Raw genomic sequence first — 115,045 nt, forward strand, 5'->3', positions numbered from 1 at the left:
ATGTTGTGTAACAGCCTGAATTCAAAATATATATATATTTTTAAATTCACAACCATCTGTCTACACACAATACCCCATTACAAAGTGAAAACATGTTTTTAGACATTTTTGCAAATTTATAAAAAATTAAATACAGAAATATGTCATTTACATAAACATTCACACCTGCAAGTCAATACATGTTATAATCACATTTGGCAGCGATTACAGCTGTGAGTCTTTCTGGGTAAGTCTCTAAGAGCTTTGCACATCTGGATTTTACAATATTTGCACATTCTTCTTCTTCAAACTCTGTTAAGTTGGTTGTTGATCATTGCCAGATTTCAAGTCTTGCCATACATTTTCATGCCGATTTAAGTCAAAACTGTAACTAGGCCACTCAGGAACATTCAATGTCGTCTTGGTAAGCAACTCCAGTGTAGATTTGACCTTGTGTTTTAGGTTATTGTCCTGCTGAAAGGTGAATTTGTTTCCCAGTGTATGTTGGAAAAGCAGACTGAACCAGGTTTTCCCTCTAGGATTTTGTCTGTGCTTCGCTCTATTCCATTAATTTTTTATCCTAAAAAAGCATTCCCATAACATGATGCAGCCACCACCATGCTTGAAAATATGAAGAGTGGTACTCAGTGATGTGTTGGATACGTCCCAAACATAAAAGTTTGTATTGAGGACGAAAAGTGAATTGCTTTTCCTCATTTTTTGCAGTATTACTTTAGTGCCTTGTTGCATATAGGATGCACGTTTTAGAAAAAATATTTATACCCATCTATCAATAGGTGCCCTTCTTTGCCAGGAATTGGAAAACCTCCCTGGTCTTTGTGGTTGAATCTGTGTTTCACATTCACTGCTCGACTGAGGGACCTTACAGATAATTGTATGTGTGGGGTACGGAGATGAGGTAGTCATTCAACAATCATGTTTAACACTATTATTGTACACAGAGTGAGTCCATGGAACTTATGATGTGACTTGTTAAGCACATTTTTACTCCTGAACTTATTTAGGCTTGCCATAACAAAGACTATGAATATTTATCGACTCAAAACATTTGAGCTTTTCATTTAGAATTTAAAAAAATCTAAAAACATAATTCCACTTTGACATTAGGGGGTATTTTGTGTATAGACCAGTGATACAAAATCTCAATTGAATCCATTTTAAATTCAGACTGTAACACAACAAAATGTGGAACATTTTGTGAATACATTCTGAAGGCGCTGTATCAGTCCTTTTCGTCCCGTCGACTCCAGACGACCAAATGATGATGAGTATGGTGCTGATGAAAGTCACCTCTCCCCCTCCATCCACCTCCACCCTCCCCTTCTCCACTCTCCACAGGGTCCCGAGTTCCGCGACTTCCTGCTGACAAAGCTGATCAATGCAGAGAACGCCTGCTACAAGTCTGACAAGTTTGCCAAGCTAGAGGTGAGAGGGGCAGATGACTCAAGACACCCTGGATGTGTTGTTCAATCTCTTTCATCTATCTCAGTCACCTCTACCAACCCTGCTTCTTAAATGATACGTGGTGGTGTTGTTTCGTGTGTGTGTTTGCTTGCATCTGTGCGTCTGTGTGTGTCTGTGTGTCTCTATGCATATGTGTGCATATGTGTCTGTGGGTGTGTGTGTGTGTGTTCCAGGGGCGGACGCGAGCTGCCTTGCTGGATAACCTTCACGATGAGCTCCACAGACAGACCCAGGCTACTCTGGGGCTCGGCCACGCTGGGGAGGAGGACAAGCTGGAGAACGGGGGCCATGGGGGACTGCTGGAGTCCTTCAAGGTGACTCTTTAACACAGTTCTTTACCTCGTCATCTGACTCCATGTCTGAACCTGTGTGAACCTGTCTGAACCTGTCCCGTACCCTCTCTTTCACCTATCTAGTTGTCTACTGATGTTGTCTCTCTCGCCCTCTCTTTCTCTTTCTCGCTCTCTCTCTGTCTACCTCTCTCTCTCTCTCTCTCTCTCCCTTTCTCTCTGTCATGCGCTCTCTCTCTCGCTGTCTCTCTCTCCCTTTCTCTCTGTCAAGCGCTCTCTCTCTCCTCTGTCTTTCTCTCTCTCTCACTCACACGCAGACACACAGACCCTCTCATATTCTCTCCCTCTCTCTCTCTCTGTCTCTCTCTCCCTTTCTCTCTGTCTAGCGCTCTCTCTCTGTCTCTCTCTCACTCACACGCAGACACACAGACCCCCTCTCTATTTCTCTCCCTCTCTCTCTCTCTCTCTCTGTCTCCCTTTCTCTCTGTCTAGCGCTCTCTCTCTGTCTCTCTCTCTCTCTCACTCACACGCAGACACACAGACCCTCTCTATTTCTCTCCCTCTCTCTCTCTCTCTCTCTCTCTCTGTCTCCCGCCACGCTGCTGTTGGTTGAGATTACGGGATGTTAATCATCGTACCACCTTACCCGTCTCTCTCCCTTCCTCCCTCCCCCATCCCCCCTGTCTGACCATATGGTGTCTCGCTGTGTTCACAGGCAGTGTGGAGGTGTGTGTTGCATGCCACTCATTCAACCACTGGGGATGCTGTGCTCATCTCTACAACAGCAGTCATTGTCTATTACCTGTCATCGCAGATACTGTATCATACTGATTGAGAATCAGAACAAAGCATACCACGTCTTGAAATCATCTCCAAACATTGAAACACTCAATAAAGACTGTTCCGGTGTTTTTGTTTGTTGTGTTTTATGCCCTGGCGACTAACATTGAAACCCAGCGCCCCCTATTTCCCTCAGTCTGACCTCCTAGTGATGACACGTTATAATGAGGCTTGTGATGATTTCCTTCACGATTTCAGTGACCTCAGATAGTAGCCTAGTACACAGGACATCATTATCAGTCATATTCAGTGTTAGGGAAGCTACTTTGAAAATATTGTTTACGGAGCTACCAATTACTTCACACTGGAAGAGGTTAAGGGACACTAAAGCTACCTTTAAGACCAATATAGTTTGCTTAACGAAAGCTACTTTGAAAAAGTAGTTCACTGCATTATCATAGCTAAATCTGAAATGTCGTAGACTACAAATTGCAACCCCCCAAAAAACGGATCATTCTGGAGTCAGATGCTAACACAATGTGTAATTTAGCCTGTTGAACACGTTTCACGTGAGAATTAGGCAGGTATGATGCCAAAAAAGAAAGGAAATTCTTGTTTATCCATATTTTATGTTATTTTAGATTTTAAAAAGTAGTGCATAGTTCCACTAGTAAAACACTACTGAAACACTACCTAGATTATAATTTCATTCAACTACCATCAAGCTGCTGCTAAATGTAGTTAAATTACTAGTTGAATTACATGTAGTTCGCTACTCCCCAGCACTGTTAACATTACAGTCATATCTCTCACTGTCCATGCATTGCATTGCTCTCCTTATTCCTCTGTGTAGGAGAAGTGCACTCTCTGCTGACAGTACACTGTAATAGCAGGTTCGACCTTTCCCATGAACATAAATCTGATTTGATCAATATCAGATACATTCATTTTACCCAACCACATTATCAATAGAATACATAAAGAATATTCTATAATACTCACCTAATCTTGCGTAATTTGGCCATATGCTCGATGTTTACGAAGTCTGTCCATGAGAGTTTAATACACACCACAGTCAAAGAGCTTTGGAAATTGACGAGTACACAGGTTGGGTTTAGTTGCAGGATGCAGTAGGTAGTTGGACCAGTTCGAATCCCGGGCCAGGCGCTGGGAAAAAAATGGGGTGAATTGATCTGGAAACTGGAGGGCTGCTGGGTTTACATCCTAAAGATGTTCCCCCTTGGGTTGGGCCCTTAAGCAAGGCTCCTTTACCTCAGAACATGTTCTCTATCCAGGGGTACTGCGCTTGTCTCAACTGTGTGCTGAGATAATGACTGTATTCATTTCCCTTCTCTTCCTCTGTCCTCTTTACTCTCTCACTCCGTCTCCGCTCCCTCCTCTGTCCCCGTCTCTGTCCCCGTCTCTGTCCCCTCCTCTGTCCCCTCCTCTGTCCTGGTCTCTGTCCCTTCCTCTGTCCCCGTCTCTGTTCCCGTCTCTGTCCCCTCCTCTGTCCCCGTCTCTGTCCCCTCCTCTGTCCCCTCCTCTGTCTCTGTCCCTGTCTCTGTCCCCGTCTCTGTCCCCATCTCTGTCCCCATCTCTGTCCTCTCCTCTGTCCCTGTCTCTGTCCCCGTCTCTGTCCCCGTCTCTGTCCCCTCCTCTGTCCCCGTCTCTGTCCCCATCTCTGTCCCTGTCCCCTAGCGTGCCATGCGCGTCCGGAGTCACTCCATGGAGACCATGGTGGGGTCCCACCGTCACCGGAGTCCAGGGGTGGGAGGGGGGGTCCCGGCCAGCTTGAGTGGAGGGGGGCTGCCGCAGAGCACCGAGTGCACAAAGAGTACCTTCTCGGTGAGCAGGGGGGAGAGGGTGGAGGGGGAGGAGTGCTTGAGGTCATAAAGTCATATTTACACACAAATTAAACTGGACATACACATAATCGTGGTAAATTGCACGTTTTGCAAACATTTGCTCCAATTAGTCTTATGATATCAACATGTACTTTTGCAAACAGTCCCACCCATGTAACATAATCATATAATCGGTGTGCTGGTGTAGTTTCAACTGTTTTGTATGTGAAGGGTAGTGGTCCATCACAATGTAGCCCAAATCTGCCTTAATTGAGCTCTATCAGCCTCTTAAAGCTGTATATTGCCTGCTTGTTAATGCTGTTTCTCTCTCTCTTTAGCCACCAATGCTGTCAGCCAAGTCTCCCCTGAAGAGTCCAGTGAAGCGTCGTTCAGGCCTCTTCCCCCGTCTCCACTCCAGCACAGAGAGCCCCTCGGACAGACACGCACGCAGGTCAGCAGGCTTTCCATAGCCTGGTCCCAGATCTGTTTGGGCTGTTTTGTTAATGACCACAGGAGCTGGCAAGACATCACAAACAGATCTGGGACCAGGCTTTGCATTCAGGTGAACTTTTGGTTTGTGTATTTATCATCACTAATACTGAGGCTTTTGTCATGTCATTGTGTACTTGTTCTATCTGCTAACTTGGTCTGTATGTTGTTGCAGTGACCAAAAGACCCCAGACATCTGCCCCCTCGGACAGGAAGGGAGATCAGAGACGTCGTCCAACCCCAGCTCGCCAGAGATCTGCCCCAATAAGGAGAGGTGAGATGAACCACAAACAAAACACTGAACATGAACACACAAGGTGTGCACATGCTTTGTAACCCTCTCCTCTACTCCCATCCCTTCTCCTCCCCTCTCTTTTCCTCTCGTCTCCTCTCCTTCCATCCCCTCTCCTCCCCTCTCCTACATTTTTTTTCCATCCCCTCTCCTCTCCTCCCCTCTCCTATCTTTTCATCTCACCTCCTCTCCTTCCATCTCCTATCCTCTCCTCCCCTCTCCATCTTTTCCTCTTGTCTCGTCTCCTCTCCTCCCATCCCCTCTCCTCTCCTCCCCTCTCCTATCTTTTCCTCTTGTCTCCTCTCCTTCCATCCCCTCTCCTATCTTTTCCTCTCGCCTCCTCTCCTTCCATCCCATCCCCTCTCCTCCCCTCCCTTTTCCTCTTGTCTCCTCTCCTCCCCTCTCCTATCTTTTCCTCTCCTCTCCTTCAATCCCCTCTCCTCTCCTCCCCTCTCCTATCTTTTCCTCTCATCTCATCTCCTCTCTTTCCATCCCCTCTCCTCTCCTCCCCTCTCCTATATTTTCCTCTCATCTCATCTCCTCTCCTTCCATCCCCTCTCCTCTCCTCCCCTCTCCCATCTTTTCCTCTCGTCTAGTCTCCTCTCCTTCCATCTCCTCTCCTTCCATCTCCTCTCCTCCCCTCTCCTATCTTTTCCTCTCGTCTCCTCTCCTTCCATCTCCTCTCCTCTCCTCTCCTCTCCTCCCCTCTCCTATCTTTTCCTCTCATCTCATCTCCTCTCCTTCCATCCCCTCTCCTCTCCTCCCCTCTCCTATATTTTCCTCTCATCTCATCTCCTCTCCTTCCATCCCCTCTCCTCTCCTCCCCTCTCCCATCTTTTCCTCTCGTCTAGTCTCCTCTCCTTTCATCTCCTCTCCTCCCCTCTCCTATCTTTTCCTCTCGTCTCCTCTCCTTCCATCTCCTCTCCTCTCCTCTCCTCTCCTCTCCTCTCCTCCCCTCTCCTATCTTTTCCTCTCGTCTCGTCTCCTCTCCTTCCATCCCCTCTCCTCTCCTCCCCTCTCCTATCTTTTCCTCTCGTCTCCTCTCCTTCCATCCCTTCTTCTCTCTTCCCTTCTCCTATCTTTTCATCTCGTCTCCTCTCCTTCCATCCCCTCTCCTCTCCCATCTTTTCCTCTCGTCTCCTCTCCTTCCATCCCTTCTCCTCTCCTCCCCTCTCCTATCTTTTCCTCTCGTCTCCTCTCCTTCCATCCCCTCTCCTCTCCTCCCCTCTCCTATCTTTTCCTCTCGTCTCCTCCCATCCCTTCTCCTCTCCTCCCCTCTCCTACCTTTTCCTCTCGTCTCCTCTCCTTCCATCCCTTCTCCTCTCCTCTCCTATCTTTTCCTCTAGTCTCGTCTCCTCTCCTACCATCCCTTCTCCTCTCCTCTCCTATCTTTTCATCTCGTCTCCTCTCCTTCCATCCCCTCTCCTCTCCCATCTTTTCCTCTCGTCTCCTCTCCTTCCATCCCTTCTCCTCTCCTCCCCTCTCCTATCTTTTCCTCTCGTCTCCTCTCCTTCCATCCCCTCTCCTCTCCTCCCCTCTCCTATCTTTTCCTCTCGTCTCCTCCCATCCCTTCTCCTCTCCTCCCCTCTCCTACCTTTTCCTCTCGTCTCCTCTCCTTCCATCCCCTCTCCTCTCCTCTCCTATATTTTCCTCTCGTCTCCTCTCCTACCATCCCTTCTCCTCTCCTCTCCTATCTTTTCCTCTCGTCTCCTCTCCTTCCATTCCTTCTCCTCTCCTATCTTTTCCTCTCGTCTCGTCTCCTCTCCTACCATCCCTTCTCCTCTCCTCTCCTATATTTTCCTCTCGTCTCCTCTCCTACCATCCCTTCTCCTCTCCTCTCCTATCTTTTCCTCTCGTCTCCTCTCCTTCCATTCCTTCTCCTCTCCTATCTTTTCCTCTCGTCTCGTCTCCTCTCCTACCATCCCTTCTCCTCTCCTCTCCTATCTTTTCCTCTCGTCTCCTCTCCTACCATCCCTTCTCCTCTCCTCTCCTATCTTTTCCTCTCGTCTCCTCTCCTTCCATCCCTTCTCCTCTCCTCTCCTATCTTTTCCTCTCATCTCGTCTCCTCTCCTACCATCCCTTCTCCTCTCCTCTCCTATCTTTTCCTCTCGTCTCCTCTCTTACCATCCCTTCTCCTCTCCTCTCCTATCTTTTCCTCTCGTCTCCTCTCCTACCATCCCTTCTCCTCTCCTCTCCTATCTTTTCCTCTCGTCTCCTCTCCTACCATCCCTTCTCCTCTCCTCTCCTATCTTTTCCTCTCGTCTCCTCTCCTTCCATCCCCTCTTCTCTCCTTTCCTATATTTTCCTCTCGTCTCCTCTCCTTCCATCCCCTCTTCTCTCCTCTCCTATCTTTTCCTCTTGTCTCCTCTCCTTCCATCCCCTCTTCTCTCCTTTCCTATATTTTCCTCTCGTCTCCTCTCCTTCCATCCCCTCTTCTCTCCTCTCCTATCTTTTCCTCTTGTCTCCTCTCCTTCCATCCCCTCTTCTCTTCTCTCCTCTCCTATCTTTTCCTCTCGTCTCCTCTCCTTCCATCCCCTCTTCTCTCCTCTCCTATCTTTTCCTCTCGTCTCGTCTCCTCTCCTTCCATCCCCTCTCCTCTCCTATCTTTTCCTCTCGTCTCATCTCCTCTCCTTCCATCCCCTCTCCTCTCCTATCTTTTCCTCTCGTCTCGTCTCCTCTCCTTCCATCCCCTCTTCTCTCCCCTCCTCTAATGCTGTTCCTCTACCTCCTGTCACCAGGCCGTTCCTCAAGCTGAAGGACTGCAGCAGCAGCAGACCCAACATCTCTCGCTCCTCCTCCAGCACCAGCAGCTTCAGCAGCACCACCGGAGAGGGAGAGGCCCTGGAGGAGCTTGACACTGTGAGGGCCCGCGGCCAAGCCACTGGAGAGGCTGGGGAGGGGGAGGCCCTTGAGGCATTGTGCTGGGGGGCGTATGGAGGATGGACAGAGGGTTGGGGGATAGGGAGTAGGGAGGCAGGGGGACAATGAGGCGGTGGGCTGGGAGACAGGGCGACAGGTGGCTGTAGAGCAGAGGGGTAGGGGAGTGGGGTGTGTTGAGATGGGCTTGGGTGAGCCATAGCATTTGGATCAGGACCGGCATGGTGCTTCTGGCACAAAATTGGGCAGGTCATAGGCCTGTGGTGCTCAGAAGTGGTGGGATCCAAAATGATGTATTGTATAAGGACCATGTTTGTTTTATCATTAACTGCATGCAGGCATCAACAAATTGCACAGTTGGAATGATGTGAGAGGATCTGGCAGCACTGAGAGAAGAAATAGAGGGGATGCAACCTCATGACAGCTGGTGATTAAGTCAATTATGGTTCCTGTCACTCTCTCTGGATCATATTGTGTTGGATGTCAATCACGCACGCTTGGCAAAGGATGACAATGTCATATCATTGTTGTATCACCCACACATTACACAAACAGATCCGTGTTTACACACACAGAACTGCTGTTCCAGAGTTTACAGCTCAGTTTACAGTCTTGCTGTTGAACAGAACTCTGTTAATATCCTACGGCTGGAATTTGTGTGTCCCTCCGGAGCAGTTTTGGAGAGCACAGCGGCAGCACAGTGCTGAAAACCGACCATGTGTAGTAATTCCAGCTAAAGTCTGTCTGCCTTGAATTAGTAGCCCTAGTCTGTAGTCTGTAGTGTGTAGTGTGTAGTCTGTAGTGTGTAGTCTATAGTCTGTAGTGTGTAGTCTGTAGTCTGTAGTGTGTAGTCTGTAGTGTGTAGTCTATAGTCTGTAGTGTGTAGTCTGTAGTCTGTAGTGTGTAGTCTGTAGTGTGTAGTCTGTAGTGTGTAGTCTGTAGTCTGTAGTGTGTGTGACAGTGGAAGCATACAAATGGATGAATACCCTCACCCTGACAGCTCATCCTCATCTTCCTCTTCTCCTTCCTCTTCTTCCTCCTCTTCTCCCTCCTCGTCGTCCGTTCCTCTTCCTCTTTTTCCTCATCGTCATCCTCCTCCTCCTCTCCCAGGGAACCCACCCGTCCATAGCCTCGTCATCCGTGTTCAGCCCCTTCCCTTCCCTCAGCGTGGAGAGCCAAGGCTCGGCCACCCCCCTCATCATGTGTCGCAGTCCCACAGGTAACACTGATACACTACACAACACCTAGGTGTGACTGACCGGGATCCAAATCTGGGTCTCCTGCGCAACACAAGACCGTGTTAGCCCTCTGGGCTAAAGTCTAGGCATTCTGCAAGTCATCAGGCTTGCTCAACACATGAGTATGGTTTTCAACCACCTCTGTTATATACTGTAGGTCTCTATGCCCTCTGTGTCCATATGTTACATTCTAGAGTACAGTCGTGGGTTTGTTTACGTTCTTTACTATCAGGAAGCTCACGTTACTTACGTGATTGTTTGCGAGTATGTTTCCTCATCCTCAATGTGTGATTGACACTTAATAATATACTATGTGTTCGTCTGTTAACGGAGGCGTTATCTTATTCTCCCTCCAGATGTGAAGAGTAAGATGTCTCCCAGGTCAAACTTGAAGTTCCGCTTTGACAAGATGAGCCACTCCACAACAGTAAGTGGTGTCTCACTGTAATATACTATACTGTACTGTACTCTACTGTAATATACTACACTGTACTGTATTATACTATACTGCACTGTACCATACTTAAGCAATAAGGCACAGGGGGTGTGGTATATGGTCAATATACCACGGCTAACGGGCGTTCTTATGCGCAACGCAATGCTGAGTGACTGGATACAGCCCTTAGCCGTGGTATATATACCACCAACCCCCGAGGTGCCTTATTGCTTTTAGAAACTGTTTACCAACGTAATCAGAGCACTATAAATAAATGTCTTGTCATATCTGTGGTATACAGTCTGATATACGACGGCTGTCAGCCAATCAGCATTCAGGGCTCCAACCACCCAGTTTAAAATATACTATATACTTTACTATATATACACTGTACTGTACTGTACTCTACTCTACTCTACCGTGCCGTATGTGTGACAAACACACTGCTCAGTTAATGGAGCCTTGTCCTCCAGAGTCATTAGGGTATGATCAGGAACAGTAGCAAAACTGTATAGCTAGGTTCTGTATCACAGTCCCTTCACTACACTGTCTGTTCTGAGCTAGGTTCTGTATCACAGTCCCTTCACTACACTGTCTGCTCTGAGCTAGGTTCTGTATCACAGCCCCTTCACTACACTGTCTGCTCTGAGCTAGGTTCTGTATCACAGTCCCTTCACTACACTGTCTGCTCTGAGCTAGGTTCTGTATCACAGTCCCTTCACTACACTGTCTGCTCTGAGCTAGGTTCTGTATCACAGCCCCTTCACTACACTGTCTGCTCTGAGCTAGGTTCTGTATCAGAGCCCCTTCACTACACCTCATCTCTTATCTTCAGTACACTATCTAGCTAGAGATCCTGCATTAACCTGTCAGCTTGATCTCTCATTCGAATAGTGATGATGATGATGATGATGATGTTGTTGTAATGGGACATTTCTGTTATTTTCTATTGCAGTCCGAGTAGAAATCTGGATATTCCAAAAAAGGGACAACACTGGCTGTTGGAGCAAAAAACAGCCACAACATCACCCACGCATCACAATGGAATCCCAAAATGTACTTAACTTCATGACTTAAGGGAATTAAGTGGACTAGCTAGTGCGTAAGAGCACACACTCACGCAGACAGATACTGAGCTGGAAAGGAGGAAGAATCCTGTGAGTCTGAACTAAGAAGTGGTGAAAGAAAGGTTCCTCTCAGTATCTCTCTCTCGACATGTCTGGTACAGAAATAGCTCACAGTGAGAGGTGCCCACGTGTCGCTGACATCACACCACATGTTTATTGGCCTCTGGTCTGATTAACATACTCATCTTCAACATTAACCTGATACAACTAGACAAGGCAAGGTTTAAAGGTCCAATGCAGGCATGTTTATCTCAATATCCATTCATTTCTGGGTAACAACTAAGTACCTTACTGTGATTGTTTTCAATTCAAATTGTCAAAAAGAAACAGAAATAGCTTCTTAGCAAAGGGCAATTTCTCAAGCAAGAATCTTGCTAGGCCTGTGGGGAGGGAAAACTGAAAATGAGCTGTTATTGGCAGAGAGGTTTGGAACTCTCTTTCTTATTGGTCTATTAACCAATTTACCGCATGGTGATGTCACCGTGGAAGGCCAAACCTCTATCCCAGCAGAACAGGCTGAAATTTCAAGAGCTCTTTTCAAACAGCTCCTACACTAAAAGGGCATTATCATCATCATATTTCACAGTATTATTCCAACCTCATAGTGTGGAAATATATATAAAACACAGGACAATCTCGTTTTTGACTGCACTGGGCCTTTAACCTCACAACATTCGTCGTCATTGATTTATGACACTGTGGTGATAGGTCACTTTTCCGCTGCACTCATCTCTCATATTACAGTGATTGTTTATTGTTGTCCTCTTCTGTTATGATCTCCATATCTGGGTCCAGGTTGGTGTAAGTTGTTGTACTATCCTTCAGAAAGGGATGTTGTTGTTAACCTGGGGGACTGTCTCTCTTGCCTTTGCCCCAGTATGTCTGTTTGGGGACAGTTCCTCTATTGCCTAACAAGGAGTTCCTGCTGCAGTAGTTTAGCTGCTTTTTAAGTCACCTGTTGTAATGCCAGTCGTCTAAACCCCTTGGCCTCACATACAGTATGCATCTGCTGCACAGTCAACGCAGGTCAATAGAATGGATCAATCCACAATAGAGATAGATGCAGTATTTATGTACTGTATATATACTTGGGTTGCTAGGGTTGGGGTCATTTCCGTTCCTTTTTTTTATCTCATAGGAATATATTGAGGACAATTGGAATTTAACTTTACTTCCTGAATTGACATGGAATTGATAGATACAGTGTTTTATCTCTATGGCTCAATCCTCATCAAACAGTTTTGAAGTATTCAAGTTTGTCTTAGGCTGCAGAAGGAAGGGACTTTACCCTCATAAACCAAGTGCTCTATTAGTGGAGATTTGCTCACATGAAAAGAAAAATGCCATTGCGCTCTGTCACAAGCTTAATATAGCCAAAGTCGCGCCTTACAATCTATCTGAAACCCTTACACCTTCCGGGTGCTTCTCACTGTGTGAGAGGTTGAGCAGAGAGTTTGGATAAGGTTTATTTGGTTTACGTTTAGCTGTGGGTGTCTGGTGAATCCAAAACCTGCGTTCAAATACTATTTGAAATCTTTCAAATACTTTGAGTGTGCGCTCCAGCCTGCCTTGGTTTGCAGTTTTGGGACAGGCAAGTTAATCAAGCACAGATCCTGGATTTGAAATGGTTTAATATAGTATTTGAGCCCAGGTCTGCTTTTCACGTGCCCTTATACAAACATCCAGTTGTATTTCACCCAGTTCATCGATGTTCGTTGAAAACATGGCTGCTTATGAAGGAGGCATAGCTGAGAAACACACAGACTGCTCCATGGAAATCATGTTTAGCCGTTCAAGTCATTTCACAATGTTTTTTTTTTCTCTCACTAACATTTCTCCAAAAATAAATAATTGTCCAGAGAATATTTTAAAGGGATCTTACGTATTTTGGAAGTGTGATTGAACGCTTTGTGATTTTGATGGTTCATTTTTCAGTCTTAAGTGAAAGCAAACAGAAAAAAAAAACATTTGATGTAAAAAAAAACACAAAAAAACTATGTTAGAGCATTGTAGTTCCAAAAGATATTATAATGCAACTTTACCTTGTTGTAAGCTATATGATTATAAACTAATCATGTGTGAATGTCTTCACCCAGGAACGCATCGAAATGGCAAGGTCTCCATTGATGTGACCAGCTATATTTGAGTTTGGGAGAATATCCATGCACTATAGAGGTTCATTCTTATCGCTGGAGTATTTGTGACTGGAGTTCTGTTATGTGGTACACAAAAACTCAGAAAGTTAAGCAGGGCAGAGAGTTAAATAGGAACTAGTCTTTTAGTTCGTAGAGGGCATCCACAAGTGCCCCTCAGCCTACTCTCTATTAATAAGGCCATAATTTATTGATTTTATCTTTTGCTATTGATGTTATGTAAAAATGTAATTGCAGATTAAATTAATGAAATAGGTCAAAAAGAAAAATTTAAAATAAATTTTAATTTAAAAAGCCTACAAATGCATATGTATATTTCGTTATGTAATGTGGCATTAAGAATTTATTATGAAATAAAATGTTGTATTTTGTGTCAATTTGTGTTGTGTTGCTTAATCCAGTGACCTCACAGGAAGGAACAGAGGCATATCTGAATGTTTTTGTCTGTTAATTATAAAAGGGACATAGCATGCTTTAGACCTGCGTTCAAATACTACTTGAAATCATCTTAAATAATGTATATATTTGCCTGATTGAGCTTGCCTGGCTTAGTGGATCAATGGAATAGTCCAAAAAACTGCAAACCTCACCCCTCTGCTCCTCCAGGCAGGCTAGAGCAAACACTCAAAGTATTTGAAATATGTCTAATAGTATCTGAACCCAGGTCTGCTTTACATGGAACATTGTTTGGAGGGGGAAACATTTAATACAAGTCGCTCTACTTTGCTTAGCAGTGACAATATTTTGGTATGGAACATCAGTTCTAGTTTGTTTATTAAAACACACGGCAGAGAAAGTAGTTTCCACCAATTACATAATAACTACAGCGTTAACAAATAAAAGACTGTTGCACACATCATTATTTAGAACATTGAACATAGATTATATTCTCAGATGATTTGCACATGGCATCACATCATCTAGCTGAGTGCGTGGATAGCAGTCACTGCATGACACATACAAAATACCGAACGCATCTGAAATCATTCAATCCAGAGCTCTGAAATGTGACCACTTGGTCAAAACAGTCTGTTACATGCGGAGGTGAATATTGTAGTGAATTCAGGGGACAGCCTTGGTCAGGATTCGAACCCGGGTCCAGCGACTGTCAAGCCAACGCCTAAGCCTTTACGCCAAGAGATCCAACCATTTGACGAGGTCACTACCTACTGGCCACAGACGTCAATTCAACGTCTATTCTGATTCAGAGGGATTGGGTTAAAAACGGAAGACGCATTTCAGTTGAACGCATTCAGTTGTACAACTGACTAGGTATCCCCCTTTCCCTTTCACTTATTCCACGTTGGTTCCACGTACTTTCATTGAAATTACGTGGAAACAACGTTGATTCAACCAGTGTGTGCTCAGTGAGTAGGAGATGGGTTAAGGTCTCTACAATATAAAAGTCTGACTGAGTCAGGGGAAGCGGAGAGAGGAGTAGACTGTGGGCTGTGCAGCTTCTCGTTGAGGATTAGGATTCGGCTGTTCAAGGCAGCCCTTTGAAAGAGCTGCATAGACCAACTGCAAGAAAACAGACACTCAAGTTAGCCCGAGGAAGCATTCTAGAAAAAGGTTAAGGATAAGGGCATTCAGAAGCCATTATTCAAAGAACACGCACCTCTATCTTTGGTTTAGGCTTGGGTGTGGCTGCAAAGAAAAGATACGAGTCAAAAGCAGAATTAATGCACACCTAATTGGGCACTTCACAAATTAGCATTAGACTTGGCCTTTAAATAAGCAGTAGACACGTTCAACTGTACAATTGGATACCAAGTTCATGTACAGTGCTGTGGTAGAAATGTGCATGTCAACACACTGCAGCAAGAAGTTATGAAATTGTATCGATAAAGAAAGAGATGTCTTACGGGGCTTGTCCTTGCGTGCGCTTCGGGAGCGTGGCGGGGGGTTCGGCGGTGGTATTGGTGGGGGCTGAGACGGGACCTTTGACCTTCTATGGCAAGCCAGACCCAGAACCAAAACCAGGGTGATTACCAAACAGGTACTTACATACACCACCACCCTGGAATAGACCTTCCACACGGATGTGGGTGGTGTGGCTACAGAGAAAGGGTACAGCAAAATCAATGATGTCAGAGCACATACCAGTCTACTTGTCATCTCGGAATGTGGAGTGGTCATTTTCTGTGATTGTTTCTTATTTTGGGGATTAAAAAAAAATACACACTGTACATTACTTGCATGAAATGTATTTACAATAGAAGGACCATATGTACCTGCAGTAATGTTCACATGTGTCATATGTCCAACACTGGTGTATCCCTCAACCCAGGTGATCTGGCATTGGTACATTCCATAATCTGATTGGTTGACGTTGAGGATGTCCATGAGCAGACGGGTTCTATTGGTTGTCAACGTGACGTTGGAGAGATGATGCCTTGGAGTGGGACTAAATAGAAGGAACTGTCCCTCTGTTGACAGACCCCATCCTCCTGTCCAGCCATCATCTCCACAATGCTGAACAACACAGGATAGGGAAAGAGTGCCCCCTTTTGGTACGTTAACAGAACCTCTCTTTGCCAAGATAGAAGTCACACACTCCTCTGCATCATGACCTGAGGGAACAAAAGTTGAAAAAAAGTGAACACATAAATATGATATAAACAATTCACTAGACAACAGAGGAGCAGCATCTACAGCAATGAATATCCAAACAGCAATCTACATGTATAGTAATGAGAGAGAACTAATTGAGAGTAGTTATTCCCCATGAAACCTATCTTGTAGGAAAGCAGATGGTACATCAATTTAGATTAGATTGTTTGATTGATTATTTGTCCTTTCTTTTCTTGAGTGACATCATAGATAGCTGTTTCAGGTGCTTGTTGGTCATCCTACTTCTGGTTTTAAAACCAAGGTTATATCCACAACTGTCAGGAATCCTAAACATAAGTAGTTGGACTTACCCGGGAGAATGCATAGACAGGTCAATGAGAGAAACAGACAGTTGTACATGTCTTTCTTTCCCTTAGAATAGTATGTTTTTCTTCAGCGTTCCCCTTCCAGTTACTTTCCCCTGTATGAGCTCATGCCGGGTTCCATAGAGCAGCCCCAAGACATGTCCTGGTGCCTCAGGAAGCTGGACCGAACATTATCAGCGCAATAACTACTGTGTTTTTACCAGGCGTATACAAATTGTTCTTCGTTTTTCAATTGTTCTTTCACTTTCTCATTACATTTTTCCCCCTCATTGGGAGTGTACTCTCCGCAATTGCGAAATGGTTTCCACCAGCTGCCTCAGTCGAGTTGGAAGTAAGGAAGGAAGTTCACACACACACACACACACACACACACACACACACACACACACACACACACACACACACACACACACACACACACACACACACACACACACACACTCTCACTCTCTCTCTTCAACTCCAAAAGACAAATCACATCCTTCCTCAGGCTGAACCCTGAAATCTGTGGGCTGGGCACAATTATTAACTCCTTACATAGAAAATACATTCAGTATTACATTTACTGAAGAATACATTTCCATGGAAACCAAGAAGAGAGTGTGTTGAATGTGTATGTTTTTGAATGTGTCTGTACATCGAATAGATTTTTTTCTATTTCAAAGGAAGATTGTGTAATGGCATGGACCATGTTGTAAAGTAAATCTCCTTGTTGCTTCTATCCACCCTAGGCTATATTTCGCTCCAATTCAGGCCAACCGCAAGGTAGTTCAAACTGTAAAATGAGAGCAACAAAATGAGTTATTACGGAATAATAAGAACGGTATACATACATTCCACAATGATTGTCACATTTCAGCTGAATAACTTGGTATAGAGCTTCAACTATACTGACTCTGATGATCCTCTAATATGAGGTCCCATGTCCTCACCAGTCTCGGGCATACTTTTTTTTAGGGGCATGTTTTTTATTTATTTTTGTATTTCACCTTTATTTAACCAGGTGGGCGAGTTGAGATCAAGTTCTCATTTACAACTGCGAGCTGGCCAAGACAAAGTGAAGCAGTATGACAAAACAACAACACAGAGTTACACATAAACAAACGCACAGTCAATAACACAATAGACAAATCTATGTACAGTGTGTGCAAATGTAGAAGAGTAGGGAAGTAAAGGCAATAAATAGGCCATGGAGGCGAAATAATTACAATTTAGCATTAACACTGGAGTGATAGATGTGCAGATGATGATGTGAGATACTGGGGTGCAAAAGAGCAAGAGGATAAGTAACAATATGGGGATGAGGTAGTTGGGTGTGCTATTTACAGATTGGCTGTGTACAGGTACAGTGATCGGTAAGCTGTTGAAACTGTTATGCCAAGGGTGTTTATTTCTATTTTAGAGGAACTATTAGTGACAAAACTAATCAGTCCATTCAATTGCCATAGTCTTTTAATATTAATCAAATCCTAAACAGTTTTGACTGAAACTCAATTTAATTTCATTTAATGAATAACTCCTTTAAAATCAGGATTATAAACCTATCAAAATAATACATTCAATTGGTATATGATGTAACTCCACAGCTAGGACAGACACTGGTGGGACTTGGGGTTACATTGTAACAATTATGTTTCCTGTTTCCGGTCGGAACTCTGATCGGACTGACTGTCGGCGAATGAGATAAACAAAGAGCCGGTGACTTTTAAAGACATTTAGAAACACTTCCTAACCCTCTTCGTAAACATGGAGACTGGTATGTAATGTGTTACTTTCTCTTATTTCATTCATTGTCACTTGTATAGCCAGCATGTGAGGTTAATTTGCGTTCCCGGCTAGTGTCTAGCAAGCTAGCTAACGTTAGCCGACTAGCTAGCTAGCTTTATATCACTTTTCAGATAGACCATTAGCTAGCCAGTTAGCTAAGTTAGGTAACATAGCTTAGCTAACCAGCCAGTTGCTTATGTGTATTTTCACTTTGCTAATGACATGACAGATATTGTTAGCTAGCTTGCTAACGTTAGCCGACCAACATCAGCACAGCCACCCAACGTCTTCCCAGCTATCAATGCCAGAAAAGTTTATGGTTACTAGTAACTAGTTAGCTAGCTAACGTTCGCTAACTATGTAACGTTAGCCAACTATCGGCTTGGCAGCTAACTGTGTTAGCTAGCCCGTCAGTCAGTTAACATAGCAAGCAAGTTGAGCTGCCTTCTTTCTAACCAACATTTTAGGAGAGCATTATCCAGTGCTAGTCAATAAAGGAAAACCGATAGGGGATTTAACCCAAACCCTCTGAATCAGAGAGGTGCGGGGAGCTGACTTAATCGACGTCCACGTCATCGGCGCCTGGGGACCAGTTGTTGCTGGGGCTTAACTGCCTTGCTCAATGACATAATGGAAGCTTTTCCACCTTACCGCCTCGGGATTTGAACCAGCGACCTTAAACTCTTAATGGCTAGCCTTCCTGCCTTCCCTTTAATAAAGTGGGAAGCAGTGTTTGTCAACAAGCAGGCAGTGTACGACCAACCCAATACTTTGATTTGTGCAAAGCTGATGCCCTCCCTGGCACCGTTAAACATTAGGCTACCAGATTGGGAAGGATGTTTGACACTATATGACAATGGGTTTATAGCGATAGACTTTGATCTTGTGATTTGGTACCTTGTTGATCTCTGAAAGACTTGCACCCAAAGACTAGAAAGGATGCTAAGTCAGTCATAAAAGCTATATAACAACTCCTATGTAAAGTTGCAAGTCACGCTAGACACCAGTGTGGCACCTTTCCATACAAAACTAAAGTGACACTGACAGTCATTCCCATTCAAGCTTTTCCATTATGTGGAGGCTGCGTTGGAATGGGCTATCAGCCTATCCCTGCGTTTGTATGGCGACACACCCCTCTTGGTTATGTACACTGATTCAATCAGTGTCTTCATAATAGGGTCTCTATTATCCATTTACTGTAGCAAGCTGACAGCAGGAAATTAGGTATGACTTCTCCAACTTGAGTGGTAAAGTTGGAATATTGAGGCATGTGAGTTTGTCAATCCCTGTAGGAAACAGGGAGGGATCTACCTCAATTTGTCAAAAATAATAACACATTTTTGTTTTAAAATATTTTCTGTTGCACAATGTTTGCTATTCTTTACTACGGTGTGGACTAGTGAATACACCCCAGGAATGGCCAGTATATTTAAACTTTTCTGTCATGGAAAATAGCCTAAAGGACCAGAAGCAATAGGGCTTGAGTCATGCAGTATGCATGATTAAGCAATGGTCTTCTCCGTTTTTAATTGCTGTTCAGTATTTGATGGAATGACACACCAGTATTATTTTGTCAGTGTACCACTACTACAGAGTTCTAGTTTCACATATATAGTACAGTGCCTTCAAAAAGTATTCACACCCCTTGACCTTTTCCACATTTTGTTGTTAGTCTGAATTTAAAGTGGGTTAAATAGATTATTATTTTGTCACTAGCCTACACCGATGTTCCCTACATTTTTAGGCACTGAGCAAATTTCAGGCCTGCTGAGTGCAAACTTGAACATTGTGAAAATCTGGTGCAACTTCCTGCACGTGTTTACTGTGAACACTGAGGCTGTACCTGCTTGTACCAGTTTTAACCGGGGCCAAGTAGGCTACTGTGGCTATTTGATCATAATGTAGATCTACCAGAGTGGCCTACCATCAAAAACAAAGGAGAAAATGCATCCCTAACATTTTATCATGGAAATATAGCAGAGCTATTATTCAGTCTACAGTTGCAGCCAATGTGTGGTGTTCAATGTAGGCCTACATTCCATGAGGCTTTTGAAAAAAAAACATACAGGGCTTGACATTAACGTGTTTATTCAGTTGTCCTTCAGACAAGTAGGTGTTTGATGCAAGAAACTACTTTACAAAAATAAATGTAGCATTATTCCCATACCATTATTACAGAGAATCAGGCAAATTATGCTACCTATTGGCTCCTTAGCCTATTCAAGCATATCTCAAAATACAACACTGCCCCTTTTAAGACAAAAAAAGCTCTTGACTCACTTTTCAAAGGTGGTAAGAATTGCACGTGTTTTGTGCTCTTGTAGGAGGCAATCACTTCCCCATTGCTGACTAAAAATTATCGATACCTGGGCTAATAACTCACAAACTAGCAAAGGATATGAACAAATGTGCACACGTGGCTACATTTATCTTTCACTTTGATCTCAACAAGCACATCTTCTCATGACAGCTCATGCTGTAAACACAGTCCAGTTCAAAGTGAATGGCACATATCCATATATGGCAATGGTCGATTTCCATATAGTCCTACTGCAGCTCTGATTGGTTATGGCGCACCGGTCTGTGTAGAGAGCGGGCCTGAGTCGTACCTGTCAATACAATACTGAGATGTGTTCTGCCTACAACAAAATCTCTTGCATAGTTCATTTTGTTTCTGTATGTTGTATTGAAAGTGGCTAATATTGCATTGATTCAGTAAAGGGAAATGTAAAGGGAAATGTTCATAATGTTAACTGACAGGGAAAACTCTAGAAAGTTGAGAAGTCCAATCTCGTGCTTCTCTGCGCAGGCTGATATTTATTTTGCGATATTTATTTGTTATGGCAAGCCTAAATAAGTTCAGGAGTAAAAAAGTTGCATAATAAGGTGCATGCGCTCTGCAATATTTGTGTTAGATTTTTTTTCATGACTACCTCATCTCTGTACCACACACATACAATTAACTATAACTATAAGGTCCCTCAGCCGATCAACGAATTTCAAACAGATTCAACCACAAAGACCAGTGAGGTTTTCCAATGCCTTACAAAGAAGGGAACCTATTGATAGATGGGTAAAAAACAACAACATTGAATATCCCTTTTGAGTATGGTGAAGTTATTAATTACACTCAATACACCCAGTCAATCCAAAGATACAGGTGTCCTTCCCAATTCAGTTGCCGGAGAGGAAGGAAACCATTCAGGGATTTCACCATGGGGCCAATGGTGACTTTAAAAGAGTTACAGAGTTTTTCATTTTTTAAGCTTTTTTTAACCTTTTATTTAACTAGGCAAGACAGTTAAGAACAAATTCTTATTTTCAACGACAGCCTAGGAACAGTGGGTTAATTGAGGCAGAACGTCAGAATGATAGCACTGCTATGTCAGCTCGGGGATTTGAACTTGCAACCTTTTGGTTACTAGTCCAACGCTCTAACTACTAGACTACCCTGCCGCCCCATTTTAATGGCTGTGATAGGAGAAAACTGAGGATGGATTAACAACATTGTAGTTACTCCACAATACTAACCTAATTGAGTGAAAAGAAGGAAGCCTGCATAGAATAAAAATATTCCAGGACATGCATCCTGTTTGTAACAAGGCACTAAAGTAATACTTCGAAAAATGTGACAAAGCGATTAACTTTTTTTCCTGACTACGGAATGTTATGTTTGGGGTAAATCCAATACAATATATTACTGAGTACCACTCTCCATATTTTCAGGCATGGTAGTGGCTGTAACATGTTATCTGTATGCTTGTAATTGTTAAGGAGTGGGGAGATTTTCAGGATAAAAAATAAATGGAATAGACCTAAGCACAGGCAAAATCCTAGAGGAAAACCAGGTTCAGTCTGCTTTTTTGACAATAACCTAAAACATATGGCCAAATCTACACTGGAGTTGCTTACCAAGAACATAGTAGGGCTTGGTCGACCAAGAGTCGTCTGTTCTTTCAACCAATCATTTGGTCGAAATTTTAACACGTGTATTTTTCCATATACTTTATTTATGGATGATTTATTAAGCCAGACACATTTAATAGTTAGGCTGTTGATTATAGACAATTCAGTTTGGGTTTCTCTCTTCACTTTTCTTAGACAGTTAAGGCAAGGGCTGTTTTCTCGCCTCCTGACTCCGCTGTTGCCTTTGCCGTATTGTTATGCACATGGCAACATGGTCTAGGAAAAGGAGCCGATTCAACAGCTCACTGATGGTTCAGGACCGAGGACAGCGGCCGCTATCCATCGCGGGAGAAAGCGCATTTTGTTATTAACTAACTATACTTTATTATTAGTGTTCCCACACTTGTTCTTACGTAATATTACCATGTACAATTTCAGTAGCACATGTCTTAGAGTGATGGATTTTGTCATCCCCACGGCCTCCACAATGTTTCAGTCCACTCAGACAGGTGCGAATCAGACAGGTACACTATGATTTTGTTTTTGCTACTGCTCGACTAAAGAAGTCTCGAGCGACTAACGGCTTATCGGCCGAAGAATTGATCAGTTGACTAAATGGGGTCAGCCCAAACACATTGAATGTTCCCGAGTGGCCGAGTTACAGTTTGACATCTACTTGAAAATCTAAGACAATCATCTTCAGATCTTGTCAAGCAATGATCAACAACCAATTTGGAAGAAGTTTGAAAACGATTCTGGGCAAATGTTGTACAATCCACGTCTGGAAAGCTCTTAGAGACTTCCCAGAAAGACACTAAACTGTAATTGCTGCCTAAGGTGCTTCTACTAAGTATTGACTCAGGGGTGGGAGTACTTATTTCATTTTCAATACGTATGCAAACATTTCTAAAAACATGTTTTTACTTTGTCATCATGATGTATTGTGTGTAGATGTGTGAGGGAAAAACATTTATCTAATCCATTTTGAAATCAGACCGTAACACAACAAAATGTGGAATAAGTCAAGGGGTATGAATACTTTCTGAAGGCACTGTATATGGATAATTCCTGTGAACATAGGATGAGAACAGTTTTGTGAGCTCGGGCATACCGAACTTTGATACCGAACTGTTTTGTACCACCTTGTCTGGTGTGGAGTGGACGAGGGCGGGGCAAGGCATTATTTGAAAGATCCTTTTGCCACTTTGTTGACAATTCAATACAGTACAACTTTATTAGTCCTTTCCCGCTACATTTAGGAACCCATTGTCTTTTTGCCTGGTCAAACACAAATAACACCCTCCCTATATTACAGCTCTTTACCACTTTGTTTCATCCAGACTGTTTCCATTCCTAATAAACCCTGTCCTAGCCTGGTCCCAGATCTGTTTCTGCTCTGTTGCCAACTCCTTGTCACGCCAAACAATGTCTGGCATGATAATTCCATGCTGAAGTTGGCAAGAGAGCATAAGCCGACCGGTAACCAGGCTAACCCTGTCTCCTTAAGAATTACGACCTCTCGCTTGTCCTCCTCAGGTCTGAGTCAGGAGAAGATTGCCTCCTTTGTAAAGCGTTTGCGGGCGGAGCCCAGGTACCTGCTGGCCCAGAATGTGTCCACGTGCATCGACCCGCTGGAGGTGTGTCTGCACAGGCAGACGGTCCAGGACACCGTGCACATATTCCAGCACTCCATCCCCACAGAGGGCAAGCCTATCACCAATCAGAAAAACTCAGGTACACTTACAGATATGGTCAAATATATTTTACAATGGAACAGAATGTTCTGTTTTTTCTTTTCAAACTGGTTGACTGGCTTTTTTTTTTTTTTTACCCTGTAGCCACCTAAATTACAGATTATTTAGTCCAGGCCATTTTTGAGAGAATACATATATTTTTTGAAAGTCCTTTGCAGCTGTAAATCAAACAAATACACGCATAAACACAATTTCCACATTGTTTTGGTTGAAGAAATTGAAATAAAGGGTGCCAATATATTTGACACCCAGCATCTGCATCTACTACTACTTCAGAGGCCTGGCCATGTACAAAGACTGCACAGTAGTGTTAGATGCTTCTTCCAAACTAAAATGAACTGAATAGGCCTCGGCACCTGAGCAGACATGTGGCAGTCTATTTCCTACATGGTGCACTACATTAGCCTGACGCCACTATATAGGCTAGTGCACCGTATAAGGAATAAGGTACCATTTGGGACTCAACTGTGGAGTGGGGAGACGGGAGGTCGGCGAAGCATTGTTCTTCCTTTTTTTTGAATGGTTGAAGATGGATACATTGTCTCAGAAGTTGATTAGCCTACCTCCCCAACTTTTCTGACTGACAACCTGGCCGTCCCCAAACACACTGGTCTCATTGCTGCGTTTTTTGTTGTTGATGCATCATTTTATATGGTTTTCTGTAATGACAAAACCACAGAGAGGCCTAACTACGTGTCTATGTATAAGGGATAGGGAGCCATCTGGCAAGCAACCATTGAAGCACACGTATGTCTTAACAGTTGCTCCCATATACACGGTTCCATAGTCATCTGTGCTGATTTGTGTGTTTCAGGGAGATGCTGGATCTTCTCGTGCCTCAACGTCATGCGCCTTCCCTTCATGAAAAAGTTCAACATCGAAGAGTTTGAGTTCAGTCAGTCCTACCTCTTCTTCTGGGACAAGGTAAGACCACATTTGTTCGTCTTATTCAAATCACATGTATTAATTTGGGCGACTTTTAGCAACAGTCGCTGGAATATACAGTGTTTGTTTACATTTCAGCGGTAGGGTGTAAACGGTGTTGGTGTGTTTGTCGGTGTGTATTTCTAGTACTATTAGACTCATTGTCTGACTTAAACCCCCTTTGTGTGTGGCGCTCTGTACACTGGACAATATTGTACTGATTGGACGTCACCATGACCCCCCCCCCATCATTTCCCTTTTCTCCCCTCCCTTCAGGTGGAGCGGTGCTACTACTTCCTGCAGGCCTGTGTGGAGACAGCCCAGAGGAAGGAGCCTGTGGATGGCAGACTGGTCCAGTTCCTGCTCTCCAATCCCACCAACGACGGCGGCCAGTGGGATATGCTGGTCAACCTCATTGGTCAGTTCACACCTGTTGTTTTCCGATCGGGGGAGTGTTGCTGCAACACTTGCATTATGCTATGTCATTATGACAGTTCCAGTATAAATGTTGCTTATTTTCTGCAGTAAAACAGCCACCGCCGAGTAGTTACAGTCTAGTTATACTGTGAGTCCTGAATGGCACCTTATTCCCTATATCAGGTACTACGTCTGACCAGGGGTCATACATAGGGAATAGGGTGCCATTTAGGACTCACAGTATAACTAGACTGTAACTTTTATAATTTATACTGGAACTGTCTAGATTCTGTTTCAAGTGAATTACTAATGTTGTAGTTGCTGTGTAGTTCTTTGTAAATAGACATTCTATGTAACTGTGTAATTCTCTGTAATTAGACATTCTATGTAACTGTGTAATTCTCTGTAATTAGACATTCTATGTAATTGCATGCTATATGTGCCACTTTATGTAATGTGCTTGCTCTTCCCCTTCCACTGTTTTAATGAGTCAGGTTTGTGGTTCAGATCAAGTCTGCGTCCCAACTAGCATCATCTTCCCTATATAGTGCATTACTTTTGACCAGAGCCAATGGGCAAAGCTTTAACGTTGTGGTCCTCTGTGGCTCAGTTGGTAGAGCATGGCGCTTGGAACTCCAGGGTCGTGGGTGCGATTCCCGCTGGGGCCTCCCATATGTAAAATGTATATACGCATGACTGTAAGTCGCTTTTTGGATAAAAACATCCGCTAAATGGTGTGTGTGTGTATATATATTTATCTATTACCTTTCCCTGATCATCAGAAAAGTACGGAGTTATCCCAAAGAAATGCTTCCCAGAGTCTCACAGCTCCGAGGCCTCGCGGAGAATGAATGACATCCTCAATCACAAGGTAGGTTTACTCACATTTTTACAACATTCTGATTCATAAAGATGTCTTGTGTGGTAATACAACACCGAAACCAAGTCCTCCTGTTTCATACCAAGACAGTGCGAGCATATACACTCTACTGAAACACCACGGAAAGAGCGCGGAATCCACCTTTTATTTAGGTGTCGTCTGTTTTCTTATAGAAGCCCCAGATAACTAACCCTAACCCGACATGCGCCGCAATGTCACGAGGTAATGAAGTTCGCTGTGCAGTATGTCATGCCAATGTTCCCTGGCTTTCAGCTGAGAGAGTACTGTCTAAGACTGCGGAACATGGTGGCCAGTGATTCCACTAAAGCCGAGCTGTCTGACGCCATGGACACCATGATTGAGGAGGTAAGCGCATGTTAGGGAAAGAGACACACACTGTTTTCCTCAGTACTTCAATAATGTTGTAGGACTGCATAATTTTCTCCAGGGGGGGCTGTGTAACAGCACATAGATCTGTGCTCCATCCAGGGAGGAAATAGGTCACATGCTGTAACACGCCTGTATGTATTTAACACGGCAGGTACTGGGTAGGCAAGGACAATAACCATTACAGCTCCAGTTATTATTAGGCAATATTTGTTTTCAGATTAGATTTTGGCCATTCAATTCAAATCTTGGCCATTCAAGTCTATCTGTCGCCTGTTGTAGCAGCACACCGAGGGCTACAGGTTGATTCAAAAGGTGTGTGTGTGTGTGTGTGTGTGTGTGTGTGTGTGTGTGTGTGTGTGTGTGTGTGTGTAAATAGTACACTACCCAATCTAATACCGTTGACTTGATATTGTATTGACTTTCAGCACACCACTGATTCCTCGATCAAGTCTAAAGGGGGACTGTCAGACAGTTGGGTCGACCCTCCTCTGTTCAGATTGATATCTAAGCCTGATAGTTACATACCACCGCTGTTGGAATTGGTTGTAGCTATATTTCCCCTAATTAGTTTTCTACCTCCAATCAGGATGACATAAGTAGGCTTAGAAATGGAACTGCTATAAATGTCCAAATAGCGATGACTGTTTCTTTTGTTAAACTGCTTTATCGGTAGTAATGAATTAGGACTATAATCACAAGCCCCTCCCAGCGCTGGATAACATTGCGTAACCCAACTCTTACACATTTAGCAACAATGGCTGTAGTGATAGTGTCTGTACTGTTTATAATCCACTGGTGACGGCTTGTGATTCTATATTTCTGGCAGCAAAGAGAGAGTGTGTGTGTGTGTGTGTGTGTCCACGTGCGTGTGTGTCCACGTGCACTCACACACGCCTCACGGACCTGGTGGCAGAATGTTCCGTAAACAAGATCTTTATCACAACGCTCCTGACATTAAATGGCGTAAGGCAATTTCACTGTGAGAGAAAGTCATGTCTCAACATTCCCAGCACCACTTAAGACAGAGGAGCGTGTGTGTGAGCGTGTGTGTGTGTGAGCGTGTGTGTGTGTGAGCGTGTGTGTGTGAGCGTGTGTGTGCGAGCGTGCGTGTGCGTGCGAGCGTGTGTGTGTGTGCTAACGTGTGTGTGCGAGCGTGTGTGTGCGAGCGTGTGTGTGTGCGAGCGTGTGGCCAGTCAGTCAATATCACACAGCCAAAGAGAGAACATTACATAAAGGATGTAGCTTTTGTGTGGAGTGGTTTTGTTTGCATGCCCCTGACTGCTTGTTTAAATAGATTCTGTGTCTACCTCCCTTACCGCTCTGGATGCCCTACGCTAGCTACAGTCCGCTAGCTACAGTCCGCTAGCTACAGTACGCAGGCTACAGTCCGCTAGCTACAGTCCGTTCTGATTGTGCAACACTTCCAGCTCTCCATCGTTGCAGTTCTTCTATGACCAAGATGTGTTGTTTTTTTTGTTAAAGTGTTTGTCCACCTGGTAGTAGTTTGTTTAGTGTAACGCAGCTCTGACAGCCAGGGGGGGTGTGAAGACAGAGAGAAAGGGGGGATGTTGACCCGGGAGGGTGAGGGGTAACCAGTGCCTCGTCCCGTGGGCGTCCGTACAGAGGAGGGCGCGTTGACTGCGCTTCCGGGCATCTATTTATGCTTGGCATCTTTTGCGACAAGTGAAACATCACTGTTGTGCCGTGATTTAGATTAGCTACTAGCTAGCGAGCCAACAAATTAGCCATCATTAATTAGGCTGGAATACACTCTGTCGGCTGTGATCAGTTCTTTTTCATTAATTAACGTCTCTGTGTGCTCGTCACTCAGCATGTTGTGTTGACACAGTAGGCTTGCGTCCCAAATAGCTCCCTATTCCCTTCATAGTGCACTATTTAGGGAAGAGGGTGACATTTGAGACGCAGCCCGGGTCATTTAAAACATGTCATGTTCAATTACAGAGTATTGCAGTCCTTTTCGGAGTGTTGCATGTGCCTTCTATGGAACTGTCACACATTGCAGTGTTCTGTGTTCATACGACTGCACACACAAACCATGTAAACACCAAGTATGAGAGGTTGTGGGTTTTTGTGTGTTGGTGTGTACTTGCACATGTGTGTTTCTATGTATGCTTAGAAGTGGTGCGTGTGTATATTCAGAAGTGTTGTGTGTCTGTGGTTACATTTAAGGTTAGTGTGTGTGTGTGTGTGTGTGTGTGTGTGTGAGCTGATCAAAGCCCCCAGACCCGGCCCTCATTAAGCCAGGGGATGTCAGGCCTACTTTAGGTGGGGAGGGTCTGAGATTGTACACGCACCCTGGGCTGGAGACCATCACTCTCGCCCGTCCAGGCTCCACATGACAGGCCTGAGAACCAGAGAGGCAAGGCTGCACCAACATGCTACACGCCAGCTTCAAAGACCCGTGGCCTCCCTTTTAATGTCCTGTTCTCTGCAGAAGCACAGGCATATGTACACTTGTCACAGGCGTGCAGGAGAGCACAACACAGGGAGACGGTTACAAGTTCACACACACGTACACATGTAAACCACCTCCGACTGCTAGAACACGACCACACGTACTTTGTTACACACACACACACACACGTTCCTCACGTCCTCTGCTCATTCGGTCCAGTACATGTGGCACTGCGTCATGCAGACGGAATCGTAAACAGTCCTATGCTGCTTCTACTGTATAGAACGTGGCTATCTGGGCGTCGGACATTCTGAATAGAAATTCTCCTTCAGGCACATGTGACTGTGTTCAATATGAGTGCTGTGTTTGTAGATTGTAAGGAGTAATTGATTGGACAGTGAGTTGAGTGACATGATACATTTTAGAGTGGCTACGTACGTCCCAAATGGGAACCTATTCCCTATGTAGTCCACTACTGTTGACCAGGACAGAGGGCTCTGGTCAGAAGTAGTGCACTATAAAGGGAATAGGTTCCCATTTGGGACGTAGCCAAGTGTGTTGGCTCAGCGTTGGCTGAAGCAGCAGGTCGCTGTGGGTGGGTTTGTTATTGTGTGGGCTCGTTTGCCAGCGCTGAAAAGCTGCCTGCCACACTTCATAAACTCATATTTCTTAATTTAACAACATTGTTACAATCTGTAATGACCCCATGTGTTTTCTGTTTACAAGGCCAGAAAGTCTCAATCAACCCCAGTCTGATTCTTCTACCCCAGCTGCTCTCTCGAACGGGTCACTTGCATTACAGTTTCATCTAGGCTCTGTGTCCCAGGGCTTTGACTCGAAAGCAGCCGGCCCGTAGTCACAAAGCGTGCGTGAGTTGGAGAGCTGATCCAGGATCAGGTCCATCCTTTTTATTCATTGTGATTCGGAGAAAAAAAAACTGATCTTAGATCAGCACTCCTGCTCTGAGACGCTTTGTGTGAGTACTGGCCTTGGCAGGTTCCGCCCTTCACAGTTACCAGCACAAGGTGTTTTAGTGTGGCGTGCTGTTGTTTTGTTTGTTTATTTCTCTCCTAACGAGCTGATTTCCCTCTGTTTGGGCAACGGGAGGTAAATCAACAAGCAAACAGGCATGCGTGAGCCGAGGAGGAAAGGATGGAGCGAGTGTGTTGCTTTAGCATTGATGCTAACTGGCTGTCGTGCTGCAGGTGCTCCAGTGTTTACTACCAAGCATGCAAACACATGCTACATAGGTACGCTCAAAGGCTAGCATGATCCGATGAGACACGCAGCCTCGCCGGATGCCTCGCCGGCCATTTACAGGCCTTATTACCGACACCTGGGCTTCATCCATGTCACATGACACAAGAATATGATCTGCGTTGTCCCACAGACTGCTGGGGGGGTTGTGGATCTAGAAGATCTTCCAAAATCTATTAATTGCTGAGAATGTTCAAATTAAATGGGTTTGCAGGGCTTTTCTGTAGATTATAAGTACAGGGTCTTGTTCATTAGGCACCAAACGGATAAAAACGGGCAGGAAGTGGAATATCTTCTACCTTAAACTTGTCTAATAAGAAACGAGCCAGGTCTTAGACTACTGTTAATCAGTCCCGTGGATACTGTCTGGTTTGGCCTTTACGAAGACGGACACTTTCTTATTACAAAGTGTGTTTTAATGTTTATCCCAGGTTATTAATGTCCTCTGGTGCAGGCGGTGCAATTTCCCGCTACAAACACGGGTCACTCCGGTTTCCTGTCAATAACAGGGGATCCCAGCCGCCATCTCATCTAATGCCCTAATTCAACCCTGGCCGAGCAGAAAATCAGAAGACGGGTGGCCTTGAAGACGCCCGTCTGCGCTCAGAAACCAAACGGCTTACAAACCCGCAGCAACCAGTCCCCGACAGGCTGCAGGCGTGGGATTCTTTCTGTTGTGTTTTGCGTTCATTCACCAGCTCCGCCCACCCACTGAAGCAGTGTTTTGGAGTGGGAGGGAGAGGAGCTACGTAGTGTACGTCAGAAGATATACAGACAGTGACACAGACATTAAAAAGAAGGCAAGCAGTCTCTGAAGAATCTGGTCTAACATGGTCCAGCAGTCGTAAATCGCCCCTCTCCCCCTTCCATCCTAAACGCAGTGTGTCTGTTCTCAGTGGAAGGGCCAGGGTAGGGTGGCAGGAAGGGAGGGTGGGCTGTCTGCTCCCCACACATGGCCCTATCGGCCTCTGCTTGTCCATGCTGATGGATGGCTCTCTGTGTCCTGAGAGGGAGAGAGTCAACAGGATTGGTTGGATATCTGTAAGAGATTCGGTAGCCTAGTAGTGAGGAGGACTGTACTAGTGCTGAGAAATGAACCGTGGGTGAACACCGTGAAGGAATACAATGGAAAAAGTCCAATCATAATCAACATTTTAGCGGGTACAGGATAGAAGAGACAGTACCCAGAGTCTTAGCGGTAGTGCTATATACATGATTCTAATGGAGACGTGCCCAGCCCACCCAGTGTCTCGTGCTCATCTTCGTCTGTCTGTTTTGGAGGCAGGTGATTCAATATTGACTCACTGAGGGCTGTGCTGCTGCAGCCTGCTGACGTAAGTGGGGCTCTGGCTCATTGTTTTGTGAAGAGCCTCGTTTCACCGGGTCTACATGGGTGCTCTGTTGTGTTTGGACGGGCAGGGGCGTTTATTTAACCTGCCGAGGAGGAGACGGGGATGTGAGGTGGGACAGGGGCCGAGGGCACGGGGGTGAAGGGGCCTGTTTGCGTGTTCGGGGCATCTGGGGCCCGTGCCGGTTAAATTCAGGGCAGGGATGGGCACCGCTAGCATTTAGTCTGCGCCGTGGGGCAGCGGGACAGTGAAAACAAACCTGGAGTCTTCAAGGCGCTGTCTTGTCTGTGTGTTGGGAAAGGTGAGGGTCTGGGAATGTGACCTGGTGTGCTGTCTTGTTGAAAATATTATTATTTATTTAACCTTTATTTAACCAGTTGAGTCAGTCAAATATCACATTCTTAATTTACAACAAGGGCCTGTGTGGGAATAGTTGACTACGATCACCCTGAACACAGGAATGCTATTAGTAGTTAATGTAGTTGACACAGTGGAAAAGTGCAGCAGCAACGGCCCCTGAGTGTCTCTGCTTTGGTGAAGAGCTCCGGGGCCAAAAATAATTCCCCAGCTCTATTTTCAACCCTATGAGGAGTTTAATTTGTCTGGACTTTTTTTGTTGCTGAAAATAAATGAAAATAGTAGGAGTCAAATGGGAAGTCCTTGTAAATATGTAGAAGTGCGTGTCTGTGTGTATTGTGTATGTGTGCTCGTATACTAGCGGTCGGACTTCCTACGTGCCAGTTTGGGAGTTAGCGTGCTATTTTTAAGCCTGTTTGTGATCGGCAGCCTGCCGCAGCATTATCAAAGACAGAAAATGCAGGGGGTTCTCAGACCACCAGAACACCCGGTTAGATAATAGACATAGGATGGAAAGTCCTCCTTAGAGGGACATTCCTGAGATTTGCTGTATCAGTTTAAGGAAGGCTTATTCTGAGAACCCTGTCAAAACAGACTGATGGAGGCCAGAGGTACACCAGGGGAACACAGTCAGAAGCCACAACGACAGGAAGAACGAGCCCTATAGCCAGGCAGAGTAAGAGGGAATGGGCTTTGGCAGGGCGGATATCCTCCTCACACTACTGTTAAGCTCTTTTTGGTCCCCGAGTTCGAGTTTTACAATGGTGCTTTTCGAGACTATGTGAGGGATATCAATGTGCTGTCTGTGTCTTATAGTGGTAATGCGTGACTAACCTAAGTATTTAAAAAAAAAACGGGTCTGTTTTTCAGTTTTTTTTCCCGTGTGTGTGCTGCGTACAGGTCTTCCGGGTGGCGAGTGTGTGTCTGGGCAGCCCTCCTGACTCCGTTTGTTGGGAGTACAGAGACAAGGACAAGAACTTCCACCGCATGGGCCCCCTGTCCCCTCAGCAGTTCTACAAGGAGCTGGTCAAGCCCCTCTACAACATCCAGGACAAGGTCAACTTTATTGATTGATTTGAATCAAATATCAATATAGGCTTTGTGTCATGCAGACCGGAGTTGATCATAATTCATTATTCCGAGACCTATTCCGACTCAGGAAAAACACGGCGCCCAGTTTGTCTCTATTAGACCAGGAACAGCAACCTCTCTATGATCATACCCTCTCTCCCTGTGGTACTTGATGAGCTGAGTCTGACCCCTGGTCTCGCTCCCCCGCCACCACAGGTCTGTCTGGTGAATGACCCGCGGCCTCAGAACCCCTATGAGAAGCTGTATAGCGTTGAGTTCCTGGGCAACATGGTGGGAGGACGAAACACTCTGTACAACAACCAGCCCATCCAGCTACTCAAAAAGGCCGCCGCGGACTCCATCAAAGAGGGAGAGGTACTGTGTGGGGTGTGTGTGTGTGTGTGTGTGAACGTGTCTGGGAAGTTAGACGAAGGCTGTGTTTGAGAACTGAGTGAGTATGCAGGGAGACTGCCTGTAACGTCTGTTTCTCTCTCTCGTAGGCTGTGTGGTTTGGTTGTGACGTGGGCAAGCATTTCCATGGCAAACTGGGCATCAATGACATGAATGTGTAAGTATTATGAGAGAGAAGCATACTGCCCTACCAAGCAAAAAAGGCAGTAGCTGCTCATTTGTCATTTTTGCTACGGTAAATACATGCCTAATTATGTGGACAAATCCTGCCTCGTATTGTTTTTGAGAAAATGGGAGTCATATTAGCAGTAACTGCACTAGGTTACTATGAAACCAAGATAAATAGCAGTTACTGCCTTTTTGCTTGGTAGGGCAGTATAATTGCAGCAACATCATATGTATAAGTCACTATCAATCAGATGTGTGTGTGATCTCATCCTGTCTCTCCCCGTGTTCCCCGTCTCTCAGGTTCAACCATGAGTTGGTGTTCGGGGTGTCCGTAAAGAACCTGTCCAAGGCAGAGAGGCTGATCTTCGGAGACTCCCTCATGACACACGCCATGATCCTCACCGCTGTCACCGACAAGGTAGCACGCACACACACTACACATGCACCGCATTTGAGTGTTTCCCAGTGACTCTGCACCAAAGGCATCCAGTCTGTGTTTACAGTCGTATGAATCGGTTGCAGGATTTAAAATGGCTGTAAATCCCCCCCCCCCCCCGTAAGTGACCCCAGCTGTCTCCTCCTTCCCCTCAGAACAGCTGGACAGTATTTGGGCCCTAGGCTACACAGCATAGGAGTTACCAGTCCTGCCCTGCACCCCACTGGGGATCCTGCACTCTTCTCTTAGTGATGAACATATTGTATAATCTTCTGTATATATCATGATGTACCATGTACTCCATGAATGACAGGCGTAAAGCAGAAAACAGACTTTTGGACTTGTTCTCCATTTGTTTGGTGCATCCCGCCCCCTTATCGGGTAGTACAAAATTGTACACCTTTTGATTTCTCTCTTCTGTCTCTCTTCCTCTCTCTCTCTCTTCATCCCTCTCTCTAGCAGGAGGAAAAGGATGGAGGTTATGAGAAGTGGAGGGTGGAGAACTCCTGGGGGGACGACCGTGGGAATAAAGGTGAGAGCGCTGAGTCGGCCAGAGGTCAGAGGAGGAGAGGGCCCGTTCTCACGCAGCCTTGTGACGCCTCTCGCAACACGAGAGCCCCTCTAGGTCCGCCTGAGCCGAGCTATGTGAAAGCCCAGACCCCTCGTCTCTCTTCCCTCTCTCACACCACAGGGCTTAGTGCACAATCACAGGGACAGTTGAATTTCCTGTCAGGTCGATTGAATTTGAAGTAGGATTAGGGAAAAAATGCTCCCTCCCCACCCGCCTGGCGTTGTTATGAATTTATAATTGACTTCTGGTGTGCAGGGCTGGTTTTGGTTTGGGGTTAGTTTTGCGGCATCCTCTCATGTCTGGCCCCCTACCGTAGCTTTGTCTCTTAAGGCTATGAACCCAGGAGGGAGAGAAAGCACATCAACGGGGCTGTTTCCCCTACTCAGACAACGGCCCTTTGTCCCTCTCACAACACAGCAGTGCGCCATTTTGTTTCAACCTTCAGACTTCCTCTGTGTGGAAGACTCTGACACTGTCAAACCACAGGCCTGGGTTCAAATAGTATTTTTCTTCCATCAAGCGCCGCTAAAACATTTGAAAGGAAACAAATACTGAACCCACCTTACGTTGGGACTGCATGGCTTTTTAATCAAAATATGTAATTATCCCCCCTCCCCCGTCTCTCTCTCCCTCCTCCCCACTCTCTCTTCTCTGTCTCCATCCCTCTACATTCCAGTGCAGATTATTCGGGTTTCTGTTATGTAGTAACAACATTCGGGTCAACGACTTCATGTCATCTGCATATTGAGACTATAAAAAAGTCCTACCACCAAAGCCTCTTCAAATCAACTGTATTTCACGCATATCCCATTCCATAAACATCCACGCAGATGGGAGAAAGCCTTCATATCCGCTCTCGTTTCCCTCGGATGTATTAATAAAGTTATTGAAAACAAACGATATGGAGGGTGGCGGTGGAGAGAGCTGTTTGTTTGACAGCTGGGGGGGGGGGGGGGGAATGTGTGTTTGTAAGGTTTCGAGGGTTAACATCCCTCCATTTGCCTGTAATATTTTGTTTCCCTCAAGAGGATCCTGCCTAATTAGGTTAACACCGTGGTGCCTGGTACAAACTGCCCAACCCCTTCAAACACCAAGGCTTTTCTCAAGATAGGTTATGATGGCCTTCGAGTGCACTATTTGTATTTTTACATGGTATTATACAAATATGGGAAATGTGGGCCAATCGGACTTGATATTCCCTTGTGACAGATTGTTTATAGGCTAGAGGATGCCCTCTTCAACGCACCTCTGGGATTCTGCACCACTCCTTTTACAACTACTTTGGTATAGTGAGAAACAACATTTGTCCTGGCTATTGCGATCCCCTTGTTAACATACTCTTTCTATCTGCTATTACAATCTGCTATTACATGTGGGATGGTGATGTCATCGCAGATAGGTTTTGGAAAATAATTGTCTCATTCTCGCGAACTAAGGAGACGATGGAAACGGCCTGTGTTGTTGACGACATTTCAGCTGTACTGTTCTATCTTCGGCAGGACAGCTCATCTGAATTAAACTCCATCCACAGCTCTCCCTGTAAGACGGCGTAGGACACATCTGCAGTCCCCAGTAAGACAAATAATGACGCTATACGAAACCACCACCCGACACACATACACACACACACACACACACACGTCTTTCCTGGAAAGGAAGAATACGCAGATTGAACACACACAGAATCAGGGGTGTTGTTTTGAGCTCAGGCACGTTTTTACGTGGCCCTTGTGATGTCATCGACAACTCAACTTTTCAGCGAGAGAGTGATGCGCTCTGAATACTCTGCCTGGGTCCAGAGATGAAAGTCAAACAACAGTCACAACCTGGTCTAGTGCCCAGCTCTGACCGTTACACAGTCCTGCATGACCACAGGACCATTAGGCACCAAACGGAAGGAAACCGTCTGAAACAGGGAGGTACTGCCTGGACTTGTCCAATAAGAAAAGTTTGTAAAAAAACATAAAATAAAAATGTTTTCTGTTGCGTGCCAAAATGAACCCGCCCGTGCCTGCTCAAATCCCAAGTCTCCTCCTCTCACCATGTGGACAGATTTGATCTGTTCCTGTCTGTCTGTACTCTGGGTTGTTAGTTTGTTCAGACAGGCCAATTGCCCTTGTAGATAAATTAGAACAATGTATGAGGAATGCCTTTTGTCATTAAAAATCCTGCTCTCACTGGTCTAATCTCTTCATATCAAGTGTTTTATATGCTGTTCTTTATGATTTGATGTACTCTCTGTCACCCTTTCTGTGCGAGAGAGGCCGTGGCCTGTGTGTGTACGTGTTCTCAGGGCCAAGGTCTGTGATTAGGATCATGTATACTGAAGGTTGTGTTTCTGGGCTTGTTATGAAAATGTATTAGAGCAGGAGGAAGTGGCATTCGAGACATTCTTTAGATACAGTGGCCTAATGCTGTGTTAATTAATAAAAGGATGTGTGTGGGACAGTCCCTCCCTTGCAATCCGGAGATTTATCGGGCTGGGGTGTGCGAGTTGACAACTGAAGTGTGGGACAGACTTGGGTTCAAATACTATTTGACATAATTTCAAATACTTTTAGCTTGGCTTACCTGGTGCAATGGAACCAATATAAATGTCCAAAAATGTAAACCCAGCCCACCTAGCACTCCATGCAGGCTAAAGCAAACCAGTCCTAGCCATGCATTTGAAAGATTTCAAATCATATTTGAACCCAGGTGTTGTGTGGAACAGACAGACAGGGTGGGGTGGTCCAGGGTGGGGGTCCATCCTTCCCCCCTCCTCTCCCTGTGGAACAATAGGCCAGAGTTCAGGGATGCTGATGGACGCCCCTCTTATCAGAACTCACACTTCAGAACACTCGCACTCATTGCTTTCAGTGTCGGGCAGTCCACTGAAGTACAGAGTGAGTCACTGGTGTTAGCTGTTAGCTAATGGATTTCAGACTGCCTGGTCTTAGATACGGGTGTTAATCAAGACTAAGGATTTTTAAAAATAAACTCCAGCAGCTCATAGGTGATCTTGACGCTCCACTGATTGAATGGATCTTATCCCAACATTATCAATACACCTTCATCAGGTCTTTAACTTTATACTTTAACCCAATGTATCTGTGTGTGCAGGTTACCTAATCATGACCGACGAGTGGTTCTCTGAATACGTGTACGAAGTGGTCGTGGACAAGAAGTACCTGGCCCCCGAGGTGCTGGAAGTAATGCAGAAGGAGCCCATCGTCCTTCCTGCCTGGGACCCAATGGGAGCCTTGGCCTTGTAACTATGGAAACAGAGGGTGCCACCCCATCTCACCCGCCTGGTCTTAACCCTGGTCTGTTTGACTCCGCCCCATCTCTCTGGTTTTACTCCTCCATTGACTTCCACCCACCACAGCCTGTTCTCTAGACAAATAATAAAAGTTTGTTTTTTTTACTGGAAAAACACGTCTTCTTTCGGCCATTTTGTTTCGTCAATGTGCTCTTGTACTTCTCTCCGCCACCAGGCACCAGTGGAGTTTATTGCAATTCAGTTGTTTTTTTTGTCCCCTCTGGCTTCTTAAATGTTCTGTGGGATGTAGAAAGCTCTGGGGTTGTTTAAAGGTTAAAAGGTCTGTATGTACCATCTCTTTGTTAGGGCTGGTTGAGCGTCACATCCTACGTAAGTAGGCCATCCCAGTCTTTCACCGGGAGACAGACACACACATCCACACCATCAGTCCTAGCTGTATGATTGAGGCCCAGCGTAATGCCGTCCCTTCCTCTCTGCTAGCTTCCCTAGGTCAGAGGTCAACCTAGAGCGGCCAGGCTAGAGTGAAGCGTGTGAGTTAGGCAGGGGTGTCAGGAAGAAGCGTACCAGTCACCAATCCGGAGAGTTATCGTTCACTGACAGCCCCTCTCTGAGAAAGGGACGTGCCGGTTCAGCACATCAGCGTCCAGGGCAGCATAATAGCACATCTATGACAGGTTCAGTCAGAGTTTAGTGGTGGTGATCAGACTAGTATGTTTTGGTGAATAAGCAGTAGGGGAATCTCAACTCACACACACTCAACTCACACACACTGGATAGAGACATTGGTGATTACGCACAAGCTCCCCCTATGAACTCGCAGTCTACCCTGCTTTACTGTGAGCTCTGCCTGGAATGAGGGATGACAGACGGGCGGGCTGGAGCTCGAAGGTAAGGTGTCTGGAAGGGTCAGCTCAGTCCCCTGGAACCCAGGCCGTGTGAAGCCTAGCACAGCCCTCCACTCCGACCCCACTATTAAATCATTACAAGTTCCAGAGATCTCCTGAAACGACATGCGGGAACGGCCTGTAATTGAGTTTCCAAGAACCCCGACCCCTGAATTCTAACCCCCCTGAAGTCTCACTTTTCACCAGGTCTCCTTTGTTGGCACATAAGACTTGTTATATATAATCCCCTTTGGACGACTCATTTTCTATACTTTGTTAGTTTGGCCCGCTGTTATCTGCGGCATCCATCTGGATGCTTTGTCATAGCTATGAATGTTCCAGTGCAGGTTTCTCCTGTCTGCAGGGAGCACTGCATACGTGGACCACATGGAGGCGAGAACCATACAGGTCTATATTGACAGCCCTCTCACCTTAGGATCATGTCGATGGATCGTCTCAGAGGAGGAGTGCTGATCTCAGATCAGTTTTGCCTTTCAGATCATAGCGACTGGGGACCTGATCCTAGATCAGCACTCCTATTCTGAGACACTTTGTGAGTACTGACCCAGGGCCTGTATTCATGAAGCCTCTCAGAGGAGGAGTGCTGGCAAGAAAAAGTATGTGAACCCTTTGGAATTACCTGGATTTGTGCATAAATTGGTCCTCAAATTTGATCTGATCTTCATCTAAGTCACAACAATAGACAAACAAACACAGTCTGCTTAAACTAATAACACACAAATGAATGTATTTTTCTTGTCTATATTGAATACACAATTGTACCATTAACAGTGTAGGTTGGGAAAAGAACCCCAAGACTAATGACTTATCCGAAAGCTAATTGGAGTCAGGAGTCAGCTAACCTGGAGTCCAATCAATGAGACAAGATAGGGCAAGGCAGCTCTAACCAACATAACCTATGTAAAACACTCACATTCTGAGTTTTCTATTCACAAGAAGCATTGCCTGATTACTCGAATAAAAGAGATCTCAGAAGACCTAAGATTAAGAATTGTTGGCATAAAGCTGGAAAGGGTTACCAAGTATCTCTAAAAGCCTTGATGTTCATCAGTCCACGGTAAGACAAATTGTATTTAAATGGAGAAAGTTCAGCACTGTTGCTACTCTCCCTAGGAGTGGCCGTCCTGCAAAGCTGACTGCAAGAGCACAGCGCAGAATGCTCAATGAGGTTAAGAAGAATCCTAAAGCGTCAGCTAAGGCTTACAGAAATCTCTGGAACATGCTAACATCTCTGTTGACGAATCTACAATACGTAAAACACTAAACAAGAAGGGTGCTGCTGTCCATAAGAAACATTGCCGCACGTCTGAAGTTTGCAAAAGTGCATCTGGATGTTCCACGGCGCTACTGGCAAAATATTCTGTGGACAGATGAAACTACAGTTGAGATGCTTGGAAGGAACACACAACACTATGTGTGGAGGAAAAAAAGGCACAGCACACCAACATCAAAACCTCATCCAAACTGTAAAGTATGATGGAGGGAGCATCAATGTTTGGGGCTGCTTTGCTGCCTCAGGGCCTGGACAGCTTGCTATCATCAACGGAAATATTAATTCCCAAGTTTATCAAGACATTTTGCTGGAGAATGTAAGGCTGTCAGCCAGCCAATTGTCCTGTTGGGTGATGCAACAGGACAACAACCCAAAACACAGAAGTAAATCAACAACAGAATGGCTTCAGCAGAACAAAAAACGCCTTGTGGAGTGGCCCAGTCAGAGTCCTGACCTCAACCCGATTGAAATGCTGTAGCATGACCTCAAGAGAGCGGTTCACACCAGACTTCCCAAGAATATTGCTGAACTGAAACAGTTTTGTAAAGTGGAATGGTCCAAAGTTCCTCCTGACCATTGTGCAGGTCTGATCCACAACTACAGAAAACGTTTGGTTCAAATCAAAATCAAATGTATTTATATAGCCCTTCGTACATCAGCTGATATCTCAAAGTGCTGTACAGAAACCCAGCCTAAAACACCAAACAGCAAGCAATGCAGGTGTAGAAGCACATTGGTTAGGAACAACTCCCTAGAAAGGCCAAAACCTAGGAAGAAACCTAGAGAGGAACCAGGCTATGAGGGGTGGCCAGTCCTCTTCTGGCTGTGCCGGGTGGAGATTATAACAGAACATGGCCAAGGTGTTCAAATGTTCATAAATGACCAGCATGGTCAAATAATAGGTCTGGGACAGGTAGCACGTCCGGTGAACAGGTCAGGATTCCATAGCCGCAGGCAGAACAGTTCAAACTGGAGCAGCAGCACGGCTGGTTGAGGTTATTGCTGCGAAAGGAGGGTCAACCAGTTATTAAATCCAAGGTTTCACATACTTTTCCCACCCTGCACCGTGAATGTTTACATGGTGTGTTCAATAAAGACATGAAAACGTATAATTGTTTGTGTTATTAGTTTAAGCAGACTGTGTTTGTCTATTGTTGTGACCTAGATGAAAATCAGATCAAATTTGATGACCAATTTATGCAGAAATCCAGATATTTCCAAAGGGTTCACATACTTTTTCTTGCCACTGTATACAGTAGACGGGGGACCTGATCCTAGATCAGCCCACCTACTCCGATGCTTGAATGACTTAACACAATAGAGGAGCATCACAGTAAAGCTGTCAGATCTTGTTCCATTATTCCTCGGGGAGGTTGACGTTCATCTCTCCGCTGAGTTTGTTTGGTATGTTTAGCGCCGTTGAGTTTGGAGGTGATGGAATGTTTTTTTTTACATAGGGCGCTAGAACCCGTGGCTTTAAGAGTTGAGCGTTACACACACACACACGCGCGGTCATGGACACACACACAGGCAGAGTTAGTTTCCATGTGAGAGGCTTTGGGGCCAGCTGGGCCCAGGATTGGGATGTAATAGAGAGGCTGTTAAGGGTTTTTTAGGTGCTGTACCTTGTCCTTGGCAGCACTGAGCAGCAAATGTAGTTTAGCCCCTCTACGTTCCCAGAGAGCGATTCCAAGAAATTCCACTTCATTTTTTTTTTCAGGGCTTTGTCGATGACTGACCTGATCGTGATGGGAGTCTGGATGGTGAATCTCATTCAACACTTAAATACGTAGCCTTCTTATTCAAGACGAATACTATAATACCATATATTATAATACAATACCCTTCAGTTCTGCTACTTTCCCTGCCTCTTATGGACTGATAGCTGTCCTGACGTCACCACTACCAGGACTTTACGTCACTACCAAGGATTTATCTGGGTTCAAAGTCCTAATGCCTTTGTTTTACAGCAACTTAAAAACCCTTTGTAGAGGACGGATTGCTCCCCTTGATTTATTTCTCAGCCTCTTCTCGTGTGTGTGAGAGACGGGGATTAACCTACTGCAGCTTGGGAAATAGATTGGAGTGACTCGCAGCAGCAGCACTACCACCACCACACTGGTGTTGTGTTCTGTGTCTGACTCTCTCTCTCTCTCTGTGGTCCTCTAGTGACTGGACTTGAAGTCTCTAACCTGGAGACTTCACCCTGACACAGGGGGCTTCATTGCACAGACACACAGTGTGTATGACACAGTCTTATGCAGGTGGTTGTAAGAGGAGTCAGGGATAGCTCCACTGCCACTCTTTCCCCCTTCAGAAATATGCGTCTTGGATTTAGGAGCAAGAGATCCCTGCGCTGGCAAAAGCTGTGTGTGTGTGTGTGTGTGTGTCTAATCAAGGCAAAGTAGAATGTGGCCTTGGGTAAACCCAGCTCTGTCCAGTGTGTATCTGTGCCCTGCCTCTCCAGGATGCTGAGTCGGGACTGGGAGTGAGCTGGACGCCTATGGACAGCAGAGCTGGTCGCTGGTCCCAGCAGCATCCCACTTCACCCCAGGTAAGACACATCTCTCTTTCTCCCTCTCACCCACCACTCTAAGCTATCCTCACCTTGGAACTGACCTATTGTAGGATTGCTTTTTCTCCAATTTCACAGACTTTCAGCAGTCTTAAGATGAACACACATTCATATGGGTTTGTGTACAAGGAATAGAATGAAACTCTGAGTGAAAATTTTAACTAGGATGTAATAAACTCAACAAAAAAAGAAACGGCCATTTATTTTCAGAGATAATTCGTAAAATTCAAATAACTTCACAGATCTTCATTGAAAAGGGTTTAAACACTGTTTCCCATGCTTGTTCAATGAACCATAAACAATTAATGAACATGCACCTGTGGAACGGTTGTTAAGACACTAACAGCTTACATTCGGTAGACAATTAAGGTCACAGTTATGAAAACTTAGGACACTAAAGAGGCCTTTCTACTGACTCTGAAAAATACCAAAAGAAAGATACTCAGGGTCCCTGCTTGAATGTGCCTTTTGCATGCGGCAAGGAGGCATGAGGACTGCAGATATGGCCAGGGCAATAAATTGCAATGTCCATACTGTGAGACGCCTAAGACAGCGCTACAGGGAGACAGGACAGGCAGCTGATGGTCCTCACAGTGGCAGACCACGTGTAACAACACATACACAGGATCGGTACATCTGAACATCACACCTGTGGGACAGGTACAGGAAGGCAACAACAACTGCCCGAGTTACACCAGGAACACACAGTCCCTCCATCAGTGCTCAGACTGTCCGCAATAGGCTGAGAAAGGCTGGACTGAGGGCTTGTAGGCCTGTTGTAAGGCAGGTTCTCACCAGACATCACCGGCAACAAAGTTGCCTATGGGCACAAACCCACCGCCACTGGACCAGACTGGACTGGCAAAAAGTGCTCTACTGACAAGTCGCGGTTTTGTCTCACCAGGGTGATGGTCGGATTCGCGTTTATCGTTGAAGGAATGAGCGTTACACCGAGGCCTGTACTCTGGAGCGGGATCGATTTGGAGGTGGAGGGTCCGTCATGGTCTGGGGCGGTGTGTCACAGCATTATCGGACTGAGCTTGTTGTCATTGCAGGCAATCTCAACGCTGTGTGTTACAGGGAAGACATCCTCCTCCCTCATGTGGTACCCTTCCTGCAGGCTCATCCTGACATGACCCTCCAGCATGACAATGCCACCAGCCATACTGCTCGTTCTGTGCATGATTTCCTGCAAGACAGGAATGTAAGTGTTCTGCCATGGCCAGCAAAGAGCCCGGATCTCAATCCCATTGAGCATGTCTGGGACCTGTTGGATCGGAGGGTGAGGGCTAGGTCCATTCCCCCCAGAAATGTCCGGGAACTTGCAGGTGCCTTGGTGCAAGAGTGGGGTAACATCTCACTGCAAGAACTGGCAAATCTGGTGCAGTCCATGGGGAGAAGATGCACTGCAGTACTTAATGCAGCTGGTGGCCACACCAGATACTGACTGTTACTTTTGACCCTCCCCCCTTTGTTCAGGGACACATTATTCAATTTCTGTTAGTCACATGTCTGTGAAACTGGTTCAGTTTATGTCTCAGTTGTTGAATCTTGTTATGTTCTGACAAATATTTGTACATGTTAAGTTTACATACTGTATGAATACACAACAACATATGTTTTTCCCAGGCTCTCATACAGCCATAAACTAATGGTTCCATGTCTGTGAATCATCGGTTCTCAAACTTGGATGGTCTTGCTGTTTAGTGTTAGGAAACTCACCAGGGAGAATCAATGGAGATTACTGTAGGCCTGTTTGATAGGGTCCAAGTAGTGCTTGTTTGAGCCCTTCACACCTGCTGGGGATTATTGCTGTTAGTTATTCTATTATTCATCCTCTTGCGAATCATATACCATTGTGGTGTATGACTTGCTATAATGACCGCAATACGTTCTATATGAACAGAACCCTTAATCCCAGCCCTGTTGTTGTTGTCATGGTGAGACTGAGTGAGTGCAGTTCCTCTGAGCTGTACCAGAGGGAGCTCTTCTCTCCCTGAGCCGGCGTCAGCCGGGACAATCCCAGTCTGTTGTGTCGATGAGAAGTGCCCTGTCTAGACAGACTGAGGGCCTAGAGGGAGAGGAGAGACTGGTAGGGCTGATTGTGGCGCTGAGAAGAGGAGGGTGAGAGAGAAGTGGTAGAGGGTGGAGAGAGCGATTGTGGCGAGGGAGAGTGTCTCAGGGGGTTGGGTTGGGTTGTAAGCAAAAATACACATTTCCGTTCTCTGGGGAGGGCAGTGACAGGGAGAGAAACGAAATGTGGTCGCTTCAACCTAGCTTTGTTGAATACACTGACTAAGTCATTCTGGATAAGAACTTCTGCTAAATGTAAATGGGGAGGGCAGGGAGAGAGTGAGAGGGGGAGGAGGGCAGGGAGAGAGTGAGATGAAGGGGAGATTAGGATCCTAACTTGCTGATAGAGGGGAGCTGCCAGTGATTGTAATTGAAGAGATGAAATGATCCCATGGCTCCCTCCTTGCCTACAGTATCCACTGCCCTGGTCCTCTTGTGTTTTCTGGCTAATCTTACTCTCTCCATCCATCTCCCTCTCTCTGTCTGTCTCCACCGCCCTCCCTACCTTCCTCTCTCTCTCTACCTCTGTCTCGCTTTTCTTCTTTCTCTCGGTCTGCCTTTCTATTTACCCCTTGATCGCAACACATTTTCCACGCGGCACACACACGTCAGACAGTTCAGGTGTTAATGAGAGTGCTGACTTGCCCCATGCTGTTAGGAGTCCTAGCCTCCCAGCGTAAATCCTTGTTTTTCTTTCCTACTCTACGATGGAGATGTGTAGAGCTTTTATATATATATATATATATATATATTTTTTTTTTTACAGCTATTACTGTGTCGCTAAGCTACACTGATTTGTATGTGGGAACCACATTTAGTCAGAGGAAACTGCCACACACACTTGAATAGTTCAAAGGTTAAGATGCGCATCCTCAAGTCAACAGGAGGTCAAGAGGCCCCAGTAACCATAATGGAATTTATCCATTATGATTCCATTCATTTAAGTAGACTTTTTAGACATGAAATGATATGTAGCAATGCTATCTCCTAGCCAGTAGGGCGAGGTTCGGTATCTGATCTGCCGAGTTCAGACCGGGAGATGGTGGGGAGCATCTCCAACAAAGAGGCAGGGAGAGGGAGTTGACCCTGCTTGTCATGACACACTTGACATTTTCCAAACATTTCTTCATCTGGATGTATCCCACCTTACCAAGGAAGTGGGAAACATGCCTATTACTCTGAGGGTTGGGGAGTGGAGACGTGTCAGTTGATTGTGTTTCAGACCGATGCAGCAGAGGCCTTTCAGACTGCTGCTACCTAATGGCTCCCTAAAGGTCTGGCTTTTAGAGTGATCTTGGTTTGCGTTGGTCGGGAAGGGCACGAGGTGGGCACTGGTAAATCATGTGGCCAACAGCACCGTGGCCGAAGTAGTTCTTCATGTGCTTCCTGTGAGTGCATGTTTAAATTGTCGTGGGTGTGTTGGGTGTTGTTGATTTTCCCAGGGGATCAGCACACTATCCTTCCATCTATAGTTCAGTGTATGGGTTCCTGTTGCGGACTACTTCCTACCGCTTGGTGATTGGCTTGTTATTTTTAGTCCGGAGAGCTGAGTGAGATTGAAGATGCATTTGGCCTGCTTATCTGTTGCTCTTCTGCGTTGCTGTGTAACGTGCAACACTGCTCATCCAGCACTTCTAACTAACTCTCCCCATTACATCATGACATCATTCACTTATTGTTTGCAATATTTTGTTATTTTGAGAGGAAATGCGGAGCCTACAACTCAACTCCTCTTTTTGGCCTGGAGATGTTTGCGAAACCATGTTTGCAATTTTCTCAGGTGGGGTGAGACAACCATCGCAAATGGGGGAGAAGAGGGGGCCAACAGGTCAATGGTGAAGGAGAATACGGTCCGGTTGAGAGTGACAGCTCCTTCAAAGAAACCCTTCACCACTGCCAAATACATCTTGATAAGCTTTTCAGCCGCAAACCACTCATAATGTCACTCTTAGATGTCTTCCTATGTTGTCTTGAAAACCAATTCTCTGGTCAAGCCAACACATACTGCAGTTCTGGGTCAGTCTTAGTTTTGTCAACATGCACTCTCAGGATGTTTTATCCCCTAGCAGCACAGTCTGGCTTTCTGTTTCTCGTTTCTGGACTCTACCTTTTAATGTTTAGGGTCAACCATTACAACGATTCAGTTGACGAGAACAGCCAAATGATTACCGTTGAACATTTCAGTCTGTAGACTCTGTGGAGCTGCTAGAGCTTTTTCGTCAGGCTGTCTGTGAATGATGTCTGTCTGTGAATGATGTCTGTCTGTGAATGATGTCTGTCTGTGAATGATATCTATCTGTGAATGATGTCTGTCTGTGAATGATGTCTGTCTGTGAATGATGTCTGTCTGTGAATGATATCTGTCTGTGAATGATGTCTGTCTGTGAATGATATCTGTCTGTGAATGATGTCTGTCTGTGAATGATGTCTGTCTGTGAATGATGTCTGTCTGTGAATGATGTCTGTCTGTGAATGATGTCTGTCTGTGAATGATATCTGTCTGTGAATGATGTCTGTCTGTGAATGATGTCTGTCTGTGAATGATGTCTGTCTGTGAATGATGTCTGTCTGCGAATGTGTCTGACGAGGGGATGCTTTGATTGATTCATTGTCTTCAATATTCCACAGCTGATTAGGAGCGTAGATTGCAGTCCGGCGATGATAGGCAGCTAACAGATGTCTGGAACTTTATCTAGGCTTTCATAAAAAAATATATATAAAATAATTCCCACATAGATGTCAAATGGAAGTAAGCAGTAAGTAAATATGATTGTGTATAGGAAAGAGAGAGAAGGAGAAAGAGGGAGACAGAGCGAGAGAGTGGAGAGAGAGGGACACAGACAGAGAGTGGAGGAAGAGGGACACAGAGAGAGAGAGAGAGAGAGTGGAGGGAGACAGAGCGAGAGAAAGAGTCGAGGAAGAGGGAGAGAGAGAGTGGAGGAAGAGGGACATAGAGAGAGAGAGTGGAGGAAGACGGACACAGAGAGAGAGAGAGAGTGGAGGAAGAGGGACACAAAGAGAGAGAGAGAGAGAGAGGAGGAAGAGGGACACAGAGAGAGAGAGAGAGTGGAGAAAGAGGGAAACAGAGCGAGAGAGTGGAGAATGCGGGACACAGAGAGAGAGAGAGTGGAGAAAGAGGGAGACAGAGAGTGGAGGAAGAGGGAGACAGAGAGAGAGAGTTGAGAAAGAGGGACACAGAGAGAGAGAGTGGAGGAAGAGGGACACCAAGAGAGGGAGAGAGAGAGTGGAGGAAGAGGGACACGGAGAGAGAGATAGAGATTGGAGGAAGAGGGAGAGAGAGAGTGGAGGAAGAGGGACATAGAGAGAGTGGAGGAAGAGCGACACAGAGAGAGTAGAGGAAGAGGGAGACAGAGAGAGAGAGAGAGAGAGTGGATAAAGAGGGAGACAGAGAGAGAGAGTGGAGGAAGAGGGACACAGAGAGAGTAGAGGAAGAGGGACACAGAGAGAGTAGAGGAAGAGGGACACAGAGAGAGTAGAGGAAGAGGGACACAGAGAGAGTAGAGGAAGAGGGACACAGAGAGAGTAGAGGAAGAGGGTGTAAGAAACTCCAGCGGGGTGTAGGGGGAGTGTCTGTACGTGTTCTTCAGAGGGACGGTGGTGAGTACCACCCTGACACAGACCCCCACATAACTACGGAACCACTGCACGGTAGGGCTGCATTCTGGACATTGTGTGTGTGTGTGTGTGTGTGTGTGTGTTTGTGTGTGTGTGTGCGTGTGCGTGTGCGTGTGCTTCTCAATGGTTCTATGCATATATGTGTTTGTGCCAGACCAAACTTCAACGTGTGTATAGTGTGAGGTTTGAGTGCTCTACTGGGCAAACAGTCTGTCTTGATGTGTTTACGCACGCTTACCATAGCACGTTTACGCAACGATAGAGCATCATGTAAGTTGTAGATGGAAAAAGTTCCATTGGGTTTTTACCTCGTGTGTTACACTCTTTCTACCTCATCATATTTGCTAGTGTGTTCTGTTTACATCCTGTATTTTACATTTATTTTTACATTAACACTCCTAGAAGAGTGCAAGTTGAAGCAATTCTCACTAGTAATGTGGACTTGCAGTTGAATTATCTGATTTGAAGTAATGTCGACCAAAGAGCATGCACCATAGACACTAGATACGGTGGTGATAGGGATGGAGATCATGTGTTATGTGTTCTGGTTCCTCGTTGTCTTACACGAAAACAAGAACCTCCCCTCAAGAAACCCCCAATTGTGATTTATTTTGTATTTTTCCCAGAGACGGCTTGCGTTGATTCCTTGACCGCTACCCATTATTTCTGCTAAACATCATTTGTTTGTCTCTGTAACAGAACAATAATGCTCAGAGTTGGCTGAATTGTTTAATCTTTGTTAATGTAATGTAAAGTGGTCAGTGGCGGACATTGGAAGCCCCCCCCCCCATATTAAAGTGTTTTAATTTCATGTTTTTAATGTCAAGCTTGCAAGCTTACGCTATGATAACCTTGACAAAAGTGCATTTTCTTCATAGCTCCAAATTTCTCCTATTTTCCGAACTTGTCGGATTCTTGTGGGATCTGATCGCAATGATATTTCAGATATGTTGCTCAATGATTTCATCCTCAGCTGGACTTTCTTTGATGATGAAGCGGTTGTTTGACGTGACTCAGTGACGAGCTAATGTAAGTGCTATACGGCAACCCAGAGAGTAAAAGATACAGTACTTTAGAGCAAGTTTCATTTCCCTGATGAGTGTGAACTAATTGTTATTCCCAATATTTCTGCTGCACTTTACCAGGAAGTACCTATTTGGGGTGTCACACTTTGCACTCTGTCTTCCAGCTGTTCTTTTCTCATCTTCATTTCTGACTGCTTCCACGGTCCTGGATGTCAGTCCAGGTGCCCTATGCGGCTTGGATAGAAGCATTCTGCGTGACTGATAGGGGTATGGACTGGAATTCCATGGAGAATTTGCTGGACAATTACTTTTAATCGGGATAAGGGCATTCCATTTGAATTAACTCTCCCTTTCCCATTAAATTCCAATTGAAGCAAACGAGTATAAAACGAGGCGATTTGCGCCAAAAAAACGTTTTTTCCTCCTTCCTTTTTTCAGTTGAACTAATTTCTTACTCAAATCCTGGGACTTCTTAAGCGGGGTATGTGGTCAACGTTTGTCAAAAAAAACAAATGGCCAAATGAAAAATGTGAGTCAATGTATCGTAGTGCATATTTAATACATGTTCTTTTTAGATTGATGTTCATGGTCGCTGTCAAAGGTGATCCGTCTGCAATTTTTACCACGCACAATGTTTTTTTTCTCCTTTTCTTTCAGTGTGAAATTCAAACATTAGACAACGCGGTAGGATTTAGAGCCGCTCAGGAGAGATGTAGAAAATAGCTCCCTAATAATGTGAATAAATACATTGTAGGAAGAGGAAGGCTCGTAAATAAAAGGATAGCATGTGGTTTCAGCGACCGTTTTAACCATCAGACACGGAGCTCTCCTAATGTTCCATTATAGAAGTACACGACTTTATTCAATGACTTTACTGTGAGTCTGCACATTACAGCACTATTATTGGACACTAGTACACTACGTTTTCAGTCTACTGCTAGACTTATAGTCTGTCTAACATCTATGTGTATATGGATTAAATGAAAGGTAAATGATAATGACTCATGAAGGGTAGTTACAGTGAAAATACATGTATTTAAACAAACAGGCTGGAGAAATTCTCCCATTGGGTACTTTTGCATATAACTGTGGTAAATACCTACTGTGACCACGCTGAAAAGTAGTTCAACATACAAATTAAAAAGGGGTTAAAAATTCTAAGTAGTTAGATATTTTATTTTCTGTAAAAAAAAAAATGTTTTTTTAAGTATTTCTTAATTTGATTTAACCAGTCATGAAGTTCGTAAATCATGATATCTTGATTATACTCATACTGTCAAAAGGAAAACGAGGACAAAGTACTGTACAAGAAGAATATGTGGAACGTACATGTTTTCTGGTAGAAAATATGTGTTATCAGGGTATCAAGTAACAATTTTCATTATCACAATCAGAGGAAGTCGTTTGGTTTCTGGATGCATTTCCCCCTATCCCCTCGTTCCACCCTGCCTTTACACACCGACTGCACGTTGACTTGATCTATCAAACTATATACTTCTTCTAACTCTGTTTCTCTTCCTTTCAAATCTTGTTGCTGCCTGTATATCCCCCCCCCCCCCCCCCCCCCCCTTTTCGTCTAATGTATGTGGTGAGGTTCAACTTTCGTATTTTATCTCCAAATGTATAGAGACCCAAGAAATCAGATGTGATTGTAGCTTCGGGCAGTTACAACAATGTCAAGAAAGAAAATAAACCAACGTGTTCTAGCAGAATCCCCTCAGGCCTTATTTGGCAGGGACTTTCAGATTTCACATTTCCCCCAGTGTTTCACACTTTTAACCCCATAGTGACGTATTACCAGTCAGTCTCAGTGACTTCTCCCATTTGTCTCCGTCTTTCCCTGTGCGAACTAACCACTCAGGATATTCCAGAGAAGCCCAAAGCAAAAAGACCACACGAAAAAATACACAGGTAATTCACAATGGTAAATAACACCAGTGATGTTGTGTTTGTGTTGCAGTCTGGTACCGGTTGTGTCCCCGCTGGCGTTTGTCATAAAAGGTGGTGGTGCCAGGCAAAGAGTCCCACCTGGCCCAGTCACACCTGCTCTCTCTCTCTCTCGCTCTCTCTCTCTCTCTCTATGCTACCCCTCATCCCCTGATGGGCACCTCATCACACCGTGCCAAAAGTCCACCGTCTCTGCTAACAACCACACCACGCCCCTAACCACCGGCCATCGCCATGGAGATGACGCAGTCAGTGGTGATGGACAGAGAGAACGAAGGCGGAGAGAAAGAGAAAGGGGAGGAGTCATCGCAAGAGAACGGCAGACTCATGCTGGCTGACGGAGGGGTGGCCGAGAAGGGGGACCCCAAAGTGAACTCTGGTGGGGGGTCAGGAGGGGTGTCCAACGGGTACCCCACGTCCACAGCGCAGAGCCCAAAGGAGGGAGCGGGAGGTGTACCCACAGGGGCCCCCAGGACTCTAGTGGTCCAGCAGACCAGTCTGGACCGGCCCCGGGAGACCTGGAGCAAGAAGATGGACTTTCTGTTGTCTGTGATTGGCTACGCCGTGGACCTGGGAAATGTGTGGCGCTTCCCCTACATCTGCTATCAAAATGGCGGAGGTGAGACCTGTTCATTTGAGCACGCAGTTGCAAAAAGCTAAAATAAGCATTTCTTATTGGACAATTCTAGGTACTCCCTCCTTCTTTCAGGCTGTTTTCTTTCATTTGGTGCCTAATGAACACGACCCAGGTTGAGGGAAAATGTAACACTGGAAAGGAAAGAATCTGTAGCTGGGGAAAGAGAAAGGGAGGTTGAGGAAATGGACAGATACAACTAAACCATCTACAGTATACTGGTGACAATAAACATTAATGAAGATTGAAAATAGCTTTCCACACTTAATCATATAGCTAGATAAAGAACCATAAAACAGGGATAAATCGGACAGAGCGTCTGGAAAATACAGGCCATTCAAACCAACCAAAACGTGGATCAAAGTAACGTTTACACCTGGGAAAGAAATAGCACTGGGTAAATATATGCACGTTAAACCTTATGTCTTCTGTAATGACGACAACCATAAATAAATGTTCCTCTAATGTCCCCAGATGTTTACAAGGGAACTCTGTTGTCCTCCCTGCTTTTCTACAACTCTCCCCCTCACATCAAATACAGGCCTCCGATTCCATTTTATTGAATTTGCAATAACAAAATCTTTGCAATATCCTGTTTCTCTGTTACGAGGGAAAGAGAGAGAGAGAGAGAGAGATGGGAGACAGGGGGACACTTGATAGAAGCAACACTATTAATTGTTTTTCTTTGTATTTATCTCTTTCTCTCTCTCTCTCTCTCTCTCTCTCTCTCTCTCTCTCTCTCTCTCCCTCTCTCTCTCTGGCTCTCTCTGACTCTCTCTCTGGCTCTCTCTCTCTGACTCTCTCTCTTTCTCTCTCTCTCTCTCTCTCTCTTTCTCTCTCTCTCTCTCTCTCTCTCTCTGACTCTCTCTCTGGCTCTCTCTCTGACTCCCTCTCTGGCTCTCTCTCGGACTCTCTCTCTTTTTCTCCCTCTCTATCTCTCTCTCCCTCTCGCTCTCTCTGACTATCTCTCTCTTTCATTGCTTAATAACCTGTCTCTTAGCCCCAGCTACTCAATCAACAGTTATCTTTGCTTTCATGTCAACCACACAGATATACATTCCTAATCAAATAGAGAAAGAGACAGGGCTTGTCTGGACTGAAGCCTATCTCCCTGGTAGTCTCCAGGGTTCTGCATGTCTTTTTTCTCTCTCTCTGACATGTCCAATTCCTCCCCTCACTCCCCTTGGCCTTTAGGGTCAGGTACAGGTCAGTGTTGAATGTTCCAGATGTTGTTGTCAGTTGTTGTTAGATGAGGTGTGTAGACATCCGACAAAGAGTGCAGCTATGAAACATGTGGAGTTTATATTTTTGACTCATGAATGAGTCTCTCTGTCTTTTACCTGTTGTCCCAGGTGCCTTCCTGCTGCCCTACATGTTGATGGCGGTATTCGGCGGCGTGCCTCTGTTCTACATGGAGCTGGCACTGGGGCAGTTCCACCGCAGCGGCTGCATCTCCATCTGGAAACACATCTGCCCCATCTTCAAGGGTAAGAAGAGAGGAGGGGAGGAGAGGAGTGGAGGGGGTGGATTTGACACATTTTGTTAACATAAGTGTTATGGAGAAGAGATGAGTCAGGGGAGAAGAGGAGTCGAGGGAGAAGAGATGAGTCAGGGGAGAAGAGATGAGTCAGGGGAGAAGAGATGAGTCAGGGGAGAAGAGATGAGTCAGGGGAGAAGAGATGAGCCGGGGGAGGAGAGATGAGTCAGGGGAGAAGAGATGAGCCGGGGGAGGAGAGATGAGTCGGGGGAGAAGAAATGAGTCGGGGGAGAAGATGAGCCGGGGGAGGAGATGTGCCGGGGGAGGAGAGGAGTCGGGGGAGTTGAGGAGTCTGGGAAGAAGAGGAGTCGGGAGGGGGGAGGGGAGAGGAGAGGAGTGGGGAGGGGAGAGGAGTCGGGAGAGGGTAGGAGTCAGGAGAGGAGGGGAGTCGGGGGAGAAGAGGAGTGTAGTCGGGGGAGAAGAGGAGTGAAGTTGGGGGAGGAGAGGAGTGGAGTCGGGGGAGGAGAGGAGTGGAGTCGGGGGAGGAGAGGAGTGGAGTCGGGGGAGGAGAGGAGTGGAGTCGGGGGAGGAGAGGAGTGGAGTCGGGGGAGGAGAGGCGTCGGGAGGGGAGTGGAGAGGAGTCAGGAGGGGAGAGGAGTCAGGAGGCGAGAGGAGAGGAGTCAGGAGGGGAGAGGAGTCGAGAGGGGAGGAGTCAGGAGTGGAGTCAGGAGAGGAGTCGGGGGAGGAGAGGAGTGGAGTAAGGGGAGGAGTGGAGTCGGGGGAGGAGTGGAGTCAGGGGGAGGAGACGAGTGGAGTCGGGGGAGGAGAGGAGTCTGGGAGGAGAGGCGTCGGGAGGGGGGAGGGGAGTGGAGAGGAGTCAGGAGTCAGGAGGGGAGAGGAGAGGAGTCAGGAGGGGAGAGGAGTCGAGAGGGGAGGAGTCAGGAGTGGAGTCAGGAGAGGAGAGGAGTCGGGGGAGGAGAGGAGTGGAGTCAGGGGAGGAGTGGAGTAAGGGGAGGAGTGGAGTCGGGGGAGGAGTGGAGTCGGGGAGGAGACGAGTGCAGTCGGGGGAGGAGAGGAGTCTGGGGAGGAGAGGCGTCGGGAGGGGGGAGGGGAATGGAGAGGAGTCAGGAGGGGAGAGGAGTCGAGAGGGGAGGAGTCAGGAGAGGAGAGGAGTCGGGGGAGGAGAGTAGTGGAGTCGGGGAGGAGTGGAGTCAGGGGGAGGAGTGGAGTCGGGGGAGGAGAGGAATGGAGTAGGGGGAGGAGAGGAGTGGAGTCGGGGAGGAGTGGAGTCGGGGGAGGAGTGGAGTCGGGGGAGGAGACAAGTGGAGTCGGGGGAGGAGAGGAGTCTGGGGAGGAGAGGCGTCGGGAGGGGGGAGGGGAGTGGAGAGGAGTCAGGAGGGGAGAGGAGTCAGGAGGGGAGAGGAGAGGAGTCAGGAGGGGAGAGGAGTCAAGAGGGGAGCAGTCAGGAGTGGAGTCAGGAGAGGAGAGGAGAGGAGTGGAGTCAAGGGAGGAGACGAGTGGAGTCGGGGGAGGAGAGGAGTCTGGGGAGGAGAGGCGTCGGGAGGGGGGAGGGGAGTGGAGAGGAGTCAGGAGGGGAGAGGAGTCAAGAGGGGAGGAGTCAGGAGAGGAAAGGAGTCGGGGGAGGAGAGGAGTGGAGTCAGGGGAGGAGACGAGTGGAGTCGTGGGAGGAGAGGAGTCTGATGAGGAGAGGCGTCGGGAGGGGGGAGGGGAGTGGAGAGGAGTAAAGAGAGAAGTTGGGGGAGGAGAGGAGTCGGGGGAGGAGAGGAGTGGAGTTGGGGGAGGAGAGGAGTGGAGTCGGGGGAGGAGAGGAGTGTAGTCGGGTCGGGGAGAAGAGGAGTGGAGTCAGGGGAGGAGTGGAGTCAGGGGAGGAGTGGAGTTTGGGGAGGAGTGGAGTCGGGGGAGGAGAGGAGTGGAGTCGGGGGAGGAGAGGAGTGGAGTCGGGGAAGGAGAGGAGTGGAGTCGTGGGAGGAGAGGAGTGGAGTCGGGTCGGGGAGAAGAGGAGTGGAGTCAGGGGAGGAGTGGAGTCAGGGTAGGAGTGGAGTTTGGGGAGGAGTCGGGGGAGGAGAGGAGTGGAGTCGGGGGAGGAGAGGAGTGGAGTCGGGGGAGGAGAGGAGTGGAGTCGGGGGAGGAGTGGAGTAGAGTCGGGGGAGGAGTGGAGTGGAGTCGGGGGAGGAGTGGAGTCGGGGGAGGAGAGGAGTCGGGGGGGAGGGGAGAGGAGTCAGGAGGGGAGAGGAGTCAGGATTGGAGAGGAGAGGAGTCAGGAGGGGAGAGGAGTCGAGAGGGGAGGAGTCAGGAGTGGAGTCAGGAGAGGAGTGGAGTCGGGGGAGGAGAGGAGTGGAGTCGGGGAGGAGAGGAGTGTAGTCGGGTCGGGGAGAAGAGGAGTGGAGTCAGGGGAGGAGTGGAGTCAGGGGAGGAGTGGAGTTTGGGGAGGAGTGGAGTCGGGGGAGGAGTGGAGTCGGGGGAGGAGAGGAGTGGAGTCGGGGGAGGAGAGGAGTGGAGTCGGGGGAGGAGAGGAGTGGAGTCGGGTCGGGGAGAAGAGGAGTGGAGTCAGGGGAGGAGTGGAGTCAGGGGAGGAGTGGAGTCAGGGGAGGAGTGGAGTTTGGGGAGGAGTCGGGGGAGGAGAGGAGTGGAGTCGGGGGAGGAGTGGAGTGGTGTCGGGGGAGGAGTGGAGTGGAGTCGGGGGAGGAGTGGAGTCGGGGAGGAGAGGAGTCGGGGGGGAGGGGAGAGGAGTCATTAGGGGAGAGGAGTCAGGATTGGAGAGGAGAGGAGTCGAGAGGGGAGGAGTCAGGAGTGGAGTCAGGAGAGGAGTGGAGTCGGGGGAGGAGAGGAGTGGAGTCGGGGATGAATAGACTCAGGGAGGAGTGGAGTCGGGGAGGAGAGGAGTCGGGGAGGAGAGGAGTAAAGAGAGAAGTTGGGGGAGGAGAGGAGTCGGGGGAGGAGAGGAGTCTGGGGAGGAGAGGCGTCGGGAGGGGGGAGGGGAGTGGAGAGGAGTCAGGAGGGGAGAGGAGTCAGGAGGGGAGAGGAGAGGAGTCAGGAGGGGAGAGGAGTCAAGAGGGGAGCAGTCAGGAGTGGAGTCAGGAGAGGAGAGGAGTCGGGGGAGGAGAGGAGTGGAGTCAGGGGAGGAGACGAGTGGAGTCGGGGGAGGAGAGGAGTCTGGGGAGGAGAGGCGTCGGGAGGGGGGAGGGGAGTGGAGAGGAGTCAGGAGGGGAGAGGAGTCAAGAGGGGAGGAGTCAGGAGAGGAGAGGAGTCGGGGGAGGATAGGAGTGGATAGGAGTGGAGTCAGGGGAGGAGACGAGTGGAGTCGTGGGAGGAGAGGAGTCTGATGAGGAGAGGCGTCGGGAGGGGGGAGGGGAGTGGAGAGGAGTCAGGAGGGGAGAGGAGTTAGGAGGGGAGAGAAGAGGAGTCAGGAGGGGAGAGGAGTCGAGAGGGGAGGAGTCAGGAGTGGAGTCAGGAGAGGAGTGGAGTCGGGGGAGGAGACGAGTGGAGTCGGGGAAGGAGAGGAGTCTGGGGAGGAGAGGCGGGGGGAGGGGAGTGGAGAGGAGTCAGGAGGGGAGAGGAGTCAGGAGGGGAGAGGAGAGGAGTCAGGAGGGGAGAAGAGTTGAGAGGGGAGGAGTCAGGAGAGGAGTCAGGAGAGGAGAGGAGTCGGGGGAGGAGAGGAGAGGATAGGATTCGGGGGAGGAGTGGAGTCGGGGGAGGAGAGGAGTGGAGTCGGGGGAGGAGAGGAGTGGAGTCGGGGAAGGAGAGGAGTGGAGTCGGGGGAGGAGAGGAGTGGAGTCGGGGGAGGAGACGAGTGGAGTCGGGGGAGGAGAGGCGTCGAGAGGGGGGAGGGGAAAGGAGAGGAGTCAGGAGGGGAGTCAGGAGGGGAGAGGAGAGGGGTCAGGAGGAGAGAGGAGTCGAGAGGGGAGGAGTCAGGAGTGGAGTCAGGAGAGGAGAGGAGTCGGGGGAGGAGTGGAGTCGGGGGAGGTGTGTAGTCGGGGGAGGAGAGGAGTGGAGTCGGGAGAGGAGTGGAGTCGGGGGAGGAGAGGAGTGGAGTCCGGAGAGGAGTGGAGTCGGGGGTGGAGAGGAGTGGACTCGGGGAGGAGTGTAGTCAGGGAGGAGTGGAGTCGGGGAGTAGAGGAGTCGGGGAGGAGAGGAGTAAAGAGAGAAGTTGGGGGAGGAGAGGAGTCGGGGGAGGAGAGGAGTGGAGTTGGGGGAGGAGAGGAGTGTAGTCGGGTCGGGGAGAAGAGGAGTGGAGTCAGGGGAGGAGTGGAGTCAGGGGAGGAGTGGAGTTTGGGGAGGAGTGGAGTCGGGGGAGGAGAGGAGTGGAGTCGGGGGAGGAGAGGAGTGGAGTCGGGGAAGGAGAGGAGTGGAGTCGTGGGAGGAGAGGAGTGGAGTCGGGTCGGGGAGAAGAGGAGTGGAGTCAGGGGAGGAGTGGAGTCAGGGTAGGAGTGGAGTTTGGGGAGGAGTCGGGGGAGGAGAGGAGTGGAGTCGGGGGAGGAGAGGAGTGGAGTCGGGGGAGGAGAGGAGTGGAGTCGGGGGAGGAGTGGAGTGGAGTCGGGGGAGGAGTGGAGTGGAGTCGGGGGAGGAGTGGAGTCGGGGGAGGAGAGGAGTCGGGGGGGAGGGGAGAGGAGTCAGGAGGGGAGGGGAGAGGAGTCAGGATTGGAGAGGAGAGGAGTCAGGAGGGGAGAGGAGTCGAGAGGGGAGGAGTCAGGAGTGGAGTCAGGAGAGGAGTGGAGTCGGGGGAGGAGAGGAGTGGAGTCGGGGAGGAGAGGAGTGTAGTCGGGTCGGGGAGAAGAGGAGTGGAGTCAGGGGAGGAGTGGAGTCAGGGGAGGAGTGGAGTTTGGGGAGGAGTGGAGTCGGGGGAGGAGTGGAGTCGGGGGAGGAGAGGAGTGGAGTCGGGGAAGGAGAGGAGTGGAGTCGGGGGAGGAGAGGAGTGGAGTCGGGTCGGGGAGAAGAGGAGTGGAGTCAGGGGAGGAGTGGAGTCAGGGGAGGAGTGGAGTCAGGGGAGGAGTGGAGTTTGGGGAGGAGTCGGGGGAGGAGAGGAGTGGAGTCGGGGGAGGAGTGGAGTGGTGTCGGGGGAGGAGTGGAGTGGAGTCGGGGGAGGAGTGGAGTCGGGGAGGAGAGGAGTCGGGGGGGAGGGGAGAGGAGTCAGGAGGGGAGAGGAGTCAGGATTGGAGAGGAGAGGAGTCAGGAGGGGAGAGGAGTCGAGAGGGGAGGAGTCAGGAGTGGAGTCAGGAGAGGAGTGGAGTCGGGGGAGGAGAGGAGTGGAGTCGGGGAGGAGTGTAGTCAGGGAGGAGTGGAGTCGGGGAGGAGAGGAGTCGGGGAGGAGAGGAGTAAAGAGAGAAGTTGGGGGAGGAGAGGAGTCGGGGGAGGAGAGGAGTCGGGGGAGGAGAGGAGTGGAGTCGGGGGAGGAGAGGAGTGGAGTCGGGTTGGGGAGAAGAGGAGTGAAGTCAGGGGAGGAGTGGAGTCAGGGGAGGAGTGGAGTCAGGGGAGGAGTTGAGTTTGGGGAGGAGTGGAGTCGGGGGAGGAGTCTGGGGAGGAGAGGAGTGGAGTCGGGGGAGGAGAGGAGTGGAGTCGGGGGAGGAGAGGAGTGGAGTCGGGGAAGGAGAGGAGTGGAGTCGGGGGAGGAGAGGAGTGGAGTCGGGGGAGGAGACGAGTGGAGTCGGGGGAGGAGAGGCGTCGAGAGGGGGGAGGGGAAAGGAGAGGAGTCAGGAGGGGAGTCAGGAGGGGAGAGGAGAGGGGTCAGGAGGAGAGAGGAGTCGAGAGGGGAGGAGTCAGGAGTGGAGTCAGGAGAGGAGAGGAGTCGGGGGAGGAGTGGAGTCGGGGGAGGTGTGTAGTCGGGGGAGGAGAGGAGTGGAGTCGGGAGAGGAGTGGAGTCGGGGGAGGAGAGGAGTGGAGTCCGGAGAGGAGTGGAGTCGGGGGTGGAGAGGAGTGGACTCGGGGAGGAGTGTAGTCAGGGAGGAGTGGAGTCGGGGAGTAGAGGAGTCGGGGAGGAGAGGAGTAAAGAGAGAAGTTGGGGGAGGAGAGGAGTCGGGGGAGGAGAGGAGTGGAGTTGGGGGAGGAGAGGAGTGGAGTCGGGGGAGGAGAGGAGTGTAGTCGGGTCGGGGAGAAGAGGAGTGGAGTCAGGGGAGGAGTGGAGTCAGGGGAGGAGTGGAGTTTGGGGAGGAGTGGAGTCGGGGGAGGAGAGGAGTGGAGTCGGGGGAGGAGAGGAGTGGAGTCGGGGAAGGAGAGGAGTGGAGTCGTGGGAGGAGAGGAGTGGAGTCGGGTCGGGGAGAAGAGGAGTGGAGTCAGGGGAGGAGTGGAGTCAGGGTAGGAGTGGAGTTTGGGGAGGAGTCGGGGGAGGAGAGGAGTGGAGTCGGGGGAGGAGAGGAGTGGAGTCGGGGGAGGAGAGGAGTGGAGTCGGGGGAGGAGTGGAGTGGAGTCGGGGGAGGAGTGGAGTGGAGTCGGGGGAGGAGTGGAGTCGGGGGAGGAGAGGAGTCGGGGGGGAGGGGAGAGGAGTCAGGAGGGGAGAGGAGTCAGGATTGGAGAGGAGAGGAGTCAGGAGTCGAGAGGGGAGGAGTCAGGAGTGGAGTCAGGAGAGGAGTGGAGTCGGGGGAGGAGAGGAGTGGAGTCGGGGAGGAGTGTAGTCAGGGAGGAGTGGAGTCGGGGAGGAGAGGAGTCGGGGAGGAGAGGAGTAAAGAGAGAAGTTGGGGGAGGAGAGGAGTCGGGGGAGGAGAGGAGTCTGGGGAGGAGAGGCGTCGGGAGGGGGGAGGGGAGGGGAGTGGAGAGGAGTCAGGAGGGGAGGGAGAGGAGTCAGGAGGGGAGAGGAGAGGAGTCAGGAGGGGAGAGGAGTCAAGAGGGGAGCAGTCAGGAGTGGAGTCAGGAGAGGAGAGGAGTCGGGGGAGGAGAGGAGTGGAGTCAGGGGAGGAGACGAGTGGAGTCGGGGGAGGAGAGGAGTCTGGGGAGGAGAGGCGTCGGGAGGGGGGAGGGGAGTGGAGAGGAGTCAGGAGGGGAGAGGAGTCAAGAGGGGAGGAGTCAGGAGAGGAGAGGAGTCGGGGGAGGATAGGAGTGGATAGGAGTGGAGTCAGGGGAGGAGACGAGTGGAGTCGTGGGAGGAGAGGAGTCTGATGAGGAGAGGCGTCGGGAGGGGGGAGGGGAGTGGAGAGGAGTCAGGAGGGGAGAGGAGTTAGGAGGGGAGAGAAGAGGAGTCAGGAGGGGAGAGGAGTCGAGAGGGGAGGAGTCAGGAGTGGAGTCAGGAGAGGAGTGGAGTCGGGGGAGGAGACGAGTGGAGTCGGGGAAGGAGAGGAGTCTGGGGAGGAGAGGCGGGGGGAGGGGAGTGGAGAGGAGTCAGGAGGGGAGAGGAGTCAGGAGGGGAGAGGAGAGGAGTCAGGAGGGGAGAAGAGTTGAGAGGGGAGGAGTCAGGAGAGGAGTCAGGAGAGGAGAGGAGTCGGGGGAGGAGAGGAGAGGATAGGATTCGGGGGAGGAGTGGAGTCGGGGGAGGAGAGGAGTGGAGTCGGGGGAGGAGAGGAGTGGAGTCGGGGAAGGAGAGGAGTGGAGTCGGGGGAGGAGAGGAGTGGAGTCGGGGGAGGAGACGAGTGGAGTCGGGGGAGGAGAGGCGTCGAGAGGGGGGAGGGGAAAGGAGAGGAGTCAGGAGGGGAGTCAGGAGGGGAGAGGAGAGGGGTCAGGAGGAGAGAGGAGTCGAGAGGGGAGGAGTCAGGAGTGGAGTCAGGAGAGGAGAGGAGTCGGGGGAGGAGTGGAGTCGGGGGAGGTGTAGTCGGGGGAGGAGAGGAGTGGAGTCGGGAGAGGAGTGGAGTCGGGGGAGGAGAGGAGTGGAGTCCGGAGAGGAGTGGAGTCGGGGGTGGAGAGGAGTGGACTCGGGGAGGAGTGTAGTCAGGGAGGAGTGGAGTCGGGGAGTAGAGGAGTCGGGGAGGAGAGGAGTAAAGAGAGAAGTTGGGGGAGGAGAGGAGTCGGGGGAGGAGAGGAGTGGAGTTGGGGGAGGAGAGGAGTGGAGTCGGGGGAGGAGAGGAGTGTAGTCGGGTCGGGGAGAAGAGGAGTGGAGTCAGGGGAGGAGTGGAGTCAGGGGAGGAGTGGAGTTTGGGGAGGAGTGGAGTCGGGGGAGGAGAGGAGTGGAGTCGGGGGAGGAGAGGAGTGGAGTCGGGGAAGGAGAGGAGTGGAGTCGTGGGAGGAGAGGAGTGGAGTCGGGTCGGGGAGAAGAGGAGTGGAGTCAGGGGAGGAGTGGAGTCAGGGTAGGAGTGGAGTTTGGAGTCGGGGGAGGGGAGGAGTGGAGTCGGGGGAGGAGAGGAGTGGAGTCGGGGGAGGAGAGGAGTGGAGTCGGGGGAGGAGGAGTGGAGTGGAGTCGGAGGGAGGAGGGAGTGGAGTCGGGGGAGGAGTGGAGGAGTCGGGGGAGGAGTCAGGAGGGGAGGGGAGAGGAGTCAGGATTGGAGAGGAGAGGAGTCAGAGAGGAGAGGGGAGAGGAGTCGAGAGGGGAGGAGTCAGGAGTGGAGTCAGGAGAGGAGTGGAGTCGGGGGAGGAGAGGAGTGGAGTCGGGGAGGAGAGGAGTGTAGTCGGGTCGGGGAGAAGAGGAGTGGAGTCAGGGGAGGAGTGGAGTCAGGGGAGTGGAGTCAGGGGAGGAGGAGTTTGGGGAGGAGTGGAGTCGGGGGAGGAGTCTGGGGGGGAGGAGTGGAGTCGGGGGAGGAGAGGAGTGGAGTCGGGGGAGGAGAGGAGTGGAGTCGGGGGAGGAGAGGGGGGAGGAGAGGAGTAGTCGGGGAAGGAGAGGAGTGGAGTCGGGGGAGGAGAGGAGATGGAGTCGGGTCGGGGAGAAGAGGAGTGGAGTCAGGGGAGGAGTGGAGTTTGGGGAGGAGAGGAGTGGAGTCAGGGGAGGAGAGGAGTGGAGTCGGGGGAGGAGAGGAGTGGAGTCGGGGGAGGAGTGGAGTGGAGTCGGGGGAGGAGTGGAGTGGAGTCGGGGGAGGAGTGGAGTCGGGGGAGGAGAGGAGTCGGGGGGGAGGGGAGAGGAGTCAGGAGGGGAGAGGAGTCAGGATTGGAGAGGAGAGGAGTCAGGAGGGGAGAGGAGTCGAGAGGGGAGGAGTCAGGAGTGGAGTCAGGAGAGGAGTGGAGTCGGGGGAGGAGAGGAGTGGAGTCGGGGAGGAGAGGAGTGTAGTCGGGTCGGGGAGAAGAGGAGTGGAGTCAGGGGAGGAGTGGAGTCAGGGGAGGAGTGGAGTTTGGGGAGGAGTGGAGTCGGGGGAGGAGTGGAGTCGGGGGAGGAGGAGAGGAGTGGAGTCGGGGGAGGAGAGGAGTGGAGTCGGGGGAGGAGAGGAGTGGAGTCGGGTCGGGGAGAGGAGTGGAGTCAGGGGAGGAGTGGAGTCAGGGGAGGAGTGGAGTCAGGGGAGGAGTGGAGTTTGGGGAGGAGTCGGGGGAGGAGAGGAGTGGAGGCGGGGGAGGCGTGGCGTGGTGTGGGGGGCGGAGTGGAGTGGAGTCGCGGGAGGAGTGGAGTCGGGGAGGAGAGGAGTCGGGGGAGGGAGGGGAGAGGAGTCAGGAGGGGGGAGAGGAGTCAGGAGGGGAGTTGGAGAGGAGAGGAGTCAGGAGGGGAGAGGAGTCGAGAGGGGAGGAGTCAGGAGTGGAGTCAGGAGAGGAGTGGAGTCGGGGGAGGGAGGAGTGGAGTCGGGGAGGAGTGTAGTCAGGGAGGAGTGGAGTCGGGGAGGAGAGGAGTCGGGGAGGAGAGGAGTGGAGTCCGGAGAGGAGAGAAGTTGGGGGAGGAGAGGAGTCGGGGGAGGAGAGGAGTCGGGGGAGGGAGGAGTGGAGTCGGGGGAGGAGAGGAGAGGAGTAAAGAGGGGAGGAGTGGGGGAGGAGTGGAGTCAGGAGAGGAGTGGAGTCGGGGGAGGAGAGGAGTGGAGTCGGGGAGGAGAGGAGTGTAGTCGGGTCGGGGAGAAGAGGAGTGGAGTCAGGGGAGGAGTGGAGTCAGGGGAGGAGTGGAGTTTGGGGAGGAGTGGAGTCGGGGGAGGAGTGGAGTCGGGGGAGGAGAGGAGGAGTGGAGTCGGGGAAGGAGAGGAGTGGAGTCGTGGGAGGAGAGGAGTGGAGTCGGGTCGGGGAGAAGAGGAGTGGAGTCATGGGGAGGAGTGGAGTCGGGGGGAGGAGTGGAGTCGGGGGAGGAGTGGAGTTTGGGGAGGAGTCGGGGGAGGAGAGGAGTGGAGTCGGGGGAGGAGTGGAGTGGTGGAGTCGGGGGAGGAGTGGAGTCAGGAGGGGAGAGGAGTCGGGGGAGGAGAGGAGTCGAGGAGGGGAGGAGTCAGGGGAGTGGAGTGGAGTCAGGAGAGGAGTGGAGTCGGGGGAGGAGAGGAGTGGAGTCGGGGAGGAGAGGAGTGTAGTCGGGTCGGGGAGAAGAGGAGTGGAGTCAGGGGAGGAGTGGAGTCAGGGGAGGAGTGGAGTTTGGGGAGGAGTGGAGTCGGGGGAGGAGTGGAGTCGGGGGAGGAGAGGAGTGGAGTCGGGGAAGGAGAGGAGTGGAGTCGGGGGAGGAGAGGAGTGGAGTCGGGTCGGGGAGAAGAGGAGTGGAGTCAGGGGAGGAGTGGAGTCAGGGGAGGAGTGGAGTCAGGGGAGGAGTGGAGTTTGGGGAGGAGTCGGGGGAGGAGAGGAGTGGAGTCGGGGGAGGAGTGGAGTGGTGTCGGGGGAGGAGTGGAGTGGAGTCGGGGGAGGAGTGGAGTCGGGGAGGAGAGGAGTCGGGGGGGAGGGGAGAGGAGTCAGGAGGGGAGAGGAGTCAGGATTGGAGAGGAGAGGAGTCAGGAGGGGAGAGGAGTCGAGAGGGGAGGAGTCAGGAGTGGAGTCAGGAGAGGAGTGGAGTCGGGGGAGGAGAGGAGTGGAGTCGGGGAGGAGTGTAGTCAGGGAGGAGTGGAGTCGGGGAGGAGAGGAGTCGGGGAGGAGAGGAGTAAAGAGAGAAGTTGGGGGAGGAGAGGAGTCGGGGGAGGAGAGGAGTCGGGGGAGGAGAGGAGTGGAGTCGGGGGAGGAGAGGAGTGGAGTCGGGTTGGGGAGAAGAGGAGTGAAGTCAGGGGAGGAGTGGAGTCAGGGGAGGAGTGGAGTCAGGGGAGGAGTTGAGTTTGGGGAGGAGTGGAGTCGGGGGAGGAGTCTGGGGAGGAGAGGAGTGGAGTCGGGGGAGGAGAGGAGTGGAGTCGGGGGAGGAGAGGAGTGGAGTCGGGGGAGGAGAGGAGTGGAGTCGGGGAAGGAGAGGAGTGGAGTCGGGGAAGGAGAGGAGTGGAGTCAGGGGAGGAGAGGAGATGAGTCGGGTCGGGGAGAAGAGGAGTGGAGTCAGGGGAGGAGTGGAGTTTGGGGAGGAGAGGAGTGGAGTCAGGGGAGGAGTGGGGTCAGGGGAGGAGTGGAGTCGGGGGAGGAGAGGAGTGGAGTCGGGGAGGAGAGGAGTCAAGAGAGAAGTTGGGGGAGGAGAGGAGTGGAGTCGGGGGAGGAGAGGAGTGGAGTCGGGGAGGAGTGGAGTCAAGAGAGAAGTTAGGGGAGGAGAGGAGTTGGGGAGGAGTCGGGTGAGGAGAGGAGTGGAGTCAGGGGAGGAGTGGAGTCAGGGGAGGAGTGGAGTCGGGGGAGGAGAGGAGTGGAGTCGGGGAGGAGTGGAGTCGGGGAGGAGAGGAGTCGTGGAAGAGTGGAGTCAAGAGAGAAGTTGGGGGAGGAGAGGAGTGGAGTCGTGGGAGGAGAGGCGTGGAGTCGGGGAGGAGTGGAGTCAAGAGAGAAGTTGGGGGAGGAGAGGAGTTGGGGAGGAGAGGAGTCGGGGGAGGAGAGGAGTCAAGAGAGAAGTTGGGGGAGGAGTGGAGTCGGGGAAGGAGATTAGTGTAGTCGGGGAAGGAGAGGAGTCGGGGGAGGAGTCGGGGGAGGAGAGGAGTGGAGGAGAGGAGTGGAGTCGGGGGAGGAGAGGAGTGGAGTCAAGAGTGGAGTCGGGGGAGGAGAGGAGTCGGGGGAGGAGTCGGGTGAGGAGAGGAGTGGAGTCAGTGGAGGAGTGGAGTCAGGAGAGGAGTGGAGTCGGGGGAGGAGAGGAGTGGAGTCGGGGGAGGAGTGGAGTGGAGTCGGGGAGGAGTGGAGTCGGGGAGGAGAGGAGTCGGGGAGGAGAGGAGTCAAGAGAGAAGTTGGGGGAGGAGTGGAGTCGGGGGAGGAGAGGAGAGGAGTTGGGGAGGAGAGGAGTCGGGGGAGGAGAGGAGTCAAGAGAGAAGTTGGGGGAGGAGTGGAGTCGGGGAAGGAGAGGAGTGGAGTCGGGGGAGGAGTGGAGTCGGGGAGGAGAGGAGTCGTGGAAGAGTGGAGTCAAGAGAGAAGTTGGGGGAGGAGAGGAGTGGAGTCGTGGGAGGAGAGGCGTGGAGTCGGGGAGGAGTGGAGTCAAGAGAGAAGTTGGGGGAGGAGAGTAGTTGGGGAGGAGAGGAGTCGGGGGAGGAGAGGAGTCAAGAGAGAAGTTGGGGGAGGAGTGGAGTCGGGGAAGGAGATTAGTGTAGTCGTGGAAGGAGAGGAGTCGGGGGAGGAGTCGGGGGAGGAGAGGAGTGGAGTCGGGGGAGGAGAGGAGTGGAGTCAAGAGTGGAGTCGGGGGAGGAGAGGAGTCGGGGGAGAAGTCGGGTGAGGAGAGGAGTGGAGTCAGGGGAGGAGTGGAGTCAGGAGAGGAGTGGAGTCGGGGGAGGAGAGGAGTGGAGTCGGGGGAGGAGAGGAGTGGAGTCGGGGGAGGAGAGGAGTGGAGTCGGGGGAGGAGAGGAGTGGAGTCAAGAGTGGAGTCGGGGGGGGAGAGGAGTCGGGGGAGAAGTCGGGTGAGGAGAGGAGTGGAGTCAGGGGAGGAGTGGAGTCAGGAGAGGAGTGGAGTCGGGGGAGGAGAGGAGTGGAGTCGGGGGAGGAGAGGAGTGGAGTCGGGGAGGAGTGGAGTCGGGGAGGAGAGGAGTCCGGGAGGAGAGGAGTCAAGAGAGAAGTTGGGGGAGGAGTGGAGTCGGGGGAGGAGAGGAGAGGAGTTGGGGAGGAGAGGAGTCGGGGGAGGAGAGGAGTCAAGAGAGAAGTTGGGGGAGGAGTGTAGTCGTGGAAGGAGAGGAGTGGAGTCGGGGGAGGAGTGGAGTCGGGGGAGGAGTCGGGGGAGGAGAGGAGTCGGGTGAGGAGAGGAGTCGGGTGAGGAGAGGAGTGGAGTCAGGGGAGGAGTGGAGTCAGGGAGGAGTGGAGTCGGGGGAGGAGAGGATTGGAGTCGGGGAGGAGAGGAGTGTAGTCGGGGAGGAGTGGAGTCGGGGAGGAGAGGAGTCGGGGAAGAGTGGAGTCAAGAGAGAAGTTGGGGGAGGAGAGGAGTGGAGTCGTGGGAGGAGAGGAGTGGAGTCGGGGAGGAGTGGAGTCAAGAGAGAAGTTGGGGGAGGAGAGGAGTTGGGTAGGAGAGGAGTCGGGGGAGGAGAGGAGTCAAGAGAGAAGTTGGGGGAGGAGTGGAGTCGGGGAAGGAGATTAGTGGAGTCGGGGAAGGAGAGGAGTCGGGGGAGGAGTCGGGGGAGGAGTCGGGGGAGGAGAGGAGTGGAGTCGGGGGAGGAGAGGAGTGGAGTCAAGAGTGGAGTCGGGGGAGGAGAGGAGTCGGGGGAGGAGTCGGGGGAGGAGAGGAGTGGAGTCAGGGGAGGAGTGGAGTCAGGAGAGGAGTGGAGTCGGGGGAGGAGAGGAGTGGAGACGGTGGAGGAGAGGAGTGGAGTCGGGGAGGAGAGGAGTCGGGGAGGAGAGCAGTCAAGAGAGAAATTGGGGGAGGAGTGGAGTCGGGGGAGGAGAGGAGAGGAGTTTGGGAGGAGAGGAGTCGGGGGAGGAGAGGAGTCAAGAGAGAAGTTGGGGGAGGAGTGGAGTCGTGGAAGGAGAGGAGTGGAGTCGGGGGAGGAGTGTAGTCGGGGGAGGCGAGGAGTCGGGGGAGGAGTCGGGGGAGGAGAGGAGTGGAGTCAGGGGAGGAGTGGAGTCGGGGAGGAGAGGAGTCGGGGAGGAGAGGAGTCAAGAGAGAAGTTGGGGGAGGAGTGGAGTCGGGGGAGGAGAGGAGTGGAGTCATGGAGGAGTGGAGTCAAGAGAGAAGTTGGGGGAGGAGAGGAGTTGGGGAGGAGAGGAGTCGGGTGAGGAGAGGAGTGGAGTCAGGGGAGGAGTGGAGTCGGGGGAGGAGAGGAGTAGAGTCGGGGGAGGAGAGGAGTGGAGTCGGGGAGGAGAGGAGTCGGGGAGGAGAGGAGTCAAGAGAGAAGTTGGGGGAGGAGAGGAGTGGAGTCGTGGGAGGAGAGGAGTGGAGTCGGGGAGGAGTGGAGTCAAGAGAGAAGTTGGGGGAGGAGAGGAGTTGGGGAGGAGAGGAGTCGGGGGAGGAGAGGAGTCAAGAGAGAAGTTGGGGGAGGAGTGGAGTCGGGGAAGGAGAGGAGTGGAGTCGGGGAAGGAGAGGAGTCGGGGGAGGAGTCGGGGGAGGAGAGGAGTGGAGTCGGGGAGGAGTGGAGTCGGGGGAGGAGAGGAGTCGGGGGAGGAGTGGAGTCAGGGGAGGAGTGGAGTCGGGGGAGGAGAGGAGTGGAGTCGTGGGAGGAGAGGAGTTGAGTCGGGGAGGAGTGGAGTCGGGTAGGAGAGGAGTCGGGGAGGAGAGGAGTCAAGAGAGAAGTTGGGGGAGGAGTGGAGTCGGGGGAAGAGAGGAGAGGAGTTGGGGAGGAGAGGAGTCGGGGGAGGAGAGGAGTCAAGAGAGAAGTTGGGGGAGGAGTGGAGTCGGGGAAGGAGAGGAGTGGAGTCGGGGGAAGAGTGGAGTCGGGGGAGGCGAGGAGTCGGGGGAGGAGTCGGGGGAGGAGAGGAGTGGAGTCGGGGGAGGAGAGGAGTGGAGTTGGGGAGGAGTGGAGTCGGGGAGGAGAGGAGTCGGGGAGGAGAGGAGTCAAGAGAGAAGTTGGGGGAGGAGTGGAGTCGGGGGAGGAGAGGAGTGGAGTTGGGGAGGAGTGGAGTCAAGAGAGAAGTTGGGGGAGGAGAGGAGTTGGGGAGGAGTCGGGGGAGGAGAGGAGTCAAGAGAGAAGTTGTGGGAGGAGTGGAGTTGGGGAGGAGTCGGGGGAGGAGAGGAGTCAAGAGAGAAGTTGTGGGAGGAGTGGAGTCGGGGAAGGAGAGGAGTTGAGTCGGGGGAGGAGAGGAGTGGAGTCGGGGGAGGAGAGGAGTGGAGTCAGGAGAGGAGTGGAGTCGGGGAAGGAGAGGAGTGGAGTCGGGGGAGGAGAGGAGTGGAGTCGGGTCGTGGAGAAGAGGAGTGGAGTCAGGGGAGGAGTGGAGTCAGGGGAGGAGTGGAGTTTGGGGAGGAGTGGAGTCGGGGGAGGAGTCGGGGGAGGAGAGGAGTGGAGTCGGGGGAGGTATAGGAGTGGAGTCGGGGGAGGAGAAGAGTCGGGGGAGGAGATGAGTCGGGGGAGGAGAGCAGTCGAGTCGGAAGAGGAGAGGAGTGGAGTCAGGGGAGGAGAGGAGTGGAGTCGGGGGAGTAGAGGAGTGGAGTCGGGGGAGGAGTGGAGTCGGGGGAGGAGAGGAGTCGTGGGAGGAGTCGGGGGAGGAGATGAGTGGAGTCGGGGGAGGAGATGAGTGGAGTCGGGGGAGGAGAGGAGTGGAGTCGGGGGAGGAGAGGAGTGGAGTCGGGGAGGAGTGGAATCGGGGAGGAGAGGAGTCAAGAGAGAAGTTGGGGGAGGAGAGGAGTCGGGGGAGGAGAGGAGTCAGGAGAGAAGTCGGGGAGGAGAGGAGTCAGGAGAGAAGTTGGGGGAGGAGAGGAGTCAAGAGAGAAGTTTGGGGAGGAGAGGAGTCCGGGAGGAGAGAAGTCAAGAGAGAAGTCGGGGGAGGAGAGGAGAGGAGTCAGGAGAGAAGTCGGGGGAGGAGAGGAGTCGGGGAGGAGAGAAGTCAAGAGAGAAGTCGGGGGAGGAGAGGAGTCAGGAGAGAAGTCGGGGAGGAGAGGAGTCAGGAGAGAAGTCGGGGGAGGAGAGGAGTCAAGAGAGAAGTTGGGGGAGGAGAGGAGTCGGGGAGGAGAGAAGTCAAGAGAGAAGTTGGGGGAGGAGAGGAGTCAGGAGTCGGGGAGGAGAGAAGTCAAGAGAGAAGTCGGGGGAGGAGAGGAGAGGAGTCGGGGAGGAGAGGAGTCGGGGGAGGAGAGAAGTCAAGAGAGATGTCGGGGGAGGAGAGGAGTCGGGGAGGAGAGAAGTCAAGAGAGAAGTCGGGGGAGGAGAGGAGTCAGGAGAGAAGTCGGGGGAGGAGAGGAGTCAGGAGAGGAATGGAGTGACACATCCGGAGAGACAGATAATATGAACTCTCCGACCCCTTCATCACGTTCCTCATGAAAGTCTCTGCATCCCCTTGTTGTGATGATGTCCAGCTCTCTGTTATGGAAATTGTCACATTTCCCACAGAAATGCCAGCATGCTTAGAAACGTGATGTTATGTAAATCTCCGTTGTTTCCAAATGTCATCTCCGACTTGAGTTGAACTTGAGTTAGCTTGAAAATAGACAGAGCAAGTGAGCACCGACCAGCGCCACAACACAGAACACACCTTCATCTCAATCTTTCTTCTCATCTGGTCGGAGTCTGGTCATAGTGGTAGTGTAATCAGTCCAATGCCGGGGTCCACCACTTGCCTCGTCGCTCTCTCTACCCTACTCTCTGCCTCCTCTCTTATTCATACCTGTGTTAATCCTAACGTAAAAACAAACTCTCTCCTCTCCGTCACACACTCTCTCCTCTCTCCGTCACAAACTCTCTCCTCTCCATCACAAACTCTCTCCTCTCTCCGTCACAAACTCTCTCCTCTGTCCGTCACAAACTCTCTCCTCACTCCGTCACAAACTCTCTCCTCTCTCCGTCACAAACTCTCTCCTCTCCATCACAAACTCTCTCCTCTCCGTCACAAACTCTCTCCTCTCCATCACAAACTTTCTCCTCTCCATCACAAACTCTCCCCTCTCCATCACAAACTTTCTCCTCTCCATCACAAACTCTCCCCTCTCCATCACAAACTCTCCCCTCTCCATCACAAACTCTCTCCTCTCCATCACAAACTCTCTCCTCTCCATCACAAACTCTCTCCTCTCCATCACAAGCTCTCTCCTCTCCATCACAAACTCTCTCCTCTCCATCACAAGCTCTCTCCTCTCCATCACAAACTCTCTTCTCTCTCGTTCCACCAGTTATTATCTTCACCATCTAGATGGTGATTATAGGACATTATAAATGGGCTGTACAGGTTCATGACAAGTCTGACAATGCATTGTAATAACTGCATTGTAATGCATTATACCTGTACAGTCGTTATCTCTCTCTCTCTCTCTCTCTCTCTCTCTCCCTCTAGGTGTGGGCTTCGCCATCTGCATCATAGCGCTGTACATTGCGTTCTACTACAACACCATCATGGCGTGGGCCCTGTACTACCTGCTGGCGTCGTTCCGGCCCACCCTGCCCTGGACCACGTGCTCCAACCCCTGGAACACGGTCAACTGTCTCCGCTACCTGTCCACCGACAGCAACATCACCTGGACCAACACGTCCACCTCGCCCGCCGAGGAGTTCTATACGTAAGTCAAGACCATGTACAGTGCCTTGCGAAAGTATTCGGCCCCCTTGAACTTTGCGACCTTTTGCCACATTTCAGGCTTCAAACATAAAGATATAAAACTGTATTTTTTTGTGAAGAATCAACAACAAGTGGGACACAATCATGAAGTGGAACGACATTTATTGGATATTTCAAACTTTTTTAACAAATCAAAAACTGAAAAATTGGGCGTGCAAAATTATTCAGCCCCCTTAAGATAATACTTTGTAGCGCCACCTTTTGCTGCGATTACAGCTGTAAGTCGCTTGGGGTATGTCTCTATCAGTTTTGCACATCGAGAGACTGACATTATTTTTGAACCATTCCATTGTAGATTTTGCTTTATGTTTTGGATCATTGTCTTGTTGGAAGACAAATCTCCGTCCCAGTCTCAGGTCTTTTGCAGACTCCATCAGGTTTTCTTCCAGAATGGTCCTGTATTTGGCTCCATCCACCTTCCCATCAATTTTAACCATCTTCCCTGTCCCTGCTGAAGAAAAGCAGGCCCAAACAATGATGCTGCCACCACCATGTTTGACAGTGGGGATGGTGTGTTCAGCTGTGTTGCTTTTACGCCAAACATAACGTTTTGCATTGTTGCCAAAAAGTTCAATTTTGGTTTCATCTGACCAGAGCACCTTCTTCCACATGTTTGGCGTGTCTCCCAGGTGGCTTGTGGCAAACTTTAAACAACACTTTTTATGGATATCTTTAAGAAATGACTTTCTTCTTGCGACTCTTCCATAAAAACCAGATTTGTGCAATATACGACTGATTGTTGTCCTATGGACAGAGTCTCCCACCTCAGCTGTAGATCTCTGCAGTTCATCCAGAGTGATCATGGGCCTCCTGGCTGCATCTCTGATCAGTCTTCTCCTTGTATGAGCTGAAAGTTTAGAGGGACGGCCAGGTCTTGGTAGATTTGCAGTGGTCTGATACTCCTTCCATTTCAATATTATCACTTGCACAGTGCTCCTTGGGATGTTTAAAGCTTAGGAAATCTTTTTGTATCCAATTCCGGCTTTAAACTTCTTCACAACAGTATCTCGGACCTGCCTGGTGTGTTCCTTGTTCTTCATGATGCTCTCTGCGCTTTTAACGGACCTCTGAGACTATCACAGTGCAGGTGCATTTATACGGAGACTTGATTACACACAGGTGGATTGTATTTATCATTTAGGTCAACATTGGATCATTCAGAGATCCTCACTGAACTTCTGGAGAGAGTTTGCTGCACTGAAAGTAAAGGGGCTGAATAATTTTGCACGCCCAATTTTTCAGTTTTTGATTTGTTAAAAAAGTTTGAAATATCCAATAAATGTCGTTCCACTTCATGATTGTGTCCCACTTGTTGTTGATTCTTCACAAAAAAATACAGTTTTATATCTTTATGTTTGAAGCCTGAAATGTGGCAAAAGGTCGCAAAGTTCAAGGGGGCCGAATACTTTCGCAAGGCACTGTAAGTGCAAAAGGCAGGGCGGAGGGACGAGCACAGAGATGCCAGCGACAGCGGAGGAGAGAGGGATAGACAGCATGATGGGCTCGATAGAGAAGAGGGAGTCGAGACGGGGAAGAGTGACTGGATGGGTGGATGAAAGGCAGGTAGGGAAGATGAGAACGTGGCGGATTGACGGGAGGTGAAAAGAGAGGGATTGATGGAGGAGGCAGTGAGTGAAACATTGAGAAAGGATGTTTCCTATAGGGTATGCAGACGGTAGACAGGCTACACTTTCAAACAATTCTAGTTGTTTAAACTAATTAGTATTAACGGGTTCCACCTCTTGTAAGTTAAAGTGTTACCTGAACTTGAAAGGTTAAGTCGACCCAAACGTAGCTCCAACTTGAGAAAACTTAGGCAAAAAGTCGGTCAACATAAAATGATGACCCGCCAAAAACCGCGCTTCTTAACACTCGCCCGCTTAACCCGGAAGCCAGCTGCACCAGTGTGTCGGAGGAAACACCGTTCAAGTGACGACTGAGGTCAGCCTGCAGGCACCAGGCCCGCCACAAGGAGTCGCTAGAGCGCGATGAGCGCTAACCCGGACGCCGCTGGGCCAATTCTGCGCCGCCCTATGGGACTCCCGACTTAATCACTACTTTTAACAGAGCTGATACAGCACAGTTGAAATCAGTCATTGACAGAGACATGGTGGCCTAGCAGGAAGAATGGAGGCTGGTGGGAGGAGCTATAGGAGGACGGGCTCAGTGGAATGGAACAGAGTCAAATGTGGTTTCCATATGTTTAATGTGTTTGATACCGTTCCATTCCAGCCACTACAGTGAGCCCCTCCTCCTATAGCTCCTGTCCAACATGTAAGTTGAAAGAATTGTATGTCAAAACACCTCTGTGTGTGTGGGTGTATGTGTGTGTGTGTGTGTGTGTGTTCCACAGCCTTTTTTTGAGAGACCGAGAGTTCTTTTAGCCAAGTTAACTTATATCCTTCTTCAGTTGTTTTATTTTGTTAATTTAACCTTTATTTAAACGAGGCACGTCAGTTGGATCAGCATCACGCATCTACAATATGTTTGTTCAGTTTGTAGCCTTGTCGTTTTCATTTGATCCATCTCTTGCCTACTCCATCTCTTGCCTACTCCATCTCTTGCCTACTCCATCTCTTGCCTACTCCATCTCTTGCCTACTCCATCTCTTGACTACTCCATCTCTTGCCTACTCCATCTCTTGCCTACTCCATCTCTTGACTACTCCATCTCTTGACTACTCCATCTCTTGCCTACTCCATCTCTTGCCTACTCCATCTCTTGCCTACTCCCTTCACGCCCTTCCTTTATGACCCTGGAAATCAAATAAAAACTTGCACAGTGTGTTTATTTAGCGTACCGAAGCTAAATACGCTTTCAGAATACCATCAAATGATGCTCATACTGTACGTACCTGCTACGAGCAGCCTGCCAACCTCAGATGTACGAGTGCTTTTCCTTTTCTCTCTTGATCATTTCAATGTAAATGGCTCCTTTCTCTGTTATTCTGTCTCATCCCCCTCTTCTCAACCTTCTTTCCCCCATCTCCCCATCTCTCCATCCCCTCTTCTTAACCTTCTTTCCCCCATCTATCCATCTCCCCATCTCCCCCATCTCCCCCATCTCCCCCCTCTCCCCATCTCCCCCTCCCCCCTCTCCCCATCTCTCCATCTCCCCATCTCTCCATCCCCTTTTCTTAACCTTCTTTCCCCCATCTCCCCCATCTCCCCATCTCTCCATCTCCCCATCTCCCCAATCTCCCCATCTCCCCCATCTCCCCATCTCTCCCTCTCCCCATCTCTCCATCTCCCCCATCTCCCCCATCTCCCCCATCTCCCCATCTCTCCATCTCCCCATCTCCCCAATCTCCCCATCTCCCCCATCTCCCCATCTCTCCCTCTCCCCATCTCCCCATCTCTCCATCTCCCCCATCTCCCCCATCTCCCCATCTCCCCCATCTCCCCCATCTCCCCCATCTCCCCATCTCCCCATCTCTCCCTCTCCCCATCTCTCCATCTCCCCATCTCTCCACCCCCTCTTCTTAATCTTCTTTCCCCCATCTCCCCCATCTCCCCATCTCTCTATCTCCCCATCTCCCCCATCTCCCCATCTCCCCCATCTCCCCCATCTCCCCATCTCCCCCATCTCCCCATCTCCCCCATCTCCCCCATCTCTCCATCTCCCCATCTCCCCCATCTCCCCCATCTCCCCATCTCCCCCATCTCCCCCTCCCCCCTCTCCCCATCTCTCCATCCCCTCTTCTTAACCTTCTTTCCCCCATCTCTCCATCTCCCCCATCTCCCCCATCTCCCCCTCTCCCCATCTCCCCCATCTCCCCATCTCCCCAATCTCCCCCTCTCTCCATCTCCCCCATCTCCCCATCTCCCCATCTCTCCATCTCCCCCATCTCCCCCATCTCTCCATCTCCCCCATCTCCCCATCTCCCCCTCTCCCCATCTCTCCATCTCCCCATCTCTCCATCCCCTCTTCTTAACCTTCTTTCACCCATCTCCCCCATCTCCCCCATCTCTCCATCTCCCCCATCTCTCCATCTCCCCCATCTCTTCATCTCCCCATCTCTCCATCCCCTCTTCTTAACCTTATTTCCCCCCATCTCCCCATCTCTCCATCCCCTCTTCTTAACCTTCTTTCCCCATCTCTCCATCTCCCCCATCTCCCCCATCTCCCCATCTCTCCATCTCCCCATCTCTCCATCTCCCCATCTCTCCATCTCCCGCATCTCCCCCATCTCTCCCTCTCCCCATCTCTCCATCTCCCCATCTCTCCATCTCCCCATCTCTCCATCCCCTCTTCTTAACCTCTTTCCCCCATCTCCCCCATCTCCCCATCTCCCCCATCTCCCCATCTCCCCATCTCCCCCTCTCCCCATCTCTCCATCCCCTCTTCTTAACCTTCTTTCCCCCATCTCCCCATCTCTCCATCCCCTCTTCTTAACCTTCTTTCCCCCATCTCCCCATCTCCCCCATCTCCCCATCTCTCCCTCTCCCCATCTCACCATCTCCCCATCTCCCCCATCTCCCCCATCTCCCCATCTCTCCATCTCCCCATCTCTCCATCTCCCCATCTCTCCATCCCCTCTTCTTAACCTTCTTTCCCCCATCTCCCCCATCTCCCAATCTCCCCCATCTCCCCCATCTCCCCCATCTCTCCATCTCCCCATCTCCCCCATCTCCCCATCTCCCCCATCTCCCCCTCCCCCCTCTCCCCATCTCTCCATCTCCCCATCTCTCCATCCCCTCTTCTTAACCTTCTTTCCCCCATCTCCCCCATCTCCCCATCTCTCCATCTCCCCCATCTCCCCCATCTCCCCCATCTCCCCATCTCCCCCATCTCCCCCTCTCCCTCTCCCCATCTCCCCCATCTCCCCCATCTCCCCATCTCCCCAATCTCCCCCTCTCTCCATCTCCCCCATCTCCCCATCTCCCAATCTCTCCATCTCCCCCATCTCCCCCATCTCTCCATCTCCCCCATCTCCCCATCTCTCCATCTCCCCATCTCTCCATCTCCCCATCTCTCCATCCCCTCTTCTTAACCTTCTTTCCCCCATCTCCCCCATCTCCCCATCTCCCCAATCTCCCCATCTCTCCCTCTCCCCATCTCTCCCTCTCCCCATCTCCCCATCTCTCCATCTCCCCCATATCTCCATCTCCCCCATCTCCCCATCTCTCCCTCTCCCCATCTCTCCATCTCCCCATCTCCCCATCTCTCCATCCCCTCTTCTTAACCTTCTTTCCCCCATCTCCCCCATCTCTCCATCTCCCCCATCTCCCCATCTCCCCAATCTCCCCATCTCTCCCTCTCCCCATCTCTCCCTCTCCCCATCTCTCCATCTCCCCCATCTCCCCATCTCCCCATCTCTCCCTCTCCCCATCTCTCCATCTCCCCATCTCTCCATCTCCCCATCTCTCCATCCCCTCTTCTTAACCTTCTTTCCCCCATCTCCCCCATCTCCCCATCTCTCCATCTCCCCCATCTCCCCCATCTCCCCATCTCCCCCATCCCTCCATCTCCCCCATCTCCCCCTCTCCCCATCTCTCCATCTCCCCATCTCTACATCCCCTCTTCTTAACCTTCTTTCCCCCATCTCCCCCATCTCTCCATCTCCCCCACCCCCCCATCTCTCCATCTCCCCCATCTCCCCATCTCCCCATTTCCCCATCTCCCCCTCTCCCCCCTCTCCCCATCTCTTCATCTCCCCATCTCTCCATACCCTCTTCTTAACCTTCTTTCCCCCATCTCCCCCATCTCCCCATCTCCCCAATCTCCCCATCTCCCCATCTCTCCCTCTCCCCATCTCTCCCTCTCCCCATCTCTCCCTCTCCCCATCTCTCCATCTCCCCCATCTCTCCATCTCCCCCATCTCCCCATCTCCCCATCTCTCCCTCTCCCCATCTCTCCATCTCCCCATCTCTCCATCTCCCCATCTCTCCATCTCCCCATCTCTCCATCCCCTCTTCTTAACCTTCTTTCCCCCATCTCCCCCATCTCCCCATCTCTCCATCTCCCCCATCTCCCCCTCTCCCCATCTCTCCATCTCCCCATCTCTCCATCCCCTCTTCTTAACCTTCTTTCCCCCATCTCCCCCATCTCTCCATCTCCCCCATCCCCCCCATCTCTCCATCTCCCCCATCTCCCCATCTCCCCATTTCCCCATCTCCCCCATCTCCCCATCTCCCCCATCTCCCCCCTCTCCCCATCTCTTCATCTCCCCATCTCTCCATCCCCTCTTCTTAACCTTCTTTCCCCCATCTCCCCCATCTCCCCCTCTCCCCCCTCTCCCCATCTCCCCCTCTCCCCAATCTCCCCATCTCCCCCTCTCCCCCTCCCCCCTCTCCCCATCTCCCCCTCTCCCCATCTCCCCCTCTCCCCATCTCTCCATCCCCTCTTCTTAACCTTCTTTCCCCCATCTCCCCATCTCTCCATCCCCTCTTCTTAACCTTCTTTCCCCCATCTCCCCCATCTCCCCATCTCCCCCCTCTCCCCATCTCCCCCCTCTCCCCATCTCTCCATCCCCTCTTCTCAACCTTCTTTCCCCGCGCATCTTTCTCTTCTCGCTGATTTCTCTCTTCCTGACAATCCCTCTCCTCTCCCTGATTGGACCCCCCCTCTCCCCATCCCTCTCTCTCACCCCTCCCTCTCCTCATCCCTCTCCCCTGATCCCTCTTTAACCTCTCATCCCTCTCCTCGCCTCATCCCCCTCTCTCTATACCCTCCTCTCCTCATCCATTTTGCTCATCCCTCTCTGTTCCGTATAGGCGTCAGGTACTGCAGGTACACCTGTCTCCAGGTCTACACCAGCTAGGCAGTGTGAGTTGGCAGCTGGCTCTCTGCCTCCTGTTCATCTTCACCATCGTCTACTTCAGCATCTGGAAGGGAGTCAAGACCTCTGGCAAGGTGAGCAGAGGGATGGACAAACAGTAGATGATAGTCGATAAATACTGTGAAATCTGTTTCTCACTGATGTCTTTTATTCATACGTGCCCAACTCTCTTTCCCTCTCTTTCTCTCTCCCCCATCCATCTCTCTCTCTCTCTCTCTCTCTCTCTCTCTCTCTCTCTCTCTCTCTCTCTCTCTCGCCCCCCCCTCTCTCTCTCTCTCTCTCTCTCTCTCTCTCTCTCTCTCTCCCTCTCTCCCCCCTCTCTCTCCCCCACCCCCCCTCTCTCGCTCCCTCCCTCCCCCTCTCTCTCTCCCCCACCCTCTCTCTCTCTCTCTCTCTCTCTCTCTCTCTCTCCCTCCCCCACCCCTCTCTCTCTCTCCCCCTCTCTCTCTCTCTCCCTCCCCCACCCTCTCTCTCTCTCTCCCCCACCCTCTCTCTCTCTCTCTCTCTCTCTCTCTCACTCTCCCTCCCCCACCCTTCTCTCTCTCTCGCTCCCCCCCCCTCTCTCTCCCCCACCCTTCTCTCTCAGGTGGTGTGGGTGACAGCCACCTTCCCCTACCTTGTCTTGCTGGTGCTGCTCGTTCGTGGGGCCACTCTGCCCGGGGCCTGGAGGGGCGTGGTCTTCTACCTCAAACCTGATTGGGGGAAACTACTCAGCACCACAGTGAGTTAGCCAACTATTGGTGTAGGTTTCCAGACAATCTTGTGTCATCATAAAACATGCTGACTCCGAATCTTTCTGCCTGATGTCTTCCTAATCTCCAGTTTGTCTCTCACACTCTCCCTCTCCCCCTCTCTCTCCCTCCCCCCCCCTCTCTCTCTCTCTCTCTCTCTCACTCTCCCCTCTCTCTCTCTCTCTCCCTCTCCCCCTTTCTCTCTCCCCCCTCTCTCTCCCCCTTTCTCTCTCCCCCTCTCCCTTTTCTTTCTCACACTCTCTCCCCCCTGTCTCGCCCTATCTCTTCCTCTCACTCCCCTCCTCTCTCCCTCCCTCTCTCCCCCTCTCTCTCTCCCCATCTCCCTCTCTCTCTCTCCCCTCTCCCTTTTCTCTCTCTCTTCCTCTCACTCCCCTCCTCTCTCCCTCCCTCTCTCCCCCCTCTCTCTCCCCATCTCCCTCTCTCTATCCCCCTCTCCCCGTCTCCCTCTCGCTCCCCTCCTCTCTCCATCTCCCCCCTCTCTCCCTCTCCCCCTCTCCCCCTCTCTCTTTCTCTCTCCTTCTCTCTCCCCCGCACTCTCTCCCCCTCGTTTTAACTGTCCCTCTCTCTCCCCCTCTCAATTCCCTCTCTCTCTCTCTCTCTCCCCGTCTCCCTTTTCTCTCGCCCCCCATCTTGCCCTCTCTCTCTCCCTCCCCATCTCCTTCTTGCCCTCTCTCTCTCCCCCCGCTCTCTCTCTCCTTCTCCCCTCTTCCCCCTCTCTCACTCCCTCTCTCCCCTCTCTCTCTCTCCATCTCACTCCCTCTCTCTCTCCTCTCTCTCTCCATCTCTCTCTCTCGCTCTCTCCCACTCCCATTCTCTCTCCCCCTCCCATTCTCTCTCCCCCTCCCTTTCTCTCTCCCTCTCCCTCTCCCTCCCTCTCTCCTCTCTCTCTCCCCCTCTCTCTCTCCTCCCTCTCTCTCTCCTCTCCCTCCCTCTCTCCCCCTCTCTCTCTCCCCATCTCCCTCTCTCGCTCTCCCCTCTCCCTTTTCTCTCTCTCTTCCTCTCACTCCCCTCCTCTCTCCCTCCCTCTCTCCCCCCTCTCTCTCCCCATCTCCCCTCTCTATCCCCCCTCTCCCCGTCTCCCTCTCGCTCCCCTCCTCTCTCCCTCTCCCCCCTCTCTCCCTCTCCCCCTCTCCCCCTCTCTCTTTCTCTCTCCTTCTCTCTCCCCCGCACTCTCTCCCCCTCGCTTTAACTGTCCCTCTCTCTCCCCCTCTCCCTTCCCTCTCTCTCTCTCTCCCCGTCTCCCTTTTCTCTCGCCCCCCATCTTGCCCTCTCTCTCTCCCTCCCCATCTCCTTCTCGCCCTCTCTCTCTCCCCCCGCTCTCTCTCTCCTTCTCCCCTCTTCCCCCTCTCTCACTCCCTCTCTCCCCTCTCTCTCTCTCCATCTCACTCCCTCTCTCTCTCCTCTCTCTCTCCATCTCTCTCCCTCGCTCTCTCCCCCTCCCATTCTCTCTCCCCCTCCCTTTCTCTCTCCCTCTCCCTCCCTCTCTCCTCTCTCTCTCCCCCTCTCTCTCTCCTCCCTCTCTCTCTCCTCTCCCTCCCTCTCTCCTCTCTCTCTCCCCCTCTCTCTCTCCTCTCTCTCTCCCCATCTCTCTCCTCCCTCTCTCTCTCCCCCTCTCTCTCACAGGTATGGATTGATGCTGCAGCTCAGATCTTCTTCTCTCTGGGACCAGGTTTTGGGGTGCTCCTGGCCTTTGCCAGCTACAACCCCTTTCACAACAACTGCTACAAGTCAGACTCCATTTCTCTTGATACAGTACAATCTGTTTATGAACCTGCCATGTGAAATGTATTTCTGTTGCCTGTGACTTGTTGTTAATCCTCTCTCTTCTCCTATCACCCTCTTTCTGTATCTATCTTTCTCCCTCTCTCTCTACCTCCCTCCTTTTCTCTTCCCCTCTCACCATCCCTTTATCCCCCTCTCTCAGGGATGCGTTGGTGACCAGCTCGGTGAACTGCCTGACCAGTTTCCTCTCTGGGTTTGTCATCTTTACTGTGCTCGGCTACATGGCTGAGATGCGCAAAATAGGCGTGGAGACAGTAGCCAAGGATGCTGGTAAATCAATCAAATCCCAAATTGAAAATCGACTTTTCATATGTAGCAGTTGTTGTACGATTGATTTACTTTACATCAGGGCCCATATTCATAAGAGTCTCAGAGTAGGAGTGCTGATCTAGGATCAGGTGTCCTCTCCCTTCGCTTGTAATCTTATTCAATATGATCTTAAAGGCCCAGTGCAGTCAAAAACATGATTTTCCTGTGTTTTATATATATTTCCACACTATGAGGTTGGTATAATACTGTGAAATAGTGAAAAAGATGATAATGCCCTTTTAGTGTAGGAGCTGTTTGAAAAAAACTCCTGAAATTTCTGCCTCTTCTGCTGGGATAGAGGTTTGGCCTTCCATGGTGACATCACCAATAAGAAAGAGCGCCAAACCTCTACCAATAACAGCTAGTTTTCAGTTTTCCCCTCCCCACTCAGACCACTCCCAGACAGGCCTTGCTAAATTCTTGCTTGAGAAATTGCTCTTTGCTAAAAAGTAGGAGTGGGTGACCAGATCCTAGATCCAACACTCCTACTCTGAGACGCTTTGGGAACACAGGCCCAGATAGTTCAGAGGTTATCTGAGGTCAGACATCTGGCAAGTGAGTACAGACCAGACCGTGGAGAGTCCTAAGGTAAGAAAGAGAGTTCAAAGAGAGGACATAACAAATTCTCTGCTACGGTTCTAGTTACTCTCGCCTCCATCAAGACTAAGTGCTCACTATTCCTTTTTGATCAAGGCCCAACACCATATATAACATCCTCAGGGACCCATATGGAAATAATTACGATGCCTTAAGTGGTTTCAAACATGAAAGAGGACAGTTAAGATGCCACATTTTGACCGTGTGTGTGTGTGTGTGTGTGTGTTCCCTTTCCTAACGTGTTGACTGTCTGTCTTCTGCCAGGTCCCAGTCTGCTGTTCATCATCTATGCTGAAGCCATCGCCAACATGCCCGCTGCCACCTTCTTCGCCATCATCTTCTTCCTCATGATCATCATGCTGGGGCTGGACAGCACGGTCAGTGGCACACACACACACACACACACACACTATGCACACAGTATGCACACATAATTATTAGACTGGTTTTCAAATTGATTAATGTCTGTTTTTGATCAGTTCTATTATGTTTACTAGTTTATTGAGTGTGTTGAGTGTATATTCAGCCAGGCTCTGAGTGTGGGTGGGGAGGGGGGGGGGGTGTACTGTCAACAGAACTTATTGTTATGCATAAGGGACAGTTTGTGTCTTTCTGTCTGGGTTTGCCTGTTTATAGAGATTTTCTATAGCTGCGCTATGATTTTTTTCTCTCTCTCTCACTCATCACTCTCATCTGTCTCTCCTTTTCTCTCTCTCTCTCTCTCTCTCTCTCTCTCTCTCTCTCTCTCTCTCTCTCTCTCTCTCTCTCTCTCCTCTACTGGCTCCTACTCCTTCTCTCTCCCTCTCAATTAAATTTCAATTTAATGTCTCTCCCATCTTGTCTCCCTGTGTAGTTTGCCGGTCTGGAGGGGGTGATCACAGCCATGCTGGATGAGTTCCCCCAATTGTTGTCTAGGAGGAGGGAGTTGTTTGTCCTGGGTCTGGTGTGTGTCTGCTACCTGGGAGCGCTCTCCACCCTCACCTACGTGAGTCTCCACTCTACCTAGCCTCGGTCCCACTCCCACGCAGCCTCGGTCCCTCTCCCACTCAGCCTCGGTCCCTCTCCCACTCAGCCTCGGTCCTTCTCCCACTCAACCTCGGTCCCTTTCACACTCAGCCTCGGTCCCACTACCACGCAGCCTCGGTCCCACTCCCACGCAGCCTCGGTCCCGCTCCCAACCGGCCTCGGTCCCTCTCCCACTCAACCTCGGTCCCTTTCCCACTCAGCCTCGGTCCCACTACCACGCAGCCTCGGTCCCACTCCCACGCAGCCTCGGTCCCGCTCCCAACCGGGTCTCGGTTCCTCTCCCACTCAACCTCGGTCCCTTTCCCACTCAGCCTTGGTCCCACCCCAACCTGGCCTCGGACCCACTCCGACTCGGCCTCGGTCCCACTCTCACGCTCTCTCGGTCCCACTCTCACGCTCTCTCGGTCCCACTCCCACGCGGCCTCGGTCCCACTCCCACGCGGCATCGGTCCCACTCCCACGCGGCCTCGGTCCCATTCCCACGCGGCCTCGGTCCCATTCCCACGCGGCATCGGTCCCACTCCCACGCGGCCTCGGCCCCACTCCCACGTGGCCTCGGCCCCACTCCCATGTGGCCTCGGTCCCACTCCCACTCGGCCTCGGTCCCACTCCCACTCGGCCTCGGTCCCTTTCCCACTCGGCCTCGGTCCCTCTCCCACTCGGCCTCGGTCCCTCTCCCACTCGGCCTCGGTCCATCTCCCACCCAGCCTCGGTCCAACTCCCACCCAGCCTCGGTCCCACTCCCACCCAGCCTTGGTCCCACTCCCACGCAGCATCTGTCCCTCTCCCAATCATCTCTGTCCCACTCCACCCAGTCTTGGTTCCACTCCACGCAGCCTCGGTCCCACTCCACTCCACTCCACGCAGCCTCAGTCCCTCTCCTACTCAGCCTCGCTCCCACTCCCACCCAGTCTCGGTCCGACTCCACCCGCATCAGTCCCTCTCCCACCCAGCCTCGCTCCCACTCCCACCCAGTCTCGGTCCGACTCCACCCGCATCAGTCCCACTCCCACCCAGCCTCGGTCCCACTCCCACGCAGCCTCAGTCCCACTCCCATGGAGCCTCAAGCCCACTCCCACTCAGCCTCGGTCCCACTCCCACTCGGCCTCGGTCCCACTCCCACTCGGCCTCGGTCCCACTCCCACGCAGCCTCGGTCCTACTCCCACCTGGCCTCGAACCCACTCCCACTCGGCCTCGGTCCCACTTCCACTTGGCCTTGGTCCCACTCCCACGCAGTCTCTGTCGCACTTGGTTTCTGTCCCACTCGGCCTCTGTCCCACTCCACGTGGCCTCGGTCCTACTCCCACTCAGCCTCGGTCCCACTCGGCCTCGGTCCCACTCCCACTCTGCCTCTGTCCCACTCCCACGCATCCTCTGTCCCACTCCCACACAGGCTCGGTCCCACTCCCACCCAGTCTCGGTCCCACTCCCACCCAGCCTCGGTCCCACTCAAACACAGCCTCGGTCCCACTCAGCCTCGGTCCCACTCCTACTCAGCCTCGGTCTCACTCCACCCACCTCGGTCCCACTCCCACTCAGCCTCTGTCCCACTCCCACGCAGCCTTTGTCCCACTCCCACGCAGCCTCGTCCCACTCCCACGCAGCCCCACTCAACCTCAATACCACTCCCACCCAGCCTCGGTCCCACTCCATCCAGCCTCGGTCCCACTCCACCCGCCTTGGTCCCACTCCCACTCGGCCTCTGTCCCACTCCCACTCCCACTCGGTCCCACTCCCACTCGGCCTCGGTCCCACTCCCACTCGGCCTCGGGTCCACTCCCACGCAGCCTCGGTCCCACTACCACCTGGCCTCGGTCCCACTCCCACTCGGCTTTGGTCCCACTGCCACGCGACCTCTGTCCCACTCGGCCTCTGTCCCACTCTGCCTCTGTCCCACTCCCACGTGGACTCGGTCCTACCTCCCTTCAGCCTCGGTCCCACTCAGCCTCGGTCCCACTCCCACCCAGTCTCGGTCCCACTCCCACCCAGTCTCGGTCCCACTCCCACCCAGCCTCGGTCCCGGTCCCGCTCCCCCTCCCACCCAGCCTCGGTCCCACTTCCACCCAGTCTCGGTCCCACTTGAACACAGCCTCGTACCCAATCAGCCTCGGTCCCACTCCTACTCAGCCTCGGTCCCACTCCTACTCAGCCTCGGTCCCACTCCCACCCACCTTGGTCCCACTCCCACACAGCCTCTGTCCCACTCCCACGCAGCCTCTGTCCCACTCCCACGCAGGCTCGGTCCCACTCCCACGCAGTCTCGGTCCCACTCCCACCCAGCCTCGGTACCGGTCCCGCTCCCACTCCCACGCAGGCTCGGTCCCACTCCCACGCAGTCTCGGTCCCACTCCCACCCAGCCTCGGTACCGGTCCCGCTCCCACTCCCACCCAGCCTCGGTCCCACTCCCACCCAGTCTCAGTCCCACTCCCACCCAGCCTCGGTCCCACTCCCACGCAGTCTCGGTCCCACTCCCACCCAGCCTCGGTACCGGTCCCGCTCCCACTCCCACCCAGCCTCGGTCCCACTCCCACCCAGTCTCAGTCCCACTCCCACCCAGCCTCGGTCCCACTCCCACCCAGTCTCGGTCCCACTCCTACTCGGCCTCGGTCCCACTCCCACCCAGCCTCGGTCCCACTCCCACCCAGTCTCGGTCCCACTCCCACCCAGCCTCGGTCCCACTCCTACTCAGCCTTGGTCCCACTCCCACCCACCTCGGTCCCACTCCCACTTAGCCTCTGTCCCACTCCCACTTAGCCTCTGTCCCATTCCCACCCAGCCTCAGTCCCACTCCGACCCAGCTTCGGTCCCGCTCCCACTCCCACCCAGCCTCAGTCCCACTCCCACCCAGCCTCAGTCCCATTCCCAACCAGCCTCAGTCCCATTCCCACCCAGCCTCAGTCCCACTCCCACCCAGCCTCAGTCCCACTCCCACCCAGCCTCGGTCCCACTCCCACCCAGGCTTGTTCCCACTCCCAAGCAGCCTCGGTCCCACTCCCACGCAGCCTCGGTCCCACTCCCACCCAGCCTTGTTCCCACTCCCAACCAGCCACGGTCCCACTCCCAAGCAGCCTCGGTCCCACGCAGCCTCGGTCCCACTCCCACGCAGGCTCGGTCCCACTCCCACGCAGCCTCACTCCCACTCGGGAAACAAGTCGAAAATAAGCTCCGGTGGAACATCAGCAGTATATACTGTATAAATGTCTCTATAGCTTTTGTCTCTTTTGTCTTTGTGGCTTGTTTCCCAACACCCATGCGTTTCTCTGGAAATCTGTTTTTAGGGAGGTGCGTTTGTGGTGAAACTGTTTGAGGAGTACGCCACAGGACCTGCTGTCATCACTGTGGTCTTCCTAGAAGTCATCGCTGTTTCCTGGTTCTACGGTAAATGGCTGACAATGATATTGTTGACAAGGCTCACATAGTCTGACATTCTTTGGATTCAGCTTTTTTTGTTTGTTGTTGATTTAAGGGATGTGTGTTTGTGATTGGTTTGTAGCCTGTCTGCCCTAGACTGTCTGCACTAGACATTTCTAATTTGGGACAATGAAGTCACTGGATGCATTGATTGATTGATTTCTATTCCATATTGAGACTAAAGTGTGTGTGAGTGCATGTGTTTCATTGTGTGTCTGTGTCCATTTTCAGGCACCAGTCGTTTCTGCGCTGATGTCAATATGATGCTGGGCTTCTCCCCTGGACTATTCTGGAGGGTGTGCTGGGTAGCCATCTGCCCCATCTTCCTACTGGTGAGGCCCCCCCCCCCCTCACACACAGACACACAAACACCGGCACTATATTCCTATTCGAAACACAACCACATCTATGTCTCATCTCTCCTCAGTTCATCATTGTCAGTTTCCTGGCGTTCCCCCCGGAGGTCAAGTTGTTTGACTACATCTACCCACCCTGGACCACAGTTCTGGGCTACTGCATCGGAGTGTCCTCCTTCATCTGTGTACCAGCCTACATGGTGTACCACCTGCTCACTGCCAAAGGGACCTTTAAACAGGTAAGAGCCTCCAGAGGGCTTCCAGTCCCCCTCCAGTCCCCCTTCCGTCCTACTAACAGAGAACACAATCAAAGGGAGAGATGCAGAGAGTAGGAATACAAGCCACCATGGCTTCCAGACCTTATGGTTCAGACACTCGCGCGTGCAAGCACAAAACACACACAAACACAAAACACACACACGCTAACATAGACAAGCAACAGACACCGCGGCACCTGCACACTGTCACGTTGCCAAGCCAGAAAACAGCTCCTTGTTTGAGAAGACAGACCAACATCAAACAGCCTTGTACACACAGCGCCTCCCTCCCTCCTCTCCCTGCCTTTGATGAACCTGTCATCCAATAAGCCCAGTGTTTGCCCCAGTGCCTCACCACACAATGGGACTGAAAGACAGTGTCAGCAGGGGGGTGTGTGTGTTACGTGTGTGTTCTGGTCGTACATCTGTGTTAGTGTGTGTGTGTGTGTTACGTGTGTGAGCGTTGTATGCCCAACCTGCCGCTGCGGCCAGTGAGTGTAGACAGACGGATCAGAGCGAGGTCAGGATGACATAGTCTGTGTGACAGCGCACAATAACAACGATCTGTTGGGTTCCGCCACAGTTTTACCAGGCACCACTTCTTGCGCTCAGACTACCAGAAATCTGTCACTTTCAATGGAAGCAGACACGGGAAAGTCCTTATGAGTGGAGCGACTGTGCAATAACCAATCCGAGGAAAGGAGGGTCTCGCTCGATAGCTTTGACACTGTGCTGGATAGGCTAACAGCCAACGTGCCAATTTGCATGTTGTTTGGAAGATTCAACACGAAAACTTCTAGTGTTACAAGGTGAACCCAACCCTCAATGACAGTGGCTTGGATGAAATAACTCTGGTGTCCCCTCCTACCCCTCTCTTGTCTGTCCCGCCCTTCCTCCCTTCCTTATCCCTCAGCGTCTCCTGAATGGCATCACCCCTGTACCCAGTGGGCCTCACAGTGACATTATCATCACCCACGCCGTCTGACCCAGTGGTCTGACCAGGCCGGGTGGACTACACCACCCTCTGCTGGACATAGAGCACAACTGCAGGACGGGGACGGTTCACCCCCCCCCATCCCACTTCTCCTCCAGAACCCCCACAGCAGACTACCGAAGCACAGAGGCACCCTGTTTATCCCACTTACCCCAGGGCTGAGGTGGGGGCGCTGGGCCATCCCACACCCCTCCTCCGTCGTCTCCCTCCTGGCTCATTCTGTTAGCGGCTAATGTCGTCACTGGTTTCATACTGGGCCACGCTGGTCAGAGCATTTCAACCACCAGACAGAGGGTTTTTAGATGCCACAGCACAATGGCATGTGTACTGTTATTGAAGCGTAATGTTGCCTTTCAAGTCTATACCTGTCCATTACAATTGGAATCCATCCGCACAGTATGAGGCATAAACATACACGCTTCCTTGTCTCTGCTCTGTCAGGTCCACGAAACAATGTTTATATCACGAGCAAACATCTCATCTCACGGCTTCGTTCGAGGTTATATCCTTGTTTCATGAGTTCTGCGTTCAGATATTTAGCTGGGCATTGATTGCAAAATGCAGGTATCTTTTTTAAGTTTCTCTATGAAACCAAATATTCCATGGATATTTCTACAGGTATTTCCAGATGTGAGCTGTTGTCCTGCTTTAGGAGGACTTGGTGGGAGCTAGTCAGTGTTTCTGAACGGGATGGCTGAACCTATGAAGGGCCTTGATGATGAGTGTCAGAGCGTCTCCACACGGTGAAGCGCTGTATGTTGGTGTTGTATGACGCACTGCAGTACTGATTATGCTCTGTAAGCATATCCAAGTTGTTGGGGGACATAGAGACCAGTTCAGAAGAGAAAACGGGGCTTTGTCCAGTTATGTGGGGGGATTCTTTAGCTGCAGTATGGAAGGCTCTGGTGCGCGTGTACGCAGGCCCTGTGCAGATCAGAAGGAGTTGGTTATATTATCCCAATGTAAGATGTATATTTATTTGAAATAATTATTATTGCTCTCAAATCTATACGTTCATGTGTTTGTCTAACTCATTTACTATAAACGGACATGCTGATTTTAGTTTGATTTAGCGTCTTAATATGTATAACACCATTTCCACGCTAACTGCCTACATCGGGAACCCAGTATTGAACACAACTATGTTCATCTCCTTCATCTCTGTCTCTCAGTCTTCAAGGATGTGTCTAAAAACAGGTATCGGTCTTTACTTTCGACCAAATAGTCTGTTGTGTGTTGGAATGGGAGTCGTAGTATGACGTGTGTATTAAGTGAGTCTTGGTGTCGGTGTGTCTCTCTTTGTTCTGTGAATACTTGTCTACTCTCTTGAATGGATTATGTTTGTGTGTGCATCAGACCAGGGTGCAAATACTATAGGGAATCTTTCAAGTACTTTGTGTTTTCTTTGGCCTGCCTAGTGCCAGATGGGCGGGGTATGTTTTAGCCTGCCTCGTGCCAGATGGGCGGGGTTTGTTTTAGCCTGCCTCGTGCCAGATGGGCGGGGTTTGTTTTAGCCTGCCTCGTGCCAGAGGGGCGGGGTTTGCAGGATTGCGACTGTTCTATTGGTTCCGTTGAACCAGGCAAGCTCAATCAAATCTGAAGTATTTGAAACGATTTCAAATAGTATTTTACCTGGGGATTGGTGTATGTGTGTCTAAGCGTGCATACCTTGCGAGCGTGCATACATGAGTGTGCGTGTATACACGTGTGTGTGTGTGTCAGCGTGCATACATGAGTGTGCGTGTATACACGTGTGTGTGTGTGTCAGCGGGCATGTGTGTGTACATTATGAACTGAAGTAGCAGTGTCAGACTCTGTCAACTTTGTCAGTGTGTGTAACCTGTGTGTGTGTAACCTATGTGTGCATGCCAGTGTGTGTAACCTGTGTGTGCATGCCAGTGTGTTCATGCCAGTGTGTGTAACCTGTGCTTCAGCTTGCGTCTGTGATGTGACCTTGTCTTGTTCCTCTCCAAAATATCCAATGAAGATGATAAAACCACTCCCTTGTACCTCTCGAGCCTATATAATGTATGACCTATGTATGTCTGTTAAAGATTGTATTGAGAAATAAACCTGTATAGAAGAAAGATATACATATTATATGAATGAATAAATAAATAAAGTTAAGATGTAAATGAGTAGCTATGCCTCTTGCATTTCCCCCCCCCCCCACAATGCTTTTGTAATACTGTTTTGTAACATTGTAACACTTGAATTGGGTTCATTTCTGAGATTATTTAAGGAATGAGGTGGTTTAATGCCGAGGGCACAGTTAGACAGTCCATTTTCTGCTATACATATTCCACCACTAAGGGCAGCAGCTAGGGCCAGGTGCTTGAAGCACCAGAAAGGCTTGATAAGTGATTGCTCAAAGGTGTGGGTGATTGGCGGGTAATTCGTTATTGGGAGATGGGTCAAAGATGTTTGATTGTATTGACAAGATAGACAGCAACACAATTAGACCCAACCAAATCATGAGAAAACAAACAGATAATCACTTGACACATTGGAAGGAATTAACAAGAAAACTGCGCAAACTAGAATGCTATTTGGCCCTAAACAGAGAGTACACAGCAACAGAATACCTGACCACTGTGACTAACCCAAACTTAAGGAAAGCTTTGACTATGTACAGACTCAGTGAGCGTAGCCTTGCTGTTGAGAAAGGGCAGACCTGGTTCTCAAGAGAAGACAGGCTATGTGCACACTGCCCACAAAATGAGGTGGAAACTGAGCTGCACTTCCTAACCTCATGCCCAATGTATGACCATATTAGAGACACATGTTTCCCTCAGATTACACAGATCCACAAAGAATTCAAAGACAAACCCGATTTTGATAAACTCCCATATCTACTGGGTGAAATACCACAGTGTGCCATCACAGCAGCAAGATTTGTGACCTGTTGCTACAAGAAAATGGCAACCAATGACCAAACACCATTGTAAATACAACCCATATTTATGTTTATTTATTTTCCCTTTCGTACTTTAACAATTTGCACATTGTTACAACACTGTATATATACATAATATTACATTTATAATGTCTTTATTCTTTTGGAACTTCTGTATGTGTAATATTTACTGTTCATTTTTATTGTTTATTTCACTTTTGTATATTATCTACTTCACTTGCTTTGGCAATGTTAACATATGTTTCCCATGCCAATAAAGCCCCTTGAATTGAATTGAATAGTCGAGGGACTGCTCTAACAATGGAAATACATGTCCTCAAAGATGGAAGATAGGCGGGAGGAGGCGGGATCAGGTGCGACAATTCTAGCCAATGAGAGGGCACATAAGCGTGTGAACAACAGGCACAACTCTGATAAAGGCAGCGGTCCAAACACTTAAAAGACACACCCTCGTCCACTTACCCTTGCCTTATGCCCTTGGGGTAATCCCCGTCGCCATCTTGGAGGGAGGTCCAAATAATTAGCCAAGCAAGGGGAGTTTGCAACGTAAGCCCCTCAGCCCTCGTTTTTAGTCGGCTTTGTGAGTGTACAATTATGTTCACTACGGGGCCTGAAACTCCCCATAATTCAATTCGTGACGATTGTACATCCGCTAAGAAAACTCTGCGAAAACGTAAAAACAACATCAATGGAGAAGTCAACATACAAGTATAAGTAAAAACTAATGCAAATAAGTCAAAAAAAATGTTGCTACTACGTAAAAAATGTTATACTTTTTTGTTTGGTTATCTTTTGGAAATTGTATAAATAAGGCATTTCCCTTCTTCAGAAGTTCCAGCAAGGCAGGGTAACGTTAGTTAGCTAATTCATTTGCTAGCTATCATACAGTAGGCGTATGTTAATAATTAGATATTTAATGTAAGTAGACATGCCACCATAATTGACAATAGCACAGACAAAGGTTACCCCACGTCCACTTAGTTCAGTGCATTCCTTACAACCTAACCATCACAAAACGTCTATTTGATCAAACAAGCTTCACGTAGCAAATGAGCAATACCATTTTTTGTTGACCAAATTGATTGGCTAATGGCCAACAAGCATAAAAGTATTAGTTAGTCCAAATAGTTGCAAACGGTTGCATTTTGCAAAGGAAAGAAGAGTTTCTATTGGACAAATTCAGGTAGGCCCCTCCTTGTTTCGTTCGCTTTCGTTTTGCAACAAATCGGCTTAACGACTATGCCCCCAGCTATCATGTGTGTAGACAAATAAATTATCGAAGTCATTTCCTTAGAAGGTGTGACATCAGAGGTCAGCATGTGGGAGAAGTCGGAGCTCAGGGCTGATAGTTTCCCACTAGTAATTACCAGTTGAAGCGAAGCCCAAGTGGATTTCCCCCAGTCGTATGTGGTAACTACCACATACCCACTAATGAACGATGCTGTACATATCTCCCCAAGAACAGATTAAGCATCTGAAGCAATTACGCAAGATTTTAGTCCTGGCTTTCTGAGATGAATTCTCAAGTAAAAACAGCGGTCCTGTTGGTCACCCCTTCCCAAAGTCGGTCCCTCTCCTTGTTTCGGGCAGTGTTCAGCGGTCGACATCACCGGTTTTCTCACCGCCACCGATCCACTTTTCATTTTCTATTTGTTTTGTCTTCATTGTACACACCTGGTTTCCATTCCCATAATTATATGTTCCTTATTTAACCCTCTGGTTCCCCCATGGTTTTGTGCGTGTTTCTTCGTTGTAAGTTGGTCTGTATTGGTGAGCGTGATTATTTTCCTTCTTGGAATATTTGTTTGTCTTGAGTAATGTTAGGTGAATTACTCATCTCTGTGCCCTGCGCCTGACTCCGCCTGACTCCGTCTGACCTGCTACACCTAGACACCTTACACCTTAGTCCTTAGGCTACAAAAAAAGTGGTAGAGATGACTTTTATTCAATTGTCTCCCCTCTATTCCAAGGCTCACACTACATGATTATGAGGTTTGTTTGTATATGACCGAGTGTTTGTATATGCGGCTTTGTCTTTTGAAGATAATGCTTGATTATTCTCACCCTCTGTACTGTTGTCCTGAATGGGACCAGCTCAACACCACAGTGTAGAGAACAAGAGAAAAGCTACAGAATACAATTTAAAGGTGCAATCTGCAATACTTGCTGCCTATTCAACAAACTCACCTTAATCAGCCTGACTAACCGGTGTCTGTATGTAGCCTCTCTACTGTATATAGCCTGTCTTTTTACTGTTGTTTTATTTCTTTACCTACCTATTGTTCACCTAATACCTTTTTTGCACTATTGGTTAGAGCCTGTAAGTAAGCATTTCACCTGTTGTATTGGGCGCACGTGACAAATAAACTTTGATTTGAATTGAAATGATATATCCATTGACTGATGAAGAATAATGACGAATCAAGGATTGTGGCTTTACGCGGCATCGGCAGCGAAGTTCAATCATCTATTGTTGTGTACAGGCCATACAACATATTCAACGGCATGTCTGTCCGTCACAAAGTTCAAAGAGGAACCATTGCGGTAACATCATCTAATTGTGGAGCCACCTGACCAGGTGTGATGGCTGCAGGTGGCCAGGTGTGATGGCTGCAGCCTGCAGGCCCGGGCGGGGTCTCTGTCATCAAGGCTTAATCCTGCAGCCGTTAGCTTCAGCAAACGCTCCGTGATGTTCACACACTTAGTCAACAACACACTGATACACACAGTGTTGAGTTTCAAGCTGCATGAGCACCTACTTAGTGAGCAAGCATATGATCTGAGGTGCAGGTTTCTTATTAGTCAGGGCACACTGTAGCAAAACACTTTGCAATGGAACACTTAAACAAGGGTTTCTTATTGGACAAGTTCAGGTAGTCCCTTCCTGTTTCGATAGGTTTTGGATAATTGGGGTGCCTAATGAATATGACCCGGATTGTTAGTTTGGCTTAAGTTCACAATTGTGTCTCCTGATCCCTGTACCACAGAGGTACAGTACATGTACTCTTAAGGAAACTCACAGTCATGTCCTGTCTACACCCCATTGCTATTCATTTCAGTTGAAACAGACCAACCTATTTGCAAAATGAGATGAAGGACAGGACACAGTAGCGTGTGCAAACACGCACACGCACGCACACACACACACACACACACACACACACACACACACACGCACAGAGAGAAAGAGAAACTCTTAGTCTCCTCTCTGTGTATTTTATTGAGGCAATTTCCTCTGGGCTCCAATCCCCTGAGTGATGGAAACTTCCTGTTTCTATGTCTGGCGTTATCAAACTGGATCTATATTAAACACCATACCACCCCCTACCAGTCTACCTACCTGCCGTCTCTGCATCTGTCCCTCTATCTATATCCTCCTCTCATATTCTCCTTTTCCTGCATCTGTCCCTCTTTCTATATCCTCCTCTCATATTCTCCTTTTCCTGCATCTGTCCCTCTTTCTATATCCTCCTCTCATATTCTCCTTTTCTACATCTGTCCCTCTTTCTATATCCTCCTCTCATATTCTCCTTTTCTACATCTGTCCCTCTTTCTATATCCTCCTCTCATATTCTCCTGTTCTGCATCTGTCCCTCTTTCTATATCCTCCTCTCATATTCTCCTGTTCTGCATCTGTCCCTCTTTCTATATCCTCCTCTCATATTCTCCTTTTCCTGCATCTGTCCCTCTTTCTATATCTTCCTCTCATATTCTCCTTTTCTGCGTCTGTCCCTCTTTCTATATCCTCCTCTCATATTCTCCTGTTCTGCATCTGTCCCTCTTTCTATATCCTCCTCTCATATTCTCCTGTTCTGCATCTGTCCCTCTTTCTATATCCTCCTCTCATATTCTCATTTTCTACATCTGTCCCTCTTTCTATATCCTCCTCTCATATTCTCCTGTTCTGCATCTGTCCCTCTTTCTATATCCTCCTCTCATATTCTCCTTTTTTACATCTGTCCCTCGTTCTATATCCTCCTCTCATATTCTCCTGTTCTGCATTTGGACCTGTTCAATGTGATGTTTTCTCCATCGTATTCTTTTAAAACCTCTCACCTTGGATTGTGAACAAGGCTGCCAGAGACTCTCCTGCGGCTTTTACATACGTTCATTTGACAGCCCTCTCCTGGCAGTACTTGACACGGCAGCCCTCGTTCTCACTAAAAGACTAGAATGATAGGCTTGTTTGACACGAGTTCTCCTCACTCCCTTTCCGATGAGTTATCTTTTTTTCATTTTGTTTCTATTTGATTGCTTTGTGAATCTTGGTATCTTTCTCTCTCTCTAGTTCTCTCTCTCTCTGTCTTCCTGTGTTTTTCCTCTCTCCGTCCCTCTCTCTTCTGGCTCCTGGTTCCTCTCCTCTGGTGATGCTATACCCGGCCCTGGCTCCTCTAGATCCTCCCTGATATGTCGGAGCTGTGAAGGCAGGATATTAAACCTTTTTCCCCTCACCGCCGTTCCCTTTATCAGGCCACGGCTTGGTTCTCAGACCCACCGCTTACCTAATGAACTCATTTTAGCACACTGAGAATGCCATCTTATCTCCACACGCGTCCCCCTCTCCTCTCCTCTTCTGCTGCTGCCTCCTCAATCCTCCATCCACAGGTCAAATTATTGTTTCCAGAATGCCAAGAACTTCCCCCTATCTGCTTTTTCATTAAAGGCGTGAGGGAGAGGGAGGGAGAGCGAGAGAGAGAGAGATATGGGGAGGGAGGGAGGGAGATAGGAGGATACAGAGAGGGAGGGAGGGAGATAGGAGGATACAGAGAGAGTGCAGGAGTGAGAGGAGCCGTACATGGCATTGGGCTTTATGACTTGAGGCAGTCTTTGGCTCTAAAACAGTAGCTTGATTAAAGCCAATCATTTCTCATTACTTGGGAGAGATTTGCATTTATATCTGCAATTAACTACTTTGTCGTTTGTTAATTATAGCCGGACCTGTTACCAGGTTATTACTCCTACACATATAACCTGGGGGTTGTAAGCACATCAATTAAATGATAACAGAAAAGCAAACAGAACGCCTCATGATCAAAATGTTCAGTTCCAAAATATTCTGAAAGTGTAATGCCAAATCATACATTCTTACAGTACGTGTATTTTTGTTATTGTAAGCTTCATGTAACATTGGCAATCTGCAATAAACTCTGATCAAAACTCTTTCTTTTGATTGGGAGGACATCACAAGGGAGCTTGTTCAAATACTGGCACTGTGGTAAAGTCACTGTTTCTGCCAATACAGTGCTGCTCATTTGCCAGAGGTCTCAGCTCTGTAGTTTCTCAAGAAAAGAAAGGAAGAGGGAGAGAGAGAGAGTGTAAGTTGATAATCTACATGTACAATATCTGTCGAGAATGCTTTAGGCTATTTTACCTTTACTGACATGGTCACTCTCTTTAGTACCCACAAGGACAGCCGTGAAGAAGGCACGGCCACGCCTCTTCTCCCTCAGGAGGCTGAAACGATTTGGCATGGGCCCCTCAGATCCTCAGGAACTTCGGCAGCTGCTCCATTGAGAGCATCCTGACTGGTTGTATCAATGGAAGGCCCTACAGAGGGTGGTGGGGATGGCCCAGTGCATCACTGGGGGCCAGCTCCTAACAAGGGACTGAGAAAGGCCACCTGTGACATGGACCGTTCTCCATGCTCCCGCCTGGTAGGCGGTACCGGTGCATCAAGGCTCAGACCAACAGACTCTTAAGCAGCTTCTATCCCCTGGCCACATGACTGTTAAATGGATAACAACTGCTCTCCCTCTCCCACAGACTATCCACACTGACTCTATGCCCATCCACAGGTCTCTGCCCACTCAGACACAACCTACGTTGCTGCTAAAACTATAATTGATCAGATGTATTAATCCATTTAACTGCTACCCATTGAGTACATTTTTGTCATTTACCAGACACTCTTATCCAGAGCGACTAGGGTTAAGTGCCTTGCTCAAGGGCACATGAACAGATTTTATACCTAGTCGGCTCAGGGATTCGAGCCAGCAACCTTTCAATACTGGCCTAATGCACTTAACCACTAAGCTACCTGCTGCTAGGCTACCTGCTGCTAGGCTACTTGCTGCTGGACTGCCTGCTGCTAGGCTACCTGCTGCTAGGCTACCTGCTGCTAGGCTACCTGCTGATTATTTATTGCCATTAGTATTTACAGTGCCTTCAGAAAGTATTCATACTCCTTGACTTATTCCACATTGTGTTATGTTATAGCCTGAATTAAAAACTATAATTTTTTTTTATTCTTGAAGCTCTGTCAAATTTGTTGTTGATCATTGCTAGACAGCAATTATCAAGTCTTGCCATAGATTTTTAAGTAGCTTTAAGTCAAAAATGTAACTCAGCCAGTCAGGAACATTCCCTGTCTTTTTGTTAAGCAACTCCAGTGTAGATTTGGCCTTGAATTTGAGGTTATTGTCCTGCTGAAAGGGGAATTCATATCACAGTGTCTGTTGGAAAGCAGACTGAACCACAATTTCCTCTAGGAATTTGCCTGTGCTTACTGTAGCTCCATTCCGTTTATTTTTTATCCTGAAAAACTCCCCAGTCCTTAACGATTACAAGCATACCCATAACATTATGCAGCCACCACTACGCTTGAAAATATGGAGAGTGGTACTCAGTGATGTGCAGGGTTGGATAGGTTACTTTCTAAATATAATCCGTTACAGTTACCAGTTACTTGTCCAAAATTGTAATTAGTAACATAACTTTTAGATTACCCAAACTCAGTAATGTAGATTACATTCAGTTCCTTTTAGATTACTTTCAATTTAAGAGGCACTAGAAGAAGACAAAAATGTATGTTACCAATTGAATGACATCTTTTGCAGGATAAATCAGTGTTAAAGTTTTCATAGCTGATCATATATGGGATGTTAAATTTTACTTTATGGGTTGGTTATGTAGGCTTCTTCTAACCCATCACTTTCTACTACATATAATAATAATACGATTAAATTGTATCTTTACATTAAAAACCAAAGTCTATCAGTATTACAGTCATTCCAATAAATGTTATACCCCTTGATCTTCAAGAATAGGACTTGGAAATATGGAAGTATAAATTAGCCAAATTGTTTTACCTTAACATGACCCCAAAACTAAGGACTTATTAGCCAGCCCTACTCTGTTGTTTAGGATTTTGTTGTCATGGAGGACTGATTGGGCTCATTGATCCCAGTTGAAAAATAAATGCTGCGCTCATAGAATGGCATGCTTTGAGCACTACTGAAAAGTGCTACCGTATTTACATGTGGAAAAGGTGTGTCATATGCTGCATTTGCTATAGGCCTATTGTTTACCTTTTTGTCGGTGACATTTTGATATCTTGATAAAATGCAGCTAAATGCAGAGATTCTTCAAAGTAGCCACCCTTTGCCACAATGACAACTTTGCACACTCTTGCCATTCTCTCAACCAGCTTCAACTGGAATGCTTTTCCAATAGTCTTGAAGGAGTTCCCACATATGTTGAGCACTTGTTGGCTGCTTTTCCTTCACTCTGCGGTCCAACTCATCCCAAACCATCTCAATTGGGTTGAGGTCTGGTGATTGTGGAGGCCAGGTCATCTGATGCAGCACTCAAATCAAATCAAAGTTTATTTGTCACGTGCGCCGAATACATCAGGTGTAGACCTTACAGTGAAATGCTTACTTACGGGCTCTAACCAATAGTGCAAAAAAGGTATTACGTGAACAATAGGTAAGTAAAGAAATAAAAACAACAGTAAAATGACAGTGAATAACAGTAGCGAGGCTATAAAAGTAGCGAGGCTACATACAGACACCGGTTAGTCAGGCTGATTGAGGTAGTATGTACATGTAGAAATGGTTAAAGTGACTATGCATATATGATGAACAGAGAGTAGCAGTAGCGTAAAGAGGAGTTGGCGGGTGGCGGGACACAATGCATCACTTTCCTTCTTGGTCAAATAGCCCTTACACAGCCTGGAGGTGTGTTGGGTCATTGTCCTGTTGAAAAACAAATGATAGTCCTACTAAGCATATCGCTGCAAAATGCTGTGTTAGCCATTCTAGTTAAGTGTGCCTTGAATTCTAAATAAATGATGACAGTGTCACCAGCAAAGCACCCCCACACCATCACCTCCTCCTCCATGCTTCACAATGGGAACCACACATGCGGAGATCATCCGTTCACCTACTCTGCGTCTCACAAAGACACGGCGATTGGAACCAAAAATCTAAAATTTGGACTCATCAGACCAAAGCACAGATTTCCACCGGTCTAATGTCAATTGCTTGTGTTTCTTGGCCCAAGCAAGTGTCTTCTTATAGGTTCAGAGATGTTGTGAAATAGCACAGTTACAAATAGAGATCAAACTGGATGGACATCAGAAATAGAGGAAGGACTAAAAACAAACAAAATATAATTATTGTAAAATAGATTGTGTCTGTAAAATGTGTATAAGATGTATAAACTGAAGGTAGAAGCTTAAGTGTTTCTTAGTTTACTCCAATTGGGGGAAGGGTGGTAGGGTTTGCAGGGAATAATAAAGATATATTCTTAAAAAGTATGTATATCTATATAGGTATGTGTGTGTATATGTATGCATACGTGTATGTATATGGATATATATACTTACCAAAAAAAGATATGGGGAATTGGAAATGATGCAATTACATTGATGGAAGCAACATTCTTTCCGCAATGTTAAGCTGATCCACCCCTTAAAAATAAAAAAGTGTATTTTTATTGGTGTCCTTTAGAAGTGGTTTCTTTGCAGCAATTCGACCATGAAGGCCTGATTCACGTAGTCTCCTCTGAACAGTTGATGTTGAGATTTGTATGTTACTTGAACTCTGTGAAGCATTTATTAGTTGGGCTGCAATTTCTAAGGCTGGTAACTCTAATGAACTTATCCTCCTCAGCAGAGGTAACTCTGGGTCTTCCATTCCTGTGGCGGTCCTCGTGAGAGCAAGTTTAATCATAGCGCTTGATGGTTTTTGCGACTGCACTTAAAGAAACTTTAAAAGTTCTTGACATTTTGCAAATTGACTGACTTTCATGTCTTAAAGTAAAGATGGACCTATCTCTTTGCTTATTTGATCTGTTCTTGCCATAATATGGACTTGGTTTTTTACCAAATAGGGTCATCTTCTGTATACCACCCCTGCCTTGTCACAACACAAGTGATTGGCTCAAACGCATTAAGAAGGAAAGAAATTCCACAAATGAATTTTTAAGAAGGCACAGCTGTTAATTTAAATGCATTCCAGGTGACTACCTCACGAAGCTGGTTGAGAGAATGCCGAGAGTGTGCAAAGCTGTCATCAAGGCAAAGGGTGGCTACTTTGAAGAATCTCAAGTATATATTATATGTTGATTTGTTTAACGCTTTTTTGGTTACTACATGATTCCATATGTGTTATTTTAATAGTTTTTATGTATTAACTATTATTCTACAATGTAGAAAACAGTAAAAATAAAGAAAAACCCTGGAATGAGTATGTGTGTCCAAACCTTTGGCCGGTACTGTATATATATCATTTATAAGTCCAAAAATGGATGGAGCAACTACAGATTGCCCCTTTAAGTCTATCAAAAGTGTATGAGTTTGAGTATGTCTCCATTAGGCCTATGTTTTTTTATCAGCATGAACTAGATTGAGCAATAAAAGTTCCACTTTTATTCCATAGGCTGGGATCCGCACTATATAACTGATGCAAGAGCAAATTTTTCACTGGCTGTCCAACGGTTTAAAAAAGAATGATTGATGGGTATCTTAAACTTCTTGAATTCAACCCTTATTGGGTTCAAATACACATTTAGATTTGGGGAACAGCCATCCACAACAACCACAATCCGTAAATAGATAAATGAGAGCGAGCAGATGTAGATATCAATAATAAGTGATACCCGTAACGGATTACAGTTACCGTTTTTTGCCCCGAACACTGCTGTCATCCTTACGTCCAAGTGTTTATTCAAGTTGGAAAATCTTTGGATGCCGACAACAGTTGTACCACTGGAAGACGTAGCTTGGACTGTAGCCTACAAAAGCCAATTCCTGCTCTTTTCCTACAATCCATAAATCACATCTGGTGTGTCATCACAGTGGTCTCTGACTTGGGGTCAGACTCACTCAGGTGGAACACACTTAAACTTGCGCCTTTGTTCAATGCTGATTTGAATGTAATTGAGAAAACAGAGAAGTGTCAAAGATTTTTTTTTGCAAACATCCTTTCTGAATTTAAAAGTAATCCTCTAAGTAATCATCTAGTTTTTCAAAAGTATCTGTAATCTGATTACAATATTTTTGCCTGAATATAATGGATTACAGTTACTGTTTTTTGTAATCCCTTACATGTAACGGTTGACATGTAATCCGTTACTCCCCAACACTGCAATGTGTTGTATTGGATTTGCCCCAAACATAACACTTTGTATTCAGGCCAAAAATGTAATTGCTTTGCCACATTTTTTGCAGTATTACTTTAGTGCCTTGTTGCAAACAGGATGCATGTTTTGTAATATTTTTATTCTGTACAGGGTTCATTCTTTTCACTCTGTCAATTAGGTTAATATTGTTGAGTAACTACAATGTTGTTGATCCATCCTCAGTTTTCTCCTATCGCAGCCATTAAACTGTAACTGTACACCCATTCACACCATTCGTCTCATTGGGAAATCACTGAGCGGTTTCCTTCCTCTCCGGCAACTGAGTTAAGAAGGACGCCTGTATCGTTATAGTGACTGGGTATATTGATACACCATCCAAAGTGTAATTAATAACTTCACCATGCTCAAAGGGATATTCATTGTCTGCTTCTTCTTTTTTTACCCATCTACCAATAGGTTCCCTTCTTTGAAACGTATTGGAAAACCTCTCTCGTCTTTATGGTTGAATCTGTGTTTGAAAGTAACTGCTTGACTGAGGGACCTTACATATAATTGAATATGTGGAGTACCGAGATAAGGTAGTCATTAAAAAAGCATGTTAAAAACTATTATTCCACACAGTGAGTCCTTGCAACATATTATATGACTTGTTAAGCACATTTTTACTCCTGAACTTATTTAGGCTTGCCATAATAATGGAGCTGAATACTTATTGACTCAAGACATTAATTCCAGCATTTCATTTTTTATTAATTTGTAAACATTTTGACTTTGACATTATGCGTCTATACATGTAGACATTATGGGTTATTGTGTTTAGGCCAGTGACATAAAATCTCAATTGAATCCATTTTGATTTTTCAATTTTAACATAACAAAATGTGGAAAAGGTCAAGGGGTGTGAATACTTTCTGGAAGTTCTGTATCTATTTATCCTGCTACTGGTCACAATTACTTCTGTTTACATGTATATATTCCCATTAGTGTATTACCATAAGTATTTATATATTCCTGCTTCCAGTCACTTTTCAGCACTGTTTACGTGTACAGTTGAAGTCGGAAGTTTACATACACTTAGGTTGGAGTCATTAAAACTCGTTTTTAAACCACTCCACAAATGTCTTGTTAACAAACTATAGTTTTGCCAAGTCGGTTAGGACATCTACTTTGTGCATGACACAAGTAATTTTTCCAACAATTGTTTACAATCAGATTATTTCACTTATAATTCACAGTATCACAATTCCAGTGGGTCAGAAGTTTACATACACTAACTTGACTGTGTCTTTAAACAGCTTGGAAAATTCCAGAAAATGATAACATAACTTTAGAAGCTTCTGGTAGGCTAATTGACATCATTTGAATCAATTGGAGGTGTACCTATGGATGTATTTCAAGGCCTACCTTCAAACTCAGTGCCTCTTTGCTTGACATCATGGGAAAATCAAAAGAAATCAGCTAAGACTTCAGAAAAAGAATTGCAGACCTCCACAAGTTTGGTTCATCCCTGGGAGCAATATCCAAATGCCTGAAGGTGCAATTTCCAAATGCCTGAAGATACCACGTTCATCTGTACAAACAATAGTATGCAAGTGTAAACACCATGGGACCACGCAGCCGTCATACCGCTCAGGAAGGAGACGCATACTGTCTCCTAGAGATGAACGTACTTTGGTGCAAAAAGTGCAAATCAATCCCAGAACAACAGCAAAGGACCTTGTGAAGAGGCTGGAGGAAATGGATACACATGTATCTATATCCACAGTAAAACAAGTCCTATATCGACATAACCTGAAAGGCCGCTCAGCAAGGAAAAGGACACTGCTCAAAAACCGCCATAAAAAAGCCAGACTACGGTTTGCAACTGCACATGGGGACAAAGATCGTAGTTTTTGGAGAAATGTCCTCTGGTCTGATGAAACAAAAATATAATTGTTTGGCCATAATGACCATCCTTATATTTGGAGGAAAAAGGGGGAGGCTTGCAAGCCGAAGAACACCAGCCCAAACGTGAAGCACGGGGGTGGCAGCATCATGTTGTGGGGGGTGCTTTGCTGCAGGAGAGACTGGTGCACTTCACAAAATAGATGGCATCATGAGGGAGGAAAATTATGTGGATATATTGAAGCAACATCTCAAGACATCAGTCAGGAAGATAAAGCTTGGTTGCAAATGGGTCTTCCAAATGGACAATGACCCCAAGCATACTTCCAAAGTTGTGGCAAAATGGTTTAAGGACAACAAAGTCAAGGTATTGGAGTGGCCGTCACAAAGCCCTGACCTCAAAGCGAAACGTTTGACCCAAGTTAAACAATTTAAAGGCAATGCTACCAAATAGTAATTGAGTGTATGTAAACTCCTGACCCACTGGGAATGTGATGAAATAAATAAAAGCTGAAATAAATCATTCTCTCTACTATTATTCTGACATTTCACATTCTTATTCTTATTATTTCACATTCTTATTCTTATTAAAGTGGTGATCCTAACTGACCTAAGACAGGGAATTTTTACTAGGATTCAATGTCAGGAATTGTGTAAAAACTGAGTTGAAATGTAATTGGCTAAGGTGTATGTAAACCTCCGACTTCAACTGTATATCGGAGGCTTCAACTGTATATCCTACAACCTGTCACCTTTTATGTAGAAACCCACCTCAACCACTCCAGTACCCCTGCAAATCCAATAAGGTACCAGCACTGACATGTATACACTTGCATTCTCATGTTTAACTCACATCACTGTTCTCGTGCAGGTTTTTAATTAAACATTGTTTTTTATGTTCTGTTATCTATATCATCTCTGCATTGTTGGGAAAGACCTCAAGGAAAGAATTTCACTGTTCTGTTTTATACCTGTTGTATCCTGTGTACGTGGTGAATAAACTTTCAAACTTGAATCTAGTAGGAACAGATAGACAAACAGATGGATATCCAGTCATACAGGTCCTCCAGTGGTAATGATCCATGTTGCCCCAACTCCCTCCTTTCAACTCCTGAAACCGAAGAAGAACCAGCTTTAAATATCACTTAAAAGCCCCCCACTTTGTGGATACAATGCATGGTTTGGATACAACACAGACACATTCCCCTTTGATTTTATTTCAGCTTTATTTAACCAGGTAGGCTAGTTGAGAACAAGTTCTCATTTGCAACTGCGACCTGGCCAAGATAAAGCATAGCAAGTCGACATACAACACAGAGTTACACATGGAATAAACAAAACATACAGTCAATAATACAGTAGAACAAAAGAAAACAAAAAGTCTATATTCAGTGAGTGCAAATGATAAATCTGAATGAATTTGCAAAACAATACTGAACGCTTAGCTTATTCATCATCAAATCTGAAGCTGTTTGTCACGATCGTCGTCAGGGTGGAAATGACCGGACCAAGATGCAGCATGGTGAGCGTACATTTCTTTTTATTTATGTAAATGTCGCCAACAAAACAAAGAATAAGGAAACAACCGTGAAGCTTATTACGGCTATACAGGCCACTAACAAAGACACCTACCCACAACTAAGGTGGCAAAACAGGCAGCCTAAGTATGATTCCCAATCAGAGACAACGATAGACAGCTGTCCCTGATTGAGAACCATACCCGGCCAAAACATAGAAACAGAAAACATAGAAATAAAGAAACTAGAATGCCCACCCTAGTCATACCCTAGCCTAACCAAAATAGAGAATAAAAGCCTTTCTATGGCCTGGGCGTGACAGTTAACCAACCAACCAACCAACCCCTAACCCCCCCCCCCCCCCCCCCCCCCCCCCCCCGGACGGTCGCTGGAGGCTCCGGACTGGGGGACCGTCGCTGGAGGCTCCGGACTGGGGGACCGTCGCTGGAGGCTCCGGACTGGGGGACCGTCGCTGGAGGCTCCGGACTGGGGGACCGTCGCTGGAGGCTCCGGACTGGGGGACCGTCGCTGGAGGCTCCGGACTGGGGGACCGTCGCTGGAGGCTCCGGACTGGGGCACCGTCGCTGGAGGCTCCGGACTGGGGCACCGTCGCTGGAGGCTCCGGACTGGGGCACCGTCGCTGGAGGCTCCGGACTGGGGCACCGTCGCTGGAGGCTCCGGACTGGGGGACCGTCGCTGGAGGCTCCGGACTGGGGCACCGTCGCTGGAGGCTCCGGACTGGGGCACCGTCGCTGGAGGCTCCGGACTGGGGCACCGTCGCTGGAGGCTCCGGACTGGGGCACCGTCGCTGGAGGCTCCGGACTGGGGGACCGCCGCTGGAGGCTCCGGACTGGGGGACCGTCGCTGGAGGCTCCGGACTGGGGGACCGTCGCTGGAGGCTCCGGACTGGTGGACCGTCGCTGGAGGCTCCGGACTGGTGGACCGTCGCTGGAGGCTCCGGACTGGGGGACCGTCGCTGGAGGCTTCGGACTGGAGACCGTCGCTGCAGGCTCCGGACCGCGGATCGATACCGGAGGCTTCATGCCATGGATCCTCACCGCAGGCTCCGGGGCATGGATCATCACCGGAGGCTTCGTGCCATGGATCATCACCGGAGGCTTCGTGCCATGGATCATCACCGGAGGCTTCGTGCCATGGATCATCACTGGAGGCTTCGTGCCATGGATCATCCCTGGAGGCTTCGTGCCATGGATCATCCCTGGAGGCTTCGTGCCATGGATCATCACTGGAGGCTTCGTGCCATGGATCATCACTGGAGAGAGGAGACGTATAGGCAGCCTGGTGCGTGGAGTTACCACTCGTGCTCCGCTGTGCCAACTCCTCGTACTGTCGCCGCTCTGCTTTCGCCGCCTCTATCTCCTCCCTTGGACCGTGATACTCTCCAGCCTTTGCCCAGGGTCCCTTGCCTTCCATGATCTCCTCCCATGTCCATTTCTCCAGAAAACGCTGCTCCTCCCGGCCACGGCGCTTGGTCCGTTTGTGGTGGGTAGGTCTGTCACGGCTGTCGTCAGGGTGGAAATGACCGGTGAGCGTACATTTCTTTTTATTTACAAATGTCACCAACAAAACAAAGAATAAGGAAACCGACCGTGAAGCTTACTTCAGCTATACAGGCCACTAACAAAGACACCTACCCACAACTAACGTGGCAAAACAGGCAGCCTAAGTATGATTCCCAATCAGAGACAACGATAGACAACTGTCCCTGATTGAGAACCATACCCGGCCAAAACATAGAAACAGAAAACATAGAAATAAAGAAACTAGAATGCCCACCCTAGTCACACCCTGGCCTAATCAAAATAGAGAATAAAAGCATCTTTATGGCCAGGGCATGACACTGGTTTTGTTTATGTTACAGGTCTTTCAGGTGTCAACCTGGACTCAGGGGTAGACATAACATGTTAAATGAAAATCCGGGACACTCAAATTATTATGATATGTTGCGTTTGGTATGGTATGTATTCATTTGGAGATGTCCGTCATCCATTTTGTATGATATGTTACGAATTACAATTCATATGATATGTTCCTTATTACAATTCGTATGATATGTTACGTATTATAATTCGTATGATATGTTACGTATTACAATTCGTATGATATGTTACGAATTGCAATTATTGTGGCTAACGTTAGCTAGGTGGCTAATGCTAACCTTAGCTAGGCTTGGGGTTAGGGGTTAACGTTAGGGTTAGGAGTCAGGTTAGGGTTAAGGGTAGGCGTTAGGGGAAGGGTTGGCTAACATGCTAAGTAGATGCAAAGTAGTTAAAAAGTAGTGAGTATTTGCAACGTTGCTAATTAGCTAAAATGCTAAAGTTGTCAGTGATGAGATGTGAACAAGCAACCCTGACCGATCACCCTCTTATATAACCATACCAAAAGTAACATATCAAACTAATTTGAGTGTCCTGGATTTTCATTTACTATGTTATGTTTGGTCTATGAGACGAGGCTGCAGGTGTAGGGTGAACCGGTGAAGTTGCCTCTAGATGCTGATCTGGGGTCCGTTTTGAATTTCCCCCAGTGATGGTTAACGCTAGTATCAGGGTAGGGGAAGCTGATCCTAGATTTGTATCTATGGGAAACTTCACCCCGGAGTGTGTCTGTCAGAGGTGGATTCATTTCCATAGGCATACCTGCTATGCAGCTGTGGACCAGCTCCCTGTCCACTGTCACTGCCCTGGCTAAGGGTTCAAACCTGGCCAGCCTGTAGCCCAGGTCAGTGCTCAGCATCTGATGTGAAAGGTCAAAGGTAATTGGAAGTCAAAAGAGATACATATCCTCATGATGTATCAAGTAGGCCTACTAAAAACACACTGGTCATGTTTGAGATCAATTACATTGCAGTCGGCTACTGCAAACTGACTGATCTCCAAATCCCCTTTCATGATAAATAACTACTCATTATTATTTTTAGATCAGTCAGTCTGCTCCGCTGGTGATCTGCGATTAAGCAAAATGAATGCTCTCGGAATAGGACCATTGTCTTCCATTATGCAAATAGAGACAAGCTTGCATTCAAACCTAGTGAAATTCTCACCATCTTCATTTGGTCCCAATTGTCTGTATGGACAGAACCCTCCCTCTCAGGGTACAGCAGTAGAAGCACCGCCTTCACGACTTGACTGACATGGAAGTGGTGAGATGCATCCTGGGAGCTCTGGAGCGCCGCTACAATTGATTGGTCCAATCCGGACACACAGCGAACGCGCAGGTGCTCCAGCATGAAACATAGGAACAAGATGGACGCCCGCCGCTCCCCTCCCAGGCCCTTCGCCTCTGTAGAAGAGAAATATTGTCTTAGATTAGCACGGACTTAATAGGCCAATTTCTTGGCATGTCTTGGTCATTTAACTTTTGTGGATTTTGCGGATGGCAATTGGTTACATGAAAAACTGCAGGACCGTATGTAATATGCACTGTATGTATGACTTAGAACCAATAATAATCAGTATGGTCCTATTATACTCTGGTTTGGCCTCTTAGCTTTCCCCGTTCCCTAACACCATGCCTCTCACCCAGCAGTGTGTGTTGCCTGCTCGGCCCAGTGCTTTCTCTGTGCAGCTGAACGCAGGCAGCCTGCAGTGCCTTCCCTGCAGACGACAGGTCCCGGCGCTCGTGGGGCTGCAGCCCCCTCTGGTGGCCCGATGAGAGGGTTTCTAACTCCATGTCCACCACCCCCAGGGCCCACCCAGCTGAGTCCCTCACAGGGAGCACCAGTCTGTACGCCCCAAACACGACATAGTGCCCAGCCTGGGAGGTGTCACAGCACTGGAACAGGTAGTCTCTGGAACAGAGGGTGGATCTACATTAGCCTGGTCCCAGATCTGTTTGGGCTGTCTTGCCAACTCCTATGGTCATTGTCTTGTTTGGTATACGCAGCAGAAACAGATCTAGTATCAGGCTAGAACCTCATGTGGACTCTGGAGGATAAATAGCACAGCAGTTCCATAGACTGTCATAGGCTGGTAGATCAATGTGTCATTAGAGTAGGTTGGACTGCGCGTTGCAGTACTAGCAAAGCCATACATTGCAGACTAAAACAGGTCCAATGATTTACCTGCAGAAGTGATCTGAGCGCCGTAAGGAAGGAGGAGGGGAGAGCCAATGGGAGCGACGAGAACCTCCCTCCATCACCATCATCTTCCTCAGAGAGCAGTCACTGCCCTGCAAATGGTGCTCATTAGCCGACTTAAAGTTGGTTTGATATCTTGTTCGGAAACCTGTGTGTACCTGAATGTGAATGGTTAGTGCGCGTGGCTAAGCTAATGCTGCGTTGAGATTTCTGTTTAAATGGTTTATTTGGTGTATGAGTGCTGTGTACAGAACGTAGCCTACAGTGGATTGATGTCACCGCCTTCTCTTCAGTTACCTGTCCGTCTGAAGGCTCCATCAGATAGGTGGTGATACTGTGAACGGCAGAGACTCTGCTGTGTAGCCAGAGTGAGGCGCTCTCCACAATGTGCAGTATGCTGCAGCGAGTCACCACATGCTGGAGAGCTCTGCTGAATTCACTGCTCACGCCCTGGGCAAAAATAGGATATTATTACTGAGTCAAAGCTAATGACTGGTGTTTTTAGGATACTTACTTTTTTTGTATACTCCTTGAGCGTTATAGAAGTATTGCCCTGGGTTTTACACTGCACAATACAGCCATTCTAGCCAGGTCCCAGATCTGTTTGGGCTATCTTGCTAACTCCTATGGTCATTGTCAGCCAAATGTTGGTAAGTTGGTAAGACAGCACAAACAGATCTGGGAGCAGCCATTCCTCTCACCTGGTAGAAGTCTATCTCATGGCGTGAGAACAGGTGTGTGTCGTTTGAATCTCGGAGTGTGTCGAGACCCAGCACCCCAATAGCTCGTCCCTGCTCTCGGGGGTCCAATATGGGAATGGCGATAAACGAGCCATAACACTGTGAAGAGGCTCGAGACTCGTCGAAAAGGTAGACCCCTCCGTGAGCGGCCACTCTGGGCACGTGCACTGGACTACAGCTCTCTATGGCTGAGAAACTACAGCAGGGAGCAACAGTAAAAGAGACAGTCAGAGATCCTATAATGGGAGAGAGAGAAGATAGCTACAATAATGGGCAACAAGGCTCTGAAAGAATTTCCTGTGCTCCCAAATACCATAAGAAACTGTAGCACTTCAGATCCGCCTATAGTTGAAACTGAAATGGTGTTAGTGAGGGAGGGAGGGAGGGAGGGAGGGAGGGAGTGAGTGAGTGAGTGAGTGAGTGAGTGAGTGAGTGAGTGAGTGAGTGAGTGAGTGAGTGAGTGAGTGAGTGAGTGAGTGAGGGAGGGAGGGAGTGAGTGAGTGAGTGAGAGCATAGAGGGAGGGACAACAGGGTTAGAGGGGATGGTTTCAAGGCCAAAACGACTAGTCCAACAAATAACATAGACGCGAGCTGCCGCTGACATGTTGCTATGGGTAAGACGGTTACACTAAAGGCTAAATTGATCGACTGATTGTGTGATTGATTGGTTGATTGATTGACGTGTCGCTAACAAGGGCAGAGCTATCTCCTGACACTGACCTGACAGGGGCCTGGTGTGGCTGGAGCACCTTGTTGAGGACCAGACGGGCATCCTCAGTAGTACAGGCCACGTAACGCAGCCTAGAGCCCCCTTCCTCCAGCAGGGCTACAGAGACACTCAACAGCTTCCCCTCCGCATTCACCTCTGCATCCTGCCACACACAGACAAGCGTGGCTTCAAATCACATTGATTTCATAAAGCCTATTTTTAGGTCAGCAGTTGCCACAAAATGCTTTACAGTAACAAAGTGCTATACTGTGATCAGCTGGACAAACTACACAAACTGTCTTCGAACAAATCCACATTCACCATAAGAGTCTAAGAAGAAATGAAGCAATATAGAACCAAAAAGGGTTCAACGGCACGCTTATGACCAAAAGGATAAAAAGATGATCTCTATAGAACCGCAAATCACCGAAGCAACTTATTTTAAGCGGTATACATATTATACAATAATTATTCAATAGTACCTATTTCCGACTGTTGACTATTGTTTTATGCTTCTGTATGCTACTGACTAGCCATTTGGTTAAAGTGAAACTACAGTAATGTTGTCATGTCTGAAACGTAAGGTGTTGTTCCAGTATTCTACACGTGTCAGACTCACTCTGAGCACGGCGCTAAACACAGACCCATAAACAGGCTCCATCTGGGCTGCACCTCTTTGGGCTGCTCTCCCAATCTCCTGCAGCCAGGCCTGCCTGGTAGCCCCTCTACCCCTGTCCTTGCCCCCTCGCAGGGCTGCCCGCTCCTGCAGGTAGACCAGGAGCTCCTGGAAGGCCCAGACCCCTGAGCCCTCCTCTGGAGGCAACTCCACCAGGAAAGCCCTCAGTAAGGCCTGGAATTGTCCCAGAGAGAGGACAGAGCAGCTGGAGAGAGGTGGCTCACCATGCTGCCAGGCTTGAACAGGGCGGGGGGGGGGGGGGGCATAAGAGAGATTATGTGGTTAAGGTTGTACGAAATGGACAGATAACGTCTTCACAGCACACACAGGTGGTGGACTTAATCATCACCCATAGCACAGCAGCTACTTTAAGAGAGACTAGCTGTGGGGAAAGCAGATTAACATTACAACCAGATTAGCGGTAGTTCTCATTGTAATGTGGTTTTAATGACGTCATTTCAGACGGTTTTGCTTGCGGGTGGGTCTACTATGTTGGTTAGCCCCCACAGCCAAGTCCCTGTGACCTCTGACCTCTCTGTAAGGCCCCTTCCTCTGCTCCATCCTTGTACAGACTTAGCTCTCGCTCCACCTCCTCTCTGTCCACAGCTCCTCTGCCCTCGCTGTCCCAGGACAGGAAAAGTGACGACACCTCCTTTGACCTCCTGTCTTCTTCTTTCTGCTGGTTACACTAAAGACAACATAGTAGCCTTCGTTATTTTAATTCGACACAGCCCATAAGGCTAAGCACACAGTTGGGCACAGTTTACAGGATAGAAATAGAAAACCGGGGAAAGACTTTCAGACCACGGCTTTTGCACAGCACAGTACCGCACACTAGTCATTCCATTTCTACGGGCCACAGACAGCTCCTTCACCGTCTCCTCTCGTCTCTCTTAAATCTCTTATCACCTGCTGCAGCCGGCGCAGTCTCTCGCTCTCTTTCTCTCTGTAGCCAGCTTTGATGTGTTCAGCCAGGCTGTCCACCATAGCGCCACTGGATGCTCTGCCCAGGAAGCTGAGCACAAGCTGCAGGAACTGCCCTCGGCTCACCGTCTGACTGTCATAGGCACACATGGTCCAGCGTGACCCAGGATCCTCTGCTTCTGTTAGGACATTATTTCAGAGCTTTTTGTTTTTCTCGAACTGTATCTAAAGTCTCCGTTGTAGTCTTATGCTCTGTGTCTTGTCAAATGTACACCTCAAACAAAAGAGAAGCCCGAACACTGCTCTTGCTCGTATCACATTATTTATTCAAGCTTACAGGTAAGCCTCTTGCTCTGACTAAAGTGATACGAGCAAGAGCAATGTGCAGGTTTCTCTTTCCTCTAAGTTATCACATTATGTGTTAGTTCCTTTTAAAATGCAAATGTAAACAACCAAGGAATTCAACACACTCGCCTTCAGGTAGGGGACCAGACTCCATGACAACACATAGCTCTTCTATGTCCAGCGCTGGGGTGTCTGACCCTGTCCCCTTCATGACCTCTTCTATGTTCCCCCGGTCCTCTGGAGGTTCTGGGCTGTTTATGGCAGTTTGGTGCCCCAGCTCCAGGCTCTCCGTGGGGGTAACCCTGTTCCCCTCTCCCTTCCTCTCTTCTCCCACCTTTATCTCATGGCATGAATGTGGCATGTCCCCCTGTCCAGCATCACATGGCATACAGGTCTTCTCTGTGTCCATGGCTGCAGGGCTTCCAAGGAGACCACAAGTCATGTGGTTGTGTCCCTGTAATGGCCCTGTAGAGCAATTATGGTTGTTGCTGTTATTGTTGTTGTTGTTGTTGACTACTGATTCTCCAATGAGTATTGTTTTCTTAGCTTAGATTTGAACATTCAAGCTGAAGTACAGTAACAATGACATGTCTATGTCCTCTCTGTCAGTAAGCATACGCCTTTCAACGTGAAGGCAGTACATCAGTAATAGCACAACTTGTCCACTAGATGGACTAGAGCTACACGGACATATTGGGACAACGTCATTACATTGAAGTATATCAGGTGAGTTTGGTAGATATTCAGAACCATTAACTCGTGATTGTTACTCTGCAGGCCTTATGTGACCATCACTGTGTGTGTGTGTGTGTGTGTGTGTGTGTGTGTGTGTGTGTGTGTGTGTGTGTGTGTGTGTGTGTGTGTGTGTGTGTGTGTGTGTGTGTGTGTGTGTGTGTGTGTGTGTGCGCGCGCGCGCGCGTGTGTGCGCGTGCGTGTGTGTGTGTATCTGTATGTGGTATGAATGCATTCTAGCATGTTTACGTGCGTGCGTACGTGTGTGTGTGTATGTTTACTCACAGTGGTTAGGATCATGCATCGACTCCTGTGTGCTCTCATTCTGATCATGGTAGAAACTCAGCAGAAGGACCAACACTCTCTGTCTGTCCAGACACCCAGTCTAAACCAACAAATATATTATTTCATCAGATCTCAAAGCACTTTTACTTTGTTAAATGACTTCCTCCATCAATCCTAAAGGGATCCTCTGCGATAATTTCACCACAAGCAACAATCCGTTATGCAGTAGAAAGATGTGAGGAGCTAATGGGGAATGGAGTTTTTTTTTAAGTGTGTTAATGGAGGTGGTTAGGCATGGTTCAGTCAGTTTTATTGAAAATTTGTTTTTTTAATTTCATCTTTATTTTACCAGGTAGGCTAGTTGAGAACAAGTTCTCATTTACTACTGTGACCTGGCCAAGATAAAGCAAAGCAGTGCGACACAAACAACAACACAGAGTTACACATGGAATAAACAAACGTACAGTCAATAACACAGTAGGGAAAAAAAGAACGTCTATATACAGTGTGTGTAAAATGGCGCGAGGAGGTAAGGCAATAAATAGGCCATAGTAGCGAAGTAATTACAATTTATCAAATTAACACTGAAGTGATAGATGAGCAGATGAGCAGTCAGTCACCTTAGCACAGTCACAGTGGGAGAAGGCCTGAGAGAGCGTCTCTGTCCACAGCCTCAAATTCTCAGCACAGCCGTGTTCCCGGCTACACAGGGAGAGATGTTCCAGAAACAGCTGGAACTGCTCCTCAGAGAGCCCCGAGACATACTGACACACATACTGGGACACGGACGGACGGACGGACAGAAAGACAGAGATTAAAATAACAGAAGAGAAATACTGAGCACTGCTCCGCCTATAGAAATCACAAACGAGGGGGAAGATAAATAAAAATAAATAAAAAAGCATTTCTCACATGGACAAATTGGTCTTGATGTAGTGAGTCAGGTGTGCCGGAATCATTGGTGTTCAGGTCCCAGGCCAACTGATCATCTGAAAAAGAATCACTCTTAAATACAGAGGCAAGATCTTGATTTTCATCACTCTTTTGTTGCTGAGAATATGCAGATGAGCTTCGTGATTTACATAAATTCCCTGAAAACCCTCACCAACACACAGTTAGATTAACAGTATTGCACTTTTCATGTCGTGTGATATTAGCTAGCTAATAGCCTATCCACCGATCAAGCAACATTATGGACTCAATGTTAAAATCCTGTTGCTGCAGGATTGTATATTGCTGCCACAGCAGTGGTCAAGGTAACCCATTCTTGCAGTCAATGACCAACAGCGCCCTCTTTGGCCTCATGAGTGGAATGTAATTCATATTTTTTATAATTTTTATCATTAATTTAAAAAAAAAATGTTTTAATAAAAATCCCATCTGTCTTTTTCAAACAGTTTTATATCTGACATGGTAAAGGTGTCTTCTTTTTTGTAAGCCCATAACCATGTGTGTGAGGTGTATACTTTAGTTTTCAAAGTAGATTTGATTAAGACTACCAAGAATCACTCTGTGTGGCCCTGATTTAGCCCACTGAAAGTAAAAGGTTAAGATCCTACACCTGTACACTGGTTCTAATGCCTGGACATCTACAAACTGCATCATGACCAGAACATACCTGAACTTTTGGAATGAAGGAGTTCCTTGAAGCGGAGTAGAGCATTCTGCACCTGCAACATAGCCATGTGTTAGTGGGCTTACAGACGTCAAACACACTCTTAGAAAAAACGGTGCTATCTAGAACCTAAAGGGGTTCTTCGGCTGTCCCTATAGGAGCACCCTGTGAAGAAGCCTTGTTGGTTCCAGGTATAACCTTTTTTTTCCCCGTGTAAAGGGTTCTACATGGAACCCAAAATGGTTCTACCTGGAACCAAAAAGGGTTATTCTATGGGATTGTTCCTCACAAATGTAAATGACATGGATTTACTTATATTTTTCGTACTGTTTGATGTTAGTTGAGTGAATTGGATTAAAACACAGAGAAAGATTGCTTGTCTCCTCTGTTCCCTTTTGTACAGTACATCTCTGAGTTCCGCCCTGCTCCCAGTCCCTGTCACAGATCCAAACACAGAACAGCTTTAATTAAAAGCTGGGTTCTCTGTAGTCTTATTGTCTGTCTTGACGTTAAACCCCCAAAGCATTTATCCCCACCATTAATCCTAATCCCATTTTCTCTTACTCTCTCCAATCCACTAATCCATACGGAGGTAGATAGCTAGCTCAGATCAACACTGAGGTGCAATGTACAAGTCTGTACTGTACTGGTCTGATATACACAATGAATAGGGTCAGGAGGTCTTCCTGACTACGGGAAAACTCTGGACCCTTTATGATCAGGAAAAACTCCTGGACTTCATCACACAACACCCTACCTTGAGGCTCTTTGTATTCCTCATATGTCAACCCGTCCTCACTTTATAATTGTGGTCTGATCCTACCAGGTACAGAGAGAGGGTGTGGTCTGTTCCTACCAGGTACAGAGAGAGGGTGTGGTCTGATCCTACCAGGTACAGAGAGAGGGTGTGGTCTGTTCCTACCAGGTACAGAGAGAGGGTGTGGTCTGTTCCTACCAGGTACAGAGAGAGGGTGTGGTCTGTTCCTACCAGGTATAGAGAGAGGGTGTGGTCTGTTCCTACCAGGTATAGAGAGAGGGTGTGGTTTGATCCTACCAGGTACAGAGAGAGGGTGTGGTCTGTTCCTACCAGGTATAGAGAGAGGGTGTGGTCTGATCCTACCAGGTATAGAGAGAGGGTGTGATATGTTCCTACCAGGTACAGAGAGAGGGTGTGGTCTGATCATACCAGGTACAAAGAGAGGGTGTGGTCTGTTCCTACCAGGTACAGAGAGAGGGTGTGGTCGGCTTGGAGCCTCCAGTCAGTGAAGTGTAGTGCCAGACACTCCCTCCGTCTCTCCACGGTACGCCTCTGGATCTCCTCTCCCCTCTGCAGCTCCACCCTGCACTGCCCCACCTGCCTCTTCAGCTCAGACAAGCTGGGACAATATAGGACAAATGGGAAGGGTTAACCATGGGTTAAATAAGGACGTTTGTGAAATGGTATGTTTTTCCCTGGACTTTGAACAGATATCCATTAAATTCCTACAATATTGCTCTGTAACTATTTATTTGGATAGTCCATCTGTAGATGCTCTACAGACTATTAGTAACATTTCAACTAACTATCTACTAACCCTAACCCTAACCTTAACCCTTATCCTATCCCTAAACCTAACCTTAACCCTTAC

General features: G+C 49.1%; 4 protein-coding genes across 11 annotated transcripts in view; 3 read left to right on the forward strand and 1 right to left on the reverse strand.

Annotated features, from left to right (window-relative positions):
* Nucleotides 1–13,367, forward strand: part of LOC139386334 (rap1 GTPase-activating protein 2-like) — a 64,631-nt gene extending 51,264 nt beyond the window's left edge. For 3 of the 7 annotated variants that reach the window (XM_071131857.1, XM_071131860.1, XM_071131859.1), the window contains 9 exons: nt 1,339–1,425; nt 1,638–1,778; nt 4,233–4,379; nt 4,717–4,829; nt 5,043–5,141; nt 7,898–8,018; nt 9,147–9,255; nt 9,631–9,701; nt 10,666–13,367. In XM_071131857.1, the coding sequence (XP_070987958.1) occupies nt 1,339–1,425; nt 1,638–1,778; nt 4,233–4,379; nt 4,717–4,829; nt 5,043–5,141; nt 7,898–8,018; nt 9,147–9,255; nt 9,631–9,701; nt 10,666–10,674 (897 nt within the window). In that variant the 3' untranslated portion in view covers nt 10,675–13,367. Of the gene's footprint in view, nt 1–1,338; nt 1,426–1,637; nt 1,779–2,469; nt 2,666–4,232; nt 4,380–4,716; nt 4,830–5,042; nt 5,142–7,897; nt 8,019–9,146; nt 9,256–9,630; nt 9,702–10,665 lie in introns of those variants that run through there. The other 4 variants (XM_071131856.1, XM_071131858.1, XM_071131861.1 and 1 more) reach the window with 2 other exon arrangements.
* On the reverse strand, nt 13,256–16,284 carry LOC139386336 (uncharacterized). The gene is made up of 5 exons (XM_071131863.1): nt 15,915–16,284; nt 15,225–15,563; nt 14,856–15,047; nt 14,609–14,637; nt 13,256–14,511 (listed from the first exon to the last, which is right to left on the reverse strand). The coding sequence occupies exons 1-5, from the start codon at nt 15,961–15,963 to the stop codon at nt 14,407–14,409; spliced, it is 714 nt and encodes a 237-aa protein (XP_070987964.1). The 5' UTR covers nt 15,964–16,284; the 3' UTR covers nt 13,256–14,406.
* A 1,251-nt stretch (nt 16,285–17,535) lies between these two features.
* LOC139385846 (bleomycin hydrolase-like) lies at nt 17,536–37,418 on the forward strand. 2 transcript variants are annotated; one of them, XM_071131102.1, is made up of 12 exons: nt 17,536–17,685; nt 23,139–23,336; nt 24,171–24,280; nt 24,557–24,698; nt 25,480–25,568; nt 25,851–25,943; nt 32,247–32,402; nt 32,634–32,792; nt 32,918–32,985; nt 33,297–33,414; nt 33,892–33,964; nt 37,106–37,418. In XM_071131102.1, exons 1-12 carry the CDS (start codon nt 17,676–17,678, stop codon nt 37,255–37,257), a joined length of 1,368 nt encoding a protein of 455 aa, XP_070987203.1. In that variant the 5' UTR covers nt 17,536–17,675; the 3' UTR covers nt 37,258–37,418. The 2 variants fall into 2 exon arrangements, with proteins under 2 accessions (XP_070987203.1, XP_070987204.1); XM_071131103.1 differs by having other exon boundaries at nt 33,895–33,964.
* Nucleotides 37,419–47,600: 10,182 nt separating this feature from the next.
* On the forward strand, nt 47,601–88,747 carry LOC139385648 (sodium-dependent serotonin transporter-like). Its single transcript, XM_071130878.1, has 14 exons — nt 47,601–47,760; nt 50,713–51,318; nt 52,686–52,820; nt 70,061–70,283; nt 77,059–77,197; nt 77,710–77,844; nt 79,499–79,602; nt 79,800–79,927; nt 80,828–80,940; nt 81,417–81,548; nt 84,870–84,969; nt 85,234–85,334; nt 85,430–85,597; nt 86,529–88,747. The coding sequence occupies exons 2-14, from the start codon at nt 50,934–50,936 to the stop codon at nt 86,598–86,600; spliced, it is 1,935 nt and encodes a 644-aa protein (XP_070986979.1). The 5' UTR covers nt 47,601–47,760; nt 50,713–50,933; the 3' UTR covers nt 86,601–88,747.
* Nucleotides 88,748–115,045: the final 26,298 nt, after the last annotated feature.

This window comes from Oncorhynchus clarkii, chromosome 27 (assembly GCF_045791955.1).
Source record: "Oncorhynchus clarkii lewisi isolate Uvic-CL-2024 chromosome 27, UVic_Ocla_1.0, whole genome shotgun sequence".
NCBI lineage: Eukaryota > Metazoa > Chordata > Actinopteri > Salmoniformes > Salmonidae > Oncorhynchus > Oncorhynchus clarkii.

What these genes read in the sequence shown, in the direction of transcription:
- LOC139386336 (XM_071131863.1), bottom strand. Translation starts at nt 15,963, where the DNA reads ATGTACAACTGTCTGTTTCTCTCATTGACCTGTCTATGCATTCTCCCG. An exon ending in CTGTCTATGCATTCTCCCGG is followed by an intron (nt 15,564 to 15,914) that starts GTAAGTCCAACT and finishes TTGTTCCCTCAG; the next exon opens with GTCATGATGCAGAGGAGTGT. An exon ending in CGCACGCAAGGACAAGCCCC is followed by an intron (nt 14,638 to 14,855) that starts GTAAGACATCTC and finishes TTTTCTTTGCAG; the next exon opens with CCACACCCAAGCCTAAACCA.
- LOC139385846 (XM_071131102.1), top strand. An exon ending in ATGACATCCTCAATCACAAG is followed by an intron (nt 25,569 to 25,850) that starts GTAGGTTTACTC and finishes CCTGGCTTTCAG; the next exon opens with CTGAGAGAGTACTGTCTAAG. An exon ending in TCTACAACATCCAGGACAAG is followed by an intron (nt 32,403 to 32,633) that starts GTCAACTTTATT and finishes CCGCCACCACAG; the next exon opens with GTCTGTCTGGTGAATGACCC.
- LOC139385648 (XM_071130878.1), top strand. Translation starts at nt 50,934, where the DNA reads ATGGAGATGACGCAGTCAGTGGTGATGGACAGAGAGAACGAAGGCGGA. An exon ending in CGCTGTTTCCTGGTTCTACG is followed by an intron (nt 84,970 to 85,233) that starts GTAAATGGCTGA and finishes GTCCATTTTCAG; the next exon opens with GCACCAGTCGTTTCTGCGCT. An exon ending in TCTGCCCCATCTTCCTACTG is followed by an intron (nt 85,335 to 85,429) that starts GTGAGGCCCCCC and finishes ATCTCTCCTCAG; the next exon opens with TTCATCATTGTCAGTTTCCT.